Source organism: Chiloscyllium punctatum, chromosome 22 (assembly GCF_047496795.1).
Source record: "Chiloscyllium punctatum isolate Juve2018m chromosome 22, sChiPun1.3, whole genome shotgun sequence".
Lineage (NCBI taxonomy): Eukaryota > Metazoa > Chordata > Chondrichthyes > Orectolobiformes > Hemiscylliidae > Chiloscyllium > Chiloscyllium punctatum.
This window is the reverse complement of record NC_092760.1, coordinates 40795492-40914336: the sequence shown is the minus strand read 5'-3', so window position 1 is coordinate 40914336 and position 118845 is coordinate 40795492. Positions and strand designations below refer to the sequence as shown.

The 118845-nt window shown below is 39.6% G+C and overlaps 3 protein-coding genes across 5 annotated transcripts; 1 reads left to right on the top strand and 2 right to left on the bottom strand.

The window, feature by feature from the left end:
- Nucleotides 1-513: 513 nt before the first annotated feature.
- LOC140493553 (cleavage and polyadenylation specificity factor subunit 6-like) lies at nt 514-86491 on the bottom strand. The gene is made up of 9 exons (XM_072592108.1): nt 86346-86491; nt 70891-71100; nt 46357-46460; nt 38635-38780; nt 21139-21673; nt 18818-18933; nt 14258-14411; nt 12868-13058; nt 514-2980 (listed from the first exon to the last, which is right to left on the bottom strand). The coding sequence occupies exons 1-8, from the start codon at nt 86469-86471 to the stop codon at nt 12869-12871; spliced, it is 1581 nt and encodes a 526-aa protein (XP_072448209.1). The 5' UTR covers nt 86472-86491; the 3' UTR covers nt 514-2980; nt 12868.
- On the top strand, nt 86492-98562 carry sdhaf2 (succinate dehydrogenase complex assembly factor 2). The gene is made up of 4 exons (XM_072592109.1): nt 86492-86660; nt 94808-95028; nt 97479-97588; nt 98408-98562. Exons 1-4 carry the CDS (start codon nt 86643-86645, stop codon nt 98536-98538), a joined length of 480 nt encoding a protein of 159 aa, XP_072448210.1. The 5' UTR covers nt 86492-86642; the 3' UTR covers nt 98539-98562.
- An 85-nt stretch (nt 98563-98647) lies between these two features.
- On the bottom strand, nt 98648-114917 carry LOC140493555 (transmembrane protein 80-like). Of its 3 annotated transcripts, XM_072592110.1 has the most exons (6): nt 114884-114917; nt 112190-112206; nt 108800-108893; nt 108613-108705; nt 102706-102907; nt 98648-101300 (listed from the first exon to the last, which is right to left on the bottom strand). In XM_072592110.1, exons 1-6 carry the CDS (start codon nt 114897-114899, stop codon nt 101288-101290), a joined length of 435 nt encoding a protein of 144 aa, XP_072448211.1. In that variant the 5' UTR covers nt 114900-114917; the 3' UTR covers nt 98648-101287. The 3 variants fall into 3 exon arrangements, with proteins under 3 accessions (XP_072448211.1, XP_072448213.1, XP_072448212.1); XM_072592112.1 differs by lacking the exon at nt 108613-108705; XM_072592111.1 differs by lacking the exon at nt 98648-101300 and having other exon boundaries at nt 102571-102907.
- Between the last annotated feature and the right edge of the window lie 3928 nt (nt 114918-118845).

Below are 118845 nucleotides of genomic sequence, written 5' to 3'. Positions count from 1 at the left end.
TAATAAAGGCTAACTTATATTTTTGCTTTGACAAGAATTTAATATATCTAGTAGTCATCCACTTCCTGTAATTGCATCCAAACCGCAATCTACTTTTAGATCACTTCTAAATGCAGTGACTCCACCACCACCCCCACCTTTTCGCAGTTGTCGCATTAATGCTTTCTCCCTGCCACTCCTTATCAAACTGTAATGTCATTGTTGAACAAATCTCGATTGTATGCTGCAACCATTCTCATCCGGGCTAGGTTTGAATCTAGTTTATGAAATTTAAGAAGCCTTTGCAATCCACTAAATTTTCAAGGTGTCTCGTGTGAGTAAAGATCAGATTCATCTGCTCATTGCACAGAAATGCAACAGGATGCATAACACAGAACTTCAAGGTCATGTGCCAATCCTATACCTCTCCTCTCCTGCAAGTCTTCCATGCATTAGCTTCATGTTCCTCAGACATGCCTCATTTGTAGAGGTTTCCTCTGTACGTTGAGTTTTAAAAAAAAAGACAGCAAGGCATCAGGAATCTACATTTTAATACACTGGAGCTATTTGTGTCACTAAAATATACATAGTAACAAGCTACAAAAAAAACTCACAACATTTTTTTTATTTCACAGTAAACGCACAAGCACAATACAAAGTCACCAACAAATCTTCCTTTTTCATTAAATTGGTACAACTAAAAAAAATTACACTTTTTCATTTTAAGAAAACAGAAACCGCCATAGATGAAGGAAGATTCAAATTCTGCATGGAATGCTGAAGCTAATCCAGAATCTTTCCTGCATTTCCCCTCGTCCCCCACTTTCACCGGGGTGTTGGCACCAACTGTAGTAGCACCAAGCCAGCAGGTGCCAACGCAGTTGAAATTCCCAGAGTAGTTATGGTATTCCCATTTCAGGCCATCTAATGTAAAAGATTTAAATTAAAAACTTAAGGATCTAGTCTGTTTCAGGGACTGAAATAAATTTGAGTTTCAGAGCCCACTATCAAATTAAAGAGATTCTCACCATTGACTTTGCATGTGCAACATTTCATCAAGGTATGGTTTGAAATGAATCACTTGATTGATCGCTAACATTTACACAGAAATCAGTCTCAATTACTCTTTACAAATCCTTCATGGTCTGCACTGCATGAGTTTTCATACAACAACTGCCATTTAAGTACCTAATAAAAACCTCAGGTTCAGGTTAAAATTACCATCACTAACCTGCTCCAACATGTCACCATTAAAGCCATTATTGCATGATATGCTGTTCAATCTTTTAGTCCTTGAACTCTCAGCTGGGGAAAGCATTTCACTCTAAAACTGAACATGTGCAGGCAACAGTTGCAAACAACTCAAGACAACCATTGGTCTGGAGACTAGATGAGTCAGAAGCAAGCAAATACTGAAGGCTGCAGCACTCATTTACTCCTCCAAATGTCATGAATATTCACAATTTGTATACTTTATTGTATTCAGAAAGTACAAGGGACAGCTAGCCACATTTGTTTTTCAAACCAAAGGACTTCGTAGTTTCATGTTAACCCTATTGTTGCAATATGCCTGAAAATGCAGAGGTTATTAAAACTTAAATGCTCAATATCTTGAGCGGGACAGAGGAAGCACAGTTTTTGGTGTATCTACTGCATTCTCTATTCCACAAAATGATTGCCAATAGGTTCCCAGTAATTCTTAACAATTTACTTTCACATTTCAAAGCAGTTAAACTAATCCATGTAAACATGGCTGCTCGCTACTACTTATTGCAAATAGTACATCCAGTGAGATTTTCTTTTATTCATGTAATAGTGATATGGAGCAGCGAGGTGATTTCTGAGAACCATGAAAGCCATACATTGGGGATAGTTACTCAATGGGAGAGAATGTAAAGCATATTTCTGTTACTCTAACAAATCTATGTTATTCCTTTTTAAAAAAGCTCAACAAATGAGAGGTTTTGCAGGTGGTGCTAGAAGTTGTACTGTTTTGACTACAAAAATCTCAAAAAAGATATTACAAATCTTCATCTTCTTTTTGAAATTTACAACCAAACTATTTTTGCAAAGCTAGCATCACAAGCAAAAAGCATTTTGCTGACTGGATGTGATTTAAACCAACACTATGATATACAAAGGAGAATCTGGACAACACTAACACTGTTTTACACATGGACGAAAAAAGAAATTCATCAGGCTGTTACTAACCATTTGCAAGTCATGGAACATAGATGCGAACATTTATTTTAGCTTTCACCCAAATTTGAAAAATTTTTAAAAATATTTATTCCATGGCAGACTAATGACAGTCAGTAACTGTGTGCACATTCGCAGCTTGGAAAGTGTAAAAACATATAGTGGGAAGATTTCCCTTGATTGTTATTTCCAGTGAAATCCAAAATCTGTTTACTTAAAACTTAGCTAGCAACAGTGACTGATCAGAGGAAATGTTCTGATATCCACAGAAAACAAACAGACATAATTAGTTGCAAGATTTTATTCAAAACAATGCAACCAACTGATGACATTTACCCCTAAATGTTTCACCAGTGACCATCAACTGGTACTACACATTAGGGCTCAGGCCAATGCCCTCAGTGGACAATTAAAAGTTTGGCACGGACGATTACTGCAATCAGTCGAACATGCAGGTTTCCATTGAAGACTCCATCCAAGTCATCTGCACCTCATTGTAAAAAGATTTTCCTGGCCAGCAACGTTTAAAGAAACTGAGAATGTAAAAAAAGTTTAATATATAATTGTTGAACAAAACAAGTTGTTCGACATAATAGCAGGTCAATGTTCCAGAAAGCCACACCCAACTGGAAAAATTCTTCAAGTTGCAGTTCCATGTGTAATAACACTTTCTACAGCCCATGGTGTGCACACACCTCTCCCAGAAATTCAGCTCCTTTCTTCACTCATTTCAAAATGTCTTCCTGATTTTTTTTAAATTTTTCTCCTGATCCAGGATCTGTACAAAGGGGAAAATTGTTGTCTGCAGATTGAGGGGTTAGAGTAGAAGAGAAGAAAAAAAAGAGAGAAAAGCAAGCATTAATTTAACCTGATAACAAGTTTCAGGAATCAGGGCTATTGAATTAATATCAACCATATCTAATCACTAACAATCAAAATGATTCCCTTCCGATCCAATCCTCTCCTCTTCATCAAGACATTGCACAACAATTTCATAGACATTAATACTTATGCAATGTTGCCAGAATTATATGGCCAAACCATGTTATTAGATGCTTTACATTGGAAGAGAGAGGGGCATCATAACCATGCTTAAGCTTTATTTCACTTAATGTCGAGGCATGTGTACTTTCCAACAGTGGTTCATTGAATTGTGATCAGAAACAGGAAAATTTGCAGATTTCTCTACTCACCTTGTAGAGGTCAGGGTTCAGTTGTAGTATTCATGTTGTTGTTCTGAACAACAAACAAAAACTGTTATTTAATCTTCAAAGTCTCGGCGGCACGGTGGCACAGTGGTTAGCACTGCTGCCTCACAGCACCAGAGACCTGGGTTCAATTCCCGTCTCAGGCGACTGACTGTGTGGAGTTTGCACGTTCTCCCCGTGTCTGCGTGGGTTTCCTCTGGGTGCTCCGGTTTCCTCCCACAGTCCAAAGATGTGCAGGTCAGGTGGATTGGCCATGCTAAATTGCCCATAGTGTTAGGCAAGGGATAGATGTAGGGGTATGGGTGGGTTGCGCTTCGGCGGGGCGGTGTGGACTTGTTGGGCCGAAGGGCCTGTTTCCACACTGTAAGTAATCTAATCAGTCTCATTTGCCAGGTCCTAAAGAATCTGCTAGGTGAAGTCTGTGGTATGTGGTGAGGATATCAACAAGAGGGAAAACTCTACCTGGTCCTTACCAATCTACCTTTTGGAGATGTGTCTGCCCATAGTGATATTAATAGAAATGGTCACTGCAAAATCCTTGTGAAGACAAAATCCCATCTTCACTGAGAATGCCCTCGATTATGTTGCGTAGTGTGATCACGTGTTAAATGGGATAGATTTCAAAAAAGATTTGCAAACTCACAACTGGATATCCATGAGGTGCTGTGGGCAACAGCAGCAGAAATGTAATCAAACACAATCCATAATCTCTTGACATCATATATGCCCCCCTCCACCATTATTACCAAGCCAGGAGATGAAGCCTGGTTTAATGAAGGTTGCAGGAGGGAATGCCAGCAGCAGGATCATGAATAACTAAAATATCAAACTGATGGAATTACAACACAGGACTAATTGCATGGCAGACAACAAAAGACAAGGCTAAGCATTTCCACAACTGTGATGTGGAGGTGCCAGTATTGGATTGGGGTGGACAAAGTTAAAGTTAAAAATCACACAACACCAGGCTATAATCCAACAGATTTATTTGGAGGTACTAGCTTTCGGGTTGCTGCTCCTTCATCAGGTAGCTATGGAGCAGGATCATAAGACACAGAATTTATAGCAAAAGATCTCAGTGTCATGCAACTGAAATGATATATTGAACAATCCCAGATTGCTATTAAGCCTTGCAGCTTTTAGAATGGGTTGCAGGTCTCAGCTCATTAATATGTAAATCCCAAAATTTCTTTTAAGTCACATTCTCGAGATAACTTAAGGTTTTATAAGAGATGACAGCTCAGACAATGCATTATAGTTGTGAGGTTAGAGTCTATCTGCATCCCAATCTTGAGCCAGACTGGATCTCTTTCCAAAGTAGAAATTTATAAAATGTTACATGGATTGATTGTGTGCTTTTTGAACAAAATGGAATGTATTTGCAATTACAATTCTGCAAATGTAAAATTTTGGAGACCGACAATGCAGCTTTTCCATAATTGTAAGGTCAGAAGTGGGGATGTTCACTGGTGATTACACAATGTTCAATGTCATTTGCAACACCTCAGATAATGATGCAGTCCACATTGATGTGTCGAGAGACTTGTTAACATTCAGGATTGGGCCAATGAGTGGCAAGTAACATTAACACCACACAAATGTCATGAAATGATCATCTCCAATGAGGGAGAATCTAACCATTTATCCTGGATATTCAATGGCATTATCATCTTGGAATTCATTCACTTATCAACATGTGGGAGTTACTATTGACAAAAACATGAACTAGACTAGCCATACAAATACTGTGGCTACAAGCGTAGGTCAGGAACTGAGAATTCTGCACCAAGTAACTCATCTTCTGTCTCCTTACTGCCTGTCTAACATCTACTAGGTACAAGTCAGGAGGGTGATGGAATATTCTCCAGTTGCCTGGTTGAGTGCAGCTCCATAAAAACTTAGAAGCTTGACACCATCCAGGAGAAATCAGCCTGCTTGATTGGCACGGAGCACCCTGTTCAGTGATGTTCAGGGGCTGAAATTACTAACCTCTATTAGCCACAACCACCTTCCATTGCACTAATTATAACTTCATCCAACAGAGAGTTCTTCTCCAGATTCTCACTGACTCAGTTTGCTCAGGAAACTTGATGCCACACTCAGTCAAATGCTGACTTGCTATCGAGGAGAATCAATTCTCATTCAGAAGTGACTGCCCTTGACATCAAGACAGTATTTGATGGAGGATGGCATTGATTGAAGTTAATGGGAATCGGAGGGAAACTCTCCATTGATTAGAATCATTCCTAGCACAAAATAAGGTGTGTATGGTTGTTAGAGATAAATCATATCATCTCCAGGACATTTCCAGAGGAGCTCCTCAGTGTAGCATTCTAAGCCCTGTCATCTTCAGCTGCTTCATCAATGACCTTCCCTCCATCATAAGGTCAGAAGTGGAGATGTTTGCTGATAATTGCACAATGTTCAGTACCATTTGTGGCTCCTCAGATGCTGAAGTAATCCATGTCCAAATACAGTAATCTTGGACAACACTCAGATTTGTGCTGATAAGTAGCAAGTAACATTTGAGACCCATAAGTTCCAGGCAATCAGAAAGAAAGAATCCAACCAACGCCCCTTAACATTTAAATATTATTATCAGCATTGAATTCCCCAGTTTAAACATTTTGGGGATTACCACTGACTGAAAACTAAACTGAACCAGCCATATAAATATTGTAGCTACAAGGATAGTCAGAGGCTGGAAAGTGCATGCAAAGTCTACCATCTTAAAGTGATTGGCCCTCATCATTGGTCAATCATCTTAAAGCAAATCACAAATGTAATGGAATTGTCTCCACTTGCCTAGATGAGTGCAGCTCCTACAATACTCAAGAGGACCAATAGCATCCAGGACAAACAGCCTGCTTGATTGGCAGCCTATCCACTACCTTGAATATTCACTCCCTGCATAATCAATGCAAAGTGGCAGCAGTGTGTAGCATGTTCATGATGCATTGCAGTAAGTCACCCAAGTTCTTTCAACAGCATGTTCTAAACTCATAACTTTCACCACCTAAAAGTATAAAGGCAACAAGTGCAAGAGTACATCGCCACCTGCAAGTTCCTCTCGAAACCACATAGACCACTGATTTGAAACTATTTTGACATTCTTTCACTCTCTCGGTAAAAATTCTGGAACATCCCTCATAACAGAATTATGGGAGTACCACCACCACATGAATTTCAGTAATTCAAGAAGATGGCTCACCATCATATAATGAAGGGCATTTAGGGAGGGCAAAGAAATGCTGGTTTACCCGCTGGCATCCACTTCCCCTAAAATAATCATTTTTTAAATTAGCTATCTTTTGCCTATGGCAAGCTTATAAATCCCAAGCTTCACAACTTTCTCATCAGGTTCAAAGGTGGGTCCAGAAGTCTACAATGAGTAGAGAACAGTCACTCACATGCTTTCTTTCTTCCCAGTTTGATTAATAAAGGCCAAACGTTGGGTTACAGGACTTCGGAGGTACTCTTGAAGCTGGAGAGTCAGAGGCATTCTATTTCGGAAGTAGCCATGGCAGGTTAGTGAGGTACAAGCTGCCAAAATGTAGGTGCCCTCTCTCCAATTTTTAAAAAATTCTTAACAAAAACAGATCAAGCAACTGGCCACCCTTGTGGGATGGTGAGGAGAGGATCTCACCATAGAGTGATCCGCAGTTACAGCTGAACATGGGGAGACAAAGGAATGCATCTAGAGCACTGGTACCCCGCCCCTACTACTGCTGTCATTGGGCAGTCACCTCCAGACAGTGGCAATGTTACTTGCTAGCTGTGGGACCTGGACACACAATGGAAAATCCAAGTTGCCAAAGAAAAAGTAATCTTAATTCACATTCTTCACATTTTACTACTGCTCTTCAAACCGTCAACGGTAGTAATTGTAATGCATTATGCACTTAGGCTTTTCAGTTCGGTGAACAGACGACCCACCATACTCATTCCACCGCAGTGTAAACAGCCCAAGGATAGGAAGAGGAATCCAAGATGCCAGCATCCAGTTAGGATCACATTTGCTGGCCTCTGCGCCACAACACTGACCCAACAGAGCTTGAACCCATCCCATTCACTTTACTGTGAGTAAAAACACAGTAAAGGAGCTAGAGACCTGAAATAAAAATGACTTTCCTTTGTTCTTGCAGCTGGAGAATGCCAAACAAAAGGAGTAAGCCCAGTGAAGCAGCGGGCTTGTTTACTCACCAGATCCTGGTTGAGGAGCTGACCAAATCTCATGAGGTCCTGGGGAAGCAGGTCAAGGAAAAAATGGAAGAGAAGCTGGCTCCTGTATCTGCTATGCTGCAAGACCTGGGAAAAAGGACCAATGAACTCGAGCACCGGGCTGCAGGGGTAGAGGCAGAGACTGACTCCTCCAAGAGCCAGATTGAAACCCTGGAAACGCAGGTCCGTGATCTGTTGGATCTGGTAGATGATCTTGAAAACAGGGGCAGAAGAAAGAACCTGCGTGTTGTTGGCATACCGGAGGGGACGGAAGGTGAACGACGGTGGAGTTCTTCTATAAGTGGTTCCTAGAATTGGATGCTGAGAAAGGAAGGATAATGCATTGAGAGCGCCCAACAGATCAGCACCCATGCCCTGTCCTGGTAAGGTTCCATCATTATAAAGACAAGCAGAGGGTCATGGAAGCCTCTAGGGTGCGAGGAACAGATCCAAAACGTTGGCACGTGGCGGCTCCAGGGTCATGTTCTTTCAAGATTTCTTGGCAGCAGTGGTCCGGTAAAGGCATCATGAAGAGATTGAGAGCGCTTGGGATCCAGTATTCTCTAAGATATCCAGCAGTGCTTTGGATCAATCATAATGGATCCACACACTTGTTTGACTTGCCAGAAAAAGCGATGAACTTTGTGGACACATTGACTTAAGTCGAATGGCCGAATAGGCATAGAGGAATGTCCTTGTTTGGGCTTGTTCTGCTTTAAAAAGGACTTGGTGGAGTCTCCTTTCTGGTAAACTTGTGTGAAATGATGTCCGGATGGATAGATTATTTATCTTTAATCTCTAAGTTATGATAAGTTTAGTTGTCTATAGTACTAATCACTCGTTTTTTTTTCCCTCTATCGTGTTGTCGGTATCTATGGTGTGACCTTAGTTGGTAGGAGTTGAGAGAGTGGTTGGGATGGTTTGTGTGGTTAAAGGATGTGTAGTTTGAATGGGGGTAAATTCCTCTGGTCAGTACCTTTGGTGATCTTTTGTTTTCCTGTTTTTGCTGCATATAGTTTTATAAGTTTTGTAGATTTGTTTGCTGTAGTTATTTTAGTCTATGTAGTTTTTGGGTTTTGTGGAATCTTTTGCATTAAAGCTCAGTGATCTGTAGTTTGGGTTCTTCCTCTCTGGAGACTAAATGGTGCTATAGAAGATTATGGCTAAGGATGTGTTTAAGTGGTGCTCCTGGCATATTAAAGGGAGTCATTCAGCGGTCAAGAGAAAGAAGGTACTTTCCAGTCTTAAAAGGGAGAAGGTAGATGTTGCCTTATTACAAGAAACATACCTGGATAATGCAGAGCATTTGAAGCTGCAACAGAATGGGGTATGAATGGGTTTATTTTTCATTTTTCAATATGAGGAATAAAGGGGTGACCATTTCAATGAGAAAGAAGCTCCCATTTAAGTTGTTACAGTGCATTAAAGACACGAGGGAGATTTGTAATCCTTAAAGCTTTGATACATGGGGAAGAATACAGGATCTTAAATGTTTACTGTCCCCCAGTCCACCCCCTTAAGTTCTTGACAGATGCACCTTCTAGACTGGTTAACCTTGCATCTCTAAGCATACTATCAAAGGAAGGGATTTCAATTGTCTAACACACCTTACAGTGGACAGATTGCCCAAAGGCCTTCCAATATCATCATCTTCACAATCTAAATAATTAAGGGATTTGGTACTGAATTAGGGTTGGTAGACATTTGGCACCACCTTCACCCTACCGGTAGGGACATCCCATTCTTTTTGAACCCACATAAATGCCATACCAGGGTTGATCTTTTTCTGACTCACGCAGCACATCTGGGCTCGGTGGCGTCACGTACAATTGGCAATATCACTATTTCCGATCATGCCCCAGTATATTCAATGGTCAAGAGTAAAGATACTGTGGTAGGTCTGAGGCACTGGCGATTGGACCCCTTCATCCTCAAGTTTATCGAATTTGTTTCTGCTGAGTTCAGGGCGTTTTTAGATATTAATTCAGCCAGTAAGAAGTGACAGACAGGTGAGCAGCTATGCTTGCTTGAGACGCATGTGCAAGTAGCTGAAAAGGCATATTTTGACAGGGCCTCCTGGTTAAATTGCAGAGGATCACAGTGCTCCGGTCTACACTGAACTCCACACTCACACAGACAGCCAAGAGGAAGCTTGCATTTGCAAGTCAAAGGTTGTTTGAGCATGGGAATAAGCCAGGCAAGTATCTAGCGTAACTTGCCAGGAAAAGGAGTGCCCCCCCCCCAAGCCATTACCTCGATCAGAGAGGACACTGGAAATTTTACTCTGAACTAAACCAATCTGAAAGCTGTGAGGGTGGGCAGTTAGGATAGAGTCTTTTTTTGAGAATTTGGACCTTCCGGGAGTGACCCCTGAACAAGAGTCTCTCCTCAATGCGCCACTGCCAGAGCAAGAGACGCAGGAGGCTGTGAGGCAGTTCCAGAATGGAAAGGCGATGGGTCCTGACACGTTCCCCAGTGAGTTCGATAGGGAATTTATAAGTATGTTGTCAGGGCCCATGCTTAGTACATTTAATGGCTCACCATCTTTAAAAGAGGCAAACATCTTTCTCATTCTTAAAAAAGGGAAGGTCTCATTGGACTAGGATCCTATAGGCCCATTCCACTCCTGAATGTTGACTTCAAAATCCTATCTAAGATTCTGGCATTAAGGCTACAAACTGTATTGCCTTCCATCATTAAGGAGGACCAGACAGAGTTCATAAAAGGTCGCAGGTAACAAATGATGTCAGGAGATTACTTGTCATGATCCAAGTATGTCAACAGCGATTGGCATGGGGCTTGGTGATCTCCTTCAATGCGGAAAAGGCATTTGACAGGGTGGAGTGGCCATATCTTTTTTATACTTTAAAGCGTTTTGGCTTGGGCAAGACCTTCGTCAGGTGGGTGGAGTTTTTGTATACTGATCCACTTGCCGCGGTCCTCACCAATAGTGTGTAGTCAAGCAATTTCAATATTTGTAGGGGCAGTTGACAGGGCTGTGCCTTATCACTGTTGCTTTTCATAGTGGTGATCAAACCGCTGGTGGAGGCAATACACAGGGATCCCAATATCACCGCTCCAGAAATTACATTGTATACGGATAACGTTATTGTCTTCAGGTCAAACCTAACAGTCTCAGTGCCACACCTGATACAATGCATCAATCTATTTGGTGGCTTCTCAGTTTATAACATCAACTTTGCGAAGTCGGGGGCCATGCCCATGGATGGTCTCCCGAGACTATCTGATCCTGAGGGCAGATCTCGGTTCCCCTTTAGATGGTCACAGGAGGACTTTCTCTACTTTGGTATATTTATTTCTCCTGTTTTGATCAGCTATTTAAAACCAATTTTGACCATTTATTCAACAAAATCAAGCAGGACCTTCATAGATGGCTTCTGATCTCTTGGTTAGTTCAGATGGCCCTCATTAAAATGAGCATTGTGCCCCACCTGTTGTATTCTATGTGAATGCTTCCTCTGCTTTTTACTAAGCAAATATTTAGAAGACCAAACGGCTGGCTCAGTTATATTACCTGGTATTGCAAGCGGCCCCGAACTGAATTGACTACATTGCAGATACCTTACAGACTGGGAGGTAAGGTCCCAGTCCTGGGAGGAGTGGTCCTCCCTGATATCAAAACTATCAGTTAAGCTTGTTGCTATCTTAGGTGAATGATAGGGCCCAGGGGGACCCTTACTTACTTTGGTTGGACATCAAAGTATCTCAGGCAAGATGCCCCTTTATTAGCCTGCTGTTCTTCGACAAAATGAGAACAGTTAAGGAATATTGCCATAGCCCAATCATCATCAATACTGTCAAGGCGTGGAGGGCAATGCTTCAGGGTGAAGGCAATATTGCCAAAACATCATTTTTGACACCCATTGTTGGTATGCCGGGTTTTCAGCCAGGGGTGATTGACTTGGGGTTTAAACTATGTGCAGCTAGGGGCATATCTTGCTTACGTGATTTATTCGAAGGGACATATTGATATCCTTTGACCAGTTGGCTCAGAAATATGAATTGCCCAGTAGGGACCTCTTTCATCTTTTTCAGATTAGAAATTTCATACAAAAAGAGATCACACTTCTAACTGATTCTTATTGGTCTGACATGGAGGAAGAAGTGTTGAGTGTTGAGGATATATTATCTGTTAGCGTGGCTTATCATCTATTGGGAGAGGGTCCTTTGGATAGTTCTGTAAGGTATGGGAGACGGAATTGGACATTGAGATCTCTTCTGAAATATAGGAGGATATCTGGGAAAATGCAAGAAGGATCTCAATTTGCAACAGGACCCAGGCCTTGTAATTGAAGATTCCCCACAGGGTCCACTTGGCCCCAGACCACCTCGCAAAATTTAAAGCAGGAGCTTCTCCAATGTGTCCTAAATGTAAAGTGAGTGTGGACACGATTACTCCTTGTCTTTGGTCCTGCCACAGACTGCGGGCATACTGGAGTGCTGTGGTAGGCAAAATAGAGAAACCTTGGGGACAAAGGTGGAGATGGACTCGGTATCATTTCTTCTTGGCTTTATTAATTCATTTTCATTAGATGTACACAAAAAAATGCTTTTTAGTATCCTCACTTTTTGTGCTGACAGAACATTCTGTTAAGGTGAGTGTTGGAAAATCCCCCAGGGCTGGTGGGCTAGTGTTAGCTGATCATGGAGCACATTGCCTTGGACTTTGTTACAAGTATGGTGCACCATAAAACTGAGAATTTTTATAAGGTGTGGCAGCTCCTTTTGGACTACCTGGGTTCAGATTTGTCCACCATATTAAGAAGAGCCTTAATATAGCCATGACAATTCTACATAATGGATCTGATATCCAGAGAGGAGGAACTATGAACATATGAATATGTATAAACTTATGTGCTCAATGATCGAGGGCTATTGCTTTGTTTCATTAAGCTGTATTACTGTTATTATTACTGTTAAGATTTTTCTTTTTTAGCTTAGTTATTATGTCATTAATGGGTTTGTTTTTTTTAACATTGGTTTGAATTGTTTGGTTTTGAATCTGTTGTAATATCCAAAAAAATGTCTTCCTTTTTTTTCAATTAAAATATATTTTAAAATGAAGGATAGGAAGAAGCTGGGTGAGTAGCATCCAGGCTGGCCAGTCCCTGCCCACTCTGGGGTCCATATGTTTAGTCACTTTCCAAAACTGCAGGAAGCCACTGTGTAAAATGCTTTAAAATATAATAAGGCAATTATGATGCTTTTTTTTAAAAGAAGCTTTACTTTTCAAGCATACCTTAGCGATGCCTATACTCTCTCTCTCGCTCTCTTTCCTTGTCACGGTCCCGGTCTCTATGGCGATCCCGTTCTCTGCTTCTCTCACGGTGATAATCTTCATGCCGATCCTCACTGTGAGAGCGTTCCCTGTGTCTACGGCTTCTGTCATGAGAACGGCTGTACTCTCGGTCTCTTGATCTGTCTCTCTTCCTGTAAATGGAAATGCAATAAATTCAATCTTTTTTTTCCAGGCTACATGTTTGAATGGCCTTTCAGCAATATAATGTCAATTGTTCAATGAAGAAATTGTTTAATAATGAAATTTAATAAATAAATAATGACTGGTTCAATTTTACCACGAAAACAAAATGATAAACAAGAAATTATTATACATAAGAAATAGGAATGGGAATAGGCCATTACAGCCCTTCGAGCCTGGTCTTATCATTTATGAATATCACTGATCATAGAATCCCTACAGTATAGAAACAGGCCATTTGGCCCAACAAGTCCACACCGACCCTCCAAAGAGTAACCCACCCAAATCCATTCCCCTACTCTACATTTACCCCTGACAAATGCACCTAACCTACATATTCCTGAATTCTATGGGCAATTTAGCATTGCCAATTCACCTGACCTGCACATCTTTGGATTGTGGGACAAACCAGAGCACCCAGAGGAGAATGTGCAAACTCTACACAGACAATCGCCAAGGCGGGAATCGAACAAGGGTCCCTGATGCTGTGAGGCAGCAGAGCAAATTAAGCCACCATGCTCAACCTCAACTCCAGTCTCTTGCTTGATTTCCGTATCCCTAGATTCCCTTTGGAGCCCAGAAATCTGTTGATTTGAGCTCTGAATTCAGTCAACGACTGAGCATCCACTGCCAGCTCCCCAATTTAGAGAAACCGGGTGTTCTGTTGAACAGGTAGATTCAAGATCCCAAGCCTGTGCTGAGTTGAGTGATCTCAATTAAATACTACCTAATGACACTGCCAGTACCAGCCCGTCCAAGAATAAATTGTAGAGAAAACACAGAAATAGGAGTTGGGCTTTTATCTCCTAAGCCTGTTAATTCAGTGAAGTCATAGCTGAACTGTGACTTAACTCCATCTATCTTGATCATTCGCTCATATGTTAAATACCTTTGGCTAACAAAAATCTGTCAGTCTCAGTCTTAAAGTTAAATAGTGACCCTATTTAACCTATTGCCATCCTCACTTGGTATAAAGACCCAGATCCACATCATCCTGGTTGACACTGAACTGCCTCTGAAATAGCGTAGCAAGTTACTTAGAGTCATAGAGATGTACTTAGTTCAAAGACTGCCTTGACAGGATGTCCATACACCACAAAAAAAACTTTTTTCAATAGGACAATTTGGGTGATGCTTATTATATACTTACCTGGATCCTGACCCATATGACTTGGACTCAATTCCATGGAGGCAGTCCTGCAGTGAGCTGACCAGAACCTTGCAGCGGTCATCTGCTGCAACTTTTGACTGTCTAATCAGGGCAATGGCTGTAAGCAATGTCTCAATTGCATTTCCATAGTCACCTATGTAACACAAATATTAGAGTATTGATCACTCTTCAGAACTCTGTAGTAGTGCACTAATTGGTACATCTAAATCATTATTCTCGAGGAATCCAGATTGCAGTACTTCATCCATGTGCAGCTGCTGAGTCCTGGTAGTACAAGCACAAAGCCTTGACAGCTATTTATGCTTGTGTTTTATTTCCCAATACATTTCAATTTAAATGTTGCAATTATGAAGTTTGAAAAGTATTGTTGCCTTCGGTGGTTAAATTGTAAACTGGATCAAGGTCGAAAATATACTGTATTTGAATTAATTAAAACACAGATTATCCTCATTCAATGCCTCTCCTCTACTCTCTGGTTCTGTCAGACTTCATTCACCTGGTTCCATTTTTACCTATTTATTCACTGAGACAGTAGCTGTAACAATGGTTTGACTTGCTGCCTTCTGCATGGTCACCAGAGAGTTACCCAACTCCTTAGTCATCTCCTCTTCCTCATTTACATGATGAAATTATCCAAAGACTTGAAGTCAATGTCCACATGTATGCTGTTGGTACTCACTTCTACTTCTCCATCCTTTCCAAACCTTACTCTGTGATGTTAATCTGCTTGTCTGATATCCAGCCTTGAATAAATCAATTTTCTTCAGATAAACATTGAGAAGATTGAAGCCATTTCTTTTAACCCCTCTTTTACAAACTATGTAACTTCATCACCAACTGTATTCCCCTGCCTAGGCACCATCTCGAACGTATTTCTCCCTGTGGGAGATTTGTTATAACCCAAGCAGCCATTTTGACACATATTAAAGCCTGGAATCTATTTTAATTTTCATTTAGTGTCTGCTTGTACGTTCCCAAGCTCAGTGAGGTGGCTGACCTTGCAGATGTACTCGCATCTGATAGTGAACTCTTTCCCAGCATGGGAATGTTCTTCTTTTACAAGAATCTATTGTTATACTAACATTGCTTATCAATTACTAACCAGTACTGTCCAGCCAGTTACGTGACTGGGGCGAGTGACGTGGTCGGTTGCCCACTTACTCATTTCAATTAACAGTTTGCTAATTGTTAAATGATTGTAATCTATATAAACATGTAACTCTCTGTATCTCATCAGAGTGACTTGTGACCATTAGGTTGGCTTGTCTTTCCCCATGAGCTCACCAATAAACAGTCAATAACTCAAGGTTTGTGTGGCGCGATTACTTGTCTAAATTGGACTGCAAGTCACTCACTGCAATAATTCATTTCATCTCCAACACTCCCAATCTTGGTATTCTGTTCAAAGTTGGTTGAATGTTTTACCTGAATCCTCTCCACGACAAAAACCTCTTACTTCCACCTTCAAACTTAACCCATCTCATGCAACCCTTATTTCATTCCATTGTCATCTCCAGATACGATTACTTCCATACTTCCCTGGCTGGCCTTTCTTATTTCATCTTAAATAATCAGCTGATGTAAAACTCAGCTGGAAATATCCTATCAGTATTGCCCCTTCCCAAATGCTACATTGCTCCTGGTCTCCCATCATCTCTAATTCAAAATTTCCATCCTTGCTATTAGAAATCCCCCCATATCCTTATCTCTGTAATTACCTCCAGCAAAACAATGAACACCCTTGAAATTTCCTTTCCTCTAGTTCAAGTTCTTATGCAACCACCATTGCTGCATCATTGGCTTTCAGTTGCTTGGACTCAAATGCTTTTATGTAAATCCTTCTGCCTCTTATCTCCTAAAACCAAAACATATGTTTGATCAAGTTTTTTTGCCATCCTTCTTAATTTCTGCTTCCCTGGATTTCCTGTTGATTTTTAAATTATACCATTTATGAAATGTCCTGGGACATTGCACCATTATAAAGGTGCCATCTGAATTTCCATTGGTGCGTTCTCAATGCTCCATGGTACACACTCTGCCTGGTCCATTAAAACAAAGATTTGGACAGTACTATGTTAACCAACCTATCTTCTTTCAAAGACTGAAATATTCTTCATTTTTTATTTTTCTATTTGGGCTCATTCACAAACTGCTAAAAGTAGGAATTTCATAATTTATACTGCATATGGAATTTACTTACAGATTGGGCACACACAGGACATCAGAAAGCTGATATGCAGTGGGCAGTTTTCATCAGTAATATTTCAAAAATCCTTCCTTTCTTGTTCTTCCTAAACTGCAGAAACATCATCACATACACACTGCCTCATTTTTACATCCTCAATCTGTTGAATTAAGGGTCATCATAGCATATCTGACAGCAGTTCTGAAGATTTACAAAAACGTACCTCTGCATAGGCCACCATTTGACAAGGCCAGAGTGAAGAGTACAGGGAGGGTGGAAGCTTTTCTGATAACTGGATGTAGGCTTGCTCGCTGAGCTGGAAGATTCATTTTCAGACGTTTCGTCACCATACTCGGTAACATCTTCAGTGAGCTCTGGATGAAGCATTGCTGATGATTTCTGCTTTATATTTATATGTTTGGATTTCTTTGGGTTGGTGATATCATTCCCTGCTCTTTTTCTCAAAGGGTGGTAAATCAGGTCCAAGTCAATGTGTTTGTTGACCAACACCATGCTTCTAGGAATTCTCGTGCGTGTCTCTGTTTGGCTTGTCCTAGGATGGGTGTGTTGTCCCAATCAAAGTGGTGTCCTTCCTCATCTGTATGCAAGGATATTAGTGAGAGAGGGTCATGTCATTTTGTGGCTAGTTGATGTTCATGTATCCTGGTAGCTAGCTTTCTGCCTGTTTGTCCAATGTAGTGTTTGTCACAGTCCTTGACAGTATTTTGTATATGACATTAATTTTGCTTGTTGTCTGTATAGGGTCTTTCAAGTTCATGAGCTGCTGTTTTAGTGTGTTGGTGGGTTTGTGGGCTACCCTGATGCCAAGGGGTCTGAGTAGTCTGGCAGTCATTTCCAAGATGTCTTTGATGTAGGGGAGAGTGGCTAGGGTTTCTGGATGCATTTTGTCTGCTTGTTTGGGTTTGTTGCTGAGAAATCTGCAGACTGTGTTCATTGGGTACCCGTTCTTTTTGAATACACTGTATAGGTGATTTTCCTCTGCTGCGCGTAGTTCCTCTGTGCTGCAGTGTAGGTGACTTGTTGGAATAATGTTCTGATGCAGCTTTGTTTGTGGATATTAGGATGGTTGCTTCTGTAGTTCATTATTTGGGTTGTATGTGTTGTTTTCCTGTAGACGCTGGTTTGAAGTTCCCCATTGGCTGTTCGCTCTACTATGACATCTAGGAATGGCAGTTTGTTGTTGTTGTTTTCCTCCTCTTTAGTGAATTTTATGCTAGTAAGGGCATTATTGATGGTCTTGAAGGTTTCCTCTAATTTATTTTGTTTAGTGATGACACAGGTGTCACCCATGTAGCGTACCCAAAGATTGGGTTGGATGGTTGGCAGAGCTATTTATTCGAGTCTCTGCATTACTGTCTCTGCTAAGAACCCGGATATCGGAGATCCCATGGGTGTCCGTTGGTTTGTCTGTAGTCCGTCTGTCCAACGGGCTGAAGCTACATCAGAACATTATTCCAACGAGCCCCCATACACTGCAGCACAAAGGAACTATGGACAGCAGAGGAAAATCACCTATACAGTGTATTCAAAAAGATCAGGTACCCAATGAACATAGTCTGCAGATTTCTCAGCAACAAACCGAAACAAGCAGACTAAACACGGCCAGAAACCCTAGCCACTCTCCCCTACATCAAAGACATCTCAGAAATGATAACCAGATAACACATACCCCTTGGCAAACCCACTAATGACCTTGAAAGACCCTATACAGACAATGAGCAAAACTAATGTCATATACAAGATTCTGTGCAAGGACTGTAAGAAACACTACATTGGACAAACAGGCAGAAAACTAGCCACCAGGATACATGAACATCAACTAGACACAAAACGACATGACCCTCACTCACTAGTATCCTTATATAAGAAGGACACCATTTTGACTGGGACAACACACCCATCCTAGGACAAGCCAAACAGAGACGCACAAGAATTCCTAGAAGCATGGTGTTCCAATTGGAACTCAATTAACAAACACATTGACTTGGACCCAATTTACCACCCCTTGAGAAAACGAACAGGAAATGATATCACAATAGGAAATTATATCATGAACCCATAGAAACCCAAACATATAAATAGAAAGCAGGAATCATCAGCAATGCTTCGTCCGGAGGTTATTGAAGTATGGTGACGAAACATCTGAAAATGAACCTTCCAGTTCAACGAGCAAACCTACATCCAGAACCTCAACCTGAGCTACAAATCTTCTCAAAACTCGTTTTCTGATACCTAGAATCTTAACTCATTGTTGATTAGTACAGTTTTGTAGCTGTCAAGTTATTAAATGCGTTGAAATTGTATTGAAGGCCTACTCTTACTGAATTACTTACCTGTGCTCGCTCCAGCCACAGCTTTGGAGATGGCACTGCTGGAAATCGCTCTGTTTTTGTTCATCATTTCTTCAAACTCTGCTTCATTAAGAGGAGGACTACTAGAATCAGGATCTCTGCAAAGGGAAAGGCATTTCATTCTTCACACATAAATCCAAATAAAACAGTTAGCCATCACCTCATCCTATCCCTCAAGTGATACTCAAAGTTTGATAGAAACAAGGTCAGAAAATTAATACTAGATTGTTGATGGCTAAGTGATCAAGTTTTTCAGGTTCACTTAAGGGTCTTGGTGCTCAGTGTGACTATGGATATCTATTCATAGCCTGTTTGGTTGGCTGTGTTACAGAGCTGATTCCTCTTATGCTTTCTAAGACAAAAGTGAGCAAATTCCAATAGGAGGCAATATTATTCCTATTTACAAACAGCATCTGATTAAAATATTCAGTAGATTTATTGATACTCAAGTTTCATTCTTTGTATGTAGTGCACTGTATAACCTCAAAAATAAAGAGGAAGAAAGCCCTTTATTTCTTAAAGCTTTCTCCTGATCATGAGATAACCTATGATCTGCCATATTAGAGAAGCCAAACAACCGCCAGTTGCAAACAACAACTAGCCTTACATTAACCTATAGATTATTTTTCCACTGGACAGGGCATGTTAGACTCCAAGCATTCACAAGTATGTGAAAATCCCAGATTACATACAATCAATGCTAATATGCCTTGAGACAGACCCTTGACTTTACAGGCATTGCATTAAAATGATTGTATCATATTTCACAAAAGTACATTTTTCAGACATCTAGTGACAAAATAATTTTAATTGACTTCAAAATGTGACTAGAAGCAAATATGACTTATGTTTGACTACAGCATAAAGACCATATGATCTTAAAGGAACAAATCAAATTTTCTCTTGATTTCCATCAATAACAAAGCAGTACATTGAACATTATCACAGTTTAATGTTTTGGCAATATTTAAACAGTGCATCCTCTGCATTGCAAATAAAGCGATGGTAATCTGCTAGAAGTTAGATAATACTAATAACATTAATAGTTTTATTTCTAGGAGCTATTTGGCCCATCATGTCTTTGCCACTCTTGGCAAGATTAACTGACATAATTGCATTCCCTCACTTTTTCTTCTCTGTCTTAGAAGTATTTTCCCACCAGGTGCTTATTCACTCCTCTTTTGCAAGCCCTAACTTGCCTCCACCATTCACTTAGATAGTCCAATTCTAGATCCTTAGCCATTTGTCTAAAAAAAAACTCGTGTTAATATTGGTTGTTTTGTCAATCATCTGAAGTCTGATTTTTGACCCTTCCACCTGTATAAAGAGTTTATCTCTTGACTACTCAAGGCTTTGAACACCTCCATTCAATCTCTATTTAATCTTTCTCTGAGGAGTTTCTTCAATCTATCCAGCTTCTTCAATCTATCCATGTTAATGAAATCCCTCATTCTTGGAAAAATTCTCACATATCTTTTCTGCATCTTGTTATGATCCCAGCTGAATGATACATTGGACAAGACAGACTCCAGAATGAAATCTAGCTCAACAGATTTTTTTTTAAATTTTAGTTAATGCGGTGGCCATTCATTATAGTCACACAGGCTGCAGAGTTCCTTTAAAAATGTAAGCTTATTATATAGTAAAAAAAATAAAAATTATTTATTTTTCTCACCCTAACTTCCCCTACTGCCCTCAGCATCAACACAATGGGAGTTTTATGTCCACTGCTCACTGACATCAGTGAATTCAATTTGGAGCAATGCAAATTGTACACTGCGGTATGAAAATAAAGAATTAAAAGCAACATATACAGTTAGGCAGTGAGGCCAGTGCTGGGAAGAACATGCCTCAAAATGTTTTAGCTAAGTTCCCATGGCACTGTAATGGGGAATTTCCCACAAATTTATGACATCGAGATTCTAACATTCCTGTCCCTTTGTCAGACAAATCTCATCAACCTCAAATTAGTTTCAGCTTACTCACTGGAGCTCACATTGTGCCACAATCAAGCCCAATTCTGTCCTCATCCAAACTCCAAATGATCCAAGGAGTGTCACTGGATAGGAATCAGAACACTTGTTAATCATTCCCTTCAATCCTATAGCAGTGATCAAGCAAGTCATTCAGAAGAGTGTAACAAGATTTCTTCCATGTCCATACAGTTTAGTGCTATTTCAATTCACGTATGGATGAGTTGGGCCAAAGGGTCTGTTTCTGTGTTATATGAATCTGTGACTATAAATTGAAAAGTAGTTGAAGACATAAAATTACATAACTCAGCTGGATAGATCTGTGCCTACCTTCCACGTTTGAATTCCTCTCTGTTGTACTGAGATGGTGACGGCCTGCCATAGACATCCCCAGGTGGTGGTGGAAGTCCTCTGCTATCAACTGGTGAAGGTAAGCCGGCATTTGGGGGTATAAAGAAGGCTGGATTAATATGGGGTGCAGGTGGAATAGCACCTGGAGGTGGTACTATCAAATGGGGTGGGAGTCCTGGTGGCAACGGAGGTACAAGAGATCCTGGAGGGCCAGGTCGGGCTAAGAATGCACCTGGTGGGGGTAGGGGTCCAGGCTGCACCTGAAGTGGGGGTCCATATCCAGAGTTGAGAGCAAGTGACATAGGAGGGGGCAGAAGGCCTGGCGGTGGTATTCCATGTGGATGTTCACCATACGGGAGTCTACCAGGCAACTGAAAGGAAGGCAGTAACTTATCCCTCCTGGGTGGTGCTGCGGCATTTTCAGCTGGTGATGGCCCTCTCCGTGGCAGTGGAGAATCTCGATGGTCTGGAGAATTCATTGAGTCATGTGATTGGCTTCTCTGGGGATTCTGTCCTGTGGAAACATTTAAAAAGCAAGTGAGCATTTAAATTGTGAATATGTGCTAATTTAGAAAACATGCTCCCAAAAGTGAGGCTATCTGCATACTGGAACATAAGAACATTCAGCCTAAACTACAATGTCTAGTGTTTCAACAGTAATGATCGTCCACTTTCAAAATAGCACCACCTGCTGGCGTAACAACTGCTTTTCCGCTGCTTTGCAAATGGTTCAAATATGATGCTAAACTAAAGCAAGCTGTACAAGCTGTGGAGTACCTCATACTGTTAGCTCTTGGGATCTGAATATAGTTTCCAAAACACTCTAGTATCTATTTATAGCAGACTGTCACCTCTATCTCAGTGTGGTGCAAATCTAGTCTCTCAGTGCAAGAAGGGAAATTAAGTCTTTGTTCCTACTTTTCCAAAACACTTAATAGTAGTATTCTACATTTTAAAAAATGGGAGAGTGCAACTTTTCTCTAATTAATGACCCACTAAAAAGATCACTTTGAATGTACATTTTTCTCTAATTTTATTTCTATCATTTTAATTTTGAAGGCATTAAATTTTGTTATTTTTCATAAGAATGAATTTCATCCAATGTTTATTTGAAAAGCTGCGTTTGTTTCTAGAAGTCCTAACTTCAAAATCTATTCATTTGTACAGGATTGAAAAAAAATCTAGCAATAAAAACAGGGCATACTGGAATATGCAATGATCCTTGAAGATCTTTATTTCCACTGATTTTAGCCGGTGTTCTAACAGTTAGACCAGAGGAACCTGCTTCATTTCCACTGCTCGAGTTTCTCTGGTGTTCTACTAATTAAGCCAGAAGAAACCTGTTTTAATTTCCCATGTTGGATTTAATCCTGTGTTCTACCAGTTAGACCAAAGGAACCTTACGCCACTGGTTGTGTTTCTCCAGTGTTCTACCAGTTAGACCAGAAGGCATCTCCTTTTATTTTCACTCTTGATTTTATCCAGTGCTCTATTAATCAGACGAGAGAGAACCTGCTTTCCGTGTTTTTTTTAACAAATCAGCAAGGCCACTGGCTTTCAGTTTTCATAGAGAAATCAACAGAATTTTAGAAGCACGTCACAGAAGACTAGCAAAAATAAAATGTGACTTTTTCCAATTACCACAATGAGTGACACTGAGAATCAATAATTCATAGTAGAATATTAGTTGGAAATGTTTAACTAAACTGTTACTTCAATGTTGAACTGCAAGAGAGTGTCCAAAATTGAATTACTTTGTTTATGTTTGAAGTACAACTGAGGGAATCTACAACAAAGGACAAAAGTGACTGAGGACAAAGAAATATGAGCGGTTTGCAGAGCCAACTTGAGCTTTTAATAGCTAGCCATGTCTAACAAATCTAATGCTTTTTTTTTGAGGAAGTAACTAATCCAGAGGCATACAATGATATTCCACTTAAGAGACTAGTACCCCAAGTGTAATGCGAAGGGAATTGAAGGTATTCATTAACCTGGTTAAGAGATTGGTTTGACAGTAGAAGATATGAGAAGGGATACTGGGTAAGTATTGAAATTAGAAGCAAGCGACCAGTGATGCTCAATAGGATCTGCATTGAGACCTCAACGTTGATCACAGTTAACAATGAGTTAGATAACACACCTGACAGCCATACATCCAGGTTTGGTGACAAGGGTAGGCGATACTGTAAGTACTACAGACACAGCATACAATTACAGAGACAATGTTATGACTTTCTGACTGCAAAAAACAGTGACTGATGAATTTCAATACAGGTATCAATCAAGACCAAAAATGGACTGACGTGAGAATTTTTGAAATGGTGAAATCTGAGAAGGGGAGAGGTTCAAATGGTTTTAGGGGAACAGGTGGTCAACAGACCGTGAAAATGCAGCAGTCAGATACAAAAATATCAAAAGGACAACCAGGAAGTTAGCCTTTAAATTTAGAAGGCTAAATTTAAATTTAGACTGAAATATAACGGATCAGAAGTTTTACCGCAATTATACAAAAGCCTGTACAGTTCTGGATATTACCTTAGAATGGTTAAATTCATCTGTTGCATGGGTCACCAGAATATTACAAGGCTCTAAGGGCTTAATGATGCGATTATATAAATTAGACCTGTTTGGAATATAGAAAGTTAAGATGTATTTAAATTTTTAGGAATTTGAAAGAAATTGATGGTGTCAAGAGAAACTACTGGTAGATGAATGTGGGACAAGAGGTTATAATCTTAAAATCAGCTCCAGCCTATTCAGGAGAAAAGCTAAGGGTCATAGAAGAATGAAATTCCCAGAAAAAAAAGTAAATGATAATTTTAAAGCTGAAATTGATTTTTTTTTGCCAGGCAAGGCTATTAAGAAATCATCAGTGAAAACATGTAGATAGAGTTACAGTATAGAATATATACATATAGGGTTTAGTATAGCCCTGATCTCATTGATTTAAAGAACAGTTTTGACAGCTATATGTTTTGCTATGTTACGAAGAGTCAAAAAGTATCCCTGATACATAAACTATGTATTTCCTGCCTCATAGGACAATCTTTGTTTTGATATTTTTTGGCTCATAGTGCAGATGATTCACCAATGTTGAAAAGATTGGAGGTCAGCTAAATTAAGAGGTAGTCAATAAGTGACGTAAAACCTGGATTTAAAATTTTAGAGTCTACAATGTAATGAAGTCTGAGGGAGTTAAACTGTTTTGAGGTCATGGTCAAGTGAGTTTGGATAGCCTACCCTAATTTGTCCCCACTCTTACCACACCTGTAACTCCTTATCACTCTTAAATAAATACACTCTTGCAGCCTAAGGCCATTAAAATCTTAAAATGCCCAACCTTACCTGATGCTAAGCAGACTCAAGCCTAATTAGTACAGTACTTGAATGGAAGACTGCCTGGAAATACAAGGTGCAGTAGTCTTGTCCTGTTGTGATGCAGGGGTAGTGTCCCTATCCCTGGACAGGAAGGCTTGGATTTAAATCCCACCTGCACCAGAGGTGTGTCATAACATCTCTGAGCAGGTTGGTTAGAAAAATAATTAACCTTTTGAAAAAGAACACTCTTTCAAAAGTTTTTAAACTCACCTACTAATAAGACTTTATGAGAGAAATAATGTACAACAGATGTCCCTTTCTCTTTTTGGCCCCCTTTCCCCAAAATCTAAGCAAGTATGAAGCCAACATTCATAATACATATTTAACAGCTTGACCAGGCACGACCAACACTTATTCTCTGATGAAATGCTGGAGAGGTGCTTTGTGGACATCCAAGAAAGAAAATCCTGGAAATTAGCATAAGGATTAGCTAAAATAGATTGCAACAACTTTAAAAGTTAATAGTGTCTGAGCATGTAGTAGTTATAGTGTCATTGAGTCATACAGCATGGAAACAGACCCTTCAACTTGTACACACCAACCACACATTCCGAATCAACCTTGTCACATTGTCAATATTTGGTCCATATATGTCTAAACCCTTCCTATTTATATGCCAATTCAGATGCCTTTTAAATGTTGCAATGGTACCCATTTTCATCACTTCCTCTGGCAGCTTGTTCCATACATGCACCATCCTCTGGTCTTTTTTAAAATCTTGCCACCCTCATCTTAAAACTATGCCCTCTAGTCTTGGACTCCCCCCACCCAGGGAAAAGACCTTGGCTATTCATCCTATCCATGCCCCTCATGATTTTATAAATCTCTACATCTCATACTTATTCAGCAGGGGAAGAGGTTAGGTTTTGTAAAAAAAAACTTCATTAGTGTTGGTCATTCAATGAAAGCTCAACTGTTCTAACAGTCAATTTCTGCTTGTTTAGAAAGCTGCCACTCTGGCTTGTAAAGCATTATTCAGCACATATACTTTTAGCTCTGGTTGATAGATAGCAAAAGTAGTTGCTTCAGTTAGGTTTGAGGTGGAGGTAACAATTGCAAGAGCTGAAAAATATTTCAAGCATTTAAGTATATTTTGACTTAAACATTTATGCCAAGACAAATACAGGCACTTAATTAAATTGTAGAGTTTGCCAAGCATTAGAGAGACACACCATCGTAGAGAATCTGTATTTTGTACACTGCAACATATTTGCACTTACTTTACAGTTTTAATGTAGTTTAAAAACTTCCACTGAACTTCACATGAGCACTATCAGACAGAATTTGATATGAAATCACAAGTGATCAAAAGCTTGATTAAAGAGATGGAGAGTTAATATGTCTTGCACAAATTCAGGATAAATCGGATTAATGAGAAAAACATTGATTCATTTGTAAAATGTTTTACTTTTTACCATCAATACCATGCTAGGATTAAAATGTCTGCTAACCACTAATGCTCCTTATAACTTTTTTGAGCAATTTCTTTATTGAAGATTGATGTTTCACTGTGCATCTACACAACTTAAAAGTAACATTACTAGCCATAGATTACCAGTGAAGTGTTATTTAATAGGAAAGGTCAATGAAATATCATCCACAAATGTCTTTAGTATTGGCCACAACAGTTGTATTAAGTCACAACTCAAATTTATGACACTAACAAAGTTAAAGATTTAAAAAGCATCGAACAACAAAGGATGGGAGATATATGGAATAGATTCCCAAATAGACAATAGATAATAGGTGCAGGAGTAGGCCATTCTGCTCTTCGAGCCTGCACCACCATTCAATATGATCATGGCTGATCATCCTTAATCAGTATCCTGTTCCTGCCTTATCTCCATAACCCTTGACTCCACTATCTTTAAGAGCTCTATCCAACTCTTTCTTAAATGAATCCAGAGACTGGGCCTTCACTGCCCTCTGGGGCAGAGCATTCCACACAGCCACCACTCTCTGGGTGAAGACGTTTCTCCTCATCTCTGTCCTAAATGGTCTACTCTGTATTTTTAAGCTGTGTCTTCTGGTTCGGCACTCCCCCATCAGCGGAAACATGTTTCCTGCCTTCAGTGTGTCCAATCCTTTAATAATCTTATATGTCTCAATCAAACAAATAAGTCAATTCATGTCTAGATTTGTGTCTGTTGGGAAATGGAGTTGAAGATTTTAGTCAGTAGAAGACATTTCCATTGTGCATGGAATCAACAGACGGTGGTGGTGGAATGTTATGGATAGTAAAGACCCCTAACTTGATGAATTAAATTCTTATTTTCTTACTCCATATTTTATAGTCAAATGATTATGAAAGCAATAAAGTTAAAATACAACAAAACCAGTGAAGTTTAAAAGCATAAAATTTTATAGGACGATAAATTAAAGACATTTCATAAATTTAAAGACATTTAAACAAAGCAGAATCATTATTTGCTTCCTACTACTGAGCCTTAATAACGATAAATATCACACAATAGATTGGGACACAACTAAAGAAAACAATCATGAATACTGAAAAAGATTCCATACAATAAGCTAAAATTGCTGAGACTGACAAAGTGTATCTGAATTTAACTCTATCCTACAGATTACTCCAAATCACAAACCTCCACATTCTGATGAAGAACTTGTAGGCAGTCTAGTACCAGCTGATACTGGGAGTAACCACAACTAGCGAATACACTCCAATGGGAATGGACACCCTTAGACTTTACATGGTCAGAACTGGGACAGCCACATGTGGGAGTGTGTTGAGCGATCTTTTTTGCTAACATTTTTTTAAGCAGCATCATTACATTAATATTCTATTCAAACTCTGCATCATACGTTGGTGCTTCACCTGGGGACTACTCTTGCCACTATTTTTGTTTACACAAACAGTACATTCTTTTAGATGTAGGTGATGCTAGAAAGTGAATTCGTATGATGCATTATTGATCCTTTCCTATTGCTAAAATTTCTACAAAAAAAAAATGCAGACCATATCAAACAGAACACAAGAATCAGAAAAGCAGGATGCTTGCAATATTCTATCGTGTTGCTGTGCTTACTTCATCTAAAACTGATTACATCCAAGCTAATTATAATATATTAATTTTCAAAAAATTACAATAATGTGGGGTGATTATAGATTGAGATCATGTGACTTTGAAATTATCATGATTTCAAAACACTGAACAGGCAGGAGGCAGCAGAAATGACAGAAGATCAAAAGCTCAATTAAAGGGATTTTCAGAGGTGAGTACACAAGTAGCAAGAGACAAGAAATGGAATGGGGTAGGAAAATTTTTACAAAGTGAAACAGTTTTGTCACCAAAGGTAAAAGATGCAGGGGATGGAGGGTTGAGGCAAGGGTTTGCTATCCTATTAATTCAGAGTGTTCATCTTCCTGCTAAAGTAGAGACAGAAAACTTGAGCACAGGCCAGGCACTGTTCCAAAGAGGGATAAGCATTGAGGTGAAATTATTGTCAGTCTTTACATTTTTTTTCAATAAACCTGTTCAGAATTGTTGTTAAGACAAACCTCTGGAGCAGGTGAGAGTTGAACCTTGGCCTCCTGCAGACAGGTAGGGGTGTTACAACTGTGCGCAAAAGCCCTGGTCAGTCCTTAACCTATTTTTCTAATCAATGTGTTCAGAGATGTTATTACACACCTCTACAGCTGGTGGGTCCTGAACCCGAGCTTCCCAGTCCAGGGGTAGGGACACCACCACTGTGACACAAGAGCCCTTGTCAGTCTTTGCACATTCTTGTCACCAATTCAGAACGCCTGCCCAAAATAGAGTAAAGAAGTGTAAGCCAGAACATCAGATTACAGAATGAATGAAGTGGAGCTAGCAAAGGGGAAAAACAAATAACTTATACTATCTTCTAATTTAAGCAGTGATGGACAACATAGCTCGAGTTCCTTATGCTCCTCCTCAAACCCCACCCATCACCTAGTAATAATCTGGGTAAAATGTACTCATAAACTATGACTCAGTAAATAAATTAAACATACATTGTAAAATAATTTTGAATGCACAAACTATTTTGCCAAACTTATTTTTTACTATATTGCTGTCTTGATCTCATCTTCAATGTTTAAACATCCCCTGACCTGATAAGCAGAAACCAGAAGTTTAATTATCTTGGGAAGATAAGGATTTCTTGTACAAAACTCTTCGACCGCTCAGTGAAGTTCTATTTTGCACAAAGTAGCAATAGCTTATTGGTTTCAATGTTATTGCTAGACTTGTTGAATTAGTAAACCTTTCGGATGTAGCAAACTATCTACACAATATGAAATTAACATTGTATTTATTCTAGCTTGTAAATAACATCATTTCTTCTGAATGTTTTCTCAAAATTCAACCATTTTCTGCAACTGAACAGAATTCTTTCAATGTGAAATTTGATAATGGGAGAAATTTGTTTCCACAATTGAAGGATTCAGATGTACACAAGTACAGTAACACTCCATTATAACTTGTGCCAATTAAATGAACTAGGGCACCGGAACTTGACTGTAAACTCAAATTTTACTGTATGCCAAACGAAGAAGAAAACTCCACACTTTTATAACCATGTGTACTTCAACATTATTCCTCTACCCCAAATCCTCCCAAATACAACCATCAAGACAAAGTTAGAGGAAGCACAAGACTGATCAGCTAGTTGTTCTTTGCCCTACCACAACATAGCAGAATACATCTCATTTGTTGTGTAGAGTTCTCTCAGTGCATAACGGGAAAAGATTCTAATCAAAATTGAAGAAAGCAATATATCCAAGAAAGCCTCTTGCTTAATTGTCAATTTAAGGTTATTACAATTGAGGTTAGTCCCATTACAGTAAAAAGCTTGAAGGATGGCAAGGGATTATGTCAAGGAAATCAGCCAGGACTCCTGGTGCAGACCACTATCCAATGACTATCTGGAAATTGTGCAATTGTATGTTCACACCTGCATGAATTTCAGAGAAAACAGGATCAAGCTGTGAAAACAGATACAGTGGAAAAATCTGCTAATACTCACCATCAATGTTTTCACAAAAAAAAAGGCCAATTAGTCAAGGTATTCAAAGGTAGCCCCAAAGTGAGCCAGTACCATTAGGGATAAGGAAAGCTGATAAAACAAGAGATACGGTTGTGAAGGTCCATTGTTAGCTTTAGAAGATTTTTAAAGTCATATCTTCAATTAGAATTTTCTGTTTTATAATCCAAATTTTATACTGGAGCTATTTTTGATTTGAATACCGAAAGGGCACAATTTACTTGAGCATACCAATAAAAATTACGAGGAACCACGGATACTTACCAAATTCTAGGAGAGATGCGACTTGGAATGTAATGTCCAGTGATTCAAAGACACAGAATCTGACTTCAATACGCTTTTTTACATAACTTGCATTTGTTTTTTGGAAACAGGAAGTTCATTTCTCACTCGCTATAATTCCATAAGAGGGCACAGTGATTGTCTTCATCCATTTATATCCTTATTCCCATTTCTTTTTCTTTCCTTTCTCATTTGTCTGCCTTATTTCCAGAGGCTTGAGGTTCATTTTGGAATTGTGATATTTACTTTTCAAAAACCAAAAGGTGAGATTTTAATTCACGCAAAGCACAGCCACTTTCAGATAGTTAAAATCATACTCCAAATGTTTAAACCAGAAAGTGAGTTTGGTTCTACTGGATGTTCAGACTTCACAAAAATCAGACTGATATTGGGCTGCAGATCATCTGAATCTGGCTATAGTATTACAAATGGCAGATTTCTAACATGCCACATTTTATTTCCTTCAAAGCTCTCCTTCGTTTTCACCAATCTTTCCAATCTTCCTCATGTCATGAACATTGGGACTACATATAATCCCAATGATTATAAGATAAACAAAACTGAACACAATGTGCTATATTTTACATAAACAAAATTTTAAGGCAGCTTTCACAAACCAACTTAAAACAAACCAATATAATTAACACACACACTCATATACCTATAAGATGAACGAAGTACATACAAGTGTTGTCCCTGGGTCCAATCTTGAGTGGCATGTTGAAAGCATATTTTTATGTCTAATAATTGTCTACTATTCTAAGGTCTGATCAACATGGGTCATTCTGTTATAACGCGTGTTTTGTCTATGCAAATTCGCTGTAACGAGATTGACAAATTGGGGACACGGTTTCTAAAGCACGAACTTTTAAAACATATATTGGCTGTAATGCAATTACATCGTCAACACTTTATGTACTGTCTCTAATCTTTCTATGACATGGGGTTGCACAAGAACGCAACCATTTGATTATAGAAGAACTGACTGTAACTTAATACTGCCTCCATATTTATTAACTATCACAGCATTTCTTCATTCTCCTGGGCAAATTACAAGAACCAAGCTTCTAATGTGACAGGTAGTCCTTCACTCATCTCTCACCTTTAATCTGTTAAAAATTGATCTTTACAAAATTTGTTAGAACTACAGTTAATACTGCTCCTACTGTGTGTTCTTATTCCTCACAAGATACAAATAAACAAATCTTAATCCTTGCAGCCAAAATTAATATTTAATTATACCTCATACTATTTTAGCCCATTCTTTCCTTTGACTTGAAAACTTGCCTTTGTACAGGATTTTGGATTGGAACTGGGAAATGAAATATGGGATGTGGCTAAGAGCACGGTTGAAAATATAAGTTCTGAGAAAGCTATTGAAGGCAGATAGAGATATGGCAAAATTAAAAGAAATATTGACAATTCCAGAATTCAAGGGAATGATAGCTGAAAACTCTGCCACATGAAGCAGAGCGGGGCCATTAGGCAACAGGAAATGACACATAATAGACTGAAGTTGCAAAAGCAGTGGAAGTGAATGGCAAAGAGGGCTGAAAACAGTAAAGCACAATGAAGCAAATGTGATGAAAGGATTTGTAAATGAGGCTTTTGAAGTCATTGTGTTAGAGATAGGGAGGGCCTATGAAAGGCATGTGTTAAAAGGTGACATTAAAACAAGGCAATAAACTTAAAATACACAGTTGAATATGGCAGCAGTACCTGGATCAAGTGGAAGTGAATATAGAGTAAAACCCAGGAAGCCAGCACGAGAGAAACCATGCCTGGAAATGATGAAGACATTTGATAAGGATTTTGACAATGATAAGAAATAAGTTGGAGGCAGACATGGTACAGTGATTTGGTGAACATCTAAAATTCAGCTCAGAGTTAAAGTGGACACTCAGAATCCATCATTAGATTCAACTTGCGAAAACTGGGTTAGCAAAAGGAATAGAAGGTTTGGATACAATGTTCAGTTAGAAGTCAAGCAGGATGCTTCCAGTCAAACTACATATGGTTTATCCAAGATTTAATGTCATATAATACAAGAAGCAGGGTGGAGACATTGGTGATGGTGAAGAAATAAAGCTGGGTATTGTTGGTGTGTATAGAGAAGTTGATTGGATGCTTACAGGAAAAATGAGGGATGTCTGAATTCTGGCCACCTTCTACCTGATTTATTGTTTCTAATTTTAGCTTTGATACATGCATTAAACATTTTGAACATTATTGCTGAGACAGTTCATCTCATCCAGGAGAAACAACAAGGTTGATATAATTCTTGGTTAGTGAACAGATGTTGGATCAAAGTTCTACATTACGTTACTATCTAGCTACTCTTGTTAGAAAGTCCATGTTTGGCTGTTAGAACAGGTTGGTTTGGGTAGTATCCTGTGCTGACTTACAATCCATGATAACTTGACTCATTCATTAAAAATTGCAATTGTCCTCCAAGGAGCCTTCAAGAGAGTGGTAGAAAAATAGCCATTTTGCATCCATGCCAGCACAGCACAAAAACATTTTTGAAGGCAAAATCTATTACCTTCCAGTTTAATAATAACCATTTAAAAGTATGCTAATTGTAAACAAATTAGGACAATGCCTCGAATTAAATGGTTATTACTGTATCCAAAACAGTAGAATGTGCAAACGTCAATATAGAAGTTGAAATATACAGAATTACAAATCCCAACAATTTCAACCAAACCAGCTATTAGCTTGGTACCCAAAGACAATAGGGATACCCATTAATCAAAGTGACAATCAAAGTACCAATTAATTAAGTGTTGTCCATCAAGGTCAAATTCATGTGTTCACTTTCATTAACAAGTGTTTAGAAATCCACTGAATGGTTATTTCTTTCTTTCTTGTATTCTAATATTGGACACTGAAGAGGTGAAAGGGTAGACCTATCTGGCAGACAATTATAATAACCATCCCACTCCCTGTTTTATAGATTATTCATTTTTGAAACACTTTATGTCTTGGGTATATCACATTTTCTAGGAAGCTACAATTATGAATAAAAATGATTGAGATAGATGGTTCAATGGCCAAAAGCATATGAATACCACATGATTAGGAAGAGAAACGTTCCAGGTTCTCTCCCAGATTCCGTCTTAGCTGATTTATCTCAGCCACTGAAGCAGTTGGGGCTCTGTCGTGTGTGTACTAACCACAATCCAGTGAGATCTGTCATAATTGCATACCTGGACATTAGTTGAGGAGACAAGTTGCAATGTTTCCCAGACACACAATAATTGGGATTCTAAAGAGGATCCAATATGGGTTGCTGAGGTCATCGAACTCTGTTCATATATGATCAGTTTTTGTAGTTAAGCTAGTACAGTAACATAATTGTTACATTGACCAGCAATCCAGAAGCTTGGACGAATGATCCAGAGACAGAAGTTCAAATTTCAGCAAGACAGCTGCAAATTAATCTGAAACAAATGGACTGCAGTGGTTCAAGAAGGCCCTTCTCAAGGACAACCGAGAATGAGCAATAAATGCTGGCACAGCCATTGATGCCCACATTCTGTGAATGAATATTTTAAAAAGCTCGTAGAACATATAGTGACCACTAGACTTCTAGATTGCCATAAAATCCCTTATGGTTCACTGATATCCTTCTGGGGAGGAAATCTTAGTCCTTAACTGTAATAGCTTTTGTAATTCCAGACCCATGGCCGTGTGATTAATTTATAAAGGCACCTGAAATGGTTGAACAAACCTCTCAGTTATGCCAAGCAACTGCACAAAGTATCAGCAGAAAATTATAGACGACAGCAGGTCAAGAATGCAACTCAGTGACACCTTTTTGAGGAATATTAGAGATGGGAAATTAGTGTTGGTCTTGCAAATGACAACCACATCCCATGAATGAATACTTGACCTACATTTGTAGGCAATTCTCCCCTGTGAAGAATTTGAAAACCTGTGATCCAAATTCTTGTATTTAAAAACAGTCACGTGGGTTAAGATGTCAGAAGGCTGGTGATGCCAGCTGAACTCAATGCCATTATTAGCAGGAACCTTTATTTTAAACCAGTGTGAGAACACAACACAATCAAAACCGACAAAAGAAATTTTTAAAAAATACATCAGAAAGGTAGGTTTTTTTAAAAAAGTCAAACCTCCTTCATCTGTATAGATTCTGTATTTATAGAGTTAAGAACATTTTGGAGTTACAAACATTCTGTTCTTCCATTTCCTGCAAACTCACAAACATTTATTTCCTCCTCCCATAAGACCATAAGGTGAAGGCCACTCAACCCATCAAAACCCCACCATTTGATGAGAACATGGCTAATCTAATAATCCTCAGTTTTGTTTTCCTGCCCTATTGCCATAATTGATTCCCTTACAGATTAAAAATCGATTTCAGTCTTGAACATACTAGAAGACCTAACCTTGACCTAACCTTGTGGTAAAGAAACAGAAACAATACCTGCTGAGAGAAGAAATTTCTCATCTTTGTCTTAAAAAGGTGATCCCTTATTCGGACAGTATGCCTTCTGGTCCTAGACTTGCCCAAAAGGAGAAACAACCGCTCCATATCTACCCTGTCAAGCTCCTCAATAATCTTGTATGTTGCATTAACGCTTCTCTCATTCTTCTAAACTCCAATATATACGGCCCAATCTACTCAACTCTCCTCATGCGAAAGTTCTCCCATACTTGGAATCAACAGACTGAATCTTCTCTGGATTGCCTCCAATGCCAGAGATAAGGTGACCAAAACTGCTCTCCAAATGTTATCAGCCGAGTGCCTCGTGTACCTTTAGCAAGCCATCCCTATGTTTATATGAGAAAGTGAGGACTGCAGATGCTGGAGAAGTCAGAGTTTAAAAATGTGGCGTTAGAAAAGCATAGCAAATCAGGCAGCACCTGAGAAGCCGGAGAGTTGACGTTTCGGGCATAAGCCCTTTATAAGAAATGAGAAAGGATGATGAAGGGCATAAGCCCAAGCATCAACTCTCCTGCTCCTTGGATGCTGTCTGACCTTCTGTGTTTTTCCAGCACCATCCTTTTCAACTCTTCCTATTTTTATACTCAATTCTCTTTGAAGTAAAGGCTAACAAGTCCATATACCTCTCCTATTACACATTGAAATTATTTGCTAGATTTTCGTAAGTCATCACAAGAATCCCCAAATCCCTCTGTGTTGAAGCTTTTATCATTTAAATAATATTCAGCTCACCTATTCTTTTCTGCCAAAGAATAACCTCATATTTTCCCACATTATATTCACCAAGATTTAGCCTGCTCATATCACTGTCATCTTTGTATCATGCTCACTTCTTGCTTTCTCAACGGCTTTTGTGTCATCTGAAAACTTGGCATGATACATTCACTTTTGTCATTCAAATCATTAATAAATTGTAAAATAATTGCAGCCCCAAAACGAACTCGTGTAGTTTTCCAAATTCCCCAACTCCCAAAATTTAATCGCTGTCAGATATTATTCAAAATCAAGCTACTGGAATGAAATTTGGTTTCATTGATTCACAATTTCAAACTGTCTTACAGTGAAGACTGTGCAATTTAGTCAAGTCATATAGACGAGTCCCAGGTTCATAAAACTGATTCACCTGATCTCACAAACTGCAAATGAAATACAAATGATGACAGTCAAGTGCTAAGACCATTAAGCTGGACTCAAATGAAGAATGAACCGTTGGTGGAGAGCTGTGGGTGCCCAAGGAGCTTGCCTGAACAAGAATTAATAGCTTCAGAAAAGAGACGAGAGGATAAAAATGGGGCAAGTAGTAATAAAGAAGAGGGGGAAAATAGGAAAGGATGGGGAAGGTGGGGAAGGAAGGGACCAGCTACATGCAAGAGAAATAAAGAGGAAATAGAGAACAGATTAAATAAGCAAGTAGAAGATGTGGTAAGGAGTGAGATAGGGATGTGAGGAAGCAGGCAGGAGCAGGGGATAGGGAATGAAGTGGACAGGAAGTGGTGACAAGGTGAAGAATATGTAAGAGGGGATAAGGGTTGGAAACAGGAAGAGGGAACAATGACGATTTGTGGACAGTTGAGTAAGTTTTACAGTGGAATGAGCTGAAGAAGCGGATTCAGAGAAAGTGGTATTGAGGGAAGTGGGGTGAGGAGTAACAGGGTGGGAGAGATGGAATGGTGATTTGGATGAAAGCATAAATAGTAGTTTCATGGGGCCATTAAAGAGAGAAATGGGATGGGATAACCAAATGGAAGGAGCTGGACAGTCAGGTGAGGGTGAGTATTGGGGAGCATGCAGACTCAAGAGCAGGATATAAGAGGAAGGAAATGAAGGTAGAATAGAAAGAAAGTGGATTAGGAAGGATAGAAGGTGGAAAGAAAGCATAAAAGAGATACAGAGGCAGTGAAGGAGCAGAGATGAATAGAAGAAGGTGAAGAAATTAAGTAAATGACTGATGGACAAGTTGCATTATTCAATTCCTATTGCATGCAAACAGTGATAGATAGAAAGTATCTGTGGTGCAAACAAACATTAAGGTAAGCAGCATCCCAGTGCAGAATATTTTTAGGAGAACGAAGACCAAAGGAATATTCAATACCAAAATAAAACAGATCTAAATGGATCCTCATCCAGGTAATTATCTGCTAGTTGGCACTATGAACAAAAGGAATAAAACCTTTCAATCTCATGACATTTGATCCCAACAACAAATTTAGAAACATTGGCTTGTTCTAACGCTCCTCTGATGTTAAAATGACTAAGATATATAATGCAGATTTTTTAAAAAGTTCTTTTCCTGTGAATTTTTTAACCAGCTGTATATAGTTTTGTTTTCAACTTACCAGAAATTCCTGAATTTCAGATGCAACATTGCAGAGTAAAATCAAAGAGGGTGATTTTATAACATTAGTGTATCATCAAGCCTCATTGTAGGTTGGTGTGATCAATGTATTTTATTTTAAAGATACAATAGTTATCACACACGGGTACAAACACAGTCTAAAAGATAAATACGTTACTGGTGCTTGGGGGAAAATTTGTTCAGTACTCCAAAACTGACAGAGACTGAGCCTGACAGTGTGAGGGAGCTGAATTAACATCATAATATCAGTGCCATCGGCATGAGTAACTTTGTCAAGGTGACTGAAAGAGGCAAAGATCTGATGCAGGCGGGACTTTTTTTAAAAATAGTTTTGTTTAGAAACTAGGCAAAGATTCACATTACAAAACAGCATAAAGGTTTTTTTAAAAAGTAAGAATCAGGAAATATTAGTTAAATACTGTCAAGTTTGGGTTTTAAAAACCTGTAGACTTACTACTTAAGAAGTGCTGAAGGAGGTGAGGAGCCCTGTATTCCAAAAATATCAAGAAAAAACATGTTGAAATTGCAACTGTGCAACAATATTGAATTTGACGTAACAAATATGTAGCGAGGGATAGGATATAGAATAAAAGATTGAAGCTTAAATTGAACAAAAGGGAAGTTGAGAGAGAGAGAGAGAGTGATCAAAGTAGTATTGATAAAAAAAGAATGTTAATTTATTCTCCTCACACTGTTAGACCCAGTGACTCTTTCTAGCCAGTTCCCAAGGTTAACAGCACTCATGTAAATCTATTACAAAAAAAAATACAGAAAATGCTAATAAAAATTATAATGTTTGATAAATAAGGGAGATTAGGATTCTGCCCGATTTATGGAATCATATTTACAAAGTGTGTTATCTTTTAAAGTGTATAAGACAAAACTAATCCTGCTGAAAGCATTAGAAAAAGGCAACATTAAACTGGAATAGACAGGTAAAACCACTGCACTGGCAAGCAGCTCTGAAGGTTATGGGTCAATACACAGAAATGTAAAGTCAGCATGTTTTGCGGCGGTACAAAAAGATGTTTCCAGCTTTTGGAGAAGAACATACCCCTAAACCCTTGAAGAGAAATGATGCACAACATGCAAGACATCACCTGTCCAGTCTGAAGTCTCAAGTTGTCATCATGAAATGCTTTGTTTCTCTACCCCCTCAACCACGCAGCACAGTAAGATCTAATTTTGCACTGACTGCACAAATACAAGGTTTTATTGCAACACAACATGCAGAAGATTGTGGACTCTGAGAATACTGATGGGAATGGGCAATACGGTCACAACACAACAAAAAATCTGTTGAAAAAATATACGATATTATGCATTGTTCCTTCCATCATATTTCCAAAATGTTCATTTAAACACACATTTACAGTTCACAAATATGAAAACAGAAACATTTGTCATATTAAACTGTTGAGGAGTAGGAAGTGAAAACAATGGTAAATAGAAGAATTAATATCCCTAATCATATTCCTTCTGAACCAAAACTGCCAGTCTGATTGTGTAATATACAGCTGAAATGCTTCTCTTAACCCACTAGATTGTACTGACACTTCCTATATCCACTGCTGCTTTTTAGTAGAAATAGTAGGAGTTCCCAGTGATGAACAGCTATTTCAGAGAAATATGTTTTCCTGCTCCTGTAAAACTTAATATGACAAAGGTATGGAGTTGAAATTTACTATCCATTGAACTATTTCAGTTCATTATCTAATGACAATACTTCCATTTAATTTTGCATGTGCTAGAATAACCAAATGGAAACATATTGTGCCACAAAAAGCCAGTGTTCGTAACTGGCTTACTAGCATGGGACCAGAGTAATCTCCAATATGACTGGACATGAAACAGTTTTCTACCATTCCACTCGTACAGGTATTACTCTGGATCATAAACATACAGGTCTGAAAAGAAGTTAATGAAGATCTAATGTAGTGTAGAATTTCCAAAGATTTACTTTTCTTGGATTGTGCTTCAAACTGGTTGAGATTCTGTTTGTTGCAAGGCATGACCTCTGGTCTCTGTCCATGAAGTTCTCTTTTTGGAAGTAGCTCCATGACGCATCGGACGGAATTTTCAGAGCCCAGATATACTTCAGCAAACCTGGTCAGAAAGTAAAGGAAGACAAAAAGAAAAAAAGGTCACCATTACTCATCACAATAGAACAATGTAGCAAGCCATTTCCAATTTTTCTCCCCATTTCTCCTGAAGGCCTGACCCGTGCTAGATACTCTATCTAAAATGGAATAGCTTCATATTATCTCACCCCAACACCCATTCTTCCTGCATAAGCCCAGGGAAGGGGTATAATCTAGGGTGACCCGAATATCAGACCCTCAGACGTCTGAGCAGAATTAGGCTATCTTGACCATTGAGTCTGCTCCACAATTTCAGCATGGCTAATAGGACTCTCAACCCCATTTGCTTGCTTTCTCCCTGTAACCTTTGATCCCTTTACTAATCAATAACCTATCCCTGTCTTAAACAAACTCAATGATTTGGCCTCCAGAGCATTCTGTGCTCACAAATTCCACAGATTTACCACCCTTTGGCTGAAGAAATTCCTCCTTCCTCTTTAAGTGTTTTAAAAATAAAGACATGAAACACAGAAGCCTCAACTGACCAGGCAAATTGTGTAAAGAAAACTTCTTTCTTCTATGAAGGAAAAGATTCCATTGCAAAATAAAATGACAATGGGAATTTCAGAAATTGGGAGCTAACTGTACTGCATGTTGGAGTACTAAGTAAGGTAAAAACAAAGACTCTATTCCTGATGAAGGGCTTTTGCCAAAAACATTGATTTTCCTGCTCCTCGGATATTGCCTGAACTGCTGTGCTTTTCCAGCACCACTTTAATCTGGAGTACTAAGTAAGCCATGTGTCCAAGGGTCAAAGCTGGGACTGTACTGAGTTTGCTTCACACTGAGACTGTGTGCTGTGGTTTTAGTCTCTCCTAACAGTGAAACATCCACTCTTTCCAGATTTCTCATTATTCTGTAAGTTTCAATGAGATCCCCCTCATCCTTCTAAATTCCATCAAGTACAGTCCCAGGGTCCTTCACCACTCATGTGAAAAAAAATCTTTATCACTGGGGTCATTCTTATGACCCCTCAAAATAAACAATGAGACAAGTATTAATGTTACTGACTGCAGCCCAGTAGGATCCTGGTGGGAAATGCACATGTACTGATGATGTTTATTGGAGGATGCAGATATTTTCCCCCTTTTCTAATAGCACTGCAGGTACATTAACATCAGACAGACTGCAGAAGTTCAAAAAGTACCGCACCACAGTTTTCTCAAAGACAATTAGGGATGAACATCAAATACTGGCTTTGTCAGGGATGCATCCTAAGAAAGAATATTAAGAAATGCTGCTAAAATTTGCTGTCCTGACTCATGCTCAAAATATAGCATTTTCGCAAGTCACTGGAGGATAAGTAATGCTAATAAGGGCATGAGTAGAAGAAAAATTTCCAGTTCACTTTCACTGTTGTTTAAGCTTGACATATTACTATAAGTTACGTTAGACTTTGGATATCTTAATTTTATCATTTGATTTGATTATGAATTAACAAATAGGATGAAAAGAAAGATCTGTCAAGCCTGCTCTGTTATCAATATGATTGTGTGTGATCTTAGGCTTCTCCTGTAATTTTTAAATCACTTCTCCAATGTGCTTCAATAAGTCACCAGTGGAGAGACAACACAAAATAGTTTGTATTGATGTATTTAAAACAATCTGAATCTTAAGTTCAGAAACAATCAAAACAAGATAGGGCTGTACTCTGTTCCATTCCTTTCTCACTTTTTAGTGCAGCACTCAATTTAAAAAAAAACTTATTCAATTGGTATGGGCTTTGTAGGCGAGGCCAGCATTCACTTTCCATCCCTAAATGACCTTGAGAAGGGAGAGTGACTTGCCTTTTTGAAACAGTACAGCCCATTTAGTGTAGAGACACCTACAATGCTGTTAAGAAGGGAGTTCCTGGAATTTGATCTGACAATACTGAAGGAAATGAAATAAATGCCCAGGTCAAGACTGAGTGGCTTGAAGAGGAACTTGCAGATGGTGGTGTTCCCATGTATCTGCTACCCTTGTCCTCCTAGACAGTAAAGGTCATGGGTATAGAAAGCGCTGTCGAAGGAACCTTGGTAATTCTGACTTTTTTTCATGACTTTAGACATAGTGCTCAGGGTGCCAGGCAACTTATACTTTCACACCAAATTATTCAATTCTGAGATATTAATTGAGTTCAGTTCTGTCCTATAGATTGCAGAATTCTACAATTGCCCTGGTAGAGGTTAGCAAAGTCAGTACAATCCAGGCTTTGACCCTGGGGAAGATGGCAGTACAATTAGCTCCTGATTTCTCAAATTCCCATTATATATTTTTTTAATTTTGCAATGGAATTTTTTTCTTCATAGAAGAAGTCTTCTACACACAATCTGCCTGGTCTGCTGAGGCTTCTAGTATTTCTTGCTTTATCTTTAAAACATTGTTTAATTTTATGGCTTTGCTAAACATGCATATATATTGCATTGTAACTTGCTCAGCATCATAGACTCTCACAGCATGGAAAGAGACCTTTCAGTCCATCTCACCTATGCTGACTAGGTCTTCCAAACAAAAGTCCCATTTGCCTGCGTTTGGCCCATATCCCTCTAAACCTTTCCTATTCGTGTACCTGTCAAAATATCTTTTAAATATTGTAACTGTACATGTATCTACCACTTTCTCTGGCAGTTTATTCGACATATGCACTGCTCTGTGTGGAAAAAGATGCCCTTCAGATCCCTTTTTCTCCTCTCACTTCCAGTTTTGAAATCCCCTACCCGAAGGAAAAGGTCTTTGCTATTCATCTTATCTATGCCCCTCATAATTTTATAAGCCTCTATATGGTCACCTCTCAACCTCCTACATTCCAGTGAAAAAAGTCCCAGCCCACCATTACAGTCTTTCCATTCTGCCCACGTGTTCCAAAAATCAAATGTCCTCAATTCCTGGTGCAGATACCTGCACATCTTGCAACCACGCCCACTTCAAACCATTCACACCACCAACTCATCTCATGATCTCAGGGCTGACTGCCTCAGGTCAATTAATTCAGATCACATTATTTTTGCTGGCAAGAGAGTCTGGATTTTTTTTTCCCAAAATACTTCTTGAATTAGCTGATATCTGTCACATCATTAACTGAGTCAAGGCTTAGAAACTGCTATTTCAAGTGGCAGAAATGTCTGTATTTCAGAAAAAAATAACATGCAGACCGAACAAAGTAAAAAGCAATAAAACCTTTGTTAACATTGACAATAAAAGAAACTAAAAATGCACAGTTGCAGTGCAGGTCCTAAAGCATCTCAAATGAGAAGACAGGTTTGTTTTCTGACAAAGAGGCTCTATCCAAAGCTTTAACTTGTCTTTTGCACTTTACAAATCTGCTAAACCAGGTGTGAAATCCAAAAGTTTATAATGTTTAGCAAACTAGATGCACTTTAATGTCACAAATGCCAACAATTTGGACATTTACTGTTTGAGTACATACGTTGTGGTAGTGAGCTGTTTGCATCCACAATCTGATAACTGGAGGACTGAATGTATGAGCTGCTAGTTTCTGGCACAACTCACCATGTTAATCATCTGCTAAATTAACACAAAGCTGAACTGTATCTTCCCTTATTTAGATGTTAAATACACTTCTGGAACTTCTCTCACTATTATACATTAATGCAATTTGTACTCAGTGTAAATGAGAAATCCTGGCGAGAGATTAATAACATGTTAAACACTTAGTTTGCAAGATCAAATTCACTAATGTTACCACAAATGTGAACAATCTATCCATCTATTCCGCATGATATCCAGAATGTTCATTATATCTATAACACCAGACACTTTTAAGTTGAAAAGCACAACAGCAATTTAGTGTTCATATCCCCAGTCATCATGTAGGGAAAAAAAAAATCACACAACATATTATTGGTATCTCATAGCAACCCAATGAAATGCAAGAATTATTCAACTGAATGGTATGTGGCCTGGCCCATCAAAATGATAGTAAACACTATCAACCGTACATGTAATTTATGACGATTTATGAAATAAAATATTCATACAAAATTGAAACCTGTAGCCTCTACCCGAGCATAACTGACATTGAATGGAATATTGAAAAAAAAACTACCAAATTTTGTTGTTGTGGTATAATTCACTGAGTTCCTACAGTCTATTGTACCACATCAAACTTCGGATATGCAACCTCAGATTGAGTAATTTTCCACATGATGGGAAATCTGCCCAATCACAGTGGTCATCACAACTAAATCTGATTGGATTCTTAATCAATATCCACATACAGATCTACTTTCAGAAGGACATACTAAAAATCAGGAATGGGAACCCTCGCTGAATTTCACATTCATCGGTTTAAATGTATTTTAAGAAGTTTAAAAACGATCGTCATTATAATCTTGGGTGTTCATTGAACTGGTTACACTGCAATTAACAGTGAAATAATTATTTTCTCAAAGAATTAATCATTTTGTTAGTTTCACAAAATTGGTCTTATGATTCTGAGCCACAGGCAACATAGAAAATATCCTTCAGATCAAATTGCCCTACAAAGAGATCACCCCAAACTATCTACCAAATTTACCTTCTCTCTCCAGAGCTCATCCCAAAATGACCACCACTGTAATACTAAAATAAATCAGTTTTACTGCAGAAACAAAAATAATCATATTAACTATAAATTTATGGTAGATACATCACATTTTACATCACCCATCACAATAACCTAGTTTTAAAAAGAAATCCCATGCCAAGAAAATAACAAAGTCATTTCAGGAAAAAAAAGTAAAATCAAGCAAGGTCAATGCTTCTATTTCCTAAGGTCAATTGCCCAATTTTACTTCACTTCCTCTCTTTCTTTTCTGAGGATACACTGGGCAATTTTTCAGAAAAGATCTCCTATAGTGTCAAATTTAATAAGGATTGCATGTGGTATCACTAAAAAGGTGGAGCAATGCTACACCTAGAAAAAATGTGATATGTTGTTTAATCATGTAAATAAATGTATTACAAGGCAAGATGGTGATGTTTTGGACGGGGTTTTTCTCTTAAATTTACATCAATACCCCTGAATGATGCTAGAACTCTTTTAATATGATATTCCTAATAGAAATCACTGAACCTTTCAAAAACCTAACTTTATTCCCTATTATTCCCAAAACAAATTATCACAATTTTATTATTCTTTTGCTTTAAAAAATTGCCTAAATGTCCTATTTTCCTTTACTCCATTATCTGTATCCCTTAGTCCTTAACATTGGCTCAATCTAATCACACCAAAGAACATCTTCAATGTCCAACTAAAATCTCTTTTCTCTGCAAAAAATGTTTTTTAAAAACTGCAGTAGGTATTTGTTCCTCTTAACTCAACCCCTTAGTGTAGGAATCATGTTTTGAGTCCATCTGTGTATTTCTTCCAATAATTCTAATTTATCTATATAAACCACAACCAAATGTGGTATACCAATTGTCAGCTATGGCTCAGTTGGTCAATCTCTTGCCTCTGAATCGAGGTTCCAGGTTCAAATCCCATTCCAGGGCTAACACTCCAATGAGCGGCACAGTGGCACAGTGGTTAGCACTGCTGCCTCACAGCGCCGGAGACCCGGGTTCATTTCCCGCCTCAGGCGACTAACTGTGTGGAGTTTGCACGTTCTCCCCGTGTCTGCGTGGGTTTCCTCCGGGTGCTCCGGTTTCCTCCCACAGTCACAAAGATGTGCAGGTCAGGTGAATTGGCCATGCTAAATTGCCCGTAGTGATAGGTAAGGGGTAGATGTAGATGTAGGGGTATGGGTGGGTTACGCTTCGGCGGGGCGGTGTGGACTTGTTGGGCCGAAGGGCCTGTTTCCACACTGTAAGTAATCTAATCTAATCTAAAAAAAAGTACTAAGGAAATATTGCACTGTAGGAAATGCCATCTTTCAGATGAGAGGTTAAACCAAGGCCTCACTTGCTTGTTCAAGTGGATGCAAAAAATCTCTCAGAATCAATTCAAAGAAGAGCAGGGCAGCTTTTCCTGGGCTCCTGATCCATCTTTTTCTCTCAATGGACACTACAAAAACTGATTATTTGGTCATTATCACATTACTGTTTGTGGAAGTCTGTTGTGTGCAAATTAGCTGTCTTTTACAACAGTGATTACACTTCAAAACAAGGTAATTGACTGTAAAGTACTTTAAGACATCCGGTTTTGTTAATGGTACAATATAAATTCAAGTTGGTCTTGTCTGTACAACTTGAATATAACCACCTTGACTTATTAATCCCATTCAAAAATGTATTAAATAATTATCTGCTTTCTCAACCACCTGGAAGCACAAAAGAACGGTTTTAATGATCTATTCATCAAGGGCCTAATCTTTCTGCTGTTGTTACCCCAAGCCCAATGAAATTCAATGTGTAATTTGCATTCTCAATCCTTTTATTCAATTTTGCCTGTGAGAGTGTGATAACATTTCAAGAAAGTAAATATAAGGGCTATGAAGAGCTTTATGATATCCTGAGGATGTGAAAGGTCTATATATTCACCTTCCACTACACAATACATATTTTGAAGACTAAATCTGTGTATGACCTTCAACAGAACACAGGATGAAAATTTCACAAACACTAAAATTTCTGCTGTGGATCTCCAGTGGCATCACCAGAGTGCCATCCTTGTTTTGAATATATTTACCTTAAACATGGTGCCAGCAGAAAATGTAAAAACTGTAATTGGAAGGTAGCAAGTACGATGAAGGAAACAATCAATGTGCAGTTAAAATGATGAAAGGATATAAAAAGTGATTTATTCAGAAGCACAGAATCCCTGAGATACAGTGTATTAGTGTCATTTAATTTGGGGCTGTAAATCAGTTGCTTTGTGCCCAAATTCTTGGACTGTTTCAAAACCAATATTCCTACATTTTACTCGCACCTTTAAGTAAACAGGAAGAACAAAATAAACAACACTGAAGTTAAATCATAATTTCTTGTCCACAGCCATTCTTACATTAATTTTCTTTACCTAGTTTGAATAAAATGAAGGTGCACTGAAGGACCCGGATGCTGATATAACGAATGGTTCTACCATTCAAATGGTTGACCCAGGTTTGATTTAGAAATATTTGTTCTAGCCTTGACTTAATAGCTGAAAGTTAGAATTTCAGTGTGCAGAAACCACTGATGGACACCACAGCTTCCACTCTACCTCAGTACTAATGTTACGGTCGGCGCAACATCGAGGGCCGAAGGGCCTGTACTGCGCTGTATTTTTCTATGTTCCATGATCTATGTATTGATGCTGCCTATGACTGATTTTTATTACTTATCAGCAGCAACTTTCGCACCTGAACAATGTATCTCTTTCAGGCACAGTCAATTTGACTGGCTGTTTATTATTAGGTTTTGTGCATAAAGTGTGTTTCACCTGTCTACATCATAAGTCGTCAGTACTTCATGATAGTGTTGAAAAGGTAGTTCACTCCATTTGAAGCACAGATTTTGTAGGAGATATAATCAGATGGTACCATAAATGAATTTCTTTTTATCTTTAGCACCTCAAGGAGATGTTATTATGAAACTTAACTATACACAGTTAGCTTAGCGGAATTTTTATATGCACTCACCCTTTAGACTGCCCATTAGCCCTGTTTTCATAGAACTTGATTTCCAGCAGATCCTGCACACCCACTGAATGGACAGCATCAGCCACATCTTGGTCTGTCGTCCACTGAACAAAACATAGTAGAAGAGGTATGAAAGTTATTTGCAAATTTAGAGAGCAAAAATGAGACTTGTAATTTACCCAACAATTTGTTTTCAAAGGTAGGAGCAACACTACTTTGATGAATACTGGTTACAAACAGCATTTGAACTGTAACCTCTTGTAGTAAGCTTTTGTAGAAATTGATGGTGGAGGACTGGTTCTCGGAGGTAATCACTGGGGTAAAATTTCAGTACTTGTGACTTACAAGCATGTTATTGTAGTTGTGTTCCAATGTCAATGCTTCTTCTACCTGCTTTAACCGTACATTTCACGCATTAATTAAGCATTTTGCCTTGCAGGGTTATACTCTTCATCTGTAATAAATGACCAGCGTGGCTCGAGACATTCACCATAATCCACGAAAGCAAAAATATAGGTCATGGTTTGCATTGCGGTTCAGAGAAGTTCCCAATTTTTAAATTGTTCTCAGACTAAAATGTGTTTTATTTGCATCAATTGTAGTATTTGTGTAATGATGTTGATCTTGTCCACATCCTTTCAGGTTTTGAATGCAGATACATAGCCACCTCTGAACCTTCTTTCCGTCAAATTAAATGTTTTTAATTTTTGCAGCTCATAACTAAGATCGTCATAATCTTACTGATCAACATACGAAAGGGCCTTGAGGTGACAGTGACGAACCCTTGACGTCAAAGAGCCATAACAAATTGGAATGAATGAGAATCTGGAAATAACGTGGGAAAAGGTGAAATGATCCACTCAAATAAAAAGAACGGAATTACACAATATTTTTTATAAACTGACACTTTCGTAAATATTGGCATTCAGAGGCATTTGAAATTCTTGGATTTAAATCGAAGGAAGTTAACATGCAACTCCAGCAAGAATTAGGAGGGCAAATGGAATGCCACCCCTATTTGTAAGGAATTCTTGCTACAATTGATAAGACTACACCCAGAACAAAGATAGACATACTGTTATGATACACATGCATACTATCAACATCTCCTCTAAGCTACACGGGTGTGCATGTGTTCAGCCACTCCAATGGCCTTTGCTTGCGGATCGCTACTACACATGGATCCTGAGGTCTGTGTAGAAGGAAAAAGAATTAGAGGGAACGCTGCATACTAGAGAAAAATGGAAGATATGAAACAGTTTATACATTTTCTAGAACAAACAAGGAGTTAGATCAACAATTTGATGTGTGCGGTTAACTACCTTTGTAGAAAAATCAAGCAATGGGATTTATTGCCTTAATTACAGAAAACCTGGCTTTGAAGACTCGGAAGTTTTTAAGTTAAAGGTTGCTCAGCAACCCTTTCTGGGCTTTGAATTTTATTTAACAGACCCAAGAATCAGTAAGGGAGATGCCCCAGAATCTATGAGTCTCTCTCCTGAAATTAAGTTCTCAGTAGAAGTTCTTGGGAACCTGATGGGGTTTTCAACTACCAGCAATTATGATTACCTTGTGAAACTTGAAAAGCTCAACTGTGATCATTTTCTAAAGAATCAACCACAGGGCGACTACAATAGAACTCGACATCCACCATCAATCTATAGCTGCCAGCAATGTGGCTTCATTGACAGCAAATTAGGTGACGTGAGAAGGCGTTGCATTCTCTCCTTTGTTTCCAAACACTTGGCTGACACAGTTCGTTTTTCCCTTCTGCTTTCCTTTTCAAAAAAAACCACCTTTCCAGAGATATCCCTTGTGTTATGTCAATGTGTCATTGTTTTAATTCTGGATCATACCTCATCTGTCAGTGTTTTCCACTTGCTTTAAAGACAAATTTTGTTTCTAATAAACAAATTATATTGAATTAAAGAAGCATGGTGAATGTTTTTATTATCTAGATAATAGATAAACAATTGACAATTTTTACAGTTGAATCAGCACATTTACACGAATGATTGACTGGAAGAGTAGTGGGGCCTGATTACCATAACATTCCTCCTGTCACAGTCGTAACAACAGAGTCAAGAGTGTGGTGCTGGAAAAGCACAGCAGGTCAGGCAGCATCCGAGAAGCAGGAAAATCGATGTTTCGGGCAAAAGCCCTTCATCAGGAATGAGGCTGGGAGATTTGGAGTTGGAGATATAAATGGGAGGGGGAGGGGGAGGGGTAGGGGGTAGGGGGTGGGGGGGGGGGGTGGGGGAGGGGGTGGGGGAGGGGGTGGGGGGGTGGGGGGGGTTGGAGGAATAGCTGAGAGTGCAATAGGTGGATGAAGGTGGGGGCAATGATGATAGGTAGGAGGAGAGTGGAGTGGGAAGGTGGGAAGGAAGATGGACAGATAGGACACGTCATGAGCACGGTTGGAATTGGGGTAAAGTGGAGGGCGGCGGGGGGGGGTGGAATGAGGAAACTGGTGAAATCCACATTGATGCCATGGGGTTAGAGGGTCTCAAGGCGGAAGATGAGGCATTCTTCATCCCGGCATCGGGTGATAAGGGAGTGGCAATGGAAGAGGCCCAGGACCTGCATCTCCTCAGCAGACTGGGAGGGGGAGTTAAAGAGTTCAGCCATGGGGCAGTGGGGTTGATTGGTGTGGGTGTCCCGGAGATGTTCTCTGAAGCACTCTGCGAGTAGACATCCTGTCTGCCCAATGTAGAGGATACCGCATTGGGAGCAATGGATACAGTAAATGACGTGTGGAAATGCAGGTGAAATTTTGATGGATGTGGAAGGTTCCTTTGGGGCCACTCTCTCTTCTGCAAAAATGCTATCCCTTATTCACAATTCTTCCACCTCCGCCGCATCTGTTACCAACAGGACCAGTTCCACCATAGAACACACCAAATAACCTCCTCCTTTTAAGACCACAATTTCCCCTTCCACGTGGTTGATGATGCCCTCCAATACACCTCATCACATCGCGCACCTCCGCCCTCGAACCCCACCCCTCCAACCACAACAAGGACAGAACCCTCCAGTCCTCACCTTCCATCCCACCAACCTCTATACACATTGCATCATCCTCCGACATTTCTGCCACCTACAAAAGGGACCCCAGCACCAGAAATATATTTCCCTCATCGCTCCTATCTGCTTTCTGTAAAGACCGTTCCCTCCACGATTACTTCGTCAGCACCACACCCCCTAACAACCCACCGTTCCCTCCTAACACCTTGCCCTATCACCACAGGAATTGCAAAACCTGCGCCCACACATCCCCTTCTCACCTTCGTCCAAGGCCCCAAAGGAGCCTTCCACATCCATCAAAGTTTCACCTGCACTTTCACACGTCATTTACTGTATCCATTGTTTCCAATACGGTCTCCTCTACTTTGGGAAGACAGGACACCTACTCGGAGAGCACTTCAGAGAACATGTCTGGGTCACCCATACCAATCAGACCCACCACCCTATAACCAAACACTTTAACTCCCCCTCCCACTCTGCTGACGATAGAGTCCTGGGTCTCTGGGCCTCCTTCTTTGCCACTCCCTTACCACCCAACACTTGGAGGAAGAAAGCCTCATCTTCCGCCTCAGGACCTTCCAACCCCATGGCATCATATGGATTTTACTAGTTTCCTCATTTCCCCTGCCCCCACCTTATCCCAGTTCCACACTTCCAGCTCAGCACCGTCCTCATGACCCATCCCATCTATCTATCTTCTTTCCCACCTGTCCATTCCACCCTCCCATCTGACATATCACCTTTGCCCCTACCTCCATCCACCTATTGTACTCTCAACTACATTCTCTCCCCGCCTCAAACGCACCCATTTATCGCTCCACCCCCGAGGCTCCCAGCCTCATTCCTGATGAAGGGCTTTTGCCCAAAACATCGATTTTCCTGCTCCTCGGATGCTGCCTGACTTGTTGTACTTTTTCAGCACCACACTCTCAACTCAAATCTCCAGCATCTGTAGCACTTACTTTTGCATAGTCCTAACAATAATTAATTTAAAGGATGTGCAATAGAGTTCACTAAATTGATTCCTGGGATAGTTGTCCTGTGAACAGATACTGACATTGGGCTACAGACAATGGAGTTCAGAAAAATGAGGGGTAGTCTGATTGAACTGCTTAAAATTCTTAAGGTCTTGACCAGGAAGTTTCTGAGAAGTTGCTTTCTGAAAGAGTATAGATTAGGGATCATAATCACAAGACTAGGAGCTAGTCATTTGGAGCTATGATGAGAAGTTTCTTCTTGTGAATCTTTGGTATTCTACTTTAGAAGGTTGTTGATTTTCAGTAGTTGAGTATATTCAGCACTGAGATCAACAGATTTGTGGGCACAAGTGAGATAAGGTAGCAAAGTGGAGTCCATGTAATATTTCAGCCATGACCTTGCTGAATGTTAGAGCAGACTAAATAAGTCCTGTGGCCTACCTCCATCACTACTTCCTAAGTGTTTGTGTTACATTCCTTGCATTCTTATCAATGCCCAGAAGTCTTTATAATTATTACATCAATATCAGATACAATATCAATATTTGCTGAGATTTGAGTTCTATTACTCTGCCTAGACAGCACAAGATACTATTTTATCTCATGATTCCTGCCAGACACTGTGCTGATGGCTACAAAGGTCCATCCACTATTTCCTCCAAATCCATTCCCTGGCAATATCCAGCAGAAAAATACCACTTTGTTTTCACTGACAGGATTATCATCCTTTCCAATCAGATGATTCTGCTTTGCCCCTATCAAATGAGATCTACGACTTATCATTCCAATTCCTCCATGTATCTTAGGTTATTCTCTAAATGATTATTTTGTCTCCAGAAGAGTTTGATGTACCTTTCACATAGTACTGGATGTCTGCCATATTCCTGTTTGAATGCTGTAGTACCTTGTGATGACCCAGTACAAAGGAAACAATCATAAAGATGGATACCAGCAGAATGTCAATCAACGCTGGTCAGAATGAAGCTCAGAATACCGAGGGAGGGAAATACTCATTTAGCCCATTCCTTCTATTTCACTCAACACTACATCAATCATACATTTTTTGTTCACCTTCATCTCACCCATGATCCCTGGATTTATATGCATCCCCAATTACCCTGCCTACTACTGAGATGTTTTACTATAATTACATAAACGTCTGGTGAAATACATTTGGGGTAATGTGCACAATTTTGGTTTCCTTACCTAGAGAAAGATATGTTTGTGTTCAGACCTTCATTTTCGAAAAAAATTTGTCATCTTTGGTTTGAAGCTGAGGGCTGAAAATGACCTTTGGAGTGTGAATAGCAGTTTGCTTTCAAATAACACACGAACTGATATTTGTTTATGAGGCCAGGCCCAAAGTTAATTGTAGGTTGATTCTATATCAAATGATCCTGTCGACACTTCAGTTCTGGAGCGAAGTTATGCTCAAACAGATGGCAGATATTTGGATATTAACAGGGAGTTATGGTGCTAATTAACAAAGAAAATGTTGGAAAACAAAACAAAAAGGAAACAAAGTCAAAGTTTGCAATGATTTTAAATTGTGCGATTTTGGCAGAAGGATTGAGCCTGCCAAAGCTACAGAAAGGAGATCTGATTGCTCTCTGGTTAACTTCCTATTGAAAATTCAGACAATAGAATTTCAGTTATACATATTAAATGAATATTCCTCGCGGCATACTGGAAGCTGTTTGCATTTGCCTATGTCTTCAGAAACCGAGCAAGACACCATCCCATGTGCCTGTGATGTTACAGAGACTGCTTCAGCGAACTGGCCAGTTACACCTAGTTTTTTTTTATATATCCCTTAATTCTGCCTGTCTGTGTCTTTTTGTGTGGGGGCTGGAATCAAAGAAGGTTGGGTTTAAATCATAGACAAAGATTACTTTTTTGTTTCATCTTACTCAACTAAAACTGACGTATTAATAAGCTGTTAATTTCTTTGTTTAAATTATAAACTTGGCGTCTAGCATCAGTTATCCAATAAATCTGATACTGGTTATTTGAAGTCTGATGAGGAAACATTGGGGAAATCTTGAGGGTCATTGAGTATTTTAATTTTACTGTGTTGCGAATGGAGGAAAAGGGAGGCTGATTTGATTTGGCTCTCTATGTGTCATAACACTTGCCAAAGAAGGAGTACAATGAAGATTCACTAAATTAATTCTTAGAATGAGGAATTGTCTATGACCAAAGATTAAATAGACTGGACTTGTATTCTCTGGAGAATACCACACAATTTTATTCAAAGATACTAAATTCTTATTGGAGTTGACAGTGTAGATCAGGAAGGATGTTTCCACCTGAAGGGGGCAGGATCTTGAACACAGCGTCAGGCTAAGGTGCGGGTCATAATCAGAACTAATTTCTTAAATCAGAGGCTAAAGAATCTTTGGAAGGCTATGACAGCTCAGTCAATGACTATGTTGAATAATAAAATTGACACATTTCTACCTATTGAAAACATCACAAAAGAAAAGGGGATAATGCATGTAAAATGGCATTGAAGTAAATGATCGGCCACGATCTCACTGAATGGTGGAATGGGCTCAAAGGACTGAATGGCCTCCATTTCTTATCAAAGATCTGGTTTGAACTCTTAGGATAACCTAACCTAGACTGTCCACCCAGTAGAAGCAGTATCCCTCTGTTCTATGAATCCCCCAATATCAAGGGATTTGGAAACAAATCTCGATTCAGCTTTCTAAATTCCAGGGAAAATCACCTTAGTTTGGGTTTTCTCTCGTCTGAATTTTTTTTTGTAAATATATTTATTTGCAAATTTTTTTAAACTTTACAAACATAAAATTATTGTATTTTTCAATCAATAACAAATATCAGTTTAATAAAAACAAAAAACAATAAATTACAATACAACTACTGTCGACCAACTACTAACCTACCCTATAATACAAAACAAACCCTAACACTGTGCAAAGCAGCACCAAACAAAAACCAAGAAAAGCAAAAAGAAAAACCACAAAATACAGAACAGCTATGCTCGGCGCAAAGCTCCCAAACAAAGGAATGGAAGCATTGTATATATACCCGCATTAACTCAGGAGACTCCCTCCAGGGCCCAGGGCTTGACAAATCTATCCAACCTAGTTAGACAAACACCTAGTTCGGATAACTGACAAATCTATATCCAAATAACTCAAGTAAGGCTGCCATGTCTTATAAAAATGGTCTGTTGTGTGGTGCACCATGTTTGTACAAAGGTCCAAGGGAACGTGCTCCATAATTAATTTTTGCCATCCCAGCAAGCCCGGTGGGTTCTCAGACACCCAGTTCATCAGAATATTCTTCCGTGCACAGTATGCAAGAATATTATAGTTTTTTCCCGTGCCCGTCTAAAGATGGTAAATTTGGTAGACCTGAGAGGAGAGATATCGGGTCTACTTCAGTCCTCAATACCCTCCCTACCTTTCCTGCCACAGCGCTCCAATAAACACGGAGCCTGTGGCATGTCCAGAAGCAATGGATAAGAGTACCTACACTTATTTTACATTTGGGATGCCCTGAAGATGCCCCTTTTTTAAACTTCACCAGACGGTCTGGTGCTAGATGAACCCTGTGCAGAACTTTTAACTGCGTGCCGCATGTCCTATTACAGACTGAGATTTTTCGAGTATTCTCCCATATGTTCTCCCATGTTTCAGAAGAGATCTCCACTCCTAGCTCTTGCTCCCAGACCTCACATAACCAATTAATATCCTGCCAGGCCCTGCCATCCAGCAGGTGATAGAGAGCACTAACTGAAAGGGTGCTTGTGGAACGTAGCAACAACCTCTCTTTATCGGGCTTATAGGGCTTAGTGAGAAGCGTAGTCTTCTTTTGGATCAAATCCCTAACCTGAAAAAAACGGAAAAGATCTCTGCTGGGTAACCCATATTTGTGGCTCAGTTGCTCAAAAGACATCATAATCTCCCCCTCAAACAAGTCTCCCAAACTAGAAACTCCTCTCGCTGCCCATAATTTGAATCCTGAGTCCATCATCCCTGGTCGGAACCCTGGCATGCCAACTATAGGTGTAAGTGGCGAAGTCTTGGATAAACAACCCTTACTCTGACACATCGTCCTCCATGCCTTGACTGTACTCAAGACAATGGGGTTCCGGCAGTGATCAATAACTGTCCTCATTTTATCCATGAACAGATTAATAAGAGGGCACTTTGCTTGGGAGGCCTCAATATCCAGCCATATTGAGTTTGGATCGTTACCTACCCAATCACAGACAAAGGACAGCAGGGAACTCGATTGATACCTTCTGATGTCTGGGAAATCAACTCCTCCCCCTCCTTGAGGCAACTGAAATTTAGTAAGTTTGATGAGGGGCCACCACAATGCCAGACAAAGGAACCAAACCACCCATAAGCTTCTGCAGCGTTGACCTGGGAAACATTATAGGGAGCATACCCATGGGACAAAGCAAACAGGGAAGAACATTGATCTTAATGAGAACTATCTGGCCCAACCATGAAATTGGAAGAGCCTCCCATCTCTGGAGATCTCGCTTAATTCTGTCGAGCAAGTGAGTAAAGTTAGTCCGAAATAACAGATCAAACTTGGGAGTAATAAAAACGCCTAGGTGTCGGAACCCTGCCCGTGACCACTTAAAAGGGAACTTAGGGCCACCTTCAACTTCTGGCACATTGTAAAGGCTCCCCAAAGGCAGAGCCTCCGATTTTGCAAAGTTAATTTTATATCCTGAAATAGCCCCAAATGAATTGATACATTGTATCAAATGGGGTACGGAGGTCATCGGGTTCGATAAAAACAGAAGGACGTCATCTGCATACAGTGTAATCTTGTGTGCCCTTGATCCGACTTCTGCAGTGGTTATGTGCCGCAAACCTAGCCCTTCACTCTTGACCTTAACCTCCAAATATACTGCTGCGAGATCAGAGATAGCTATATTCCCAATTTTACAACCCACAATTGAATCCAGAAAGGCCGAGGGAGCCAGAAAGAGGTCAATCCTCGTGTGACATTTATGTGGGTTTGAGAAAAAGGTGAAGTCCCTGCCGGTAAGATGAAGACATCTCCAAAAATCCACCAGCCCCAACTCCTCGCATAAGTCAACCACCTGAATGGTCTGCAAAGAAATAGTTGGGGGCCCACAAGGCATCCTGTCCACTGTCGGATCCAAAAGACAATTAAACCCCCTCCCCCCCATAATAATGTGCCGTGTTCCAAAAGCATTCAACTTAGAGAAAGCACTAATCAAAAATTTGAGGGGATGAGCCGGAGGACAGTAGACATTTAAAATTCCATATTCCTCCCTATGTATCAGGGCTTTAAGTATTACAAACCGCCCCTGCTCATCTTTCACTTGCTCTAATAATGTGAATGGCAGATTTTTCTGGATAAGTACTGCCACTCCCCTACCTCTAGTAGTAAAGGATGAAAAGAATACCCGGTCATAACCCCCCCCATTGTAATTTCAGGTGTTCCCCATCATCAAGATGGGTTTCCTGCAACAAAGCGATATCAAGCCTTTCCCTCTTAAGGCTGGAAAGCACTTTTTTCCTTTTAACAGGTGAATGACTTCCCCGAATGTTCCAGGTGCACCATTTAATAAGACACTAAGCCATATCCACTTTCAGAGACCCTTGAACCCCTTGGAGGGAGAACCCTGCCTACAAAGCACTGAGCATAAGTAAATAAAGATTCATAGAGTCAAAAAACTATAGATACAAAAACTATCATAACTATAAACAACTATTACTACCAAAAAACTACAAAGAAAACCAACTATAAAACCTTGAATGGAAGACTCTTCCCCCTGCCCATAGGAGGCACTGATCCGACCCATCCCCTCCATCACAGCTCCTTCAAACCTGGACTGCGCCCCAGCCTTAGGCCAGATAAAAAAAAACAAGGAGATGATCCTTAAATCAACAGAAAAAAGACAAAGTCAGGATGAGCACTCCACCCATCCCTGGGTTCATGTCACCCCTACTTGTGACTAAAAGAGAAACAGAACAAACAAGAAAAAGGGGGAAGAGACAACAAAGAACATTCACAAAAATTCCCATCAGAAAATCCAGTTTTTAAAAAAAAGGAACAACATCTTCCAAGGTCTTTTCCCCCGCTTTCCAAAAAGGAAATTATGAGGGAGGAAGAAAGGAATTAAAAAAAAGAAGAGAAAACATGGGGAAAGATAGGAAAGAGAACAAACATTAACCGTACTCTTCAGGCCAATCCATCTATTTTGAAGTGTCCACAAAGTTTTTAGCTTTATCCGCTGAGTCAAATGTATAAATTGAGTCCCCGTGGCTGAAACAAAGCACTGTGGGGTATCTCATGGAGTACTGGATGCCCAGGTTCCTCAGCCGCTTTTTAACTTCATCAAAGGACTTCCCTCTTTCGAATTACAGCTGCAGAGAAATCCTGGAAAAACATGATTTTTGACCCCTTGTACAGCAGTGCCTGCAGATCTTTTCCCAGGGACCTGGAAGCTTTTATGACTTTTTGCCTGTCCTTATATGAGGGGAAGTGCACTAGGACCGAACGGGGGCACTGCACCGGCCCTGACTTGTAGACTGTAACCCAATAAGCCCTTTCAATCTGTAGCCTGCTGGACTCAATGTGAAGGCCCAAAAACTTCGGCAGCCATTTTTCAAGGAAGCTGACTGGCTGCTCACCTTGCTCACCTTCAGGGAGCCCAACAATTCGGAGATTTATCCTCCAACCTCAATTTTCGAGGTCGTTGATATGGTTTCGCAGACCTGCATCTTTCACTCCAGCACCTGGATCCGACTGAATGAGAACTCCATCGCAGTTTCCGAGGCCTTAGTTCCACCCTCCACTTCCTTCAGCCACTCTGAGGCCTTGGATCTCCTGCTCATGCTTCTGCAGCATGGATGCGATAGGTTGGATCTGGGCACGAATCTCCCCACGGATCTCCTCAATTGCAGCCCCAACTTTCAAGGTAAGTCTCTCCATCGCCGCAGCCAATCCCTGAGAGTCTGTCAGGTCCCCGGGGGGTTCAGGAGAGGTTACTGCTGCTGCAGTCTATGGTTTGCCTAGTGCTGCAGGGGAGTGTCCTCCCTGCTGCTGTTTGCTTGCTCATTTTCCCTTTGGCATCCTCCCATTCCCAAATATTAACAAATATGAGTTCTGTAAGGTTTTAAACTAATAATTCCACCATATAAGTTGTCCAGGAATGACAAAAAACACCAGTATGCCTTGGCTGTTCTACAGAACTGCCGCCATCTTACCGAGTCCTCTCCTCTGAATTTAATTCATCCTTGGAGAGCATGTGTAATTCTGGTAAATCTATGACGCTTATCCTCCAAGGTCATTGTCTGCTCATTAAAAAGTTATATCCAGAACTGAACACTCTATACCAATTGACAGTGCTTTGTATAACTGCAGCATAATTTTTGAGGGCGGCATGGTGGCTCAGTGGTTAGCACTGCTGCCTCACAGCACCAGGGTCCCGGGTTCAATTCCAGCCTCAGGTGACTGTCTGTGTGGAGTTTGCACATTCTCCTCGTGTCTACGTGGGTTTCCTCCCACAGCCCAAAGATGTGCAGGTTAGGTGAACTGGCCATGGTAAATTGCCCATAGGGAAATGGATCTGGGTGGGCTACTCTTCGGAGGGTCAGTGTGGATTGGTTGGGCCAAAGGGCCTGTTTCCATGCTGTAGGAAATCTAATCTAAAAAAAAACTTCTATCCATTGTAATCCAGATCTCTAGATGTAAAGTCACCATTATATTATGTTCCTTGAATTTTCATTAGAACAGCCCACAACATTTTTATGATCTAGGAAATGAATACTTTGTTCTCCTTGGACCTTTCATGTTTCGAGCTTTCATCACAAAACGTACTCTGATCTATCCTTTCCAGTTCCAAAACAGTGACCTCACATTTGCTGATATTTAAATCTATTTGCCACTTTTGCTCATTCTCCAAACATATTTACATCACAGTGTAATCTTGAGTTTCTACTTACATTATTTTCAATGCCATCTACCTTTGTGTTATTGTGGATCTCTTGCCCATTTTTGAAGTTATCAATAAATAGTGAATATCTAATGCTGCTGTGTGATGTCATTAATCACATCCTGCTAATTACAGTGTCTAGATTTTACATGCAAGAGGGTGAGGTGAACTGAATTACTGTATTCTTCTTCTCTTCTATGCAATGTGTCACAATGGTTTTATTTCTTTTCCCTTTTGATATACATTGTGATGTGTTATTCTCCAATACTCTTTGTGAAATTCAATTTTTAAGTCACCTGCAACAAACTATTGTAGAATTTCAGAATCCGTACTATGTGGAAGCAGACCTTTTGGCTCATTGAGTCCACACCGACTCTCCAAACAGCATTCCACCCAGACCCAACCCCTGACCCTACATACCCCTGGACACTGCAATTTAGTATGGCCAATTCACCTAACCTGCACATCTTTGGACTGTAGTAGGAAGCCAGAGCACCTGGAGGAAACCCAAGCAGACACTGGAAGGATGTACAAACTTCATACAGACAGAGGTGCTAACTAACTACTTAGCTACCATGCCACCAAACTTTCTGCAGGGTTTAAACGAAACTACAGTTCAAGTCCAAAGGTTGCTTGTTGCAACACACATACACATACAAGGAAGACAAAAGAAGTTTTTAAAAAGTGTTATCAGTTATAAAAAATTTAAAACTCAAAAGATATGGATATTAATTCATAAAAATTTTGGAGGAGTCTGGAAAATAAATATCCAATGAAGCATCCTTTTTGTAAGCGTTTATGTGCATGCATCCAGCTGAAGGTTCCTTTTATGAAATTGATAAAGGCACAGTGAAATGAAGTTGTTGTACAGTTTTCCAACAGCTACATAGTTTCTTCTTGGAGCACTTCATAACGTTTTATTGATTTATCTCATGAACAGCTTTACATGTTTACAGTTTCCAGATTTTCACCACTTTGATTTATCCTTTTTAGGTTCAAAGTAGTGACTTCAAGTTTATAAAGGAGATTTAGACTAAACGCAGGCTGAACTAAACTTGGCTCTGGCTGTGGTGTCACCAATCAGATTCTTAGATGACTGAGTCAATGTTTACAACAAACTGTTTCTTAACAGACTGAAATGATAGGGGACCTGTGACTACAGTTAACATCTCTAGAAGGCAGAATGGTTTTAGTCATTTGATCCACTATTAAAGGAGTCAGTTTCAATTCAATAATTGTTTGCTCTCTCTGGCTGAGATCATGGTTTGTTTGAATTTGATTAATAGTGATCCATTAGCCCCAGTTCAGACATAATTAGTTTCAAAATTCCCCAATATTCAGAATTGGCATGGGAGACACTTTGTGTGCTGGTCTCTTTTGAGATTGTAGACGGCAAGGTCCGCACAAGACAAGGGTGTGACATTCCAGAAGGAATAAGTCCAAGTCCTATCCTGGTAACTGTGTGGAATCCTTCGAGAGATTGTGATCAGTTAATATCTGATGACTAATGACGTATATATTTTAATCCAGCAATGTTCATTTCAGTAAGAAAATATTTATATTTTTAAAAATTTATAACATTTCTTGTCTTGTGGACATGACATCCTCTGGTGCTCAGAAAATGAATGAAGTCAATTTGTCTATTTTAAACAGGTTTTCTTGCCAGACAGAAAGTAGAAATATGCATTCACTTTTGCATTGTCTCGTGTACATCAAACACACTAATAGACGGTGCACTATCAGCACTATACTGCATTTACATACGACACAAGACATGGGTGACGACATTGTTCTTTCCCGCAATCCAAATTATTTATCTTCACAGGTTAAAAGACTGCAGAAGCAAACTCCAGCATAAAAATCTGGCACTGGCTGTTTTACACTGTCGAAGGAATTTCCAAAGAATTATGCGCCATGTCTAGACAGATGCTCTCTATTTTTGTAAAAGCCTCTCAACATATCACTGTCCATACCACCTATGATTTTCTCTCTGATGCTATTTATTTTTATGTCATCCAGGTTACACTGCACAATATTTCAGTGCAGCATATAACTGGTTTATTATCCTCTGAAAGGCTGCTGTGGCATTTTGTTCGTAAGACCAATGAATATGACCTTACTCTAGTATGTTTTCCAGAGTTAGAAAGGCTGAGGTTCCTGTCATTCTGAGGATTATGGAGTCTCGCCAGTACCTTTTCCAAAGGTTAGTTTTTGCTTAGGTAGGCAGAGTGGTCCACTTTGTCTGCACATTTCTCAAGTGTATTGATGCGGAATGGAGTCTTTCAGGGTCACTACACTTGCTCCTGAAAAGTAAATGCAGTCATGTTGATCCAAACATCTTTGGAATTAGAGCACTGAGGCAGCTTTAGCAGTTCTCACCAGGAGTAATTACCTTATATTGGATTTCCTATCTGACCTGGGCCAGCTTATCAGGCTTTTGGATTATTGGAGAGAGTTCTCCCATAGCCACATCATGGACTGTTAGTGGGGTCCAACCCAGCCGATCTCTGTGTATTTCTTTCACATTCCCAAGCAAAATGGCCACATCCTCCCACAGTTCTTTGGTCAGGGATGCTAACCAGACATTCAAGTTTAAGATTCTGGTTTCTGACAGTTTGGCAACTGTGGAAGCCAACAGTCTCTCCTTCTCCTCAACTGACTCCACCTGGTTGCCTCAGATGTGCCCAATTTCTGGTGGCACTCTTCAGTTGACTAGGCTTTAGGTTTAATTTTGTTTTATCTCCACTTGAATTTCTCCTGCTGCAGTCTCAAGTTTACTCACTCTGTTACTTCGGGGAAGAAGTTGTTCCCAACTTGCCCTTTTACATTTGGAATACTACTGTCCTCGGGTGGCTGTCCAGCTCCTACTGCACTCCTCCAGCTCTTCAAGTAGGCGAGAGGTAATCACCATCTGTTTATCTGGAATGAATCTTTCATGTTCTCCCAATAAAAATTTGAAAGGTTATGCTGCTAACAGGAGGAGTGCAGACTTTTTTGCTTTAATTTTGTCTGCCTAGTTTGACAGCTTTTTCTGCTCCATATCCTTTGAGCCATGCTCACCCACAAGCGTCTGGCTAGCTTCTGTTCTCCTCTGTGACACTTTGAAAACTGAGTGCAGCAGTTTCCTCAACAGCTCTGGATTTCTTTCGGGACCTCTTTAGCACACCCCAAATTCAAAAAGAGAGTTATTTAGATCTACTGATCGGTAAGGCTCCTTTTCTTTTAAACCTCTGCAAATCTCTTCCTCACTTCCTGTGGGGCTAATTAGAAATCTCTCTAGTCGTCTGCTTTAAATGAATTGATTTCAGATTGTCTGACCTCCTGTTCAAGTGTGGGTTTTGTATTAAATTTTCCAGGTGTGTCTGGGAACTTCCTGTGCCCCAATTTATCTCTAGGAAAAAAAGAATCCCACTAGCCACACTTTGTATACGTTCTCTTTTAACTTCTGTTACTCACATTTAAGCACCTTTATTTCCTTCTGGCCTGTACTAATGTTTAGTGCTTACTAGTCTTGGATGCCTGTAAGTTATCAGCAGCATTCAAACAATCTTTTGGCTGGCTGCAAATTTGTTCTCGATTATGGAGTAGCAATTTCCCCAAATTCAGCTACTGCAGAGATAAACTGGTCCCAATTCTGTTCTACGTGCTTTGGGATACAATGCCTCTCACAAGGCTGACTACTTTCGACCACAATAGCAATTGGCCTTTTGCAAATCTGGGCCTCGCCTCTGCCCTCAATCCCTCACTGCTGAGGAACTGTCCCAGTCCCTGCTTAATTCAGCAAGGGAGGTGTTGACCAATTCAATTTCAGGTTCACTCCCTCTACGTTTAAATCGACATTGGTTTTCTCACGCCCCCTTCAGGTCCTTTTTGCAGCCTTCTGCACCCTCAGGACTTTGCTGAAACTGCACTGCTTCTCTACACTCTCTCATGGGTTCCATACTAATCCCTTTTGACTCCACATGTTGCTTTGTAGGCTCTTGAGTTCCAGAGATTCTATTCTGACCTTTTTGCATTCTTACGGATTCTGACTGAGCCTTCTTAAAATTCTCTTGGTTTTTCTCTATTTGTCCAATGTCTATGAGCTTTATCATTCTTTTTGGGAAGTTTGAGATTTCTTTCTGACTCCTTTCTGTTTTTCATTCTCTGAGCACATTGCCTGCCACTTTGGCAAGTAATTTTCCCATAATAAAACTGTGATTTCTTTTTGTCCTTCTTGAGTTTGTAATTTAAACTCCAGCACCTTTTATTGAAGAGCTTGTTTTCACTCCTACTTTATTTTTTGAAAAATTGCACCCAATTCTCTTTTCCAGTTTTATTAGCCTGTCTGATCCCCTTTAATAGTAGAGGAGTCTCCAGCCTTAACGCAAGAGCCTTAGAGAGGATCTTAAAGTCCACATTTAAGAGCGAGATGGGCCTGTATGAAGCACAGTCTTCCGGATCCGTCCCTTTAAGGATAAGTGAAATATTGGCCTCTCTCAGAGATGGTGGGAGACAAACATGACTGTATGAATCATTAAACATATTCAGCATCGGGCCTGACAGTATACTTATAAATTCCTTATAGAATTCACTGGGAAGTCCATCAGGACTGGGCGCCTTTCCACTCTGAAGCTGCCTCACAGCTTCCTGCACTTTTTGCTCTGATAATGAGACATTGAGAAAGGACTGTTGTTCGGGAGTCACACCCGGGAGCTTCAGATCTCCAAAAAAAAAGGATTCCATTTTTGCCTGCCCCTCCTCACAATTCTCAGACTGATATACCTTAGAGTAGAATCTCTGGAACGCCAGATTAATCTTTTTAGAATCACATGTTAGGTTGCCAGACCCTTCCCTAATCGCTGCAATGGTTTGTGGGGCACTTCTCTTTCTGGCAAGGTATGCTAAGTATTTGGTCAGGCAGCGTCCAAGGAGCAGGAGAATCGATGTTTCGGGCATGAGCCCTTCTTCAGGAATGAAGAAACGTCGATTCTCATGCCCGAAACGTCGATTCTCCTGCTCCTTGGATGCTGCCTGACCTGCTGCGCTTTTCCAGCAACACATTTTCAGCTCTGATCTCCAGCATCTGCAGTCCTCACTTTCTCCTATGCTAAGTATTTGCCTGGCTTGTCACCATGCTCGTATAACCTTTTCTTTGCAAAAGCCAGCTCCTTCTTTGCCATCTGCGTGAGCACAGAATTTAGTGCAGACCGCAGTGCCGTAATCCTCTGGAGTTTGACCAACGAGGGTCTGTCAAAATAGGCCTTCTCGGCTGCCTTCAACCGTGCTTCAAGGAGACATTGCTGCTCACCCTTCTGCCACTTCCTACTTTTGGAATATGAAATAACTAACCCTCTGGCATAAGTTTTGGCAGTTTCCCAGAGAACAGATGAGCTATCAACCAAGCCTATGTTGATGTCTAGGAATGCCCGAAATACTCCACAAACTTGCTGTCCATGAGAATAAAGGGGTCCATTCGCCAGTACCTTGAATCCACTGTAACATCCTTAATTTTAACCATGAGGTACACTGGAGCATGATCAAAAATGGCAATATTATCAATTGTACAGGATGCCGCCAGATCCAGGGTTACCGCAAGGGTCAGAAAAAAAAAATCAATCCTCGCATGACATCTGTGCAGACTGGAGAAAAATGTAAAATCCCTACCTGTAGGGTGGAGACACCTCCAGACATCCACCAATCCTAATTCCCCACACAAACCCAATAACTGTTGAGTTTGTGCAGAGGTTATCGAGGCAACCTGTCTACTGTGGGGTCCATGAGGCAGTTAAAATCTCCCCCTATAATGATGTGCCGAGACTTATCAGTTTAGAAAAAGCATCTACCAAGAATTTAAGAGGATGAGCTGGTGGACAATAAACATTTAAAATGCCATATTCTTCCCCATTTATCAAGGCTTTAAGAATTACAAACCTCCCGTATGTGTCTTTAACACATTCCAACAATTTAAATGAGAGATTTTTCCTTATCAATATAGCCACTCTGGTATTAAATGATGAAAAATAAACTCGGTCAAAGCCATTCTGCTGTAATTTCAGATGCTCCTTGTCATCCAAATGTGTCTCCTATAACAAAGCAATATCCACCTTCTCCTTTCTAAGACTCCAGAGTACCTTCTTCCTCTTAATTGGTGAGTGACTTCCCTTGATATTCCAGGTACACCATTTAATCAAATCATTAGCCATACTCTTCTGCAATTAGATTTAAATTCCAGAGAGGAGGAACCCGAACCACAAATTGCTGAGTCTTAATGTCGCATGGTCCACCAAATATAAAAACTACATAAACTAAAACCACTACATTTAACAAACATACAAAATTACTAAAAATAAAAAACAACAAAAACCAGAAAACAAACCAACATAAAGCGCCAATAGCGCTCAGTAGGGGAACTCACCCCCTGTCCGGAGGGGGCAACTACCCGTCCCGAACTGCCCATAAGTAGGCATCTAACCATCTTCACTTCTCCCAGCTACAGCCATATCGCAAGCACAAGCTAAAAAGAATAAACACCCCATAGAATATCAATATGAATAAAAAACATTATTTTATTTAAAAAGGGGGAATAAATACCCCACCCATCCTTTGGTATGTCCTAACTTAGAAATTTAAAATGTACATCTTAACCACTGCCAGACATAATTTGAACCAAATTATCATCAATAGAGGAAAAAAAAGGGGAAAAACAAAGCTCCAACTGGATTTCCTCCATTTCTTTTACAGAATGATAAACGTATACCCAAGCAACAAGATTTATACATATTACAATTGTTTAAATTAGGTTAGTTTGACCACAAAGTCTCTTGCCTTCTCCGACGTGTCAAAGAGATGCATGGATCCATCTAAGGTGATCCGAAGCACTGCCGGATATCTCAGGGAGTACTGAATCCCAAGCTCCTTCAATCTTCTCTTGACACCATCATACGATTTTCGTTTCTGGATCACCGCCGCTGAAAAGTCCTGAAAAAAACATGATCTTAGACCCCTCGTAAATTAGGGCCTTTGGATCCTTCCCCTGGAGTCTGGAAGCCTCCATGACTCTCTCCTTATCCCGGTAATGATGGAACCGCACCAGGAAAGGACGAGGGCGTTGACCCAGTGAGCCCTATCTTCAATCCTCTCATGCCAGTCTCCAAGTCAAGGAATTTCGGAAGCCAATCTTCAACAAATTCCGCAGGCTGCTCACCTTCCTTACCCTCAGGCAGACCGATGATCCGAATGTTTTTTCTCCTGGCCCTGTTTTCAAGATCATCCACTTGGTCACGCAAATTACAAACCTGCGTCTTCAGGGCTTGGATCTCTTCCTTGAATGAACTGGCATCAGCTTCCACCACTGTGACCCTGTGCTCCACCTCATCCGTCCTCTTCTCCAGGTCTCCCAGCTGCTGCTCATGCTTCTGCAGCGTGAGAGAGACTAGAGCCAGCTTCTCTTCGATCTGTTTCCCCAACATCTCGTGAGATTGAGAGCTGGTTCACCAGGTCCTGGAGAGTAATTGGCTCTGAGGCTGCTGCAGGCTGAGTTGCAGGCTCGGCCTCAGACGCTCCTCCTCCCTTTTTTGGCATTCCTGGACAGCTGAAAATACAGGTAAGTCAATTTTTCAATGTTTATTGGGGCTCCACAATCTTTCCAACGCCCCAAGAAATCCTGATGACCTGGGTTGGGTGGGTTTAAGGACCGTCCTGCTCCTGCTGCGATGCGAAGCTCTGCAGTTTGATCTTCTCAGATCGCCGCCATCTTAGATCCCCCCTCTGATTATCTTATGTGTCTCAATTAAGTCACCTCTCAAACTTCTTATCTCTAATAAAGACAACCTCAAGTCCTTCAACCTTTCCTCATAAGACCTTCACTCCATACCAGACAACATCCCAGTAAATCTCCTCTGAACCCTTTCCAAAGCTTCCAAATCCTTTTTATAATGCAGTGACCAGAACTGTACGCAATACTCCAAGTACGGCCACACCAGAGTTTTGTACAACTGCAGCATGACCTCATGGCACCAAAATTCAATCGCTCTCCTAATAAAGGCTAACACACTGTCTGCCTTCTTAACAACCCTATCAACCCGGGTGACAATTTTCAGAGATCTGTGTACATGGACACCGAGATCTCCCTGTTCATCGCCACTACCAAGAATCTTACCATTAGCCCAGTTCTCTTTGTTCCTGTTGCTCCTTCCAAAGTGAATCATCTCATCCTTTTCCACATTAAACTCCATTTGCCACCCCTCATCCCAGCTCTGCAGTTTATCAATGTCCCTCTGTTACCCACAACAGCCTTTGGCACTATCCACAACTCTACTGACCTTAGTGTCATCTGCAAATTTACTAACCCATCCTTCTCCACCCTCATCCAGGTCATTTATGAAAATGACAACAGCAGGAGACCCAAAACAGATCCTTGCAGTACACCACTAGTAACGGAACTCCAGGATGAACATTTCCCATCAAGCACCATCCTCTGTCTTTTTTTCAGGTCGCCAATTTCTGATCTAAACTGCGAAATCACCCTCAACCCCATGGCTCCATATTTTGTACAGTAGCCTAATGTGGGGAACCTTATCAAATGCCTTACTGAAATCCATATACACATCAACCACTTTACCCTCATCCACCTGGTTGCTCACATTCTCAAAGAACTCAATAAGGTTTGTGAGGCATGACCTGCCCTTAACAAAACCATGTTGACTACCTCTAATTAGCTTATTCCTTTCTCGATGATTATAAGTCCTATCTCTTATAAACTTTTCCAACACTTTACCCACAACTGAAATAAGGCTCATTGGTCTATAATTACCAGGGTTGTCTCTACTCCCCTTCTTGAACAAGGGAACATTTGCTATCTGCAAGTCTTCTGGCAGTATTCCTGAAGACAATGACAGCAAATACAAAGCCAACAGTTCTGCAATCTCCTCCCTGGCTTCCTAGAGAATCCTAGGTTAAATCCCATCCGGCCCAGGGGACTTATCTATTTTCATAATTTCCAGAATTGTTAACATCTCCTCCTTGTGCACCTCAATCCCATCTATTCTAGTAGCCTGTATCTCAGTATTCTCCTCAAAAACATCATCTTTTTCCAGTGTGAATACTGACAAAAATCATTTATCTAGCATATCCCCTATCTCCTCTGACTCCACGCAGAACTTCCCACTACTATCCTTGATTGGCTCTAATCTTACTCTAGTCATTCTTTTATTCCTGACATACCTATACAAAGCCTTAGGGTTTTCCTTGATCCTATCTGCCAACAACTTCTCATGTCCCCTGCTGGCTCTGCTTAGCACTCTCGACGTCGTTCCTGACTAACTTGCAACTCTCAAGCGTCCTTACTGAGCCTTCATGTCTCATCAAAACATAAGCCTTCTTTTTCGTCTTGACAAGAACTTCAACTTCTTTAGTAAACCATGGCTCCCTTGCTTGACAACTTCTTCCTTGCCTGGCAGGTACTTATCAAGGACACACAGTAGCTGTTCCTCGAATAAGCTCCACATTTCAATTGTGCCCATCCCCTGCAGTTTTCTTCCCCATTCTATGCATCGTAAATCTTGCCTAATTACATCATAATTGCCTTTCCCCAGCTGTAACTCTTGCCCTGCTGTATATACCTATCCCTTTCCATCGCTAAAGTAAATTATCGATTTCAGTAACCCTCCAAGAACAGGTGTTAGGCGAACTGGGTTTGGTTTTCTCTTTTCACTTTTCATGGATAGTAGAGGAACATGTGAAATATTCCAATATAAATGAATAATTCCTGAATACAGAGGGCTTTGTGGAAGATTGTAGTTATGGTATCCACAATGTTGTCACTAATTACTGTTGAAATCTTGCTGCACAATAGACATGAAAGTTCTAAATTGATTATGGTTTTCCATTTTTGTGCTCACCAGTTTGTAATTTTTCTCATTGAAGCAAATAAGGGCAAATATAAAAAGGAAAAATCCAAACCATTATTTCTTGCCTTAATCAGAAATACTCTCAGTTTCTCTTTGTTAAGATCACACAACACATTTTCATTTCTTTTACCTTCTTCCTCCCTAATTTTCCAATGCCATTCTCCTGATATTAAATATATTTCCCTTGTTCAAAGGTCTTTGTCTAGATTACCACAAGATACCATTTATCTGTTATGAATGATTGTGAAACTCCAGATTTTTGATTTCAAATGACACATTAAACCCACTGTCCTAATGGACGTGTATGTTGCTGTGCCAGTATTTGGAAATAATTAGGGATTTCTCTTAGTGGGCTAGACTTACATGGAAAGGTCTTTAGAATCACAGTGACAATATTTCAAAAAGTACATTAGCCACCTCTAAAACACTGAGAAGCCTTGAAAGGCACTTTAAAAATTCAAGTCCTCCTCTCTCCTTCAAGAATAACAATTAAAATGGAATATTTCTAAAGTTCTTTCAAACAAAAACCATAGCAAAGTCTAAAAGTAGACTTTTCATTTCGGAATCAAACAGATATTCAATATATTGTGATTAGCACTGTTGCCTCATAGTGCCAGGGACCCAGCTCGGGCGACTGTCTGTGTGGAGTTTGCACATTCTCCCTGTGTCTTCGTGGGTTTCCTCCAGGTGCTCGGGTTTCGTCCGACAATCCAAAGATGCACAGGTCAAGTGAATGGATCATACTAATTGTTAGCCAGGGGTAAATACAGAATAGGGGAATGAGTCTGGGTGGGTTACTCTTCGGAGGGTCGGTGTAAACTTGTTTCCACAGTGTAGGGAACCTAATCTAATCTAAATATGTAACTTATCACTTCTGTCACGTGATATTATTACAGAAATTCTGTATGACCACCCTATCAAAGAGGAAACTAAAAGAGAATTTCAACCTGGCACCTGAAAAAGGAGGTCTTTTCAACTTAATTTAATTTTTGGAGCATGGCAGGAGGTTAGTAGGTAACCAGGTTGACACTGGATATGTTGATTTTCAAAAAGCTTTGACTAAGATAACCTACTAAAAGAAAGGTTAATTCTCTGAGAATAAATGGACAGAGCGCTGGTAAAGAATTGGCTGTATATGTATGGGCAGGAAAAGATGATTGATGGCAATGGTTCTACAAATGAACTGGTAACTACTAAAATTTATCAGGGACTGTATTAGGATGAGCGATTTTCACCTATACCAATAATCTGGAATAAAATATCAGAGTAACAGAAGGCTCACTTGTGATTTAATTCACAGATTTGGACCTAGAAGTTCAGATAGGAAAGAAAGCACATCTAGGTTTGATGGGCGAACAGACCCATAGCTACCAGATATCACTTACTACAGAAACATAGAAACGATACAGATAGATTAATGTAGTGTCATACATATAGATAGGGGCAGTATAAAACACGAGCATACAATGTAAAGATTGTAAACTTCAGACCATTCAGTCGGAAAAAAAATTCAAGTAATTCATAGTCACTCATAAGATTCACAACAGGTGCAGGATGTAGCAATATCAAATAGATTCATAATAAGTAAGTGTGAAGATAATCCAACATCAAAAAAAGTCTACTGCCCTTGTACATCCATGACCAGTTTTGGTCTCTTTACATTCAGAGTGATACAAAATCCCTGGAAAGGATCAGGATAGGACTGCAAGATTGCTATCTAGTTTAAATTCCCTTCAGTACCAAGAAAAGCTTAGCGAGCAGCATGTTTTTACTGTTTAGGATCATTTAAATTGGTGAGAGAACCAAATCTGATCTGCTATTTGAGTTAGATGGGTTAATTTAAGGAAGACATGTTGCAATTTAAGTAAATTATATAAACATTGTTTTTAATCTATCTCCGAACATAAACCTAAGTAAAAATAATGTTGGATATCTGAAACAAAATACAGTGCTGGAGAAACTCATCAAATCTAGTAATAGCTGTGGAGACAGAAACAAAGTTAATGTTTTGAATCCAATATGACTCTTCTTCAAAACTGGATATTTGGAGGCTTTGTTCATCCACAGTCTTACTGTGCATATCTTTACTGAGGTTTCATGGAACTTTGGGTGATCAAAGATTTCGAGAGGTTTTTACTCCAGGTGTTCTCTATTCTTTGTTTGTCCAACAGATTACAATGCTGATGAAGGTCCATGGTAATAATGTTAAACTGTACAATGATGTTAATTGATGGCTGTTGTGGAACATCTGGCCTTCTGTCATCTAACATCTTTGTTCATAATCACTTGACAAACTTAGTTTCATAAGCAATAACACAAATCCAGAATTCTGAATAAATGAGATATTTCCATAACGTGTCCGCATGAATGAACAAATTCACTTGTAATTAGCATGAATCTGACTTAATTTTACAGAGGCAATACCGGCAAGAGTAATCCCTCTCCAACAATGGGGAGAACTAATAAAAGTTACACTTAGTTTTCAAAGCAGGCAAAACATGTCAAAATTAAAATCTCTAAAACAATTTAGCCAATATGCTCAGGAAAGAATGGATAAAGACAGGAAAATAACATGATGGGAAGCTTCATTCAGGTCTCTTGGTATGGCCAAACACAGTAGTCAATGATTGGACAAGTGGCTTTGTACATTGGAGTAACACTAATTAGGCACAGATTCACTCACCCATGTCAGATTTCCCACATACACAGCTTGCCGTTTGCCTCCATATGTGTAGACTATGGTTGGCCTGGTGTTACTGTCAGTTTTCTGTGGCTCACCGGGAGTCCGTGGTAATATTTCATCAAAACTTTGATCTTCATGGTTATTACTGTCAGCAGCTGTTATTACATCGTCATAAAGGTCAACTTGATCATTTGCTGCATAATCAGTCTCCTGAAAAAGAACCCCACACATTTCATTTAGGACAGTCTTCTTTGTGAAAAATTCAATAGGGACAATATTTAGGATGCATTGTATAATGTAAGGCTGCCACATAATGGTCAATACATTGGACAGATGATCTTAGTTTGACATACCCTTCCATTGTCTCCTCTCTCATAGGTGTCAAAATCAAAGTTATTCACTCAAACAATGGATTTAGGAGCAAAGTCTTGCTTGACAAATTTTGTTGACTTTATTGAAGATGTGTTTCGAGCATGAGCATTTAAAGCTCTGCAAGTTATCATTCTGCAGATCATGCCTGTAGATTTTCTAAAATGTGTTTTATTTAGACTTAGATGAATGGCTGAAAGTACTGCTACCGATGACACAGAAAAGTAAGGTCATTAAAAAGATTAAAACTAGGGTGAGATTCTTAAATCCTGGAGAGATGTGATGGGTGAATGTTTAAAGATATAGGCAAGAGAATTTTGGAGGAGTCAGAAAGTTTATGTGAACTGGGACACTGTTCAGGAGAGCGTTGGAACTTAAGAGAAGGTTGAGATGGAATATCCACTCACCACTTCTGTTTGAAGATACTTGCAAATACCACAGCTTTCTCTTCTGTACTTATCGCTGAGCTCCACCAGAGATTGGGAATGCTCATGAAATCTCTTTTCTTCCCTTAGTGGTTAAATTATCCACATCCATTAATGACTGGTAATTTCAGTGGTTTGATCTGATCCACTGGTTGTGGGAACACTTAGCTCTGCCTCTAACATGCTGTTACCACTGTTCAGCAAACACATAGTTCTAGTGCAGCTTCACCAAGTTCGAACAAAACCATGCATAATTCTGCTACTGGCATGCTCTCACATACTACCTTTCTATCTTGACTTGGTCCATTGACAGAGTGAAGATTATGCCAGGATGTGAGGTTAGGGATTGTGAAGAACTACAATTGTGCTGTATTTGATGATATATATTGCCTCAAGGATGCTCAATTTGGATTGAGGGAATCTGTTGTGATTCTATCATATCTAGCCAGTGGTAAAGAAAAACACAACAAAGAGTACCTTGGAATGAAGACAGGGTTTTACCTTCACAAGGGCTATGCTGTGGTCTACTATTTAATCATTGACTTGAACAAATGCATCTCTGACAGGTCAAGTCAGGTTTTCCCTCTAGTTGTTCTCTTACATTTGCTACATGCTGGCAGACATGTTTTTTCAGGGGTCAGAACTCCTCTTGACATGTATTGAATTGCCCCACCCAGAGTATATTCTGTGTACTTTCCCTCAGTGCTTCTTCCAAGAGGTGTCCAACAAGATGAGTCTGGGACATTGGCTATAAGGTTTGATTTGGTAAATGTGACCATGTCATAGATTGCTTCCCTTGTTGATGGGGCAGTCTTCCATATTTGGCAAAAGTCCACTGATGTTAGTGAGGAGAACTGAATTGAGTATGCAATTATAATATCCAGTTCCTAGATTACTGCCTCATGACCTATCCAAGGATGGAATGAGGGAGTGAGGAGGGCCCAATAGCAGAGCATGAGAGGAAGCCTTGCAATAACACTGGAGGAGAGTGAGAACAAATGAGAGAAACAACTGTCTATCGTCACACCATGTTTCGTCCAGAATGGAGATTGTTTTATTTTTCTAGTCAACCTGTTCAGAGATGTTTTTATAAAATCTGAAGCAGGTAGGACTTGAACACGTGACTTAGAGATAGGAACACCACTACTCCAAGAACCCCAGAGTGGAGTATATTCGGTAATTCCCCTACTAATCACACTTGAAGCCCATTGTGAGTAACTTGGATTGATGTTATATAATTTTGTCTTTTGTAACTATCTTCCACTTGCTGAATTTTGCTGGACAAATAATTCAGATTTTACTGCATGTTGCTGTGATAGTGCCAGGTAGGGACTTTGTTTGCAGCATCTCAAAGATTTTTATATTAAATGGACTGTGCTGAGGTAATGCACACTCAAAAGTCCAACCTAAATAAATTTCTTTACCAAGGAAATAAAATTGCTTGTTAAAATAGAACTTTCAGCAAACATGGAGTACATTCTAATTGTCTTCAACTTGCCTTCAACTCATTGGCTAATGGTGCTGGTGAACAGAGATAATAGCTTTACCTATTGAGGTATTTGTCTTCACAGGTGACAAGAGTCTAAATCCTCAGGGCCTGCACGTAAGGTTGAAATTCATGTTCTTATTAATTTGCATAGAGCCACTGCTGAGACTAACAAACCTTGGTGTTCTTATTTAGTTTTTATTGACCACAGAAGCCACAAAATATGGCATACTGTAAAACATCAAGCTCAAAAAAAGACTGGCAAAAGAAACTATTTAAGTGAGTCAGAGGTGGTTTACTGATTGATACCTGGAATGAGTGGGCAATCTTATGAGCAAAGATTGGACAGGCTGAGCTTGTTTTCACTGGAGTTTAGAAAAGTGAGGTGACTTGGTTTAAGTTTCTAAGACCCGAAGTGGTAATTTAGGGGTTCTAAAATTAAAGGTAGTACACGAGTAGGAAAGATTTGGAGGGATATGGGCCAGGAGCAGGCAGGTGGGATTAGTTTAGTTTGGGATTGGTTGAACCCAGGAGTCTGTTTCCATGCTGTATGGTGAAAATAAGAAATTATTTTCTGTCAGAGGGCTTTGCATCTTTGGAACACTGCCTCAGATGCCAATGGAGGTAGGGTCTTTCTTTTTAAAGTGAAGGCAGATGGATTCTTGTTAGGTAAGGGAATCACAGGTTATCAGGGATAGAGGGAAATATGGAAATTGGAAAACAAACAGATCAGTCACGATCTTATTGAATAGTGGAACAGACTTGAAAAGCTGAATGGCCTACTTCTGCTTCTGATTCATAGGTTTGGTTCATGTAAAGTAAAAGTAGCTAAGCTATAAAAGGACTAATTAGGAGGCCACTTTTAGCTTAAGAAGTGCCAGTTGGATAGTGATGGCACAAGACTTCAAAGGTCTCAGTGCATTTAAAGGGCTAGAAATGGGTTATTTGTCCCAGGAATCCCAAATTCTTTAAGTATGAGAAATTATGAAAGAGCCCATGTTCTGTCCAGTCAACAAAATAAAGGAAGATGAGTTTATGTTCAACACTAGGCAAGCCACAGTAACAGCAATTTAACATAGAAAAGCACTGTTCTACAGCAGTTGATTAAAAAGCATGCCAGAATGCTTTTGGTGCACGGGTGAAGCCCAAGAAAACAACAAAAAAAGACTTGCACTTGTTTAGATTAGATTAGATTAGATTACTTACAGTGTGGAAACAGGCCCTTCGGCCCAACAAGTCCACACCGCCCCGCCGAAGCGTAACCCACCCATACCCCTGCCCCTACATCTACATCTACTTCTGCATCTACCCCTTACCTAACACTACGGGCAATTTAGCATGGCCAATTCACCTAACCTGCACATCTTTGGACTGTGGGAGGAAACCGGAGCACCCGGAGGAAACCCACGCAGTCACGGGGAGAACGTGCAAACTCCACACAGTCAGTCGCCTGAGGCGGGAATTGAACCCGGGTCTCTGGCGCTGTGAGGCAGCAGTGCTAACCACTGTGCCACCGTGCCGCCCGTATTTCATCTTCCACCACTTCAGGATTTCCCCAAAATGCTTTCCAGGCAATGAAGTACTTTTTAAGTGCAGATACTCTTGCACCCAAATGTACAAAGGAAGCTTCCACTCACACCATGTTATAACCTCTCTTGATGTTGGTAGAGGAACAAATATTTGGTTAGGGGATCAGGGATAAACTCCCTGCTCTTCTTCCAGTGACATGGGATACAAATGATATCCACCTGAGACAGATCACAGCCTCACATTAAGAAATTATCTGACAGCACAGTGCAGCTGTTCTTCACTAATGCTCTCAGTACTGCAATGAAATGTCTGCTGAGGTTCAAGTACCTTCCTTAACTCTGAAACGAGGCTTGAACCCATAACTTTCTGACTCAGAGGGAGTCACAGCTGACAACTGGGTTTGTTTCAAAAGATTTTCTGAACAAAGAAACAAAAAAAAAGTTTGTTTCTCAGTTAAATGCGTAAAAGTAAAAGATCACCGTAACCAGTAGTAGCTTATTTTGCATGGGAATGAGTCGTTGTTGAAAGGGCAGCTTATGACTATGATGAAGTATTGCAGAAAATGTAGCTAATGAGACGAATGGGACCAGAATCAAAAATAAGAATTAGATAATTTCAGATCAACCTGGCTATATGTTTTAGCCATGCTGACTGGTTGGGTAAAAACCTGGCAAATTTCACTATTTGTTCCCCCAGGACAGGAAAAAGAAACTCAAAACTATATACATAAAACTAAATCCAGCTATTTATTGAAAGGAATTGCAAGATTTTCCCTCTCTTTGTCACATTTTACAAAGACAAAGACAGTCTTACTTGAAAAATCACAAAAATTAAGTATTCCAAAACTCAAGTATCTGCTTCAGTTTTGTACAGTCACTTTGTTAACCCAGCTCTTATTACAGAGGACCTTTCTGTTTTACCTAATTTGCTTGCAAATAAATTCACAATTCCCATGTCTTCTTTTCTCCTCTGACTCTGGCCAAGCTTCACAGACATATTGTAATATCTTACAAACACCTTAAATGAGCATAGACATAGAATGTTCTAACCCCCTGAACCACTTGGACAGCCAAAAATATAAATTTTGCAGTAATTCAAATTAAATTTCCATTGAGTTCACATTTCGATTGTTTCTGCAGGCGTTACTCAGCCCTCTTCTGGACTGCATTTCAATTTCTACTCTGAAACCAGTCTTCAACCTCCAGAGTTAGGAGGAGCTTAAGCAACAATCTCATGTGGTAACCTGTTACACTCATCTCCAGTCTCCAAACCATAGATCGTGATCGACTCGTTGACTGCAGAATCCTTGACAGTTGATTCTCAGTCTCAGTCCCCCTTAAACCATTCACATTCCCTCTAAGCTGTGCACACTTGTTGATCATGCTGCTAGCACACACAGAGCTCAGACTAAGAAAAAAATTACAAAAATCCTTCCTATGCCCTGTACAATTGCTGAGTGCCAGAAGATGACTGGGACCCCAGAAACAAATCACAGCCCCTGAGGTGACCTCGCATGCCTCTACACTTTAAAACAGCAGAAGTATTCCAGATATTCCAGAAGCATGGATACAGAGGCTAGAGTAACATCACAAACCACAAGATGAGTGCAAGAGATGATGGGTTACATTATAGGATTATAGGAAATAGATGCAGAGATTTTGGAAAAGTCCCAAAGAATTTGAAAACTGTCACTATGCCACCTTCAAAGAGGGAAACAGAAAAAAAAAGAAACTGTACACCAGTAAGCCTAACATCTGTCCTTAGGAAAATATTAGTCTATTATTAAGGATGTAATAACCGAACATTTAGAAACACAATATTATCAGTCAGAGTCAGCATGGCCTCCTGAAAGGAAAATCTGCCTGACAAATCTAATTTAGCGATGTGGGGGTAACAAATAGAATCAATAAAGAGAAACCAACCAGTGTATGTAGTATATTTGGATTTCTAAAAGGCACTTGGTCAGGTCCTGCACACAAGGCTACTTAATAACATAAAAGCCTGTGCTGTTCAGGGTGGTATATTAGCATAGATAACAGTTTGGCTAACTCAAAGAAATTTGAATAAAAGAATAATTTTCAGGATGGCAACCTATAACTGGTGAAGAGCCCCTGGTACCAGTGCTGGAGCCACAATATTTACCATATGTCTTAAATGACAGAAGTGACTGACAAAAACAGGTGGGAAGGCAAGCAGTAAGAATGACACAAGGAGTCCACAGAATGATATATATATATAAATTAAATGGAATATAATGTGAGAAAATGTGAGGTTATGCACTTTGGCAGGAAGAATAGAAGAGCTGAAAAATGTGTTGCTGGAAAAGCACAGCAGGTCAGGCTCCAAGGAGCATGAGAATTGACATTTTGGGTATAAGGCCTTCTTCAGGAATGAGGAAGGTGTGCCAAGCAGGCTAAGATAAAAGGTAGGAAGAAGGGACCTGGGGGAGAGGCGTTGGGAATGCGATAGGTGGAAGGAGGTTAAGGTGAGGGTGATAGGCCGGAGAGGGGGTGGGGGCAGAGAGGTCGGGAAGAAGATTGCAGGTCAAGAAGGTGGTGCTGAGTTCGAGGGTTGGGACTGAGATAAGGTAGGGGGAGGGGAAATGAGGAAGCTGGAGAAATCTGCATTCATCCCTTGGATTTATCCAAAGGAAGAATAGAAGAGTTGGATATTATTTAAATGGGGAAAGACAGCAGAAAGCTGCAGCACAGAAGACCTAACAGTTCTTATGCATGAATCACAAATGCTGGCATCCATGTTCAGCAGGTAATAGGGAAGGCAAGTTAAATATCAGTCTTTATTTGACAGGAAATTAAGTATAAAAACAAGGAGATTCTTCCAAAGACATACAAAGCACTAGTTAGTCCACAGCTGGAACACTGAAAAGTTTTGGTCCCCTTATCTAAGGAAAATTACCTGGCTCAGAGGCAATCCGGAGAAGTTTCACTCAGTTAATCTTGGATGGGAAGGGATTTACTTATGAAGAGAGCTTGAATAGGTTAGGTTGAACTCATTGGAGTTGAGAGAATGAGGAGACCTTACTGAAACATACATGATTCTTTGGGGGGCAGTGCTCAACAGATTAGATGAGATGGGATGGATCAGAGGGCATAGAGTGAGACAGTAATGAATTTGTGGAATTCTTTACCATAGAGATTTGACAAGGTGAAGCCATTTAGTGCATTCAGGCTGAGATAGTGAGATTACTAATCAGCAAGCGAATCAAAGGTTATGAGGATAGGTAGGAAAGTAGAGTTGAAGGTTATTAGATCAGCCATGATCCTATCGAATGGTGGAGTGGACTTGATAGGCCAAATGATTTTCTTCTGCTCCTGTGTCTAATGGTCTCATGGAAAGCAGTTTTCAGTCTCTCATTTAAAACTCATGACTGGTTCCAAGTGCAAATTTTACGTTGGTTGTTTGTGTGTGCATGTTTTAAGGATATAAAGGAGTATCTTTTCACCCTTCTGTCCCTAAAAGAGAGAATAAGAGGTGATGAGATTTACAATGAATTGCAAAAGAAATATGCTTGAGAAAAGCATTCCAATCAACAAACTGATTGATGGTACAAAAACAAATGCAAGCTTTGTTGCATTTTGCAGAAAATATCCTAATTTCCCCTCTTTTATCAATTACCACTGAATTGCAAGCATTAAAAACTAAAGTTATGGACTTCTCTCATGTACTGAAAATTGATGTCAAAATGTCAACTAACTTCAAACAAGATGTGGAGGTACCGGTGTTGGACTAGGTGGAAACGGTCAGAAGTCATATGACACCAGGTTTATTTGGAAGCACCAGCTTTCGGTGTGCCGCTCCTTCCTCAGGTGGTTGTGATAAGTTATCAAGATAATGGTGCTAAAACAGGATAGTAAGGAAGATTTTACAGACACAGAACAGTATGGTGGGGTTACATGTAGTTGTTGGTAAAATCTTCCTTACTGTCCTATTCTAATTGAATTGAATTTACTGTCACATGCACCGAGGCACTGTAAAAAGCTTTGTCTTGCGAGCAATACAGGCAGATCACATAGTTAAGTAGCATAGATAATAAATAATAGGTAAACAGCAGCAAAAACAAAAACACTGGTACAGGCAAATGCTAAAAGTTTGAGAGTCCATTCTAACAACAGCACGGCAGAAACTGTTGCGAAACCAGCTGGTGCAGGAGTTCAGGCTTCTCCCCGAAGGCAGCAGTTGTAGAAAAACAGTGCCAGGGTGGGATGGATCTTTGAGAAAGCTGGCGGCCTTTCCTTGACAGCGGGTCTGGTAGATGGATTCTATAGATGGGAGGTTGGCCTTTGGTGATTGTCGGGGCCGAGTTCACCACTCTCTGTAACCGTCTCCGATCTTGAATGGTACAGTTGCCATGCCAGCTACTGATACATCCAGACAGAATGCTCTCTGTGGCACACGTATAAAAGTTGGCAAGGGTATTCGCTGTCATGCCAAATTTCCTCAGCTGCCTGAGGAAGAAGAGATGTTGCTGGGCCTTTGTAACCGGTGCGTCCGCATGAAAAGTCCAAGAAAGCTTGTTGTTGATGACCATTCCCAGGAGCTTGACACTTTCCACTCGTCCCACTTCTGTGGTGTTAATGTGTAGGGGGGCATGAGTAACATCCTGCCGAAAGTCAATAACGAGTTCCTTGGTTTTGCTGGCATTGAGAGCTAGGTTGTTCTCAGTGCACCATTTTTCCAGGTGTTCCACCTCCTGTCTGTAGTCTGTTTCGTCGCCATCTGAGATTCGACTGACTTTGGTGGCGTCATCAGCAAACTTGTAAATGGCATTAGTCTGGTATTTAACGAAGCAGTCATGGGTAGACAGTGAGTACAGAAGGGGGCTGAGTATACACCCCTAGGGGGCTCCAGCGATGATGAAATATTGTCCACCAACCTTCACTGATTATGGCCTGTAGGTCAGGAAACTGAGGGTCCAGTTGCAGAGAGTGGGGCTTAGTCCAAGATTACCAAGTTTAGTAATCAGTCTCGAGGGGATAATAGCTTGAAGGGTGAACTGTAGTCAATGAGTAGGATTCTTACATAGCTGTCCTTGGTGTCAAGATGTTCTCGGGCGGAGCGAAGTGCAAATGATACAGCATCTGACGTGCATCTGTTGGTCTGATAGGAAAATTGGAGTGGGTCAAGTGTAGTGGGGAGGCTGGAGTTGATTAATTCCATGACCAGCCTTTCAAAGCACTTCATGACCACCGGAGTTAAGGCCACTGGGCGGTAGTCATTGAAACATGCTGCAAGAGCCTTCTTAGACACAGGGATGACGTTGACTCTCTTGAAATAGTGGCCTGCTGCAGGGGGAGGCTGAAGATGTCTGAGAAGACTTCTGCCAGTTGATCTGCACATGCTCTGAGTTCACAGCCTGGTACTCCGTCTTGTCCTCTCGCTTTCCTTGGATTCACTCAAAGGAAAACTGATCTGACCTCTGATGCACTGACGGTTGGGATAGTTTGTAGGACTTGTCAGATTAGGTGTTACCTTTCTGCTGAAATTCTGCTCAAAGCGAGCACAGAAGGCATTGAGATGTTCTGGGAGGGATATGTCATTGTCTGCTATCTTGCATCATCTCTCTTTAGAACCTGTGATGTCATTCAGACCTTGCCATAGTTGCCGGGTGTCTGTCTGGGGCTCTAGTTTGGATCGGTATTGGTCCTTGGCTGTCTTAGTGGCTCTGCGAAGATCATACTTGGATTCCTTATATTTGAGTGGGTCTCCTGATCTGAAGGCCTCACGCCTGGTTTTTAGCAGGTTTTGTATGTCCTGATTCATCCACGGTTTCATGTTGGGGAACACCCAGATAGACGTCCTCGGTATGCAGTCTTCCACAGACTTGCTAATAAAGTCTGTGACGGTGATGGTGTACTCGTCCAAGGTACCTGCAGACTGTTTGAACATGGCCCAATCAGCCAATTCCAGACAATACCGGAGTTGATCCTCTGCCACCTCCAACCAGCACTGGACCTGTATCCGCAAGGGGGTCTCCTGCTTGAGTTATTGCCTGTGAGCCAGGAGAAGAAGCAAGGCATTGTAGTTGGAGTTCCCGAAATGAGGGCAGGAGATGGAGTGGTCGGCATCTTTCACAGTGGTGTTCTCCAGAGTGTTAGTGGTGGAGTACAGCACATCCACAGGATGCAACACCATCACCTTGATAACTTGTTATGATCTCTCTCCTTTAATTAGTTTGTACAGTTTTAGATTGCTTGTTACTTTGATTACACTCTCGGCATGTGAGTCTTACACTTATCATGATATGCCAGCCATTTAGTTTGTGTCCAGCACCACCTTGTAATTTTTTTTGTAATAATCCCTCTGGCTCAATTAATTGGATTACAGATCATCCCCTTTACTCAGTATTCAGCTGTTGACACTTCACCCACACCATCTGACACTTTTGACCACCTGCAGAGATTTATTATCCTGCCTATTGACATTCCACTCACACCATTTGTATAATCTTTTGATCTCTCTGCCTATAAATTCAGTGCCTGTATACTCTTCATCACTTCATCTGACAAAGGGGCAGTGCTCCAAAAGCTTGTGAATACTGACCCAGTTTCAAACAAGAGATCTTCAGCACTGCTTGTTTAAGTCCTTACTTTACAAATTCAATGTAAATGCCTACTGTGAACTAATCCTCCAAGATGATGTCAGGTGGTTCAAGCTGAGGGAAGCTCCTGCTAAGATTTTTTGATCTGATACCTGAAATCATGACTTCTGTTTAAATCAAGGAAAGAAATGCACAGACAACATAAGCTTGCCCAACTTTGGGTTCCTTACAGACAATATCACAATTGAGCAAACAGAACTGTGATCTGCAGGGAAAGGACAGATCAGTCTTATGAATACATTCAAATTGGGCCTGTGGTCCTCCCAATTAACTGATAAGATGGTGCAACACTTCCTAAGCTTGGAAAAATACTGAAAAAAATCAAAGGCAAAGAAAAATGGTTCCAACAGAAAACATCTGTGCATACTTGAGGAGGATAGCAGAAAAATTGAACAGACAATTTCAGGAAGTGGATGTAATAGAACAAATCATTGTGTTGTCTTAAATCCATTCCTTTAAGTAGAATTAGTGGATTGTCTATCATATTCATACCAGGTATTTGATTTACAAAGCAGTGGAGTTGATATGGAGATAACTATGATAAAAAGACTATAGATCAAGGAACAGTGATTTTTGAGGATTCAAAAACTATGAGAATGAGTAAAATACTCGTTCCTACCATTCAGTGTTTTTGAAAATAAAGTTTACGACATACCTTTGTGAGATAGCATTCGCCCAAATAAAGATAATCAAGTTGATGTTGTACCCGCCCCACAGATACTCATTTGATGAACTATGTATGACTAGCAAACTCAAAGTACACCTCAAACTTCAAGAGTCTGGCAAATAATGTGCAGTCGCAAGTGGCACATGGAGCTTTGGTAAGTAGAAGGCAAGGTGAATAATAATATGTACTTGGTTTTAGATTTATATAACTCCACTAGCCCATGTGTTCAATTACTGTGGCCAGATTCTCAGTACTAAAGTGTGTAACATGAAACTTTTTTTTCCATGTGGGAAGGCAATTTTACAAACACATGCTGCAAAATGAGATCTAAACATACAAAGTTATATAACAGCAAACATCCTCGCCACATTGCAGGGAAATCCCAAACACTGCCAGATGCAAAAACACAATCAAGAATGTTCAATATTAGGTAACACTACTTCCTGCATAAACCACAAACAAAAATATACTTCAGCAACAGATTTTACAAAACACCACTGAAAACGAATCCCTTTCAGGATTCTCCCCAAAGCTCAGTGGATCAGGACACTGACTGCAAGATTGTGGTACAGAGCCTTAAGAAATAAGGCGATCCTAGATTCAACTCTGTGTTATGCTGATTAAGCTAACAGGCTGGCATATTTGTCCTCAAATATTCTTGGGCCAGGGAAGAAAGGAAAATGAACCTTTTTCCAGTCAGGACAATTAATGAGTTACTCCTGCTAGAATGTGGGACTGCACCATAATGAATCAGAGGTCATATCCAAACTACAGAGTTCAAAATGTTGCTCAGTCAATGATAGAAGTTAGTTTTAACAAGTAATTTGCTTGGGTTAATTAGCATTCCTGTCTGAGTACCAGATAAATGCAACATCACAATTTGCATAAAGCCACTATCCAACTCTGGATTATTCTGCATTAAAACTAAACATCCAAAAAATGATCTGAGCCATTCAAGAATCACTTCATTCAAAATAAAGTTCAGAATTAAATGGCAGAATTCAAGTTTAAGCATTGCAGGAAAAGAGAACCAATTTTCTTTGAGATTCAGATCTGTAACAGGCAGCAAAGTACAACATTCTAACAAACAGCAAAATTCAGGATGCTGTAATCCTTCATCCAGCTGTCTCTAATGTCAACTCATCAACAGATGAAGCTTCATACAGTCCATTCTAACACCTTACCTCTGGCATCATACATATTAAATAAATCATAGAAATTATATTCAAATGGAAGTCAGATATATATATCAGAAAAAATAATAAGATTTCTTTCATGAAGTTAGGTGAACAAGGATGAGAGGAGCATGCACACCGAAACAGGTGAGCTGAGCCAAATCCCATGTAATTTACCGTGCCAGAGAAACTACAGTCAACATTTTTTGATTAGATTTCCTACAGCATGGAAACAGGCCCTTTGGCCCAACCCTCCAAAGAGTAATTCACACAGACCCATTCCCATACTTTATATTTAAACCTAACTAATGCATGTAACACTATGGGCAATTTAGCATGGCCAATTCACCTGACCAGCACATCTTTGGACTATGGGAAGAAACCGGAGCACCCGGAGGAAACCCATGCAGACATGGGGAGAATATTACAAACTCCACACAGACAGTTGCCCGAGGTGGGAATCGAATCAGAGTCCCTGGCACTGTGAGGCAGCAGTGCTAACCACTGAGCGACCGTGCCACCTTGTTGATTCTAGTTTGTCTCTTTGAGAACAAAGTGTAATTACTGTAAAAAGGACATAAATTAGAATTTAATTCCTCTTAGTGAAAAACCTTCAACGATCTTCAGAAGTTTGTAAATTTCTAATTCCAAATTACAAACTACTTCATCAATTGTACAAAAGCAAATTATTGCGGATGATGGAATCTGAAACCGAAAGAGAAAATGCTGGAAAATCTCAGCAGGTCTGGCAGCATCTGTAAAGAGATAAAAGAGCTGATGTCGAGTCTAACTGACCCTTTGTTAGTGCTTTGACAAAGAGTCAGTTAGACTCGAAACGTCAGTTCTTTACTCTCCTTTCAGATGCTGCCAGACCTGCTGAGATTTTCCAGCATTTTCTCTTTTGGTTTCATCAATTGTACATTTTATTGAAAATTCTTCATTTTCTAAAATACGTTTGGTATTTCGCACATTGAAGTGAGGTGTTGCATACAATGCAAGGGTTAATGCTGAGCGCATTAAGCACCACCCAATATGACAATGTCGCATGGACTCCAGCAGGATAATAGTTTTGAATCTCAAAGGAGTAAGTTTAACATCAAAGTTGACCTCATTATGTCAGTAACAATGTCTATCATATCAATGTCATTTGTACATAGTTGCAATGAGCTATATCTTGATTAAGACAAGAGTCTCTTCTCATCAGACTGTCTCGTGTATTTTGTCCAACAAATGAGACCAGGAAGGTCCTGTAGATTCCTGTCAGGAAAGAGAATAGTAGCAGCAAACCTTACACCATGATGAGCTGTGGTGCTGAGTAATTTTATAACATGTAGCACACACTCAAACTTTTACAGATTGTATTAAATGTTGAATTAAGTGTCAAGTCCTATCTGCCACTATATTTATTAGGTTTGTCCTATTTAGATTTTGACCACTTGCAAGTTTGGAACAAACAGTTGTTAATTGGTGGACAAATCCTACATCTAAACCCTAAGATGTTCTGACACCAAAGTGGATTTTTATCCACTTAAAATATCAAAAACATTTAAATATATATACATAGATATATAAAAATTAAGTTTGAACATATTGCATTTTACTGCAACAAAAGACAAACTAAAATGATGCCATTGTGAGGAACTGAGAGAGATGTAAGAAGTTAATTTGATTTTAAAATCAAGTGCAAATTTCTGTTACTGTTCTTTAAATAGTCCACTATTGAAACATCTATTGCCTGTCCAGATTTAGATTTTATACTGATAAAACAATTGGAGTACAGTAACATTTAAATGGAAATGGAAATAAGAGGTTCCAGATCATCTTCTGTATTTAGCAATGGTTGTATTTCAATTATATTAAATCTTTGGAACATCAAATATAAATAATTAGAAAATCTTACTGATCCATTTCGTTGATCCCAAAGTTTGTTAAAAAATCACATTCACTCTTAATTGCTTCTTTTTATTATAGGCCCACACAAGTATCTGAATTGTGATATCTTTGTTGTTCCATATTTCTCAAAAACAAGTTTAATTAAAAACAATTTAATTTTAACATATTTATAAACAGAACAACATTTTTCATTAAAGTTTTTTCCATTCCATTATGTCTCACCTACAATATTAATTTCAATGAATCAGCATACTTTAGTATGAAGCACTCTTAACCTCTCCATTGCCACAACAGCAGCCACTATTGATCAGCATATAATGGATCTTTCAGCAAACAACAGAAAAGTCAGATATAAATAAGTATAAAAAGTTTGAAAAAAGTCTGGGAAAAAAAGACAATTTGAGTTGCAGATGTAGGAAAGGAATATTGTTCTTAGAAATTGAATTTGATTTTAAAAATCAGAGGTCTTCACTTTTCTTTATGGCAAGGTCTCCATCCAAATTGGTAACTTATTTTTCTGTATTCAAATACTGCTGGAATATGTAAAATGGTTTTATTTCAGATTTGCAATTTTAAAATTTTCCCCATTTTATCTTTCGAAGTCGGGTTTGTGTCTTCAAAGAACAGTAAGTGTTTTATAATAATCGCCCAGGCCTCGTTCCTTGCTTTACAAGTATGCTGCCAGAAACATGGAGAAGCGAAGAAACCATGTACACATTCATCAAACACATCAGCAAATAATTAATCTCTCAAAGGTGAAAATCCAAACCGAAAACCTATTATTTTCCCTTCCTAAGATGTCGGCGAAACAGCTGCATATGCCAGCAAATCATGTTTCATTTATTTTTTTTCTAATATGTCACTTTATTTTTAAATAGTCTTTGAGGAAGTTGCATCTATAAATATGCTGTTTCCAACCTCTCCATGACAAGTTATTTCATACAACTGGTATTTATTTTATAAATATTTTAAAACTTCAGCACGAAGATTCAAGGCCAGCCCTCTTCAGATTTAAGTTCGGTAAAAGTGAATTCCGGTCATTTATTTTGACATTTGAAGTTTTGCGAGATCCCAGACAGGACTCAAACCCGAGCGGACTTGAAGCAGGTGATTCACTGGCAGCAGTTCTCTCAGCTCATGGGCCGGTAAAAAGGGGTCACCCGGTTCCCTTAACTCGAGCCACAATCCAAGGCCTGCGCTTCAGTCCCGGCCTCTCTCTGTCCCCAGGCCTCAGCTCAATCTCTCCACGACTCGGCTCAAACCCTCTATCCCTAAACTCCAGCTCACTCACCTGATTAAACTCTTCATCCGCGTAAATGTCGATCAAATCGGCTCCCTCGGCCATTCCGCCAGCCGCGCCGCGCGCACACGGACAATCAAACCCCCGGACACCTTTCAGCAACGGACCACACCGCATTGAAGACCCGGACCTTCCTGCCGACGGACAAAGAGCTTACTTCCGCCCCGCTGGTGACAGATGCAATTAAAGTCCGCCCCTTCACTACTCAATCTGTTTTCTCTTTATACTAAAAGTAAATTTAATTGTTCTTTTTCCGGCGAAATTTTATGACCTTGGAAGTGGTGAAAGATGTCGTTGGTGCCCAGTGTGAGTGAAAAAGTGCAGAACACGCAGAGCTGGTTTCGGTTGAACTCTCGGGAAGGATATAGTGATTTGGAAGGGCTGCTGCAGTGTACTGAGGCGAAAAGGGTTAACTCAGGTTGCATCAACTTGGCTTATGCTCCCTCAGGTTGCAAAGATTCAGTCTTACTCAAAAAGAACAAGTTTAGAGTTACATGGCGAGCTGAATAGGCCGGTGCTTTTTTTTCCCCTGGAGCGTCGGAGGCTGACTGGTGACCTTGCAGCGGTTTATAAAACCATGAGGGGCTTAGACAGGGTGAATAGCCAAGTCTTTTTCCTGGGTTGGGGAAGTCCAAAACTGGAGGACATAGGTTTGAGGTGAGTGGGGAAAGATTTAGAATGGGCTTGAGGGGTAAGTTTTTCATGCAGAGGATGGTGTGTGTGTGTGTGTGTGGAATGAGCTGCAAAAGGAATTGGTGGAGGTGGGTACAAATACAACATTTAAAATGCATCTGGATGGGTATATGAATAGGAAGGGTTTCGAGAGTTATGGGTCAAATGCTAGCAAACGAGACGAGGTTTATATTGAGATGTCTTGTTGGCGTGAATGAGCTGGACCAAAGGATCTGTTTCAGTGTTGTATAACTGACTGTAATTGAGAACTTCAGTGCAGTAACCAAAGATGTCTAAGAGTCAAGGGTGCAGAGGAAATGAATATCTATCATTGGGGGAAACAAATGCAGCTAAGGGTGGTGAGATGAATAACAGTGGATGCTGGAGACTGAAATACACAAATATGAAAATTGCTGGAGAAACTCACTAGGTCTGGCAGCATCTATGGAGAGAAAAGAATTAACATGGAATCCGGTGACTGTCTCAAAACATGTTGCCAGACCTGCTCTGTTTCTCCAGCAATTTCTGTTTTTGCCTGTTAAAGCCTAATATCTTCCAGTCCAGATAGGTTGTGCACTAAATTATCAAAAGCAGCTTCAGAGAGAATAGATATACTGGTAGTAATATTCCAATAATCCTTAAATTATTGTCCTAGAGGATTGGAAAACTGTCAATGTAACATTCATTCAGAAAGGGAAGGAGACCAAAAACATGATCCTGCAGGCAAATTAGATTAGTATCTGTTTTTGGGAAAATGTTAGTCTATTAGAAAGGATGCAATAGCAGAGAATTTAAAAATACATAATAATATAGTTAAGCAGAGTCAGCATTGCTCATTGAAAGGGAAATCATGCCGTACAAATTTATTAGAATTTTTTGAAGTGGTAAAAGTAGGATATCTAAAGGGGAATTGAATTCCTAAAGACAATTGACAAGGTACCGCACAGAAAGCTACTCAATAAGGGCACTGTGACATTGGGAGTCATGTATTAGCTTGCACAGAAGATTGACAAACTATTAGAAAAGAGAGTTGAGATAAAAGGGGACATCTTCAGGAATGGCAACCTGTAATTCGTGGAGAACCCAAGGTGTTAGTGCTGGGTCCACGTTTATCTACAGGTTTTGGTATTTGGCAGAAGTTAATTTTGTCGATGACACGAAAGTAGGTGAGGATGTTAGTCAACAGAGGGATATTGGCAAGTTTGGAGTGGGCTGAAACTTGGCAGATGAAATATAATGTGGGAAAATGCCAGGTTATGCACAAACTTATTGAAATGGGGAAAGACTGCAGCACAAGGGGATTTGGATGTTCTGATGTATGAATCACAAAAAGCTAGCATCCACGTTCAGTGAGTAATAAGACAGGCATCGTGGACTGTAAGCCTTTATTTGAAAGTGAATGAGGTTAGGGAAGTGATAAAATGATCAAGATACTCAAGATTACACCTCAAATAATGCAAACAGTTTGGGCCCTTTATCTAAGAATATATGCTGGCATTGAAAGCAGTCTAGAGAAGGTTAATTTAGTTAATCCCAGGTCTGGAGAGAATTTCTTATGGGAAGAGGTTGAACAAACTAGATTTTTTTTCCGTCACTGGAGTTTAGAAGAATGAAATACAAAAGATTGTTAGGAGGTTTAACAGTAGGTGTGAATAGGTTGCTCACTATGTGAGAGAATCTAGGACTGAGGGGGGAGAGGCAGGGGGCATCATCTCAATGTAAGAGAAACCAAGTCAAGACAGATGAGGAAGTATCTGTGGAACTCTTTACCTCGGACAGTTGACGAGGCTGTGTTATTGTTCAAAATTGAGAGAGATTTTTAATCATGAAGAGAATCAAGGGTTCTTGGGAAAAGGGCAGGAAAGTGGAGTTAAGGATTATCAGATCAGCCATGATCATTTGGTATTTCTTCCTATAGGGTCTCCAAAGCGAGATGTCACAATTCTGCATAATGAAAATGAGGATATTTGTGAACCACTTTTTCCCCACAGGAAATGGTAGTGGAAATCTGAAGTTCACTTCAAGTCTATGGTTATCGTTGTTTCATTAAAAATCTTGAAAATAAGATTTTATTTTTTGCTAAGAGTTATGCAATCAAGGTGGTCAGGTAACTGTAATTAAATTTATTAGAAGTCTTTGACTGAATAGCATACTCCTGTTTCTATATTGTGAAAGAAAGAGGAAACATTCTTGGCGGAATTAAATTTAAACTGCAATGGGCGCAATTTTCTCTTTACCTGCATTTTTGGCGAGTTGGTGCTTGTGTATCCTAGTGACTAGTTTCCTGCCCGATGTGATGTTTGTTGTAGTCCTTGCAGGGTATTTTGATTATGATGTTCGTTCTGCTGGTTGTTGGTACTGGGTCCTTTAAATTCATCAGGAGCTGTTTCAGTGTGGTGGTAGGCTTGTGGCCTACCATGATGCCTAGGGACTGGAGTAGTCTGGTCGTCACCTCCAAGATATCTTTAATGTATGGCAAGATGGCTACTTTCTGAGCATGTTGTGCAGCAATCGGCAGACTGCGCTTAATCAGGTACCCGTTGTTCCTGAATACGTTGTACGAGTGCTCTTCCTTGGCTTCTCATAAATTCCTGGGTGCTGCAATGTGTTGTGCCTCATTTAAATAATGTCCTGATACAGCTCAGTTTGTGGGTGTTGGGATGATTGCTCCTGTAGTTGAGTATCTGGTCAATGTGTGTGGCTTTCCTGTAAGTGCTGGCTAGTAGCTCTCCATTGGCTTTGCGTTCTACTGTGACATCTAGGAAGGGGAGTCTGTTGTTTTTTTTATGACTTTCAAACCAGTTGTTTATGTGTTTCTTCTAATTTGTTTTGTTTTGTGATGGCAGAGGTGTCATCCACATAGCGGACCCAAAGCTTGGGCTGGATTATGGGAAGGGTTGTTCGTTCTAACCTCTGCATAACTGCTTCTGTTAAAAGTCCTGATATTGGTGATCCCATAGGTGTCCCATTGATTTGTTTGTAGGTCTTGTCATTGAGGGAATGAAGTCAGTAGTGAGGCACAGGTCTACTAGTTTGAGGATGCTGTCCATGCTGACAGGTGTTAGTGTCCTTGGTTCGTCTAGCAGTGAAGCTAGTATTTCTTTGGCTCAGGTGATGTTTATTGATGTGATTAGGGCCGTCACATCGAAGGAAACCATAACCTCATCGTCCTCTACCTTGGTGTCTTTGATGTTAAGGAATTCCTGGGTGGAGTGGATGGGGTAGCTTGAGTTCTTCTAAGTGTTTGTTTGCATTGCACTTCCTTTGCTAGTCTGTATGTCGGTGTACCGGGAAGTGAGACTGTGGGTCTGAGGGGGGCCCCTTGTTTATGTACCTTTGGTAATCTGTCAAAACAGGGTGTGTTGGATCCTTCAGGTTTCGTTCTTTGGGGGTCTGTCTTGTTAAGTTCACTGCCTTGTGAAGTTTCCTCAGAGTTGCGATAATACAGTTTTCTCACTGTGGAATCGGGTCCATCACTACCTGTTGGTAGGAATTGGTGTGAGGACTTATCGCAGAAGCAGTAATGCAGAGGTTAGAATAAACAGCCCTTCCATAATCTAGCCCAAGCTTTAGGTCTGCTGTGTGGATGACAGCTTTGTCATAAAACGCAACAGATTAGAAGAAATCCACAAACACATTGGTGAACTTTATACCGGTAAGGATGTTGCTAAAGAGGAGGAGAACAATAATAGACTCCCCTTCCTAGACATCACAGTAGAACGAAAAGCCAATGGAGAGCTGCAGATTAGCGTATTCAGCAAAGCCACACACACTGACCAGATACTCAACTACAGTAGCAATCATCCCAACACCCATAAACTGAGCTGCATCAGGACGTTATTAAAACGAGCCACAACACATTGCAGCACCCAAGAACTAAGACAAGCTGAGGAAAAAAACCTGTACAACGTATTCAGGAACAACGGCACCAGATAAGCACAGTCTGCCGATTCCTATACAACAAACCTAAACAAGAAGATCAACAGCCCAGAAACTTGAGCCACCCTGCCATACATCAAAGACATCTCAGAGACAACGACCAGACTACTCCAGCCCATAAACCTACCAGCACATTGAAACAGCTCCTGATGAATTAAAAAGGACCCCATACCAACAACCAGCAGAACAAATGTCATATACAAAATACCCTGCAACAAACATTACATCGGGCACCAAACTCACCACCAAAAAACATGACCAACTATCATTAGTATCCATACACAAACGAAGAGGAACACCAGTTTGACTGGGTCAATACGTCCAGCCTGGGACAGGCTAAACAAAGACACGCACAGGAATTCCTAGAGGCTTGGCATTCAAATCAGAATTCCATTAACAAACATATCGATTTGGACTCCATTTACCAACGTCTCAGAAAAAGAACTGGAAGTGATATCACCCACTGGAACAGACCAAGACAGATAAGTAGAAATCACGACAGAACACCAGCACTTCAATGGAGGCTCACTGACAAATGTTACTTAGTATGGTGATAAAATGTCTGAGAACGAATCTACCAGCTCAGCAAGCAAACATACAACCTGATACAGTTGTTTTTTTGTAAAGCTGTAATTGGCACAATATAACATCACAATACTTCATGTAAAGATGAGAAGTTGGAAATTAAAAACATTGAAGTGTAATGTAGGTCATTTATGGAAAAATGTTCAGTTTTAATTAGAGCCCTTGATGTTTAAAATAATGGTCTAGAATGCATTGCTTGAAAGGATAAAATTAGATTCAATGTAATCTGGTTAATAAGTCTAATTAGATGTGTCTTTCATAAACCTGCAGAAGCCCAATGGGCTGATTTACCACCTTCCATAAAATTATAATCTAAAACTACACTTCCATTCAACAATGCTAATCTACCACATGTCCTCTATTCTACTGATATTGGTGTAAACTTCAGCTATCTGGTCCCTAATCTTTACATGCAGAACTTAAATGGACCTTGTCTTTGCAATCCTCTTTGAACAACCTCCTTAAAATGTGCTTCAACTACAATATTTCACAACTGGCTTGTCTACTTTTATCTGTATTGAATGGATGCAATGTGAATGTTTAAAACCTATGCAAGTTAATTTTGTTTTAAAACCTAACTCATGCATTGGTTTCATGATTAAAAGTATAGATAATAAAGCCAAATGTGTCAATACATTTTCAGAATTATGAAAGTAAGTACTAAAGAGAAGCTATTTCTTTTATTTGAGGAGTTGATGAGAACCCTAACCTGTCATTGAACATAGGGATGGGGGAGTAGGTCATTCTGCTCCTCGAGCCGGTTGGGCCATTTTAGATCATCACTGATTAATACCATATAACCACATGATTCTTGTACCTATCTGTGATTAATAACTAGCAATAAAATCGATCTCTGTTTTGAACTTAATCATTAAGTTACCACAGCTCTCTGGGGTAGAGAATTTCAAATGTTCACCACATTGAGTGAAGAAGTTCCTCCTCAACTCAGTCCTAAATTGCTTACCTTTTATTCTGAAGGCGACCTTGATTTTATTCTTCACAGCTGGGAAAACCATTGTTTCTGAAGCAACTCCACCTATTTAAAAATTTTGTAAGTTTCTGTGAGATTGTTTTGTATTCTTCCAAAATCCAGGGAATTTAGATCCAGTCTCTTCAGTTCCTCCTCATAACACAGTTCCACCATTCCAGAAGTCAGTTTCGTGAACCCCTGCTGCTTTCTCTCAATGGCACGTATATCTTTCCTTAGGCAACAGGACCACCACAGGACACAATATTCCAGGTGTGGTCTCACCAGTATTCTCTCCAAGTGAACCAAGATTTTTTTGATCCTGTACTCATCATCTTGTGACGAAAGCTAACATACCATTTGCCTTGCAAATTGCTTTCTGCACCTGAATGCTAGCTTTCAATGGCTTATAAGTACATTTAGGCCCCTTTGGAAATTGACACTTTCCATCCCTCATCATTTAAGAAATACTTTGCATCTTTGTTCTTCCTACCAAAGTGAATAACCTCACACTTGGAATAAAATGTGGCTATCTTGTCCACTCACTCAACCTAAATAAATTGTTCTGCTTTCATTTTGTTTCCTAAGCTCCTGTATGGGATTTTACCAAAAGCTTTCTGAAAATCCAAATACACCACACTACATCACTGGTTCCCTACTATTGACTCTATGAACATCTTTAAAAATATTACATTGGGCTTGTTAAGTATGATTTCCCCTTCATAAAACAATGTTGACTGTCCAATCAGACAATTATTTTCTCAATATCTAGTCACCACATTCTTTGTAAAAGATTCTAGTATTTCCCCTACCACTGCAATCATTTCTATGGTTCCCGGTTTTCTCCTTTCCTCCTTACATAAACAGTGGGATGACATATGCAATTTTCTGAACTACAGACACCATTGTAAAATTAATCAAATTTTGTAACATGATCATCAAGATATCTTTCAACGCTCTTGGGTGAAGGTCATAGGGTCCCCATGATTTGTCAGTTTTCAATCCATTAATTTCTTCAGTACAATTTGTTTTACTAATACTAACTACTTTCAACTCCACAATTTCATTCAGCCCTTGAATGATTATTTCAAGAAAATGTCTTATGACGTCCTCTGTGAAGATTTATTTAATTAACTTCTCTCCCTGATAGAAATAAATAAAGTTATGAGAGGCATGGATAGTAGATTCTTTCCCAAGGTTGAAATGCAAAATACTTGGGGCATAGATTTAAGGCGAGGTTGGGGGGGGGTAAAGTTTAAAGGCCATGTGTGAGGAATTTTTTTTTTGTTTACACAGAGGGATGTAGGTGCCTGGAACACACTGCCAGGAGAAGTGGTAAAGCTGAAATGTTAGCAAATTTTAAAAATCATTTAGACAGACACATGAACAAGCAGAGAATAAAGGGGTACAGACCATGTGCATGCAGATGGGGTTAGTTTAGAATAGCATCATGGTCAGCGCAGATGTGGGCTGAAGGGCCAGTTGCTAAGTTATATTGTTCTTTCTTAAGACTCCTGGATTGAACTGAAATGCAATGTCTGCCATTATCAGATTCCATACTAGATGTTTCTTGCCTGCCAACTCTGATGACTGGCAACCATTGGAAGTTAGAAAGAACAATGTGTTTGATATGAATTTCTCACTTACTTAAAAACAGCATATGTTAAGATTGAATGCAAAGATTCTTCTTTGGAATATTTCCAAAGGGTCTTTGAAGTTAAAGTGTTCTCTAATATTTCCTCCTGTTACTCAGCAATATTTTTCTTTGCCTGTTTGTGCCTCTGAAGCATGATACTTAATGGTGTGTTTGGAAAATCTGAGACCATAAACTATAACTTGGTTCATTTGCATTAGTTTATTTAAATGAGGTTAATAAAATATAGATTGAAATTTTATTTTTCCTTGACATACACGTTACTGGGGTTGATGGACTTGCCTGCTTAAATCCATCCTAGCTCAACAGTAGTTGCAATATAAATAACAACTGTGCTAAATTTGAGATATGTATGCTTGAAACAGTGTAACTTCTAACTCAAAAAGCAAGAGAGACCTCGGTGAATATGTTTCTGTGTGCAACATCTTCATACACTGTATTGCGATTGGTAAGTGACTCCCCGCACACAGGATTAGAAAGACTACTTCATGCTTAATGGGAACCTGGTCAAAAATGATAAAACTGGGGAAATCTGTTTGACTGCTATGATCTAAATTCAGTTATTTTGACATCTATAAATAATCAAAGGAATAAATAAAATAGGGCTGGATAAATATCCATCCTGTTCCTTTCCAGGTTCTTAACCTGTCCAGACAGAGTGTTATCCGTGCCATACTTGGTGCTTGTTCTGTCCGAGCATATCGTGGAGATATTCCTGATGATGAAATGAAAGACATCTTTCAGATACTGCTGCCTCCATGGGAAGAACGAACCAACGAACCACTAGATACAAAGCGAGCACGCCTCCTCTATGAGAGCCGCAAGCGGGGAATGCTGGAGAACTGCATCATACTGAGGTAAAAATGACCTTGAATTTGAAGATGGACTTGTTCTCTGGCTTATCACCTGCTTTAGTATGTGATTATCTGGTGATGACATCATTATATGATTATATTACTTTTTTCTCCAATTGTTTCCAGTGCCATTTAGCTTAATTAGGCATTCAGCCCATCTAGTTCTGACCTGAGACAACCATTTGGACCTTTCTTTTTTGAAGGCTCCTCCTGAGATGTTCTCAGGGATTGTTTGATTTTGGGGTGGTTACTTTTTCATTCTCACTAATTCATTTATTTGATGATGCTGTCAAGTAGCAACATTATCTTTTGCATTTAGAACATAGAAAAAACATAGACAAGTACAGAACAGGACAGGCCATTTGGCTCACAATGTTGTGCTGAGATTTAATCCTAATGTAAAATATTGTAACTTAACCTACGCACCCCTCAACTTATTGCTGGACATGCACATGGACAGCAGTCACTTAAATGTTCCTAATGACACTGCTTCCACCACCACCACTGGCAACACATTCCATGCAATCACAACACTCTGCATAAACAACATACCTCTGACGTCTCCTTTATACCTTCCTCCTAATATCTTTAAACTATGACTCCTCGTGCCAGTCAATCCTGCCCTGGGAGAAAGTCTCTGGCTGTTGACTCAATCTATTCCACTCATTATGTTGTACACCTCGATCAGGTCTCCTCTCTTCCTCCTTCTACAGATAAAATGTAATATTGTTCTCACACAGAAGCAGAATTTGAATTATCCATCAATACCCTCAATCACTGTGAACCCTTTGTTAAAATCCCAACTCACAAGCATTAATTACATAGTATTTAAGACTATAAGAACATAAGCAATAAGTACAGGAGTACACCATTTGGTTCCTTGAGCATGCTCTGCCATTGAATAGGATCATAGCTGATCCAACATTCTAACACCTACTTTCCTGCCCTTTCCTCATAATCCTTGATTCCCTTACTGATCAAGAATTTTATCTTTCTCAGTCTTAAATGTACAAAATCTACCCCATAGCGATCTGTGGCAAGGAATTCCTCCTCATCTCAGTCTTGTATTCAAGCCCCTTTATTCTGAGACTATGCTTTCTGGTCTGGACTCTCCCTTGAGAGGAAACATTCTTCCTGTCCAGCCCTTAAGAATTTTATATATTTCAGTGAGATCACGTCTCATTCTAAATTCCAATCTGTTTAACTTTTGCCTATAGGACAGTCCCATTAGGCAAACTAACATAAGTTAACAAAAATACTTTTAGATTAGATTACTTTGTGTGGAAACAGGCCCTTCGGCCCAACAAGTCCACACCGACCCACCGAAGCGTACCCACCCAGACCCATTCCCCCTACATTTACCCCTTCACCTAACACTACGGGCAATTTAGCATGGCCAATTCACCTGACCTGCACATTTTTGGATTGTGGGAGGAAACCGGAGCACCCGGAGGAAACCCATGCAGACACGGGGAGAACGTGCAAACTCCACACAGACAGTCGCCGGAGGCGGGAATTGAACATGGGTCTCTGGCGATGTGAGGCAGCAGTGCTAACCACTGTGCCACCATGCCACCCACTTTTGTTTAAAAGTAACTGATACACATTCTACAGGTGGACAGACATCACCTTAAACATAACTTCCAGATTGGTGAGTTCACTGTGAATGCATTTCCATGACACATACATAAAACTAGAAAAATTTAAATCAGAGTTAAATCCTATTTATTAGTATTTTCTCAATCTCAGATATAAATTCAAAATTGACAGTGGTGATTACAGCAGCAGCCACCATTTTCCCCCTGGTTACAGAAGTTGCTGAAACTACACAAATTTACAAGTAATTTATTACCTCTTATATAATTTTTCCTCAGATCCAAATTACCTCCTTTGCTGATAGAGAACAGTTTTAAACCTCTCCTTGACAGCCTCCTTCTCCACTCTTCTCAGTTCTTCAACTTTCACCTCACCCCAATCTCATAGCTTGCAACCTCCTTTTCCCAGATCCCTTGTACAACCACCTATCCCCAAAATGCCTTTTGCAACCTCCCCCTTCCTGCTAGAGCCCCACCCTCTTTCTGTAAACCCTCCTGCAGCCTGCGCTCCCCTATCTGTAACCCAGCAGACCAAATTCCAAATCTGGAAAATAGATATCCTATCCCAGCCAAAGGAGGCACTTCTCTTCTCGTCATCACTTCTCTTTCCCATCCTGGTCATTGGTTTCCTGGACCTGGGCCCATCCCCACCCTTGGGACCTCCACACCTTCCTGGTCTCTGGCACCACTTTCACAGCTTAAAGTGAAATAAAACAGAACATGCTGGAAACCTTTAGGTCAGGCAGTGTAAATCAATTACAACGCCATTTAAGTAATCTGCTGCATCGTACAATGGCCATCGCGTTATGTAAGATAATAACACATTGCAACATATTATGCCTAATTTTTTTATTTCAGTTTCTTTGCCAAAAAATATCTGAACAAAATGACAGAGAACCAGTTGAGCTTGTACGATAAACTGATAAATCAACCGAGCAATGACTGGGACATTTACTATTGGATAACTGGTATGTACCTATCCAACTATGCTCATTCTTCCCTATCTCCATCTGAAATTAGCAGGTAAACTAATTGTTGTAAGGTAATTAATTGGCTTCAGAATCTTTTACATTTTAAATTACTTCAAAGATAATTTCCAATCTCTTAACAGTTCAATGGATAAATTTGGCATGTTGTAGTTTTAATGCGTACAGAATAAAACAAAAAATCTCTGGTCTGCACTGATGGCTGATAATTTGGGTATAAATTTAAAGCATTACAATTAGTTTACCGTCTCCATCCTCAAATGGAAGGAGGATACCACTGTTGATTTCCACAATTAGAAAGATGACAAAGTGCCAAGGACTGGGAACTCCTGTATAGCACTGAAGCAAATGTTAACAGAATCAGTTGAGGATTAGCTAATCCAGATGAGATTTGCTAACTCACCATGTGCTGCAAATAAAACTAATTTTGCCTGGCTGCAACATAAAATTGACCATTAAAGATGTCCAAGTTCTTATATGTAAAGAAAACAATGTTTAGTATTGCACCATATTGTATCTGTAGCTTGTTTTATAGCTTTTACCCAGGTATTTGTATCATTAAAGTAGATACCCATTGTCTGAGCACACAAATGAAGATAATAGAAGGAGTGTTGAAGACGATGAAGCATCAGAACCTAAAAGGTCTTTAGGAAAGGGAAGAAATTCACCCTGCACACACAACCCATTTTTAAAATTTCTGTTCAGAATGTGAAATGTGCTTGTAGGCTGAAGCAGGCATTGGTTCAATTTGAAGTCTGAAATGTGAATCTCTGATATCTGTTTTTATCTTCACTCAAACAGAAACCAAGCCAACTCCTCCAGAATTTGATAATGAAGTAATGACTTTGCTGAAGGAGTTCACGAAAAATCGCAACATGGAACACAGGATAGGGCAGCCTGCTCTTGATTATCTCTTTGAGAAGAAAAATTAAAATTGAATTATTTTGCCCATATAAGGACTGCTGATTCTCAGGGTTTTATTTAACTGATCTATAGTAAAAATAAACAGAAGGTGCTATGTTCAAATATTACCTAGATCCTGATTAAGAAAAGTGATTTTTGAGGTGAATGAATAACTATCTATTTTTATTGGATAAGATGCCATCAGCCGAGCATTCTATGTAAAGTTTCAGCCCTTGAAATTGGAGTAGTTGTGTTTTGGAACTTTGTGTTTTGTCTCAATATTCATCACCGAACAGGAGCTCTTTATGGCTTTATATTTTTTTTAAAAACTAAATAAACCAGAGAAATGCAGACCAGTGTGTACAGGACACACAGAAGAGATATTCAATTACAGGAGCAATCATTGCAATACCCATAAATGGAGCTGCATTAGAACATTATTTAAACGGGCCACAACACACTGCTCCACCCAGAAACTAATAGCAGCAGAAGAAAAAGTATCCACCGTAATCAAGAACAATGCATACCCGATAAACACAGTCCACTGATTCTTAAACAACAAACCCAAACAAGACACAACTGCCCAGAGACTTTACCCACACTACCATACATGAAAGACATCTCAGTGATGATTAACAGACTACTCTGACCCCTTGATGCCATAGTGGCCCACAAACCTACCAACACACTGAAATTTACAACTGATGTACCTAAAGGACCCTGTACCAACAACCAGCAAAACAAATATCATATACAAAATATGTTGCAAGGACCACAACAAACACTACATCAGACAGACAGGAAACTAGCCACCAGGATACATGAGCACCAGCTAGCCATGACCAGCTATCAATAGTATCCTCACAAATAAAGAAGGTCACCACTATGACTGGGACAACACATCCATCATGGGACAGGTTAAACAGAGACACATACAGGAATTCTGACAGGGCTGGCATTCAAACCAGAACTCCAACAATAAACACAATGATTTGGATCCCATTTACCGACCTCCGAAAACAAACCAGAAATGATATCACCACCTGCCTTAACAGACCAAGACACAAATAGAAAGCAGGACACCAGCGCTTCAACAAATGCTCACTGATAATGCTACCATGCATGATGACGAAATGTTTAGAACAAACCTTCCAGCTCAGTGAGTAAACTTATAACCTGAGCTACATATCTTCTCAAAAACTGCAAATAAACCTACTTTCTGAAAGATAGTCCTGATTTACTAAACTATGCGAGATCCACCTGTGATCTGTTGTTGAATCTCAGAAGAGATTAATGTCTGGTATTTGTACTGTAACTCATACCACTATCCAATCACAAATTAATTATAGACCCATAAACTCCTCCTCCAACAGCATAATCCAAACGTGTGCCCTCAAGATGTCAAGGGCAACAGCTGCTTGGAATTAGATTGTTGTTCCTTGCTGTCACTTACTTAAAAATCTGAAATCCCCTCTCAGTAGATGTCCCTACACTGCAAGTACTTCAGAGGTTCAAGAAAGTTGCTCACCATCTCCTTTTAAAGGACTTTTAGGGATGGCCAATATATTTTACCTTAGCCAGTTCCACCCACATCCTCCAATTATATTTTAAGAGTTATAGCACAAAAGGAGAACAATCTCTGCTGGCCAAAAAAAAAAAATTCTCCATTCATTTTTTTTCCCTAATCAACCTGTTCAGAGGAGATGTTATACACCGCTGGTGCAGATGGGACTTCAACCTTGGCCTTTTGATCCAGGGTAGGTCATCTTCCAGTTTTTTATAACCTTGTATTAAATTCATATCCAGTACTTAATAGTGAACAAGGGAAATAAGTCCCTTGCTCCTAACCACAACTAAAATTCAGAGAATGAAAAGGCTAAAGTTAATCATAGCTGTCTTTGTACAGACGAATAGGTGTGTGTCCAGATGCTTATAACAAAGTATTAAAAGGCTTTAGCCACCATCAGATCTGCATAATTGAAAAAGAGAGAGAGAGAGAGAGAGAAAGTGTTTGGCTTGAAGTCAGGTAGGTGCTTGCCTACTTGAAAATCTGCAGGAATAGAAAAGCAACATTTTAGTACACAGTGTTATATTACCAATATGGGAAATCTCTTTGATTTCTCATCTCATTTTTCCTAGAACCATCATAACCAGGTTTCAATATGTGGAATTAAAATTAGATGTTTGCCCACAGCTATAATGGGAATTGGCACAAAATCTGTGTATCCAGTACTGAATCCTTCCTGTTAGTAAATAGCTGTGAAAAGTACTATAAAACAACCAGAAATTTAAATCTAGACTTTGTAATACAAAAATATATAAAATTGCTCTATCATCCAAGCATCCTTAAGACTTAAAATCTCATTTCCCTTTAGAACTAAATTTCGAATCAACCTTGTGTAAATAAATCATTGAGCAGAATTGATACCATAATGATGTCATTCACTGCAGAGCACAAAGCTTGAACAGATAGAGGTTCAACACCCATTCCATGCATTAAGCTCAACTCAGAATCTGAGCAAAACTGAATGCAGAATATTGGCATCTCAAAATCATTGACTACAGGGGGCAAAAGCAATTGCATGATGGATCATGTGAATATGCTTGGCTGCAGGTCTTAGAAAAGAAAGACATAGAAACCTACCGAAATTTCCCCACAAAACAAAGTTAAATTGTAAAAACAACAATGTTGTTTGATTCTTTTGATAAACTGCGAATAACTCCAGATGGTGGAAATGTCTTGGTAACCCAAACAAAGGATGCATCATTCCAGTCATTTCATGTGTAGAGCCTAAGTAAAACAAAAGTTAAATACAATAATAGTACATAACACTCCCAATATCAAAATGAGACACTCCTGCCTCGATCAATACACTGAACAATGGTTCTTACTCATTTAAAATGAAGTCGTTGCACATAATTAAGAGTTAATCAGGCAAAAGCTATTAAATAAATTTATGCTGTATTCAACATTGCAATCCAACAATGAAAGGATATGTTTATTTATCCATGAAGGAAAAATAACTGGTGGTACTGGTGAAAGTGGGAGGTGGGGGGGGGGCGGGGGCGGGCGGAATGGGAGGAGGGGAGGAGTGGGGGAGAAATGCGGGGGGAGGGAGAGTGGGGGAGAAATGGGAGAGAGGGGGAGAAATGAGAGAGAGGGAGAGAGGGAGGGAGGGGGAGTGGGGGAGGGAAGGGGAGTGGGGGAGAAATGGGAGGGAGAGAAATGGGAGGGAGGGGAGTGGGGGGGAGGGGAGTGGGGGGGAGGAGAGATATAGAGGTGAGTGAGGGAATGGGAGGGAGGAGAGTGGGAGGAGGGAGGGGAGTGAGGGAATGGGAGGGGGGAGGGAGGAGAGTGGGGAAATGGGAGGGTGGAATGGGGCAATAGAGGGAGTGCAGCAATGGAAGGAGTGGGGAGCGGGAGGAGGAGTGGAGATGGTGGTTGGGAAGTGGGGGGAATAAAAGGAGGCGGAGGCGGATGTGGAACGGGAAGAAGCGATATGGGAGGAGGAGGAGGAGGACAGGAGAGAAGTGTGAGGGATGGAGGAAGAGGGGAGGGAATGGAAAGAAGTGGAGAGGAGAAGAGTTGAGGCTGGTAAGGAGAACAGAACAGAGGGAGAGGGATGGAATGAATGAGAGAGGAAAGATTGGAAAAGAGAGGCGGGGAGAGGGTGGATAGAGGAATGTGTGGAGTGGGAGTGAAGGTGATAGAAATTCAGGAGGTAGAGAGTGAAGAATTGTGAAATGCAAAATCTATGGAGCAAATACCTACTGAAGTTGGATTGAATTAGAAGTTTTGTCAACTTAAGTCATCTTGAAGCCAAATTTGAAGTTTTATTTTTATCATTGAAGATGTTTTATTCTGCATCTAACCACTTATATTTGTAACCTGGCAGTACTGTATCTAACCATTCTCTATGCAATCTTGTAAAGCAGCAAAGAGGATATTTATTCAACAGTTAAACTTAGTATTCTAAAGTTGATATTCAAAATGGAAACTTCATGTTCACAATCCTCACCTAAGGCATATTAAAATGATTGCAGAATATTTTACTACATTTACAGTTTTTACCAGGAATCTAATACTCAAAAGGATCCTTATTGAAATCAGTAGGGATACTTTCACTACGGGGGGGGTTGGAAGTGACAATTAATAGTTACCACTATTCTCAATATCACTGACTTGATCAGATTACCTGGTAAGAGCTGAAACAGCAATTATGGCCAAAATCCCCTCCAATCCATAGGTTACCAGGAGGAGTGCATTTATTATTACATCTGCTTTCAGCACATAGGTCTGCCACAACAAGTAGTACAGAGAAAGCATCACATTTCCAATCGTCAGCACCAGGCTAGTAACAATCGGAACCTCCTCTTCAGTCAGGTTACCTTTAAAACCTGGGGAAATGACAGAGATTTAAACAAGCTTTAACACTAAACAATAAAATAAAGCACTGCAGATGCTGGAAATCTGAAACAAAAACAAATTGGTAGGAAAACTCAGCAGGTCTGGCAGCATCTGTGGAGAGAAAGAAAGAGTTAACATTTCTTCAGTACAGCTTTAACACCTCAACTCTGGAGACCTTTCAAGGTCACATACAAAATCAACTCTATCAGAAACAATTCCTGAAGCAATCACATGGCCGAATGGTTTCAGGTTTGAATTATGCCTGTGCTAACTGACCTCATTTCAAATTTGGAGCATGATTTATCTCAGCATTGATGAACTAGGGAAGGAAAAAGTTCCTGATCCTAATGAAACAGGTGGATTTGTAAATATTGGCTTGATACTATTTTCAAAAGTCAAGCACAGATGCAATTGTTCGATTATATATTTTCAACAAACAAAGGCTATGCAAGGTGCTACCCCAGTTTATCACACTATTTTTAGTCTACAGTACTATGATACTGGCAAAAATGTAAAATCAATATGTAAAAAAAAACATGTATTTTCATACTTATTAAAATCATGGTCTAATTTGAGAAAGTACTGTTTTGAAAACGAAAGATTTACAAAGTGGCTACATGTTTTGAAAGCCACTAATTTAATATCTATTTTGACCTCAGTGTGTAATTGCAATTTCCAGCAATGAGCACACAAACTGGAGTCCAAGGTTGTTTACAAGTAAAGCTTCTAGTTGCTGTGGAATAGTGGACACTTATTCATGATAAAGGTCCTCTACCTACCAATAAGTAGCTGAACAACTTGGGCTGTGAATAAGGTAGAGGTAGGCAAAAGCCAAAATCGCTCTGTTGCAATGAGTCACATTAAACCTGAAGAAAACAAGCTTATCATTCCTTCATCAGCTGTTGCAAGTCGTGCCTTTGAATTAGGTAAGTTTGAAACTCTTTAGAAGAGAAGCAGCCTGCCTATGTGTCTCTCACAACCAGAAAAATGTTGAGGAGAAACCTTCAGATCAGCAAGAACCAACCCAACAGATTTTGCAAACATAACTACAGAACTGTTTTTCCACTTTTATTTTGGCTCATATCTTTTATCCCTTAATGCCTGTGTGTGTGCGTGCGTGCAAGGGAGAGTTTATAATGGGTTTAGAATTTTAATTTGTACAGTTTACATATTGCTAGAATATAATTTGCTGTAATAAAGTGATTGTTTTAAGTACAGAAACCTAGTCTATGCTTTCTATCAATCAGTCTGAAAATCAGGAAGTTTGGGGATTTTGCACATTTAATTTTTGTGTTGATTCCGGAAATAGCAGGAATTGATTTCTAGTGCACTACCCCAGAGAGGCAGAAGAGTCATTACAGCTTGTTTGACACTTTGGTTGTTGGAATGCTCAGTCTACTATTTCCATAATCTTTATTTTAACCATTTTATTGCTTAGCAAGAGTTAGGGAAAGATGTGACTTTGCAGGTCAGGACTGATCAATGGTTCCTTAAAATTATACATCTTCCTTATATATTGCATCATGATCAAATAGAAAAGGTTGCATGCTTCTATGAACCTAAATGAAGTGGAAAGCTCCCAGAAGGATTAATATGCAAGTAATTTTCCAGCCAAGCTCAGCTACTGATCAATCTGTTTCAGCTTTAAATATACACAAGGACCCTGCTTCCACAGCTCTCCATGGCAAGGAATTCCAAAGACTCCCAATCTTTTAAGAGAAGAAATTCCTCCTCATCTCAGTCTTAAGATTGACACCTGTTTATTCTGAGACTATGCCCTCTGGTCCTAGACTCTCCCATGAAGGGAAACATCCTCTCAGCATTTACCCTGTCAAGCCCCTTTAGAATTCTATATTTCAATGAGATCATCTCTCATTCTTTTAAACTCCAATGAGTAGAGTCCCAACTTAGTTAGCCTTAAGACATTTCCTACCATATCAAGGATCATCTTAGTGATCCTTCTTTGAACTACCTCCAGTGAAATGACATACTTTATTTCAGAGTTAAACTGAAACCTCTGGAACCAGAAACAGCAGAGATATTATGCAGAACATCAACAGTTTTTCTGGATGTTGTTCAATTAATCAAAACCATTCATATCATTTTGAATGAATATTTATTATAATAAAGCTGCAACCCTTAAAATTCTGTTCAATCAACATGTAACCTCTGCAACACTCACTAGCCATTTTCATGGTTGCAGAGGTACTATAGGCAGCCTCTTCTCTACTGTTGTGTAAGGAATATGTTTAATTTATTTATTTCTCCTTGTACTGTGAACTTATAAAATGATAGTTGCTGTGTTTGTGAGCAAAGCAATAACAGATAGTTTGTGTTCTAATGGGAAATCATAGGTATTCAGGAAGTGTTAAATTTTTAAAAATCACTTAAATAAATTGCATGAAACTAGATATTTATAAAAGACAAAAGGTAAGAAGTTACGACAATTCAGAATGATCAATGAAGATTAGAAGTGAGTCTGTTTCTGGAATGTACAGCTTATACAATAGACAAGAAAACGTAAAGATGGAAAGAACTGCAGATGCTGTAAATCAGAGTCAAAAACAGAAATTGCTGGAAAAGCTCAACAGATCTGTGAAGAGAAATCAGAGTTAATGTTTCTGGTCCAGTGACGATGCTATCAATGGTGTTATCAAGAACAATTTAGATTTGAAATGATTGGTATGTCCTAGACTTTACTAATTGCAAATCTCAGGATATATTCAGGATTTCTCCAATCATTTTTGGTAAAAGTAATTGATTTCCATTGTTCATAACACCATCAATATGATCATTCACTGTGTATCAATGGTCTATTGATGTAACAATCATTACTCACTATGTGACTGGAAATTGAAACATTTAATTATGGGATTTTTCTTTTCTTCATAACTGGTTTATTCACTATTTTTCCAGTGGACTCAATGTTTGATAATTTAATGTCTCAGAAATCATACCACATGATGCACAAGCATGGACCTCCATGTTTACCAGAGCTCCATCCAAAAGTACTTTGATCATTATACCCTGTAAACATTCACTGAATATCCTTGTGCTTATTCTGTAGATGTTGAGCAACATAAATATAGTGAATATAGTTTCTGTTAACCTTCTTGTGACATGCCTTTGTGAGGTAACTCTTTTTGGAGTTCTAGTACTCTACATATCAACAACTGTGTTCAATGTTGTCCTAAGTACCACTTCATTAGTCTTTACTACTATTGCCTGCTGTCATTGGAACATTCTGTTTACTCAACTGTAGCTTATTCACTTAAGTCACATTTTGCCATGTCCACAGACAACGCTATTTCGCAAGCAATGCTAAAAGTTAGTTTTAACAAATGCATTTTATTTTTTTATACCACAAACAAATCTGCCTCACAATGCTCTCTTGAAACTCTAAAATTACAATGAATGGACTGTTTTTAGACTATGATAAACTCTCCAATGTCTTCATTTGATAACTGAATCCTGGTTCTGATACAATAGCCTCTGAAACGAATAATTTGGGATTGTTGTGCTATTCAAGTTGACTAAATATGTTCATCATGCAGCATATTCTTTGGCATTGTAGGCATGGATAAATTCTTCAGCATTTTTCTCCTTTATAGGTGTTTGAGAATATTATTAGCAGTGAAAACAAAATCTCTAAACTCGCTTCGTATGGACTCTCAATCACAGCTATATTCTCCTCGTCACCCATTAAAGCTGTTGATGCAGCCACCTAGAGTATTCAATGGTGATCATAGAGTCATAGAATTCAATAGTGATCACAGCATGGAATCAGACCCTTCGATCCAACTTCTCCATAATGACCAGATATCCTTAACTAATACAGAGCTGGAATTTTTCCCTTTCTTAGATCACTTGTGCTAAGGCAAGTTGTAGCCTCAATAATGCCCTCATTGAAATCAATCAAGTTAGCAGAAATAAAAATCCATGTGCCAAGAAACCTTGATATATCAATGCAGTCCATTTGCTGATATTATGCAATCAATTGTACAATGGCTTCTCAAAATATTAAAAGTATACTTCTTGTTGTGCTTTTTCTCAAGTTAAGTATAATTTTAATAACATCCTCATGAAACCCTCACTGTATCACAGAATGTAACCTGAGGATAGAAAAGCCTCAGAATGTTTTATCCTGGGATCACTTGAACATGACACACTACTGGAAGCATGCTGCTCAGATGTCATCCAATAGTTTAAACAGCCCAAACACCAAGTACCTGAGAAATGCAATGTTTGTACATAATAGTTAGCTGTAATAAAGCTGTGTTGGATTCTTCAATTACATGATATCCACACCCAGATTTTCGTTACAAGGAATAACATAAGCATTTCTTCAAATGGTAAAACACCCTGCTCAAGGCAAACTTGCATGTCTTGAGAATTCAATTACCAATTATTTTTAGAAAGACACTCTTTTTTCGATGATTAGGAAAATAATGAAGCATTTAACTATCAGTTTATAAAACTAGCTACCTGAAATAAAGTTTATTTCCTGAAAAAAAAATCAAATTTATCAAAGTTAATAAAAATATAAAGATGATTAAAGCCACTGATCTACAGTTTCCACTGAAAACTGGATAAACATATGGAACTTGATCCTCAAAACACTGAGCAATACAAAGACACATACAGACTTAACCAGTTACTGGAGTTCTGACAAATCTATCACATGGTATGATATCTTTTTTTATATGCAATGAACAATGCAATAGTAAATCTGCTAATATTCATATTAACTATTAAACTTTGTGCATATCTCTCAAAACTCAAAGCTAGAATTACCCTGATACACAATGCAAACATATTTGAAACTTGATTGGCTCAAATGTGATCCACAGCAATTTCCTCTTTAAAAAGAAAAAAAACTATAAAATAATTCAATCCAGTTGTTCTTCAATTATATAACTTACATTCTCCTGCAGGGATGCAAACAATCTTGGGAAACTTCAACCATAACAGTTAGTTCCAAACTGACCTCAGAATTTCTAAGCACGTAACTTATAAATCAAGTGAGGTTAAACTGTGATTGTTAGAAATGCAGATTCAAGGTCCAATCAAAACAGCTACAAAGTTGATTGAGAACAGATAATGCTCATTGGACTTTGTAATTTAGTTCATGCTTTTGAGGGCCCTTGTGACAGTGGTAGTCTCCCTACCCCTGGACCAGATGGTCTGGTTTCAAGTCCCATCATGAAGTGGGTCATGACAGGTTGATTTAAAATATCTATAATTTGAGTATTATTGTGGTGAGTTATAAATGTTTGAACAAGATTATTAAAACACAGCTGGGTTCTTCTTACCTCCCTTATTTTCCCTTTTTGATTTCTTATTGTTGCACTGTTGTGATGGGCAGTGTTTGTAATCTGTCAGCTAGAGTACTTGTCAATTTTGGTGGTGGGTTTCTTTATGTGAGAAAAAAGAAAGTTGGGTTCTTTCCCCATGGAGGGCTGTCTTTAGGATTGGGAAAAGGGATATGTGCAAACTTGTGTTTGAGCTAAACTATAGTTTTGCATAAATCCAGGTAAATCTCTCAAGGTATTTTGCTGCTTAATTCAACATTTGGATAATTGATCTATCAAACAAAATAAAGCTCCAATAAAAATTGTTAACATGCTTTAATTCAGGCTACCCGTCGTAACATCACAGAGGATCAAAAAGGTTATAACTTAACACAACATCTTACCAAAGTATAGCCTTATCACTTCCAGAATTAACATGAAAATCAGAAGAATCAGATCAACAGCCAGGTAACCATCTGGAAAACTGAATACCTGACCTGAAACATGAAAAGAAGATAATTGCTGGACTTCATATTTTAAATGTCATGATTATAAATAGTTGTAAGAAATACTTAAACGTGTAAACCTTACTTTTGTAGATAATCATTAGCAATGTGGCGAGAAAATAAAAAGAATAATAAAACACATTGAAGTAGAAAACCATCTGGAGAGGGATGGAGGAAAGCTGATGCAATCTAGTTAAGGACTACAGCTGCAACAAAAACTATGAATATTATGATATTTGATCCTCTAAGGTTGTCTGTATCCCAAGTTCTCATCTATTTTCTGATTTTCATCTGGAAATTATAAAGAGATAAATTAGATTACTAAGGTCTAAATTTTAAATCAGAAGGCAATTTTCCCAAATAATTCCAGATTTATGACTGAAGAAAAATTATAATCCAGTAAATGTTCCTGGGAAAAATTCTGTTGCATATTGTCTGAACTGAAATCAGAAACGTAAGTGCAGAAAATGCTTTACAACTTGACAAGACATAAAAGGTCTCAATTAATGCAGAGTTTAACAATTAATTTGTTTGGATTTCTGCTGAATTTTCATCACCAAACAGCAAAATTCAGAAGTCAAGTAAAGGCATGATTCCATCCTAAACTCTGCTTCCATCCTACTGTCAGTCCATATTGTGAATTCACTGGATTGTCAAAATTTCTGGGTAGTCAGTGGCTCTTCTATCCAATAGCATTGTTGCGAGCATCTTCACAATAGGAAATGCCAACTACCACCTTCTCAATGTCAACTAAAGAGGAGACAATAAATACTGGCCTTGTTCATGTGCACATAATGCAATTTTGAGAAAGTTGATAAAACAAGGTAATCTAACTTGCTTCAAATTATAAACTGTTCTCAGCACCTTTCATACGAAAGCACTAAATCACCAGTGACTGAAAAACTTTTTTCCTTGTAATAATGTCACAATGAAATATCATCTCATACTTATACCCTAGGTTAGTCGAAAATGCTAAGAATTCAATTCTGCATTCTTTAAAATAGGATGTCAATATTAATTTCAGGCAGAAGACTGTTCAATCAATCTATCAAAGAGTATCTGCACTTAATACTAGATGTTAAATACAAAAATTGCAAAAGGTGACGAGGTGAGATCTGTTAGAAGTTTTCAAAGTCATGAGCAGGCTTGAAAGGGTAGATGGGGATAAACTGTTCCCGCTTGTAAAGGAACAAAGACATAGACTTAAAAGTGATCTCCAAAAGAAACAAGGTGAAGTGAGGAATATCTTTTTCACTCAGTGAGTAGTTAAGGTACAGAATGCACTGACCAGACTGTGGTGGATTCAGGTTCAATTGAAGCATTCAAGAGGATGTTGGATGATTATTTGGATAAAAATGATGTGCAAGGGATGGGGGACAAAATAGACGTTAGGCACTAGGTAATGATGCTCATTTAACGAGCCAGTGAAATCACAATAGGCTGAATGGCTGCCTTTTGCACTATAACATGTCTGTGATAGTGTAATGAGTAAATGCATCCCCATGTGTGGATACCATGTGCAGCAGGGAGGATGAAGTTTAGTCTTAAGTCTGTGCTTAGTTAAACTTTATTAACCAAGTTGGCAGACCTGTTGCTTCAATCAATCTTAGCTTTCCTGTTTTGAGGCGGGGAAAAGAGAGCAGCCAAGATTCCTACACTCAATACAATGGCCCTGGTGGGAAGTGCATCAGCTAGCGGCAAGATTGGGTTTGACTCTCCATACTCCATCAGTCTGTTGCCATGAACTAGAAAGGATCAATAGCTTATATTTATATATCTTCTTTAATAAATGTTCCAAGGCCCTTCTCAAAAATAAAACAAATGTCAGGTAGTGAAATAGATATTATGGGGAACTGGTAAAAAGTTAAGCCTCCTGAAAATCCAACAGAATTCTGAGGTTTACACAAACAAAATAATCCTTTGGAGCAAAATGGTGGACAACTACCCTGACTGTGGGATCAATTAGCATTGCTGAATCCCCACATTCAATATTCTGGAGATCACCATTGCACAGAAATTTAATTGGACTAGCCATAGAAGTACTGTCAATACATGAGTATGAATACATTTCAAAAGATGGAAATTCTGCAGCAATGAACTCATATCCTCACTGCCCAAAGCCTGTACACATCTATAACGCACTCATCATAAATGTGACGATTACTTTCTGGAAGTCTGGATGAGTACAGTTCCGACAAGTTAAATTATCATCCAGAATAAAACAGGCTGCTTGAGCAGAATCCAAACTATCACCTGAAAAATTCACTTACCCCCCCTACTCCGCGACCAGCGCACAGTGACAGCAGTAAACTGTTATCAACATGCACCGCAGCAATTTTCTAAAGCTCCTTCTCTAGCTGGAAGTGAGTGGGTCAAAATTCTGGAACTCTCTCTCTTCCTTCACAGCACTGTGAAAGTATCTGCACTAAACAAACTGCGTTAGTTCATTAAAGCAGCTCAGTATCACCTTTTGAAAGACAATTATGAAATCCAACCAATGCTAACGCAAGAGTTTTAAAAGTTCACTCATGGAATGTGCACATTGTGGCAATGTCAGGATTTATTACACATTCATAATTGTCCGAGGCAGTTAAGAGTTAACCACAGTGAATCATAGAAACCGTACAGTGCAGTTAAAGGGCAATTAGCCCATCCAGTCTGCACCAGCCCTCCCTATTCCACCATTTGCCATGGCTAATCCACCTTGTCTGCACATCCTTGGACACTAAGGAGGCAATTTAGCATAGCCAATCCATACATTCTACACATCTTTGGACTGTGGGAGGAAACTGAAGCACCAGAGAAAACCCATGTAGGCATGGGAATAACATGCAAACTCCACACAGTGACCCAAAGCTGGGGTCGATCTTGGGTCTCTAGCATTCTGAAGCAGCAGTGCTAACCACTGTGCCAGCATGCCATGTGTCTACAGGTACATGCAAGTCAAACTAGGTAAGGATGACAGATTTTCTATCCTGAAGGTCATTAGTGATACAGCTTGGCTTTTACGACAATTGACAATTGCACGGTCACCATTAAGCCAGCTTTTAATTGCAGATTTTTTAAAATTCTATTCAAATTTCTGCTATGGGGAGTTTCAAACCATCACCATCATAAAAGGTAGGGAAACTCACATCACAGGGATTAATAAAGACTGCAAGATTTAATAAGAAAGAAACAATAACTGAGAGAAAAAGATATTACTTAAAGATGTGTGAAATCAAGAAAATGCAGAAAGACGACTGAAAGACAGAACGTATTCCTTCCAAAGAATTTCCCCTTAATTCACGAAGCAGTAGATTCTTTCAATCACCCCCACTAATCCTAAATGTTAATTGTCTTTGCAAATTGTAGAATATATATATTGTAGAATGTATAACAATTCCTAATTTTGAGAAATGTTTTGTACTACAAAATAACAATTCATAATGGCATATGGATGCACATATTATTCAACACATATTCCAAAGGATACAACAGCAGCTGATTTCACTGTAAAAAAAAGAAAATAACAGTGTAAAACTTGCATTTGATATTGATTAGTACCAAAATACTAAATGAAAAGAAATAGTTTGTTAATACACTTTATCCAATGCACTTCATGCGACATTTTTAAATTTATTATAACTGTTCAGTATCATCACCAATAGCAAACCTATAACCAAAGACCATTCCATTGTTCTTCTGCTCCAAATGCACAACGTATTGCTTTAAATCAAGTTAGTCTTGTATGAATATTATAATGATTCTCGCATTTTTCTTGAGCTTTTTCAGAAAATAATTTTCTTCAAGCAAGTCACTGCTCTGGCAAATTACTCCTAGGCTTCTCTCATTGACATGCTGCAAATATCTCTGGATTTATCTTTTTGCACATTAGGAAAGGGTTCATGTCTGATGTAATTTCCTTTGTATTGCAATGATCATGAGGAACATCTAGGAAAGAGGGTATTGGGTACTGTATATGAATTTGTATACTGTCCTTCAACTTGCCTCATACAAACATATGAAATAGGTGCAGGAGTATGCCATTCGGCCTTTCGAGCCTAACCACTATTCAATATGATCACGCAATCTCAGTTTTCCATTCCCCTTGATCCCCTTAGCCACAAACTTCCTCTTGGATATATCTAATGCACTCGCCCCAACGGCTTCTTGTGGGAGAGAAATCCACAGGTTCACAACTCTGAGTGAAAATAATCTTCTTCGTCTCAGTCCTGAAAGGCTTACCCCTTATTCTTCGACTGTGACCCCTTGTTCTTGACTTCCCCAATATCAGGAACATTCTCCCCACATCTAATCTGTCCAATCCCATTAGGATTTTATATGTTTATATGCTGATCAGGACAGATTAAGTCACCACTTTCCAAATGCTCAGATATTACATCCTGAAAGATCGACTCCAGTATTTTCCCCACCATCAATGTCAGGCTAACCGGCCTCTTGTTCCCCATTTTCTCTCTCCCACCTTTTTTAAAGAATGGGGTGACATTAGCTCCCCTCCAGTCCACTGGAACATTTCCAGAGCTTACAGAATACTAGAAAATGATCACCGATGCATCCACTATTTCTCAGGTCACTTCCTTAAGTACTCTGGGATGCAGAGCATCAGGCCCTGGGGACTTATCGGGTTTTAATCCCATTAATTTCCCCAATACCATTTCCTAACTAATAAGGATTTCCTTCAGTTCCTCTTTCATGCTTGACCTTCTGTCTCCAAGCATTTCCTGAAGGTTATATGTGTCTCCTTAGTAAATACAGATCCAAAGTATTTGTTCAACTGGTCTGCCATCTGTTTGTTGTCCATTACGAATTCACCAGTCTTTCTCTTTACATATCTATAGAAACTTTTGCACTCAGTTTTTATGTTTTCCGTAAACTTACTTCCATATTTTATTTTCCCTTTCCAAATTAAACCCTTTGTCCTCCTGCTGAATTTTCAATTTCTCCCAGTCCTTGGGTTTGCTGCTTTTTCTGGCCAATTTATACGCTTGTTCTTTGATTTTAACACTATCCTGGTTTTCCTTGTTAGCCATGGTTGAGCTATCATCCATTTTACACCAGAGATAGGGATGTACAATTGTTGAAGTTCATCCATGTGTTCTTTAAGCATCTGCCATTTATGACCCACCATCAACCCATTAAGTATTCTTAGCCAGTTTATCCTAGCCAATGCATGCTTCATACCACAAAATTTAGCTTTCTTTAAGTTCACAGAACAGGACCTCAACCAGACAGCTTTATTTCAGAAATTTACAAAAAAAGGATTCTGGATTAGAGCTCTCTTTGTGTCCTCTGGTCTGCCAATTTTGTTTCCTTTGCCATTTCCAAAAATATTTACCAAGGTTTATAAAGGTAAAGTCGCCACAGTCTTCCCAGACCATAGGGCCGTTCTCCCATTAGAGGGGGATGACTGGAGGTGATTTACCCTGAGGGTCACCACATCTCAGGTAAGGGATAAATTGAGAAAAAGAGTTCTTCATGAGAACTTCAGCCGCTGCGTGAACTGAACCCTACCCTGTTGGTGTAATTTTCACCAACCAGTTAATCATAATGACAACGAGGTTTTCTCGCCCCCTTTCCTACCCCTCTCAGTTATCAGAGGAGTCGCAACAATTCTCAAGCGTTGAAACGGGGACAAGAGGAAAAAAGTTTGAGATCAATTGCTGCAAGTTAAAATTTTGCACTCTCAATATGCTTGGCTATTTGAAAGGTAAAGTATTATCAACTAGGATTCCATTCCAAATCGTTTAAGAGTAAACAGCTTGGAAATATCGCCTCTTGCAGCATCCAGCAGGTTGGTAAAACTCATTACAGTTGACATGCTGCAGATAGCGGACGTTGCCGTTGCCTGTGGAACTAGAGCCTAGAGTCATCGCCTCCTCGAACATATTGGGATATCGGAGGCTTGGGGGGGGGGCGGGGGGTGCACAGTCTTCTGTTGTAAATTAGTCTGTTATATGAATAAGCTGAATCCCACGTTCACATTTGTACAAAAACTTGAAATGCCTTAAAACGATTCATTTCATAATGAGCGAAGTTGATCTCCGTAAAATTAAAACTTAAAGTATTTTACAAATCCAAAATTATAACTCAATCTTATTATGGAAAACTTATTTAGGGAGATGAAGAGGACTTGGTTGCGATAGCAACGCGTTCATTGCTCCCTCACCTTTCCGTAACACCATGCCTTCGGCAGACGGGTCCTCCAGTATCCCATCATTCTGTGCACGGTCACGTCAGACTATTACCTCAAACTGTTCGGAGATCGCCCCCTAACCGTAGGGAGGAGTTGGAGATTCCAGTATTGGACTGGGATGTACAAAATTAAAAATCACACAACACCAGGTTATAGTCCAACAGGTTTAATTGGAAGCACACTAGCTTTCGGAGCGACGCTCCTTCATCAGGTGATAGTGGAGGGCTCGATCCTAAGACAGAATTTATAGCAAAAATTTGCAGTGTGACGTAACTGAAATTATACATTGAAAAATTGATTGTCTGTTAAGCCTTTCATCTGTTAGAATACAGTGATAGTTTCACTTCTTTCATGTGTAAATCACAAAACTTTTTTTAAAAGTTGCATTCTCAGGTTAGCTGTTAACAGTGGGTGATAGCTAGACAATATGTTGAAGGTGTTGGCCCCCTGTGTTTCCTGTCTATGCCATGAAGTTTAGATTGATTCTCATCTAAAATGTGAGATAACGGAGTTTTACGTGAATGTATGCAGTTTTTGAGCAAAGTACAATGTAACCTTACAAGTACAAATTCACCCCACAAAATATATGTGTGCATGTGGGTCTTTGTCTGTCTGTGTGTGTATGTCTGTCTGGGTTGGAGGTTGTGAGTGTGAGAAAGTGTATGTGTGTGTAGTGAGTGTAGAGTGTCTTAAGTCTGTGAGGGGAGCATGTCTGAGTGTGGGTGTCTGTGTGCGCGTCTGTGTTTATGTGTCCCCGTGTGTATAGGAGTGCCTGTTTGTGTGTGTCTGCATATAGTGCAATGGTGGTCACCTGTAATGTGACATGTCCCGGTTGAGGCCCTCCCTATGGGTACCGAACTGAGCTATCAGCCTCTGCTCAGTCACTTTTCTCTGCTGCCTGTCCCAAAGTCCACCTTGGAGAATGATCACACGAAGGTCCGAGGCTGAATGTCCTGAACCACTGAAGTGTTCCCCAACTGGGAGGGAAGCCTCCTGTCTGTTGATTGTTGTATGGTGCCCATTCATCTGTTGTCGTAGCCTTTGCTCAGTTTCCCCAATGTACCATGCCTCCGGGCATCCTTGCCTACAACGTATAACATAGACAATGTTGGCTGAGTCACATGAGTACCTGCCATGTACAAGGTGGGAGGTGTCCCCACGCGTAATGGTGGTATCTATGTCCACACTCTGACACGTCTTGCAGTGCCTACCGTGACAGGGTTGTATGGAGTTGTCCTGAGAGCCGGGCAGCTTGCGACGAACAATGATCTATTTGACGTTTGGCAGTTGTTTAAAGGCAAGTAGTGGAGGTGTGGGGAAGGTTTTGGTGAGGTGCTCATCCTCATTGATAATGTGTTGCGGGTTACCCTTCATTGTTCAGTATTTCCCAAGAGCTGAAAAACTACACCATGTTCTTCATGACCTGCAACACAGTATTACAGTTCACTTGCTGCAGATACCGGAGGGTTGCCGTTGCCTGTGGAACTAAACCTAGAGTAATCGCGTCCTCGAACATATTGGGACATCCGAAAGCTCATGTGCTTCCAATTAAACCTGTTGGAATATAACCTGGTGTTGTGTGATTTTTAACCGTAGGGAAGGCGAATAACTCTTAGCATGAAAGAATGAGAACATGCTTCTGGAGTTGAGTCTGGATATTTATAATAGCTAAAGCTTGTGCTGCAATATACTAGGTTTATCTTTTTGTGATCAAGTCTCTCCACCGGAAACATATACAGCACAGGCACCTTTGTTTATGATGTGGAGGTGCAGGTGTTGGACTAGGGTGGACAAAGTTAAAAATCACACCAACCTAGGTTTATAGAACAACCTTGGTTATCCGAACATCAATTATCCGAATTTTGGTTTATCCAGACAAGATCTTCAGGTCCCGAAGTTTGAGATCGGAAACTGGATTCCGTCACTACCTGCAGAAACTCTATTTCCAAGACAGACTGCCTACCAACTTCGCGCCCACTCTGGCTGTCATGTCGAGCTCCTGCAACGGGTTTCCAGAAGGGGGTGGAATTGTGCGAGGACCTGGAGGTAGACGGTGTTGCATCCACTTTGTGTCTCGGTCCTGGGACCATTTGTGCAAGCCAGTTTCCAGCCGGCAGCAGTTGACGAAGCACAGGGCTGGTGATGGCTAAGGAGAGCGACCCAAAGGAGAAGCAAAGGAGAGGAAAGGAGGCGACCTCAGAGTCCGGTTGAAAAGGCTGTAGGTGGCAGCTCGGTGTACATCCGAAGGAGGTCTTCCCACTGGCTGAGTCGTCTCTGTCTGGTGCAAGTAGTTAAATATTAAATTAATTCAACCTCCTGTTCATGTTAACTTGATTTAAGTTAAAAATCATACAACACCAGGTTATAGTCCAACAAGTTTATTTGGAAGCACTAGCTTTCACAGTGTTGCTCCTTCATCAGTTGGTTGTGGAGTGTAAGAGCGTAAGACACAGAATTCTTACGATATAATCTGGTGTTGCGTGATTTTTAACTTTGTACACCCCAGTCCAACAACAGCATCTCCAAATCATAACTTAAGATATTTACCTGATTCTGATCAGTTATCCAAACATTCGATTATCTGAACAAAATACTCACTGCCCGTGTCATTTGGATAATCGAGGTTGCCCTGTATTTGAAAGTACAACCCTTCAAAGTGCTGCTCCTTCGTCAGGTATCTAGTCTGGCATGATACCCAGGGCAAAGAATTTATATGTAAAAGATCAAAATGTCACACAACTGAGGCGATGTATTAAACAAACCGAGATGGCTGTTAACTCTTTAATTACTTAAAATGGGGATGCAGGTTTTAATTGATATGTAAATCCCAGAATTTCTTTCAAGTTACAGCCCCAAGATAACAATGTTTTATCAGTGGATAAAAAAGATGACATCTCAGTTCAGACAATGCATAAAGATGTGAGGTTAGAGTCTGTCTGTATCCCAAGCTGGAGTCAGACTGGTTTTATTTCCAAAGTAGGAATTTATAAAATGTCACATTTACTGGCTGCTGACAGATTGTGAATGTTTTGAACAAAATTGAATGTTTCTGCAAATACAAATCTGCACGTGCAAATTCACCCATAGACCTACATGTGTTTGGTGTGTGTGTAGGGGTGGGGGGGAAGTGAGAGAGAGTCTCTGTGTGTGTGTGTGTGTATATATGAGTGACCAAGTGTATCTGTGCACGTGTGCCAGAGTACATGCCCACATACACATACACAGTCAGTCACTCATGCTCCTCCTCCCCTCCAAACCCTCACCCCCCCAACCTCACATACACACAACAGCGCTCCATCAGAACTGCACTAAAGTGGAAGGTGCTGGTGATTTTTGATTCAGTAGTAACTAATATATCAACATCTAAGATACATCAGTCTGCTTAGCTTTATTGCAAAGTTCATCAGCAACCTCTCATTGTCAGTAAACAGTGATGGATGTGCTTTGGAGTAATGCAAATTTAGTTTTCCAATTTAGTTGCTAATGTAAAAAAAAAGTTAATTTAAATATCTCCAGTTTATTTCCATTAATTTTCAAACTTTGTCTGTTACATACAGCTTCTTCAATCATCACTCTAAGGTGCATTGATCATGCAACGTTCTTCTGACAAATCAAGAGGAATAGAATCAAAGGTTATGGGGGTGAATAATCTTATTGCATTGGGGAGCAGGTGCGAGGGGCGAATGGTCTTTTTTTCTACTGATTTTGTAAACCCATATGTATTAAACTTTGCAGTACTGGATTTTATTTCTTGTATGTATCATATACATGTGGTACAGTATTACATTTCTTCATAAGCGAACTTTTGCAAACTTAGTCTTCATATCACAAGTGACAATCTTACACATTGTTTCCCATGTATTTGAGGTGACACTGCAAATTGCCAATTTTTTAAAATTCAGAAGTAAATCTCATTTAACGTTTCCCCATGAACT

What these genes read in the sequence shown, in the direction of transcription:
- LOC140493553 (XM_072592108.1), bottom strand. Translation starts at nt 86,471, where the DNA reads ATGCGGTGTGGTCCGTTGCTGAAAGGTGTCCGGGGGTTTGATTGTCCG. An exon ending in GCTAATGGGCAGTCTAAAGG is followed by an intron (nt 38,781 to 46,356) that starts GTGAGTGCATAT and finishes CTTTCTGACCAG; the next exon opens with GTTTGCTGAAGTATATCTGG. An exon ending in TGAAGCACAATCCAAGAAAA is followed by an intron (nt 21,674 to 38,634) that starts GTAAATCTTTGG and finishes ATGTTTCCACAG; the next exon opens with GACAGAATCCCCAGAGAAGC.
- sdhaf2 (XM_072592109.1), top strand. An exon ending in GAGAACTGCATCATACTGAG is followed by an intron (nt 95,029 to 97,478) that starts GTAAAAATGACC and finishes TTTTTATTTCAG; the next exon opens with TTTCTTTGCCAAAAAATATC. An exon ending in CATTTACTATTGGATAACTG is followed by an intron (nt 97,589 to 98,407) that starts GTATGTACCTAT and finishes TCACTCAAACAG; the next exon opens with AAACCAAGCCAACTCCTCCA.
- LOC140493555 (XM_072592110.1), bottom strand. An exon ending in GCTAATGATTATCTACAAAA is followed by an intron (nt 108,706 to 108,799) that starts GTAAGGTTTACA and finishes TTCATGTTTCAG; the next exon opens with GTCAGGTATTCAGTTTTCCA. An exon ending in AGTGATAAGGCTATACTTTG is followed by an intron (nt 102,908 to 108,612) that starts GTAAGATGTTGT and finishes TCATTTCCCCAG; the next exon opens with GTTTTAAAGGTAACCTGACT.